This window comes from Coregonus lavaretus (genome assembly GCF_964263955.1).
Source record: "Coregonus lavaretus genome assembly, chromosome: 32".
Taxonomy (NCBI): domain Eukaryota; kingdom Metazoa; phylum Chordata; class Actinopteri; order Salmoniformes; family Salmonidae; genus Coregonus; species Coregonus lavaretus.
Window position 1 is genome coordinate 39,700,502 of NC_140019.1, and position 144,179 is coordinate 39,844,680.

At 45.3% G+C, this 144,179-nt stretch overlaps 4 protein-coding genes across 4 annotated transcripts in view; 3 read left to right on the forward strand and 1 right to left on the reverse strand.

Annotated features, from left to right (window-relative positions):
* Window positions 1-17,882: 17,882 nt before the first annotated feature.
* Window positions 17,883-18,719, forward strand: LOC311107442 (gap junction beta-1 protein-like; the record flags this gene model as incomplete). Its single annotated transcript, XM_084149935.1, has 1 exon — window positions 17,883-18,719. The coding sequence occupies exon 1, from the start codon at window positions 17,898-17,900 to the stop codon at window positions 18,717-18,719; it is 822 nt and encodes a 273-aa protein (XP_084006061.1). The 5' UTR covers window positions 17,883-17,897.
* Window positions 18,720-32,823: 14,104 nt separating this feature from the next.
* Window positions 32,824-34,047, forward strand: LOC311107563 (gap junction Cx32.2 protein-like; the record flags this gene model as incomplete). Its single annotated transcript, XM_084150069.1, has 2 exons — window positions 32,824-32,952; window positions 33,091-34,047. 2 exons carry the CDS (start codon window positions 32,824-32,826, stop codon window positions 34,045-34,047), a joined length of 1,086 nt encoding a protein of 361 aa, XP_084006195.1.
* Window positions 34,048-48,538: 14,491 nt separating this feature from the next.
* LOC311107581 (transcription termination factor 1-like) lies at window positions 48,539-86,965 on the reverse strand. Its single transcript, XM_084150088.1, has 11 exons — window positions 86,909-86,965; window positions 81,495-82,534; window positions 81,090-81,217; window positions 77,921-78,106; window positions 77,699-77,780; window positions 76,390-76,520; window positions 76,075-76,270; window positions 72,317-72,409; window positions 71,358-71,423; window positions 50,125-50,210; window positions 48,539-49,612 (listed from the first exon to the last, which is right to left on the reverse strand). The coding sequence occupies exons 2-11, from the start codon at window positions 82,337-82,339 to the stop codon at window positions 49,419-49,421; spliced, it is 2,007 nt and encodes a 668-aa protein (XP_084006214.1). The 5' UTR covers window positions 82,340-82,534; window positions 86,909-86,965; the 3' UTR covers window positions 48,539-49,418.
* A 27,787-nt stretch (window positions 86,966-114,752) lies between these two features.
* LOC311107454 (transcriptional regulator ATRX-like) overlaps window positions 114,753-144,179 on the forward strand; it is a gene marked incomplete at its 3' end in the record, with an annotated part of 73,828 nt that continues 44,401 nt past the window's right edge. The window contains exons 1-12 of the mRNA XM_084149950.1: window positions 114,753-114,860; window positions 126,716-126,804; window positions 127,037-127,181; window positions 129,669-129,770; window positions 131,288-131,397; window positions 134,718-134,785; window positions 135,286-135,810; window positions 135,911-137,562; window positions 142,223-142,283; window positions 142,779-142,924; window positions 143,043-143,234; window positions 143,995-144,179. The exon at window positions 143,995-144,179 is cut by the window's right edge and continues 66 nt beyond it. Of these exons, the coding sequence (XP_084006076.1) occupies window positions 114,845-114,860; window positions 126,716-126,804; window positions 127,037-127,181; window positions 129,669-129,770; window positions 131,288-131,397; window positions 134,718-134,785; window positions 135,286-135,810; window positions 135,911-137,562; window positions 142,223-142,283; window positions 142,779-142,924; window positions 143,043-143,234; window positions 143,995-144,179 (3,291 nt within the window). The 5' untranslated portion in view covers window positions 114,753-114,844. The remainder of the gene's footprint in view (window positions 114,861-126,715; window positions 126,805-127,036; window positions 127,182-129,668; window positions 129,771-131,287; window positions 131,398-134,717; window positions 134,786-135,285; window positions 135,811-135,910; window positions 137,563-142,222; window positions 142,284-142,778; window positions 142,925-143,042; window positions 143,235-143,994) is intronic.

Consider the following 144,179-nt stretch of genomic DNA (forward strand, 5'->3'; position numbering starts at 1 on the left):
TTAAGTGCCTTGCTCAAGGGCACATCGACAGATTTTTCACCTAGTCGGCTCGGGGATTAGAACCAGCGACCTTTCGGTTACTGGCACAACGCTCTTAACCACTAAGCTACCTGCCGCCCCAACAGCGCCTCTTCAACCTCTGGACACTGAAAAAAATGTGATTTGTCCCCTAAGACACTCACAAAATTTTACAGATGCACCATTGAGAGCATCCTGTCGGGCTGCATCACCGCCTGGTACGGCAACTGCACCGCCCGCAACCGCAGGGCTCTCCAGAGGGTGGTGCGGTCTGCCCAACGCATCCCCGGGGGCACACTGCCTGCCTTCCCAGGACATCTACAGCACCCGGTGTCACAGGAAGGCCAAGAAGATCATCAGGGACCTCAGCCACCCGAGCAACTGCCTGTTCAGCCCGCTATCATCCAGAAGGCGGAGACAGTACAGGTGCATCAAAGCTGGGACCGAGAGACTGAAAAACAATACATATATATAGAAAGTTAGCAAAAATAGTTAAGGTCTTGCTACCATGGAAAGGAAAATACACCCTGATTAATGATTTAGTCATATTCCAGTTTACCTATTTACTTACGGCCCTGCTTACACCGAACAACTAGTTTTTTAAAATTATATGTGCAAAAAATATTCCACTTTATTTGGAATGGCATGCCAGACAAAATTACATGGGCCTATTTATATAATGAATGTGAATTCGGAGGGCTGAAATTATTAAATATTAAAGCATTGAACCTCTCACTAAAAGCTTCAGTCATACAAAAGCTATACTTAAATCCGACTGGTTCTCTAGCAGATTAGTAAGAATGTCTCACCCATGTTCAAGAACGGCCCTTTTCCCTTTATTCAGATTACAACCTCTCACTTTAGGTTATTTGAAAATGAAATAATCTGCAGAATATTGCATTTTTTTAGCTATAGAAAGCTGGTTGCAATTTCAGTTTAATCCACCAGAAAAGACAGAACAAACATTTTAATAAATATTATGGTTAAACTCAAATATACTAATTGATCAAAAAAACATACTTTTTGGAAAAAATGATTTTAAAATGGTATAATCTATGTTAATGATATCATAAATATGACTGGTGGAGTCATGTCATACATGCAGCTAAGAAAAATATATGGAACCATACCAGAATTACAACCAACTGATTGCAGCATTACCGCAAAAATGGAGGAGGGAAGGGGGAGAAGGTAAGGAACTGGTCTGTCGGCCGCATTAAAGACCATAATTGGTTAAAGAAAATTGTGATAAATAAAAAAGTATATCAGTTTCATTTAAGGACCAAAAAATTGACAGCTGCGCCGTACAGGTTACAAAATATTTGGGAAGAGATTTTCGATGTGCCGATTCCATGGCACATGGTTTATGAACTGATACACAAAACAACGCCGGATTCAAAACATAGTTTTTCTATTTCAATTATTATATAGAATTCTTGCTACCAATAGAATGTTATTTATATGGGGGATACAATCTTCCCAGCTCTGCAGATTTGGCTGCGAAGAGACAGAATCATTAGATCATTTGTTTTGGTACTGTCCATTTGTAGCTTGTTTTTGGACACAGGTCCAGGAATGGCTGAAGGATTGCAATATTTACCTGGAGCTAACCCTGCAGATAGCACTACTGGGTGATCTGAAAAGTCATAGTCAATCGATCGATAATATAATAATACTTTTAGCAAAAATGTTTAATTTCAATTTACTATCTGTAGAAACAATGAGAATAGAAAGGTTTAGAACTTTTGTAAAACATCACAGTACAGTTGAAAAATATATGGCAAATAGAAATCCAATATGGATGGTGTTAAGAGATAGATGGGAGGTGTTGAATGGAGCTGAAGGATGGGACTAATAACAACAACTAATAACAACAAGATAACTAATGTAAAGCATACGTATATAGGTTATAGGTTGAGAGCTTTTGGGAAAGAGCACAGTTAGAAAGATATGGCATATAGAAGCAAACCGGATGGACATCATGAAAATGATCGGAGAGGTTGAGGGTAGAGGAAGTTCAGGAGTAAAAACAAACAAAATAGAATTATTGTAAAATTGACTGTGTCCATAAGATGTATATACAGTGAGGGAAAAAAGTATTTGATCCCCTGCTGATTTTGTATGTTTGCCCACTGACAAAGAAATGATCAGTCTATAATTTTAATGGTACATTTATTTGAACAGTGAGAGACAGAATAACAACAAAAAAATCCAGAAAAACGCATGTCAAAAATGTTATAAATTGATTTGCATTTTAATGAGGGAAATAAGTATTTGACCCCCTCTCAATCAGAAAGCTTTCTGGCTCCCAGGTGTCTTTTATACAGGTAACGAGCTGAGATTAGCAGCACACTCTTAAAGGGAGTGCTCCTAATCTCAGCTTGTTACCTGTATAAAAGACACCTGTCCACAGAAGCAATCAATCAATCAGATTCCAAACTCTCCACCATGGCCAAGACCAAAGAGCTCTCCAAGGATGTCAGGGACAAGATTGTAGACCTACACAAGGCTGGAATGGGCTACATGACCATCGCCAAGCAGCTTGGTGAGAAGGTGACAACAGTTGGTGCGATTATTCGCAAATGGAAGAAACACAAAAGAACTGTCAATCTCCCTCGGCCTGGGGCTCCATGCAAGATCTCACCTCGTGGAGTTGCAATGATCATGAGAACGGTGAGGAATCAGCCCAGAACTACACGGGAGGATCTTGACAATGATCTCAAGGCAGCTGGGACCATAGTCACCAAGAAAACTATTGGTAACACTCTACGCCGTGAAGGACTGAAATCCTGCAGTGCCCGTAAGGTCCCCCTGCTCAAGAAAGCACATATACATGCCCGTCTGAAGTTTGCCAATGAACATCTAAATGATTCAGAGGAGAACTGGGTGAAAGTGTTGTGGTCAGATGAGACCAAAATGGAGCTCTTTGGCATCAACTCAACTCGCCGTGTTTGGAGGAGGAGGAATGCTGCCTATGACCCCAAGAACACCATCCCCACCGTCAAACATGGAGGTGGAAACATTATGCTTTGGGGGTGTTTTTCTGCTAAGGGGACAGGACAACTTCACCGCATCAAAGGGACGATGGACAGGGCCATGTACCGTCAAATCTTGGGTGATTGAAAATGGGTCGTGGATGGATATTCCGGCCAAGGCAACAAAGGAGTGGCTCAAGAAAAAGCACATTAAGGTCCTGGAGTGGCCTAGCCAGTCTCCAGACCTTAATCCCATAGAAAATCTGTGGAGGGAGCTGAAGGTTCAAGTTGCCAAACGTCAGCCTCGAAACCTTAATGACTTGGAGAAGATCTGAAAAGAGGAGTGGGACAAAATCCCTCCTGAGATGTGTGCAAACCTGGTGGCCAACTACAAGAAACGTCTGACCTCTGTGATTGCCAACAAGGGTTTTGCCACCAAGTACTAAGTCATGTTTTGTAGAGGGGTCAAATACTTATTTCCCTCATTAAAATGCAAATCAATTTATAACATTTTTGAAGTGTACCTATGATAAAAATTACAGACCTCTACATGCTTTGTAAGTAGGAAAACCTGCAAAATCGGCAGTGTATCAAATACTTGTTCTCCCCACTGTAGCTGTACCATATTTGCATTGCTACTAAGTAACCCTCCAATTGTTCTCCTCTATTCCACCCGCTAAAGCCCCTCCCCATCCCAAGTTGGGTTGTCATCCCGGTGATCAGCAGACCACCCCATCCCCCCGGATCCCTAGGCCCCCCGAGAGCCCAGGACCCATCATTCAAAAACAGCACCCAGTGCCACCCACAGAGCAGAAGCAGATCAATTGCTAAAAGTATTTCCAATGCTCTCGCCTCAATTTGCTTTATAGCTATTAAAAATATATCTATTCACATATCTTGCGTATCTTAATTTCCATCATTAACAATTAATATGCCTAATAATGTCGGCAGTTCATGCATAGGATTGTTACCTATAGCCTGGATTGTCATTGCATTACATTACATTTTTGTCAATCAATTATTATTTTAACAAACAATTATTGTGATTCATCCTATATTGTCCCTAACATCCTTACCCTCTTGCAACAGATGTGGGACACACACACACACACACACACACACACACACGCACGCACGCACGCACGCACGCACGCACGCACGCACGCACGCACGCACGCACGCACACACACACACACGCACATACTCTAACACACTCAACCCCTTTCCTCCACAATCAACCATAAGCTCAGATGCTGAACGGTTGTTACATCCCAGAGCCCAATTCAAGAAAGAACCTGATTTACGAATGCATATACAGTTACAGCTGTTTGAGAAAGCATGCAAGATTGAGCAAAAATTGGCAACAATTTGAGATTTGATTTACCAATGTCAAGTCCTAGGTGATGGAGATCAGATCCACCCCCTTCCCCTGAAACACACACACACTGGTCTCCCGTTGTGACCATTTCCCCCAGCATCTCTGTGCAGTCAGACCTTTGATTATTTTGTGCCACCAGGGCCACAATAATTTGCCCCCTCTCTGATTGTCCGAGTGTGACCCCCTCCCCATGGGTTACTGCAGCCGGTGTTGCCAGCACTGCCACTCCCTGGGTGGGTGTACCCCACCGGAATCCCCACCGGCTAGGTACAAGGTCGTCAAGGTTCTCATTAGCAGCTTTGAGAATGTCCTTGTATATTATGCTCTCCCATCAGGGGGCTCTGGCTTTGTAGGACCAACCCTGCCAGGCAGGCTCAGAATCTTGAGGGGGCGGTGCTGCTCTAGTAGGTCTCTGACCGCATTTATCTTTCTGTTTTGGCTGCATATAGGCAACTCACAGCAGGGCCATAAAACAGATGGGGACTTCTCTTTGGTGTGTGGCTTGCTCAGGTGGGTGTCTAGGATATAGGGCTGGGGACCGTTCCATCATGATAGGACAATAAAAACATAAATTAGATGTTTACTTTATTTTAAAATGTATATCCCTCATCTGCACAAAATTGAAAGCTCTCTCTCACAACCCCTGGTCACAGACACAGATTGGTTCTGGGATTATGCAACATACTGTGCCTTCTATGTCTTCTGTTCGCTATGTTTTATCTCCACTATGTTGATTGAGTACTTTTGTGTTTTAATTAGTTATATTTGAAGATGTATTGTTTTGCTAGTTATCCTTTCTTCTAATGCCGTCTTATCCATTTATAAAATACTATGAATGGAAAGGAATACTAATTATTTTCCATCGTTCCCTGTCTTGAAAGGTTCAGTGTAGTTGGAGTATAGGGTAGTTGGACTATAGGGTAGTTGGACTATAGGGTAGTTGGACTATAGGGTAGTTGGACTATAGGGTAGTTGGAGTATAGGGTAGTTGGACTATAGGGTAGTTGGAGTATAGGGTAGTTGGACTATATTTTAACAATTGGTTTATTTTATTGCTTTTCTATCTCTATATTTTTTTATTATTCCCCAATCCCTACCATGGCTAGTGTTGGGTGTTCCATTCCAATCCCTACCATAGCTAGTATTGGGTGTTCCATTCCAATCCCTACCATGGCTAGTGTTGGGTGTTCCATTCCAATCCCTACCATGGCTAGTATTGGGTGTTCCATTCCAATCCCTACCATGGCCAGTATTGGGTGTTCCATTCCAATCCCTACCATGGCTAGTGTTGGGTGTTCCATTCCAATCCCTACCATGGCTAGTATTGGGTGTTCCATTCCAATCCCTACCATGGCTAGTGTTGGGTGTTCCATTCCAATCCCTACCAGGGCTAGTATTGGGTGTTCCATTCCAATCCCTACCATGGCTAGTATTGGGTGTTCCATTCCAATCCCTACCATAGCTAGTATTGGGTGTTCCATTCCAATCCCTACCAGGGCTAGTATTGGGTGTTCCATTCCAATCCCTACCATGGCTAGTATTGGGTGTTCCATTCCAATCCCTACCATGGCTAGTATTGGGTGTTCCATTCCAATCCCTACCATGGCTAGTGTTGGGTGTTCCATTCCAATCCCTACCATGGCTAGTGTTGGGTGTTCCATTCTAATCCCTACACTGGCTAGTGTTGGGTGTTCCATTCCAATCCCTACCATGGCTAGTGTTGGGTGTTCCATTCCAATCCCTACCATGGCTAGTGTTGGGTGTTCCATTCCAATCCCTACCATGGCTAGTGTTGGGTGTTCCATTCCAATCCCTACCATGGCTAGTATTGGGTGTTCCATTCCAATCCCTACCATGGCTATTATTGGGTGTTCCATTCCAATCCCTACCATGGCTAGTATTGGGTGTTCCATTCCAATCCCTACCATGGCTAGTGTTGGGTGTTCCATTCCAATCCCTACCATGGCTAGTGTTGGGTGTTCCATTCCAATCCCTACACTGGCTAGTGTTGGGTGTTCCATTCTAATCCCTACCATGGCTAGTATTGGGTGTTCCATTCTAATCCCTACCATGGCTAGTGTTGGGTGTTCCATTCCAATCCCTACCATGGCTAGTATTGGGTGTTCCATTCCAATCCCTACCATGGCTAGTGTTGGGTGTTCCATTCCAATCCCTACCATGGCTAGTATTGGGTGTTCCATTCCAATCCCTACCATGGCTAGTGTTGGGTGTTCCATTCCAATCCCTACCATGGCTAGTGTTGGGTGTTCCATTCCAATCCCTACCATGGCTAGTGTTGGGTGTTCCATTCCAATCCCTACCATGGCTAGTGTTGGGTGTTCCATTCCAATCCCTACCATGGCTAGTGTTGGGTGTTCCATTCCAATCCCTACCATGGCTAGTATTGGGTGTTCCATTCCAATCCCTACCATGGCTAGTGTTGGGTGTTCCATTCCAATCCCTACCATGGCTAGTATTGGGTGTTCCATTCCAATCCCTACCATGGCTAGTGTTGGGTGTTCCATTCCAATCCCTACACTGGCTAGTGTTGGGTGTTCCATTCCAATCCCTACCATGGCTAGTGTTGGGTGTTCCATTCCAATCCCTACCATGGCTAGTATTGGGCGTTCCATTCCAATCCCTACCATGGCTAGTGTTGGGTGTTCCATTCCAATCCCTACCATGGCTAGTGTTGGGTGTTCCATTCCAATCCCTACCATGGCTAGTGTTGGGTGTTCCATTCCAATCCCTATCATGGCTAGTGTTGGGTGTTCCATTCCAATCCCTACCATGGCTAGTGTTGGGTGTTCCATTCCAATCCCTACCATGGCTAGTGTTGGGTGTTCCATTCTAATCCCTACCATGGCTAGTGTTGGGTGTTCCATTCCAATCCCTACCATGGCTAGTGTTGGGTGTTCCATTCCAATCCCTACCATGGCTAGTGTTGGGTGTTCCATTCTAATCCCTACCATGGCTAGTGTTGGGTGTTCCATTCCAATCCCTACACTGGCTAGTGTTGGGTGTTCCATTCCAATCCCTACCATGGCTAGTGTTGGGTGTTCCATTCCAATCCCTACCATGGCTAGTGTTGGGTGTTCCATTCCAATCCCTACCATGGCTAGTATTGGGTGTTCCATTCCAATCCCTATCATGGCTAGTATTGGGTGTTCCATTCCAATCCCTACCATGGCTAGTATTGGGTGTTCCATTCCAATCCCTACCATGGCTAGTGTTGGGTGTTCCATTCCAATCCCTACCATGGCTAGTGTTGGGTGTTCCATTCCAATCCCTACCATGGCTAGTGTTGGGTGTTCCATTCCAATCCCTACCATGGCTAGTGTTGGGTGTTCCATTCCAATCCCTACCATGGCTAGTGTTGGGTGTTCCATTCCAATCCCTACCATGGCTAGTGTTGGGTGTTCCATTCCAATCCCTACCATGGCTAGTGTTGGGTGTTCCATTCCAATCCCTACACTGGCTAGTGTTGGGTGTTCCATTCCAATCCCTACCATGGCTAGTGTTGGGTGTTCCATTCCAATCCCTACCATGGCTAGTGTTGGGTGTTCCATTCCAATCCCTACCATGGCTAGTGTTGGGTGTTCCATTCCAATCCCTACCATGGCTAGTGTTGGGTGTTCCATTCCAATCCCTACCATGGCTAGTGTTGGGTGTTCCATTCCAATCCCTACCATGGCTAGTGTTGGGTGTTCCATTCCAATCCCTACCATGGCTAGTGTTGGGTGTTCCATTCCAATCCCTACCATGGCTAGTATTGGGTGTTCCATTCCAATCCCTACCATGGCTAGTATTGGGTGTTCCATTCCAATCCCTACCATGGCTAGTATTGGGTGTTCCATTCCAATCCCTACCATGGCTAGTATTGGGTGTTCCATTCCAATCCCTACCATGGCTAGTGTTGGGTGTTCCATTCCAATCCCTACCATGGCTAGTATTGGGTGTTCCATTCCAATCCCTACCATGGCTAGTGTTGGGTGTTCCATTCCAATCCCTACCATGGCTAGTGTTGGGTGTTCCATTCCAATCCCTACCATGGCTAGTGTTGGGTGTTCCATTCCAATCCCTACCATGGCTAGTGTTGGGTGTTCCATTCCAATCCCTACCATGGCTAGTGTTGGGTGTTCCATTATTCGACTCCTCTATGAGAACTTTGAAATGTTTAGAATAGCCATGGAATAGTCTTTGTGTCTTGGAACATTTGGTTGTCAATATACAGTTTATCGACAACGAGAGCAACACGCTTCCCTTTTAATCTATTTTCCTTGAAGATTGGGTACAGAACTTTGCGCCTTTCTGCAATCTCCCTGGGGAACTGATCATTCATGCCTATTTTCGTGCCAGCAAGTCTTTTACCTAGGCTTTTAACCATTACTTTATCCTTAAAGAGTGCACATTTCGCAACGATTGGACGCTCATATCTCTGTCCTCTTTGTCCGAAACGGTGTACACGTTCGAGTTAGATTTTATCGACAGCATCGAGTGGGATTTGAAGCACTGTAAGAAAGAATTCCTTCACTACCTTTTCGGGAACTTCTCCTTCTCTTTCCTGGATACCCGTAAATACTCGATTTTCTTTCTTCGATCTAGTCTGTATGTCTAGTAAGGCTTCTCTCAGAAAATTGTTCTCCTTTTTAAGTTCCCTAAAGTCCGTTTCTGTCTTAGTGACTTAGTCTTAGTGTCCCTTTTAGCTTTTATGTTTCTTTCTCCATTGTCGCAGCTTTTTCTTCACTAATTTCAAGACTCGCCTTCAACTCCTTTACATCCTTACTGACTAATTCAAGTATGCCCAGTTTGTCATTTATCGACTTCAACAGATCACTTTCCACACTTACCAGTCCCAGTGGTGAAAAGCATAAATCATTTGTATCCGTCGAGGAGTCGCGTTTTCTCTTGGAGATTGATTCTCCTCGTTTACCCTCCGTCATGTTTGAGTGTTGCTTGTTGTTGTAATATTTGTCGATACATTTCTCTAGCCTTATGATTTGTTTTGTGTTATTATCCAGATGTAATGTTATTACCCACGAGTATATGAAGTGCTAATATTTAGTCTAACTTCCTGATATTGAATATTACGTTTTGATCTTGAGGTGATTCGTAACGCCGTGTTCAGTACGCCATCTGAATACTTTCTCTGTCTTTAGTCAGTCCTCATAATGGAATGCATGTAAATGACTGTCAGCTAACAGACTAGCTGTCTTTAGTCAGTCCTCATAATGCATGTAAATGACTGTCAGCTAACAGACTAGCTGTCTTTAGTCAGTCCTCATAATGCATGTAAATGACTGTCAGCTAACAGACTAGCTGTCTTTAGTCAGTCCTCATAATGCATGTAAATGACTGTCAGCTAACAGACTAGCTGTCTTTAGTCAGTCCTCATAATGCATGTAAATGACTGTCAGCTAACAGACTAGCTGTCTTTAGTCAGTCCTCATAATGCATGTAAATGACTGTCAGCTAACAGACTAGCTGTCTTTAGTCAGTCCTCATAATGCATGTAAATGACTGTCAGCTAACAGACTAGCTGTCTTTAGTCAGTCCTCATAATGCATGTAAATGACTGTCAGCTAACAGACTAGCTGTCTTTAGTCAGTCCTCATAATGCATGTAAATGACTGTCAGCTAACAGACTAGCTGTCTTTAGTCAGTCCTCATAATGCATGTAAATGACTGTCAGCTAACATACTAGCGCTCTTTAGTCAGTCCACATAATGCATGTAAATGACTGTCAGCTAACAGACTAGCTGTCTTTAGTCAGACCTCATAATGCATGTAAATGACTGTCAGCTAACAGACTAGCTGTCTTTAGTCAGTCCTCATAATGCATGTAAATGACTGTCAGCTAACAGACTAGCTGTCTTTAGTCAGTCCTCATAATGCATGTAAATGACTGTCAGCTAACAGACTAGCTGTCTTTAGTCAGTCCTCATAATGCATGTAAATGACTGTCAGCTAACAGACTAGCTGTCTTTAGTCAGTCCTCATAATGCATGTAAATGACTCTCAGCTAACAGACTATCTGTCTTTCGTCAGTCCTCATAATGCATGTAAATGACTGTCAGCTAACAGACTAGCTGTCTTTAGTCAGTCCTCATAATGCATGTAAATGACTGTCAGCTAACAGACTAGCTGTCTTTAGTCAGTCCTCATAATGCATGTAAATGACTGTCAGCTAACAGACTAGCTGTCTTTAGTCAGTCCTCATAATGCATGTAAATGACTGTCAGCTGACAGACTAGCTGTCTTTAGTCAGTCCTCATAATGCATGTAAATGACTGTCAGCTAACAGACTAGCTGTCTTTAGTCAGTCCTCATAATGCATGTAAATGACTGTCAGCCAACAGACTAGCTGTCTTTAGTCAGTCCTCATAATGCATGTAAATGACTGTCAGCTAACAGACTAGCTGTCTTTAGTCAGTCCTCATAATTTCATAATCCTCACTGTGAACTTGCCTTTTATTACTTTAACCCAAACTATGCTGTGGCTTGTTATTTTTCCTTCACTAAGTTTGCAATGTGAAAAGTTATTTGTTTTGCCTTCTGTCATATTATTAGCTCCTTTTCTGACATATTTGATGTGTTTCTGTGTGTTAAATAATAAATGGTCTTCATTTGTATTTGACAGAAAAATTCAAATATATTATTATATATCAGTATATTGTCCATATATATTATATTATATATTTACCATACAGTCCAAAACGCATTTCTCAAACGATCATAACTCATAATGATCTGTATTCTCTCAAGTCTCCATAACTTGTAGTTCCAATAGAAACCAACAACGGGAGGAGAGGAGAACATAAACTAATTCATTTAGTTAAGTCAAGGGATGAACCTGACCACCTCTTTGTCACAACAGATGCAGGAACAGCCCTGGGCATTGAGATGTAGAATAATGGTACAGTAAACTGATTCTGGGTCATCTGATATCACATGACAAACAGACATGTTGTTTCTGTAGCCTAAGTGCCAGTCTTGGTCTGTTTCTGCTGTCATGCCAAGTCCTTGGTCTGTTTCTGCTGTCATGCCAACTCCTTGGTCTGTTTCTGCTGTCATGCCAACTCCTTGGTCTGTTTCTGCTGTTATGCCAACTCCTTGGTCTGTTTCTGCTGTCATGCCAACTCCTTGGTCTGTTTCTGCTGTCATGCCAATTCCTTGGTCTGTTTCTGCTGTCATGCCAACTCCTTGGTCTGTTTCTGCTGTTATGCCAACTCCTTGGTCTGTTTCTGCTGTCATGCCAACTCCTTGGTCTGTTTCTGCTGTCATGCCAACTCCTTGGTCTGTTTCTGCTGTCATGCCAATTCCTTGGTCTGTTTCTGCTGTCATGCCAATTCCTTGGTCTGTTTCTGCTGTCATGCCAACTCCTTGGTCTGTTTCTGCTGTCATGCCAACTCCTTGTCTCTCCTTGTTATGCCAACTGGCTTGACAATGACAGCAATGGAGTAACGGCTCTCATATGGCTCAACAAAGGACATGGTGCTGTTCTCTTTCACTGTTTATTCTGCAAATACATTCACAACACTGTGTAAACTTCAGAACAACTGCAAACCCACCAAGCAATCCCCATCAAAATGTATATTTATAATATACATTTTATACATTACATTTATAACATGGCTACAGAGGAACGCTCAAATTATAATGACTCTGACGGCCATAACACATCACCACAGCACATGGGCTACACGGGTACAGTAACATAACATTATTCCATAACATTATTCCGTATAATCTGGGAGCAAGTACCTGCAAATACATATCTTTGGTCTTCTTTCTTAAAACTGCATTGTTGGTTAAGGGCTTGTAAGTAAGTATTTCACTGTAAGGTTGTTGTACCTGTTGTACTCGGCGCATGTGACAAATTTGATTTGAACACTGTGTAAACTTCAGAACAACTGCAAACCCACCAAGCAATCTGAGTGACATGAAATAACATCAAATAAAAATACATTTAACTTCGGGAGGTGACTAGCCTCATTAGCAAAGAAAGTACAAGGCGAACGTAGCCTTTAGCATAACACAACGTGCCAATTTTGTAAATGTCCATAAAATGGTAAATCCATGACACAACTCTGTAACACTATCACATAACATGCCAACATCGATGATGATTATAAAACAATATGGTTTTCAGCCTACCATAAATTAGATTTTAAAAGTGAAAACACTGGGTGCAGCATGGACCACGATAGATAGCTCCATCAAAGTTTCACAACTCTTTGACTGGATGCTGCGTGATCATGTGCACATATATTATACACACTGGGATGCAGTTACTCAAATAATACAGCAGGTGGCACCACAACTATACATTTTAGTCATTTAGCAGACGCTCTTATCCAGAGCGACTTACAGTTAGTGAATGCATCCATATTATTATTTTTTATTTTTTTCACCCCCCGTGGGAAACAACCTGCTGGCCAAACCCTCCCCTACCTTGGACGATGCTGGACCAATTGTGTGCCACCCATGAGTCTCCCGGTTGCAGACGGCTGCGACAGAGCCTGGACTCGAACCAGGATCTCTAGTGGCACAGCTTTAGCCCACTGCGCCACTCGGGTCTGTCTATACATCCATATACATTACCTGGCTGCTTAATTATGACAAAACTCATACGACTAAGGATGTCTATTTCAACCCTGTTACACAGAGATCTGGTACCAGGCTAGCTTTTCCCTTAACTGTAAATCTTTGTGTTCCAGAATGTCTATTTTGGTCCGGGGGCATCTGAGCTAAATCAACTCTGAGAATCAACGCTTTCAGACGAGCTGATGGTGCCGTGACAGAGGGCAACGCAGGAGTGAAGTCAGAGGTCAACTGTCAGTCTACAGTGCATTCGGAAAGTATTCAGACCCCTTGACTTTTCCACATTTTTTTACTTTACAGCCTTATTCTAAAATTGATTTTTTTTTTTAAATTCCTCATCAATCTACACACAATACCCCATAATGACAAAGTGAAAACAGGTTTTTCGAAAATTTTGCAAATGTATAAAACATAAAAAAAGGAAATATCACATTTACATAAGTATTCAGACCCTTTACTCAGTACTTTGTTGAAGCACCTTTGGCAGCGATTACAGCCTCGACTCTTCTTGGGTATGACGCTACAAGCTTGGCACACCTGTATTTGGGGAGTTTCTCCCATTCTTCTCTGCAGATCCTCTCAAGCTCTGTCAGGTTGGACAGGGTGCGTTGCTGCACAGCTATTTTCAGGTCTCTCCAGAGATGTTAGATCAGGTTCAAGTCCGGGCTCTGGCTGGGCCACTCAAGGACATTCAGAGACTTGTCCCGAAGCCACTCCTGTGTTGTCTTGGCTGTGTGCTTAGGGTCGTTGTCCTGTTGGAAGGTGAACCTTCGCCCCAGTCTGAGGTCCTGAGCGCTCTGGAGCAGGTTTTCATCAAGGATCTCTCTGTACTTTTCTCTGTTAATCTTTCCCTCGATCCTGACTAGTCTCCCAGTCCCTGCCGCTGAAAAACATCCCCACAGCATGATGCTGCCACCACCATGCTTCACCGTAGGGAAGGTTTCCTCCAGACGTGACACTTGGCATTCAGGCCAAAGAGTTCAATCTTGGTTTCATCAGACCAGAGAATCTTGTTTGTCATGGTCTGAGAGTCATTAGGTACCTTTTGGCAAACTCCAAGCGGGCTGTCATGTGCTTTTTACTGAGGAGTGGCTTCCGTCTGGCCACTCTACCATAAAGGCCTGATTGGTGGAGTGCTGCGGAGATGGTTGTCCTTCTGGAAGGTTCTCCCATCTCCACAGAGGAACTCTGGAGCTCTGTCAGAGAGACCATTGGGTTCTTGGTCACCTCCCTAACCAAGGCCCTTCTCCCCCAATTGCTCAGTTTGACCGGGCGGCCAGCTCTAGGAAGAGTCTTGGTGGTTCCAAACTTCTTTCATTTAAGAATGATGGAGGCCACTGTGTTCTTGGGGACCTTCAATACTGCAGAAATGTTGTGGTACCCTTCCCCAGATCTGTGCCTCGACACAATCCTGTCTCGGAGCTCTACGGACAATTCGTTCGACCTCATGGCTTGGTTTTTGCGCTGACATGCACTGTCATCTGTGGGACCTTATATAGACAGGTGTGTGCCTTTCCAAATCACATCCAATCAATTGAATTTTCCACAGGTGGACTCCAATCAAGTTGTAGAAACATCTCAAGGATGATCAATGGAAACAGGATGCAACTGAGCTCAATTTTAGGTCTCATAGCAAAGGGTCTGAATACTTTTTTTATTTTTATTTTTTTTAAGTGTTAATAAATGTGCAGACATTTCTAAAAACCTGTTTTGTCTTTGTCATTATGGGGTATTGTGTGTAGATTGATGAGTAAAAATGTTTATTTAATCAATTTTAGAATAAGGCTGTAAAGTAAAAAAATGTGGAAAAGGGGAAGGGGTCTGAATACTTTCCGAATGCGCATGTATCTCGGGAATGGCTATAAAAGGACACTCCTGACCTGTAAAACCAAAAATGTAAAATTGAAAATTGACCCTTAACCAGCGCTTGACTTGGGCAGGAGATCAGCGGAGCTGAGGACCGGCACCTCAACTGTTCTACTGCTTGAGCTCCTGTTCCTCTTATAGAATATTAGCTCAAAAGTGTTGTGGAGCTCCTGCACCTAAATATAAACAGTATCGGTATCCAAAATGAGTACCGGCACCTATTTCAGTCCAAGTCAAGCACTGCCCTTACCTTATCCCTAACCTAATTATAACCTACGCTGAAATGAAATATTGGTTTGCAGGTCAGAAGTGTGTCCATATTTCTGTATGTCAGTCTGTCTGTCTCTGCATCCGTCATGTTGAGAATTTATGGCTGAGTCTAAAATGGTACCCTATTCCCTATGGGCCCTGGTTGAAAGTAGTGCACTATAAATGGAATAGGATGGGACTCAGTAGTGCACTATTTAGGGAACAAGTTACCATTTTGCCTGGAGCCTTTCTGTGGTGGTTCCCCCCAGGTGATGAGCAGTGTTGTTCCCCCCAGGTGATGAGCAGTGTTGTTCCCCCCAGGTGATGAGCAGTGTGGTTCCCCCCAGGTGATGAGCAGTGTTGTTCCCCCCAGGTGATGAGCAGTGTGGTTCCCCCCAGGTGATGAGCAGTGTGGTTCCCCCCAGGTGATGAGCAGTGTGGTTCCCCCCAGGTGATGAGCAGTGTGGTTTACCACCTCTGTCTGACAGGAGACCAGGAGTCACTTGGTCATTCCATTCTAACACCAGATTGAGGTGTGAAATTTGTTCTTAGCATGAATGGAGTGAGTAGACGATCCAGATCTTTGGATAGATCAGGGGAACGAGCCAATCAGAACCATCTAATCCCTAAATAAACAACCAGTATATAAGACAAAGACATTGACTGTCCACTTCTGGAAATGTTTCAGATGTATAGTTTCTTGAATGATTCTGCTCCCCTCCCCTCCCCTCCCCTCCCCTCTGCCCTCACCTCACCTCCCCTCCCCTCCCCTCCCCTCCCCTCTGCCCTCCCAGCACAATAAATGATGTGGCACGGGGCTCAGGCCTTTTGTGTCCACACAGATTCTTTCTTCTGCGTGTTCTGCTGGGGGTAGGCGGAAACCAGGGCGTTTTAATCCGAATAACACAGAGTCTTGTTGGGGCTCTGATAAAGGGCAGCATTGTATGGTAATAGTTTATATAAGACCATATGACCGCTGGGCTGCGCTGGGCTCTGCTACGGTGCAGGGTAGTGGCTAGCGTCGCGGGAATGATTAGCATTTTACCAACGCATCGTGTTCACAAGCCAAGAGCCTTCTGGTTCGATTATAAAATAAACACATTTTCATTTAATTTAACCCTTCTTTGTACACATTTTGTGTACCACCACAGCTGAAGGTAAAATGCATCATTATATCTCTGATTCTCTTTTTTTAACCGTTTGGATGATGATGATGATGTTGAGATTCCTGAGGAAGAGAAGAGGGTCTGACTATCTGAGGGTTGACGTGTTCTGGAGTTCTCTGAGAATTCTAGAATTCCAGACTAGATTCTAAAATGGTTCTGCAGAAAGAGGGTAGTTAGTGACATGAAACATCTGTTCACTTGAATACAATAACTTCTCTTGGTTGGATCTGGGTGTATTTTATTATTGGCATAGTTTAAAGAACGTTTCAAGACGGCTATAACTCTTCAGTTAGAGTAGAGGTCTTAGACGGTGTCGGTCTGAAGTTAGTTGTGAGATGGATGTTTGAGTTGTTGCTTGGAGAATATATCTTGGCCTGTCTGTCTGTCTGGTGTAGCCTTGTCCGTCTTTCCGTCTGTCTGAAGGTCAGGTTGCGAGGTCAGTCAGTATTAATACTTGCTGAATGGATCACATGTCTCCATTATCATTTCGCTATTGGCTATCGGAGCGTTACGTGGCGTGACGCTGCGTCGTGTTAGGCCATCGCCCAAGGTTCTTAAAGCGCAGGCCAGGGATTGGCTGAGTCTTGTTTGGCGTTGCTGTGACCCGACCGCTCCAGCACCATGGCCAGGCTACACCTGACGGTGGTGGTTTACGGACCCGGTGCTGCTGACACCGCCGGCTGAGACTGGTAGGACCAACAGGCGCTGCTTCCTAAATCACACCCTATTTCGTGGGCCCTGGTTGAAAGTAGTGCACTTTTATAGGTAACGGGGGGCCATTTGGGACGCAGACAGGGTGTGTTAGGTTGGGGGTTGTTGACTATGTAGGAGAAAAGTTCTCTTTTAGTCTACATTAGTAAGTTTGAGAATGATTTTCTGTCCGATGTGTCTGGTGTTTTAGATTTGTGTGAGGAGCAGGATTTGAGCTCAAGCATTTCTGATGATTGTTGGTTGGATACATACACCTGTGGGATTTATTTTTGTGAACAAAAATATCTATCTTTAAGAACTATTTTATTCCTCACTACAGGTCTGATTGATTGCCTGCCTTTAATAACAATTGACTCAGAGATTGTACAGTTTCAATGATTGTATCAAGACGTTACCAACATGTTATGTACTTTGATTTGTCCCCCAATTCCTTCATTACATGTTTCCTTGACGTGATGGTCATTCTCATAAAGAATGACCACCCTTCCGAGTGTGATCGATAGTCAGCTTGTCTCAATACATTGTCAACATGTCATCAATACATTGTCAACATGTCATCAATACATTGTCAACATGTCATCAATACATTGTCAACATGTCATCAATACATTGTCAACATGTCATCAATACATTGTCAACATGTCATCAATACATTGTCAACATGTCATCAATACATTGTCAACATGTCATCAATACATTGTCAACATAAAGTTGTTCCCTAAGTCCTACATTCTTCTACAGAACAGTTATTCTCCTGATCATCAGCTTGACCTTTCTCCTTTCCAGCCTGGGCAGAACAGTTATTCTCCTGATCATCAGCTTGACCTTTCTCCTTTCCAGCCTGGGCTTGAGAAAGGCTTTAGAGCGGAACCACTAAAACGTCTGAACTAAATCCATTCTTGTTTCTCCTCTCCAGACCTGGAATCGAAAATGAACTGGGGGTCCTTTTACGCCGTGATCAGCGGCGTAAACAGGCATTCCACCGGCATCGGCCGCATCTGGTTGTCTGTCATCTTCATCTTCCGAATCCTGGTCCTCGTAGTGGCGGCCGAGTCGGTCTGGGGAGACGAGAAGTCTGGCTTCACCTGCAACACCCAGCAGCCCGGCTGCAACTCTGTCTGCTATGACCAGTTCTTCCCCATCTCACACATCCGCCTGTGGGCCTTGCAGCTCATCCTGGTGTCCACGCCTGCTCTCTTAGTGGCCATGCACGTAGCCCATCGCAGACACATCAACAAGAAGATCCTGAAGAAGTCCGGGCGCGGTTCCCCCAAGGAGCTGGAACAACTCAAGAACCAGAAGTTTGAGATCACAGGCGCCCTCTGGTGGACCTATATGATCAGTGTGCTGTTTAGGATCGTTCTGGAAGTCGGCTTCCTTTATATATTCTACCTGATCTACCCTGACTTCAAGATGTTCCGTCTGGTCAAGTGTGACTCGTACCCCTGCCCCAACACTGTCGACTGCTTCGTGTCGCGACCCACGGAGAAAACCATCTTCACCGTGTTCATGCTCTCAGTGTCGGGGGTGTGTGTTCTCCTCAACCTGGCCGAGGTGGCCTACCTGATTGGCAGAGCCTGTCTATGGTGTATCCATGGAAACCAGGGCGAGAAAAAGGTAGCATGGATCGGTCAGAAACTGTCCTCCTACAAACAGAATGAAATCAACCAGATGATCGCTGACCAGTCGAAGTTCAACGTTGGAGCTAGGAAGACCTCTATGGAGAAGGGAGAGAGGTGCTCTGCTTTCTAATAGGCTGCCCTGGAGGGAGAGAGTTGTTCTGATTTGCTGCCTATGGAGAAGGGAGAGCGGTGCTCTGCTTTCTGATAGGCTGCCTAGTCCTAGTTCCCACTCATTTCACTGCTTCAAACTAATGAACTGTAACCAGCTTGGAATCATACTGTATGGAAATCCTCAATAGCTCCATCTAGTAATAACATCAATCATTCACTCATTTAGTTCTTCATCCATTTATTCTAGTGACTGGTGCTAGGTTCTCAACAGGCCTTCCTGTGGTAGGATATGAAGAGGAACAAACCAACCCAGACAAACTCAATGCTGGATTGGAGGAAGAACTTTGTTTCCTGGTGATCGACAAGGTCTTGGGGCAGGTCTCACATCCTTGGGGCAGGAACGTGTGGATAAAGGAACATTTGTTTCAGCACATGACTTGAGAAACCCATTGTATTGGAACTCACTGAGTCTCCAACAGCACGGAGACTACTCCTACAGCACGGAGACTACTCCTACAGCACGGAGACTACTCCTACAGTAGGTAGACTACTCCAACAGCACAGAGACTACTCCTACAGTAGGTAGACTACTCCAACAGCACAGAGACTACTCCTACAGTAGGTAGACTACTCCTACAGCACAGAGACTACTCCTACAGTAGGTAGACTACTCCTACAGCACAGAGACTACTCCAACAGTAGGTAGACTACTCCTACAGCACAGAGACTACTCCAACAGTAGGTAGACTACTCCTACAGCACAGAGACTACTCCTACAGCACAGAGACTACTCCTACAGCACAGAGACTACTCCTACAGCACAGAGACTACTCCTACAGCACAGAGACTACTCCTACAGCACAGAGACTACTCCTACAGCACGTAGACTACTCCAACAGCACGGAGACTACTCCTACAGCACAGAGACTACTCCTACAGCATGGAGACTACTCCAACAGCACGGAGACTACTCCTACAGTAGGTAGACTATTCCTACAGCACAGAGACTACTCCTACAGCACAGAGACTACTCCTACAGTATGGAGACTACTCCAACAGCACAGAGGCTACTCCAACAGCACAGAGACTACTCGTACAGCACGTAGACTACTCCAACAGCACAGAGACTACTCCTACAGTAGGTAGACTACTACTACAGCACGGAGACTACTCCTACAGTAGGTAGACTACTCCTACAGCACAGAGACTACTCCTACAGCACGGAGACTACTCCAACAGTAGGTAGACTACTTCTACAGCACAGAGACTACTCCTACAGCATGGAGACTACTCCAACAGCACGGAGACTACTCCTACAGCACAGAGACTACTCCTACAGCATGGAGACTACTCCAACAGCACGGAGACTACTTCTACAGCACAGAGACTACTCCTACAGCACGGAGACTACTCCTACAGCACGTAGACTACTCCAACAGCACGGAGACTACTCCTACAGCACAGAGACTACTCCTACAGCACAGAGACTACTCCTACAGTAGGTAGACTACTCCTACAGCACGGAGACTACTCCTACAATAGGTAGACTATTCCTACAGCACGGAGACTACTCCTACAGCACAGAAACTACTCCTACAGTAGGTAGACTACTCCAACAGCACGGAGACTACTCCTACAGCAGGAACGGATCACTCATTAAGACATTGAAGGTCTTTTTAATGGTGAACAGCAAACGATGAAGCTTTACTACGTTGTTTTAGTACTATCAGTATCAAGAGGGTTAGCAGCAGCGACGTGGAAAACTGGATGTCCTAAAATGGATTACTTACAACTTCCATTAACGGTTGTTAACTAGTACAAAGATATACGATATGTTCATGTCCCAAATTATACTGTTATATATGATATGTTCATATCCCACATTGTACTGTTATATATGATATGTTCATATCCCAAATTATACTGTTATATATGATATGGGCGGCAGGAAGCTTAGTGGTTAAGAGCGTTGTGCCAGTAACCGAAAGGTCGCTTGTTCTAATCCCCGAGCCGACTAGGTGAAAAATCTGTCGATGTGCCCTTGAGCAAGGCACTTAACCCTAATTGCTCCTGTAAGTCACTCTGGATAAGAGCGTCTGCTAAAAAAAAAAGTGTCAAATATGTTCATATCCCACATTATAGTGTTATATATGATATGTTCATATCCCACATTATAGTGTTATATATGATATGTTCATATCCCACATTATAGTGTTATATATGATATGTTCATATCCCACATTATAGTGTTATATATGATATGTTCATATCCCACATTATAGTGTTATATATGATATGTTCATATCCCACATTATAGTGTTATATATGATATGTTCATATCCCACATTATAGTGTTATATATGATATGTTCATATCCCACATTATAGTGTTATATATGATATGTTCATATCCCACATTATAGTGTTATATATGATATGTTCATATCCCACATTATAGTGTTATATATGATATGTTATAGTGTTATATACTGCAGTACTCTGACTATTATGAGGTTGTTTACATGACAATATCCTGAGCTGCAGAGTAAACCTGTTATTGAGGTTACTGCTCACAACCAAAGATCTGATAGTGGATTGATGGATACAAATCTTGATGTTCTTAATAGTCTGTCATGGTGTTTCTAGCCTCTCAGACGGTAACATACTGAACAAGTATATATAAACGCAACATGCAACAATTTCAAAAATGTTACTGAGTTACAGTTCATATAAGGAAATCAGTCACTTGAAATATATTCATTAGGCCCTAATCTATGGATTTCATATGACTGGGCAGGGGCACAGCCATGGGTGGGCCTGGGAGGGCATAGGCCCACCCACCACAAAAGGGCTTTATTACAGACAGAAATACTCCTCAGCACCCCACCCTCCCCCTCAGCCGATCCCGCAGGTGAAGAAGCCTGATGTGGAGGTCCTGGGCTGGCGTGGTTACACATGGTCTGAAGTTGTGAGGCCGGTTGGACGTACTGCCAAATTCTCTAAAACGATGTTGGTAGAGAAATGAACATTCAATTCTCTGGCAACAGCTCTGGTGGACATTCCTGCAGTCAGCATGCCAATTGCATGCTCCCTAAAAACTTGAGACATCTCTGGCATTGTGTTCTGTGACAAAACTGCACATTTTAGAATGGCCTTTTATTGTCCGCAGCACAAGGTGGACCTGTGTAATGATCATGCTGTTTAATCAGCTTCTTGATATGCCACACCTGTCAGGTGGATGGGTTATCTTGGCAAGGGAGAAATGCTCACTAACAGGGATGGAAACACATTTGTGCACAACATTTGAGAGAAATAAGCTTTTTGTGCATATGGAGCATTTCTGTGATTTTTTAAAAGAAACACCAGTCATCTCAGCATGTTACTGATGGTGTTTCTAGACACTCAGACATGTTAAACATCAGTCATCAGCATGTTAATGAACTGGTCATTATTCTGGAACAGTCCATGGTGGAGAGAGAATTCATTTTTATTTCTTCGGGTTTGGGCGTTGCCAGGCAAAGTAGATTAACCAATAACCTCCTGATTTTTGATTGGTTGAAAACAGGCTGCTGCCATTTTACATTTACCTACAGTTTTGTAATTCCATTAAATCATTTTATTTGCATAATATTCTTTATTTTTCATATTTCATGTAGGAAAGTTGTCTTATTGTACTGTAATATATTCCTGCTCCATCCCCTCTTTATTCCTGTCTAGTTTCCAGTTTATCAGTTTACAATTTAATCATACACATTGTTCTCATAAAGCTACCTGGGGCAGCAGGTAGCTTAGTGGTTAAGAGCATTGTGCCAGTAACCGAAAGGTCGCTGGTTCTAATCCCCGAGCCGACTAGGTAAAAAACCTGTCGATGTGCCCTTGAGCAAGGCACTTAACCCTAATTGCTCCTGTAAGTCGCTCTGGATAAGAGCGTCTGCTAAATGACTAAACATGTAATAAAAGGCTACAAATACATTGTTGTACAGTAAAAATACAAGAATTTTAAAGATATTGAATTGAACCTGTGCTTTTCATTCAACTGTACATGTCCATCTACTATGGGTAAACATTCCAGTCTGGGGTTGCAACATTCCGGTTACTTTCCCAAAATGTCCTGGTTTTCCAGAAATCCCGGTCGGATTTCCTGCTTCTTCCCTCTTGATTCCTGGAATTTTTAAACCGGGATTTCTGGAAATTTTGGAAAAGTAAACTGTATTTTGCAACCCCTAATCCAGTCCATGGTGTACAGTGGGGAAAAAATGTATTTAGTCAGCCACCAATTGTGCAAGTTCTCCCACTTAAAAAGATGAGAGAGGCCTGTAATTTTCATCAACTATGACAGACAAATTGAGAAAAAAAATCCAGAAAATCACATTGTAGGATTTTTAATGAATTTATTTGCAAATTATGGTGGAAAATAAGTATTTGGTCACCTACAAACAAGCAAGATTTCTGGCTCTCACAGACCTGTAACTTCTTCTTTAAGAGGCTCCTCTGTCCTCCACTCGTTCAGTATAAATATACACCTGTCCACAACCTCAAACAGTCACACTCCAAACTCCACTATGGCCAAGACCAAAGAGCTGTCAAAGGACACCAGAAACAAAATTGTAGACCTGCACCAGGCTGGGAAGACTGAATCTGCAATAGGTAAGCAGCTTGGTTTGAAGAAATCCACTGTGGGAGCAATTATTAGGAAATGGAAGACATACAAGACCACTGATAATCTCCCTCGATCTGGGGCTCCACGCAAGATATCACCCCGTGGGGTCAAAATGATCACAAGAACGGTGAGCAAAAATCCCAGAAACACACGGGGGGACCTAGTGAATGACCTGCAGAGAGCTGGGACCAAAGTAACAAAGCCCACCATCAGTAACACACTACGCCGCCAGGGACTCAAATCCTGCAGTGCCAGACGTGTCCCCCTGCTTAAGCCAGTACATGTCCAGGCCCGTCTGAAGTTTGCTAGAGTGCATTTGGATGATTCAGAAGAGGATTGGGAGAATGTTATATGGTCAGATGAAACCAAAATACAACTTTTTGGTAAAAACTCAACTCGTCGTGTTTGGAGGACAAAGAATGCTGAGTTGCATCCAAAGAACACCATACCTACTGTGAAGCATGGGGGTGGAAACATCATGCTTTGGGGCTGTTTTTCTGCAAAGGGACCAGGACGACTGATCCGTGTAAAGGAAAGAATGAATTGGGCCATGTATCGTGAGATTTTGAGTGAAAACCTCCTTCCATCAGCAAGGGCATTGAAGATGAAACGTGGCTGGGTCTTTCAGCATGACAATGATCCCAAACACACCGCCCGGGCAACGAAGGAGTGGCTTCGTAAGAAGCATTTCAAGGTCCTGGAGTGGCCTAGCCAGTCTCCAGATCTCAACCCCATAGAAAATCTTTGGAGGGAGTTGAAAGTCCGTGTTGCCCAGCGACAGCCCCAAAACATCACTGCTCTAGAGGAGATCTGCATGGAGGAATGGGCCAAAATACCAGCAACAGTGTGTGAAAACCTTGTGAAGACTTACAGAAAACGTTTGACCTGTGTCATTGCCAACAAAGGGTATATAACAAAGTATTGAGAAACTTTTGTTATTGACCAAATACTTATTTTCCACCATAATTTGCAAATAAAATCATAAAAAATCCTACAATGTGATTTTCTGGATATTTTTTTCTCATTTTGTCTGTCATAGTTGACGTGTACCTATGATGAAAATTACAGGACTCTCTCATCTTTTTAAGTGGGAGAACTTGCACAATTGGTGGCTGACTAAATACTTTTTTTCCCCACTGTATATTTGACCGATTAAACAGGTTGTAACAGTGTATATATGTATATTATTGTACATTAAGGAATAAAATCCATAAATGATTTGAACAACTCAAATGTGTAGACATTCTTTAAAACGTTGACTGACATTGCAAAGTGTCAGTACCGGTATGTTGTTGTAGCTCCTAACCTCTGGTTTCATGTCTTAGTGTACACTAAATCCACAGTATGAAAATGTATGCACTCGCTTAACTGTAAGTCGCTCTGGATAAGAGCGTCTGCTAAATGACGTGAATGTAAATGTAGATGCCCTGTGTGTGTCCCCAGCACGCCCTATAGCAGCCTTCCTGGAGTTGATGTCATTCCCTCCGTTCCACTCCGTCATTGGTGGCTTTAACGGTCTTCGCCTGCCTGTCATTGGTGGCTTTAACGGTCTTCGCCTGCCTGTCATTGGTGGCTTTAACGGTCTTCGCCTGCCCGTCATTGGTGGCTTTAATGGTCTTCGCCTGCCTGTCATTGGTGGCTTTAACGGTCTTCGCCTGCCTGTCATTGGTGGCTTTAACGGTCTTCGCCTGCCTGTCATTGGAGGCTTTAACGGTCTTCGCCTGCCTGTCATTGGAGGCTTTAACGGTCTTCGCCTGCCTGTCATTGGTGGCTTTAACGGTCTTCGCCTGCCTGTCATTGGAGGCTTTAACGGTCTTCGCCTGCCTGTCATTGGTGGCTTTAACGGTCTTCGCCTGCCTGTCATTGGAGGCTTTAACGGTCTTCGCCTGCCTGTCATTGGTGGCTTTAACGGTCTTCGCCTGCCTGTCATTGGTGGCTTTAACGGTCTTCGCCTGCCTGTCATTGGTGGCTTTAACGGTCTTCGCCTGCCTGTCATTGGTGGCTTTAACGGTCTTCGCCTGCCTGTCATTGGTGGCTTTAACGGTCTTCGCCTGCCTGTCATTGGTGGCTTTAATGGTCTTCGCCTGCCTGTCATTGGTGGCTTTAACGGTCTTCGCCTGCCTGTCATTGGTGGCTTTAACGGTCTTCGCCTGCCTGTCATTGGTGGCTTTAACGGTCTTCGCCTGCCTGTCATTGGAGGCTTTAACGGTCTTCGCCTGCCTGTCATTGGAGGCTTTAACGGTCTTCGCCTGCCTGTCATTGGTGGCTTTAACGGTCTTCGCCTGCCTGTCATTGGAGGCTTTAACGGTCTTCGCCTGCCTGTCATTGGTGGCTTTAACGGTCTTCGCCTGCCTGTCATTGGAGGCTTTAACGGTCTTCGCCTGCCTGTCATTGGTGGCTTTAACGGTCTTCGCCTGCCTGTCATTGGAGGCTTTAACGGTCTTCGCCTGCCTGTCATTGGTGGCTTCAGGACCTACACGGCTGCTCTTCTCCAAAGCTGTGTCCCAAACGGCACCATGTTCCCAACGTAGTGCACTACTTTTGACCAGGGGGGCTCATAGGGCACTAGTCACCCATAGGGCTCTGGTCTAAAGTAGTGCACTATATAGGGAATAGGGTGCCATTCTCTGGTCTAAAGTAGTGCACTATATAGGGAATAGGGAGCCATTTGGGACACAGCCCGAGTCATGCCCCCCTGCCCCACAGTGATAGAGACACCCTCTCCCTATATTTAGCACTGAGCTGCACTTGATGCCAGACAGACCAGGAAGTCAAGCTTATTGGCCAGCTGCCCTGTCAATCACCTCAACAGGCAGTGGAGTTGGGCCAGGGGCTCTCATAGTTTACATTAGAGAGCGCCCTCAGCCCTGGGCCAAACGTAACCCTGAGGGGATCGGGAGGAAGAGGCTAGCAGCAGTATCAGTAGTAGCAGTGTTCAGCTGGTTGGAAGGGAGAGAGGGTTGGAGAGGAACTCTAGGTCCCGGTTGAAGCCTTGACTGACTGAGGAGTGAAGACAGGAGTGTGTTGGTGTGTCCCGTAGTGTGGAACGGCCTTGTGGCCAGCGGTGGGCTGGTCTGGTGTTTCCTGTCCATTCAAGGGCATTCCATCTGCTGGGACCTGGACAGGAGAGGAGAGACAGCGGAGAGGAGCGGCCTGCCACAGAGGGCCCACTGGGTTGAAGAGAGAGGGGGACGGGGGAGGAGGGAGGCTACGAGAGGAGCCACATGGTCTCAGTCCCACAGGGAGCTACTCTTCTGGGGACAGTAGGTTGACAAGGTAGGTACTTCCATATTCTACTTTCTGTTACAGACTTCCACTCTCATGTAGTTGGAAAGCTTAAAGTGAAGGTGGGGACTTGGCCCCGTAACACAGAAACACAACATATATCTTGGTAAGAGTCCTCCCATATACACAGTATGAAAATCACTTTGAAATATATTGTGAATCATTCTGAAATATATTGTGAATCATTCTGAAATATATTGTGAATCATTCTGAAATATATTGTGAATCATTCTGAAATATATTGTGAATCATTCTGAAATATATATTTTATTTATTTAAGTGTTGAGAGATTCTCATTATTTGAGAGGGGAATTGTTACTCCAAATTATTAACTTCTAAGATCTAAATTAATACAGTGTCCTAAAGATTAATACAGTGTCCTAAAGATTTATACAGTGTCCTAAAGATTAATACAGTGTCCTAAAGATTAATACAGTGTCCTAAAGATTAATACAGTGTCCTAAAGATTAATACAGTGTCCTAAAGATTAATAAAGTGTCCTAAAGATTAATACAGTGTCCTAAAGATTAATACAGTGTCCTAAAGATTAATACAGTGTCCTAAAGATTAATACAGTGTCCTAAAGATTAATAAAGTGTCCTAAAGATTAATACAGTGTCCTAAAGATTAATACAGTGTCCTAAAGATTAATACAGTGTCCTAAAGATTAATACAGTGTCCTAAAGATTAATACAGTGTCCTAAAGATTAATAAAGTGTCCTAAAGATTAATACAGTGTCCTAAAGATTAATACAGTGTCCTAAAGATTAATACAGTGTCCTAAAGATTAATACAGTGTCCTAAAGATTAATACAGTGTCCTAAAGATTTGAGAACTCCAAATGAACCCCAGTATTGTAAAGTAATATGCAGGTCATTAATATTGTTGTATTCCAGAAGTGGATATGGTCATTCATGTTATTGTTGTATTCCAGAAGTGGATATGGTCATTCATGTTATTGTTGTATTCCAGAAGTGGATATGGTCATTCATGTTATTGTTGTATTCCAGAAGTGGATATGGTCATTAACCGGTGCTCTTTCCCACACCGTACAGTAGCAGCCCAATCTCACCAACTGACTCCACTGCTAGACCTATTGATTACAGTCCAAACTGAGTAATGGATATTATCTACTAGCTGTCTAATGACTGTTAGACAGGTTTTAGTCTCTCAGTTGGTAGAGCATGGCGCTTTGCAACGCCAGGGTTGTGGGTTCGATTCCCATGGGGGGCCAGTATGAAAAATGTATGCACTCACTAACTGTAAGTCTCTCTGGATAAGAGCGTCTGCTAAATTACTAAAATGTAAACGTAACTAAACACTGTCTAATTCCTACAGTCTGTAATGACTGTTAGACAGGCTTTAGTCTCTAGATAAACACACATGCCTCTCTCTGTCTGCAACCTGCTGTCCCCCTGTCTACACTCCCCAAATATACCCCATCCTTAAATCTAATATAAACCTGTCTGTGTCGTTACCTGCCCTGTAGTGAGAGGTGTGAAGACACACACACACACACACACACACACACACACACACACACACACTGCGGCTTGTGATACTCATCTGATCTTAGCCCTCCTGTTGTGAGTCTATAGAAAGCCAGTTGACTCCTGCACTCTTTTCACACAAGGCAGCCATCATATTTATGTAACAGTTTTTTTTTATATGGACAGACACAATAAAACAACGGTTACATAGAGCTGTCAGATAGAGCTAAAAGCCACAAATAAAGGGAACACTTCACTAAAGGAGGGACAAAGTAAAAAGATCCTCAGTTAATTAAGCAATTAACATCCCATCATGCTCCAGACACATTAACTAGTCTCTCTCCTCCAGACACATTAACTAGTCTCTCTCCTCCAGACACATTAACTAGTCTCTCTCCTCCAGACACATTAACTAGTCTCTCTCCTCCAGACACATTAACTAGTCTCTCTCCTCCAGACACATTAACTAGTCTCTCTCCTCCAGACACATTAACTAGTCTCTCTCCTCCAGACACATTAACTAGTCTCTCTCCTCCAGACACATTAACTAGTCTCTCTCTCTCCTTCAAAAACATTAACTAGTCTCTCTCCTCCAGACACATTAACTAGTCTCTCTCTCCTCCAGACACATTAACTAGTCTCTCTCCTCCAGACACATTAACTAGTCTCTCTCCTCCAGACACATTAACTAGTCTCTCTCTCTCCTTCAAACACATTAACTAGTCTCTCTCCTCCAGACACATTAACTAGTCCCTCTCTCTCCTTCAAAAACATTAACTAGTCTCTCTCCTCCAGACACATTAACTAGTCTCTCTCTCCTCCAGACACATTAACTAGTCTCTCTCTCTCTCCTTCAAACACATTAACTAGTCTCTCTCCTCCAGACACATTAACTAGTCTCTCTCCTCCAGACACATGAACTAGTCTATCTCTCCTCCAGACACATTAACTAGTCTCTCTCTCTCCTTCAAACACATTAACTAGTCTCTCTCCTCCAGACACATTAACTAGTCTCTCTCTCTCCTTCAAACACATTAACTAGTCTCTCTCTCCTCCAGACACATTAACTAGTCTCTCTCCTCCAGACACATTAACTAGTCTCTCTCTCCTCCAGACACATTAACTAGTCTCTCTCCTCCAGACACATTAACTAGTCTCTCTCTCCTCCAGACACATTAAATAGTCTCTCTCTCTCCTTCAAACACATCTCTCTCCTCCAGACACATTAACTAGTCTCTCTCCTCCAGACACATTAACTAGTCTCTCTCTCTCCTTCAAACACATTAACTAGTCTCTCTCCTCCAGACACATTAACTAGTCTCTCTCTCCTCCAGACACATTAACTAGTCTCTCTCTCTCCTTCAAACACATTAACTAGTCTCTCTCCTCCAGACACATTAACTAGTCTCTCTCCTCCAGACACATTAAGTAGTCTCTCTCTCTCCTTCAAACACATTAACTAGTCTCTCTCCTCCAGACACATTAACTAGTCTCTCTCTCCTCCAGACACATTAACTAGTCTCTCTCTCTCCTTCAAACACATTAACTAGTCTCTCTCCTCCAGACACATTAACTAGTCTCTCTCCTCCAGACACATTAACTAGTCTCTCTCTCCTTCAAACACATTAACTAGTCTCTCTCCTCCAGACACATTAACTAGTCTCTCCTCCAGACACATTAACTAGTCTCTCTCCTCCAGACACATTAACTAGTCTCTCTCTCTCCTTCAAACACATTAACTAGTCTCTCTCCTCCAGACACATTAACTAGTCTCTCTCTCCTGCAGACACATTAACTAGTCTCTCTCCTCCAGACACATTAACTAGTCTCTCTCCTCCAGACACATTAACTAGTCTCTCTCTCTACTTCAGACACATTAACTAGTCTCTCTCCTCCAGACACATTAACTAGTTTCTCTCTAGTCCAGACACATTAACTAGTCTCTCTCTCCTCCAGACACATTAACTAGTCTCTCTCCTCCAGACATATTAACTAGTATCTCTCTCTTCCAGACACATTAACTAGTCTTTCTCCTCCAGACACATTAACTAGTCTCTCTCTCCTCCAGACACATTAACTAGTCTCTCTCTCCTCCAGACACATGAACTAGTCTCTCTCTCCTCCACACACATTAACTAGTCTCTCTCCTCCAGACACATTAACTAGTCTATCTCTCCTCCAGACACATTAACTAGTCTCTCTCTCCTCCAGACACATTAACTAGTCCCTCTCTCCTCCAGACACATAAACTAGTCTCTCCCCTCCAGACACATTAACTAGTCTCTCTCCTCCAGACACATTAACTACTCTCTCTCTCCTCCAGACACATTAACTAGTCTCTCTCTCCTCCAGACACATTAACTAGTCTATCTCTCCTCCAGACACATTAACTAGTCTCTCTCTCCTCCAGACACATTAACTAGTCCCTCTCTCCTCCAGACACATAAACTAGTCTCTCCCCTCCAGACACATTAACTAGTCTATCTCTCCTCCAGACACATTAACTAGTCTCTCTCTCCTCCAGACACATTAACTAGTCCCTCTCTCCTCCAGACACATAAACTAGTCTCTCCCCTCCAGACACATTAACTAGTCTCTCTCTTCCAGACACATTAACTAGTCTCTCTCTCCTCCAGACACATTAACTAGTCTCTCTCCTCCAGACACATTAACTAGTCTAGTCTCTCTCTCCTCCAGACACATTATCTAGTCTCTCTCCTCCAGACACATTAACTAGTCTAGTCTCTCTCTCCTCCAGACACATTAACTAGTCTCTCTCCCCTCCAGACACATTAACTAGTCTCTCCCCTCCAGACACATTAACTAGTCTCTCTCCCCTCCAGACACATTAACTAGTCTCCCTCCTCCTGACACAGTAACTAGTCTCTCTCCTCCAGACACATTAACTAGTCTCTCTCTCCTCCAGACATATTAACTAGTCCATCTCTTCCAGACACATTAACTAGTCTCTCTCCTCCAGACACATTAACTAGTCTCTCTCCTCCACACACATTATCTAGTCTCTCTCCTCCAGACACATTAACTAGTCTCTCTCTCTCCTCCAGACACATTAACTAGTCTCTCTCTCCTCCAGACACATTAACTAGTCTCTCTCTCCTCCAGACACATTAACTAGTCTCTCTCTCTCCTCCAGACACATTAACTAGTCTCTCTCTCCTCCAGACACATTAACTAGTCTCTCTCTCCTCCAGACACATTAACTAGTCTAGTCTCTCTCTCCTCCAGACACATTAACTAGTCTCTCTCTCCTCCAGACACATTAACTAGTCTCTCTCTCCTCCAGACACATTAACTAGTCTCTCTCTCCTCCAGACACATTAACTAGTCTCTCTCCTCCAGACACATTAACTAGTCTCTCTCTCCTCCAGACACATTAACTAGTCTCTCTCTCCTCCAGACACATTAACTAGTCTCGCTCTCCTCCAGACACATTAACTAGTCTCTCTCCTCCACACACATTAACTAGTCTCTCTCCTAAAGACACATTAACTAGTCTCTCTCTCCTCCATACACATTAACTAGTCTCTCTCCTCCAGACACATTAACTAGTCTCTCTCTCCTACAGACACATTAACTAGTCTCGCTCTCCTCCAGACACATTAACTAGTCTCTCTCTCCTCCAGACACATTAACTAGTCTCTCTCTCCTCCAGACACATTAACTAGTCTCTCTCTCCTCCAGACACATTAACTAGTCTCTCTCCTCCAGACACATTAACTAGTCTCTCTCTCCTCCAGACACATTAACTAGTCTCTCTCCTCCAGACACATTAACTAGTCTCTCTCTCCTCCAGACACATTAACTAGTCTCGCTCTCCTCCAGACACATCAACTAGTCTCTCTCCTCCACACACATTAACTAGTCTCTCTCCTAAAGACACATTAACTAGTCTCTCTCTCCTCCAGACACATTAACTAGTCTCTCTCCTCCACACACATTAACTAGTCTCTCTCTCCTCCAGACACATTAACTAGTCTCTCTCTCCTCCAGACACATGAACTAGTATCTCTCCTCCAGACACATTAACTAGTCCCTCTCTTCCAGACACATTAACTAGTCTCTCTCTCCTCCAGACACATTAACTAGTCTCGCTCTCCTCCAGACACATTAACTAGTCTCTCTCCTCCATACACATTAACTAGTCTCTCTCCTCCAGACACATTAACTAGTCTCTCTCCTCCAGACACATTAACTAGTCTCTCTCTCCTCCAGACACATTAACTAGTCTCTCTCTCCTCCAGACACATTAACTAGTATCTCTCCTCCAGACACATTAACTAGTCTCTCTCTCCTCCAGACACATTAACTAGTCTCTCTCTCCTCCAGACACATTAACTAGTCTCTCTCCCCTCCAGACACATTAACTAGTCTCTCCCCTCCAGACACATTAACTAGTCTCTCTCCCCTCCAGACACATTAACTAGTCTCTCTCCTCCAGACACATTAACTAGTCTCTCTCTCCTCCAGACACATTAACTAGTCTCTCTCTCCTCCAGACACATTAACTAGTCTAGTATCTCTCCTGGAACCGGCTGTCAGTGTTTTAACTAGTCTCTCTCTCCTCCAGACACATTAACTAGTCTAGTATCTCTCCTGGAACCGCCTGTCAGTGTAGTAACTAGTCCCCCCTGCTCTCCCTCCCCACAGCCACAGTAATCTGCTACTACCATGGGTGACTGGAACCTGTTGGGGAAGTTGTTGGAGAAAGCCCAGGAACACAGCACCGTAGTGGGGAAGGTCTGGCTCACTGTCCTCTTCATCTTCCGGATCCTTGTCCTGAGCGCCGCAGCAGAGAAGGTGAAGAAATTCAATTCATTTGACACTTTTTAAAATACATTTACAGTTGCCTCAGCCATTGGAGTCCAACAATACACACACTAAAATGTATTTGAATGTAAAGAATGCAACTTGTTATTTCCATTGTGGTCCTGATAGGTGTGGGGGGACGAGCAGTCAGGGTTCACCTGCGACACCAAGCAGCCTGGATGTGAGAACGTCTGTTATGACTACACCTTCCCCATCTCTCACGTCCGCTTCTGGGTCCTCCAGATCATCTTTGTCTCCACTCCCACCCTCATTTACCTGGGTCATATATTACACCTGGTGAGGATGGAGGAGAAACAGAAGCAGAGAGAGAAGGACGCAGAGCGGGCCGGGGACAAACCCCCCCTGTCGGAGAGCAACGCCTGTAAGGCCCCGGTGAGGGACGACAGGGGTAGGGTTCGACTGAAGGGGGAACTACTGAGGACCTACGTGTTCAACATCATCTTCAAGACGCTGTTCGAGGTGGGCTTCCTCGTCATGCAGTACCTACTCTATGGCTTCCACCTGCAGCCCATGTACACCTGCGACCGCTCGCCCTGCCCCAACACAGTCAACTGCTACATCTCCCGACCCACAGAGAAAACTATCTTCATCATCTTCATGCTAGGAGTGGCCAGTCTGTCTCTGTTCCTCAACCTGATAGAGATGTACCACCTGGGGTCCACTAAGTGTCGCCAGGGTATCAAGTACCACCGGGAGGATCTGAGCTCAGACTCCAAGGAGCCCAGCGAGGCGGAGGAGGCCTTGCCCTACACTCCCAGCTACGACCCCTACCACGGGGCCCAGCCAGCCTACCAGGTCCAGCCAGCATACCCTCCTGTCCCCAGCTATAACATGTCCCCTCTATCCGAGGAGACGGACTCCACCTACCAGCCCTACCACAACAAGCAGAACAGGGACAACCTGTCGGTGGAGAGGAGCGTCGGCAGCCAGCCGGACCACCTGAAAGGGAAGAAAGGAGGAGGAACGTGCGGGGGGTCGGAGCCAGGTTCACCATCTCTACCCCGGGCTGGACACCACGCTGCTAAACACGGCAACAAGACCAGAATAGACGATCTGAAGATCTGAGAGGGGCTTAGGTTGCTGAGACCATGTCTTAGGTTGCTGCCCAGGGTCTTATGTCGCTTGAAAGGCATTCTTAGGGTTGAGACCCAAATGGCACCCTATTCCCTATGTAGTGCACTACCTTTGACCAGGGCCCAGGGCCTATGACAACCTAAGACAGTCCAGGGCTCTGGTCAAAAGTAGTGCACTATATAGGGAATAGGGTGCCATTTGGGACTCACAGATGTGTCCAACAGACCGCAGTCCCTTGTGCCCCCCCCCGGCGGCCTGGTGGATGGCAGAGCTTTGACTCACTGGGGGGGTTTGATATTTGTAGGACACAAAAATAAACGTTGAATGTTACGGTTGTAAAACATGATCTATGAAGGACAAATAAATTGACTGTTACGGTTGTAAAACACGATCTATGAAGGACCTTTTTGTTTCATATTAGATGACAAACAACAACATCTTAAACTCTTTCAGAAACCCTCCTGGTGTCTATGGGACTAGAGGACATTAAATACAACTATTACTGAACGTTTTTGTGCATTTCAGACTGAAGAAAAAGCGGATATATTCGACTTTTAGTTATTGAACCAAGTAAAACAAGTAAAACATTTTTTTGAATGAAAATGTAATGTTTAATGTGTTTCTTCAGAATAATATTAACCCTGGATGCACTTTAACCATCTGTCCCAAATGATACCCTATTCTCTATGTAGTGCACTACTATTGACCCTATTCCCTATGTAGTGCATTACTATTGACCCTATTCTCTATGTAGTGCATTACTATTGACCCTATTCCCTATGTAGTGCACTACTATTGACCCTATTCCCTATGTAGTGCACTACTATTGACCCTATTCCCTATGTAGTGCATTACTATTGACCCTATTCCCTATGTAGTGCACTACTATTGACCCTATTCTCTATATAGTGCACTACTATTGACCCTATTCTCTATATAGTGCACTACTATTGACCCTATTCCCTATATAGTGCACTACTATTGACCAGGGACCATTTGGGTCGCAGACATATTCACATTAATGTAAAATATAACAACCACAACAAGCCAGTTTGTTGAAATTGATTGATTACAATGAAAAATAAAGCATATTTAGTTATATAATTAACTATTCGTAAAACAACTAGGCAGTGTTTATTTGTAACAGAATATCTTGCAGAGACGTTCGTACGCTTTGTGCCAACAGCAGTGTTACCCTGCCCGTCTGACCCCATTCTAAGGGAACCCAATAGTACCCTCATATAGCCCAAATGGTTCAATTTAACGTCCTTAAACTTTCTAGGGTCACATATTAACATGTTGCCCTCTGCACTGAGTTGAAGGTGTGCTGATGCCACGTTCATGTGCTAGTCGGAACTGGGAAACGTCTGACTTGCTAACCTAGGCGCAAGAGTCGGATCCCGAGTTTCCCACTTGGGAGGTATCAGAATCAACCAATAGGAAGCTCGTCACAAATAACCTATGTTATATTAGCTTTTAATGTGACATGAACACAACCAGTTATGTTGTTTTCATCTGATTGTCAAACAAATCCCTTAAAAAAGTAGTTTCGCTTCGCACTTTGGTCCAAAATAATTCTAGCATCCGAACAATGGCTGAAACTATCTGACCGGAGAAAGCATCCGAGCAGCGAAACAGCACCCGTCTGTCTTACTGTATGTAACCCATGGAACTGACATGCCATACTCTATCTGTCCACACAGCATCAGATACATGGTCTACACATACTGAGACAGAGGGGCGCTGTTTCACTGTCCACACAGCATCAGATACATGGTCTACACATACAGAGAGAGAGAGAGAGAGAGAGGTGCTGTTTCACTGTCCACACAGCATCAGATACATGGTCTACACATACAGAGAGAGAGAGGTGCTGTTTCACTGTCCACACAGCATCAGATACATGGTCTACACATACAGAGAGAGAGAGAGAGAGGTGCTGTTTCACTGTCCACACAGCATCAGATACATGGTCTACACATACAGAGAGAGAGAGAGAGAGGTGCTGTTTCACTGTCCACACAGCATCAGATACATGGTCTACACATACAGAGAGAGGTGGGGCCAGTATAAAAAAAATGTATTCACTAACTGTAAGTCGCTCTGGATAAGAGCGTCTGCTAAATGACTAAAATGTAAATGTAAATGTAAATGTGCTGTTTCACTGTCCACACAGCATCAGATACATGGTCTACACATACAGAGAGAGGTGCTGTTTGTTGCTTAGATGTTTTATCTGAGATTGGTGAGTCTTTCTGTCGGCGCGCGTCTCGGTCAAATAAATGATCAATATTTCAATATTTTATTTGGACGGGCAAGGAGGTACGGTAGGTCGCGCCAGGCCCCCTAAGGCCTGCCTATAACGCCTGCCAATACTGTTGTTGCTGACATTCTGAGGAAACCCATCAGTACCCTCCTATAGCCTAAACCCCCTCCTATAGCCCAAACCCCCTCATATAGCCCAAACCCCCTCCTATAGCCCAAACCCCCTCCTATAGCCCAAACCCCCTCATATAGCCCAAACCCCCTCATATAGCCCAAACCCCCTCCTATAGCCCAAACCCCCTCCTGTAGCCCAAACCCCCTCCTATAGCCCAAACCCCCTCCTATAGCCCAAACCCCCTCCTATAGCCCAAACCCCCTCATATAGCCCAAACCCCCTCATATAGCCCAAACCCCCTCCTATAGCCCAAACCCCCTCCTATAGCCCAAACCCCCTCCTATAGCCCAAACCCCCTCCTATAGCCCAAACCCCCTCATATAGCCCAAACCCCCTCATATAGCCCAAACCCCCTCCTATAGCCCAAACCCCCTCATATAGCCCAAACCCCCTCCTATAGCCCAAACCCCCTCCTATAGCCCAAACCCCCTCATATAGCCCAAACCCCCTCCTATAGCCCAAACCCAGGGCTATAGACAGATTTTTTTTATTTTTTTATTTTTTATTTCACCTTTATTTAACCAGGTAAACTAGTTGAGAACAAGTTCTCATTTACAACTGCGACCTGGCCAAGATAAAGCAAAGCAGTGCGATAAAAACAACAACACAGAGTTACATATGGGGTAAAACAAAACAAAGTCAAAAATACAACAGAAATACATATAATATACAGTGTGTGCAAATTTAGCAAGTTATGGAGGTAAGGCAATAAAATAGGCTATAGTGCAAAATAATTACAATTAGTATTAACACTGGAATGATAGATGTGCAAGAGATGATGTGCAAATAGAGATACTGGGGTACAAATGAGCAAAATAAATAACAATATAGGGATGAGGTAGTTGGGCGGGCTAATTTCAGATGGGCTGTGTACAGGTGCAGTGATCGGTAAGGTGCTCTGACAACTGATGCTTAAAGTTAGTGAGGGAGATAAGAGTCTCCAGCTTCAGAGATTTTTGCAATTTGTTCCAGTCATTGGCAGCAGAGAACTGGAAGGAATGGCGGCCAAAGGAGGTGTTGGCTTTGGGGATGACCAGTGAGATATACCCGCTGGAGCGCAGACTACGGGTGGGTGTTGCTATGGTGACCAATGAGCTAAGATAAGGCGGGGATTTGCCTAGCAGTGATTTATAGATGGCCTGGAGCCAGTGGGTTTGACGACGAACATGTAGTGAGGACCAGCCAACAAGAGCGTACAGGTCACAGTGGTGGGTAGTGTATGGGGCTTTGGAGACAAAACGGATGGCACTGTGATAGACTACATCCAATTTGCTGAGTAGAGTGTTGGAGGCTATTTTGTAAATACTGTAGATATACTGTAGATACTGTTCATTAACCCAGGGCTATAGACAGATACTGTTCATTAACCCAGGGCTATAGACAGATACTGTTCATTAACCCAGGGCTACAGACAGATACTGTTCATTAACCCAGGGCTATAGACAGATACTGTACATTAACCCAGGGCTACAGACAGATACTGTTCATTAACCCAGGGCTACAGACAGATACTGTTCATTAACCCAGGGCTACAGACAGATACTGTTCATTAACCCAGGGCTACAGACAGATACTGTTCATTAACCCGTACTTCAAGAGTTACTACTACTACTACTACTACTACTACTACTACTACTACTACTACTACCTTCACATACTATAATATACACTGCTCAAAAAAATTAAGGGAACACTAAAATAACACATCCTAGATCTGAATGAATGAAATAATCTCATTAAATACTTTTTTCTTTACATAGTTGAATGTGCTGACAACAAAATCACACAAAAATTATCAATGGAAATCAAATTTATCAACCCATGGAGGTCTGGATTTGGAGTCAAATTAAAGTGGAAAACCACACTACAGGCTGATCCAACTTTGATGTAATGTCCTTAAAACAAGTCAAAATGAGGCTCAGTAGTGTGTGTGGCCTCCACGTGCCTGTATGACCTCCCTACAATGCCTGGGCATGCTCCTGATGAGGTGGTGGATGGTCTCCTGAGGGATCTCCTCCCAGACCTGGACTAAAGCATCCGCCAACTCCTGGACAGTCTGTGGTGCAACGTGTCTTTGGTGGATGGAGCGAGACATGATGTCCCAGATGTGCTCAATTGGATTCAGGTCTGGGGAATGGGCGGGCCAGTCCATAGCATCAATGCCTTCCTCTTGCAGGAACTGCTGACACACTCCAGCCACATGAGGTCTAGCATTGTCTTGCATTAGGAACCCAGGGCCAACCGCACCAGCATATGGTCTCACAAGGGGTCTGAAGATCTCATCTCGGTACCTAATGGCAGTCAGGCTACCTCTGGCGAGCACATGGAGGGCTGTGCGGCCCCCCAAAGAAATGCCACCCCACACCATGACTGACCCACCGCCAAACCGGTCATGCTGGAGGATGTTGCAGGCAGCAGAACGTTCTCCACAGCGTCTCCAGACTCTGTCACGTCTGTGAAGAGCACAGGGCGCCAGTTGCAAATTTGCCAATCTTGGTGTTCTCTGGCAAATGCCAAACGTCCTGCACGGTGTTGGGCTGTAAGCACAACCCCCACCTGTGGACGTCGGGCCCTCATACCACCCTCATGGAGTCTGTTTCTGACCGTTTGAGCAAACACATGCACATTTGTGGCCTGCTGGAGGTCATTTTGCAGGGCTCTGGCAGTGCTCCTCCTGCTCCTCCTTGCACAAAGGCGGAGGTAGCAGTCCTGCTGCTGGTTTGTTGCCCTCCTACGGCCTCCTCCACGTCTCCTGATGTACTGGCCTGTCTCCTGGTAGCACCTCCATGCTCTGGACACTACGCTGACAGACACAGCAAACCTTCTTGCCACAGCTCGCATTGATGTGCCATCCTGGATGAGCTGCACTACCTGAGCCACTTGTGTGGGTTGTAGACTCCGTCTCATGCTACCACTAGAGTGAAGGCACCGCCAGCATTCAAAAGTGACCAAAACATCAGCCAGGAAGCATAGGAACTGAGAAGTGGTCTGTGGTCACCACCTGCAAAACCAGTCCGTTATTGGGGGTGTCTTGCTAATTGCCTATAATTTCCACCTGTTGTCTATTCCATTTGCACAACAGCATGTGAAATTGATTGTCAATCAGTGTTGCTTCCTAAGTGGACAGTTTGATTTCACAGAAGTGTGATTGACTTGGAGTTACATTGTGTTGTTTAAGTGTTCCCTTAATTTTTTTGAGCAGTGTATATGAATATTTTTAGGGGGTAGATCAGCTTTAATACTGCAGATAGTTTGTAGATTCCATCAATGTAATTGTCTGCATCATTTCCAATCCTCCATTTTTATATACAGTACAGGACATTTCTAAGTGACCCCAGACTTTTGAACGGTAGTGTATATATATATATATATATATATATATATATATATATATATATATATACACACACACATCTTTTTAAAATATATCGTCCTTTATTATTTTCCCCTAACCCTACCACCCCTCCCCTAATTGGAGTAAACTAATGAACAACAACTCTTAGGCTTCTACTTCCAGTTTATACATACTATATAATTTTACGGACACGATGTATTTTTTCTTTTGTTTGTGTTTAGTCTCATCCTTCAGCTCCATTCAACCCCTCCCATCTATCTCTGAACACCTCCCATCTATCTCTGAACACCATCCATTTTTGATTTCTATTTGCCATATATTTTTCAACTGTGCTGTGATGTTTCACAAAAGTTCTGAACCCTTCTATTCTCATTGTTTCTACAGATTGTAAATTAAAGATAAACATTTTTGCTAAAAGTATTATTATATTATTGATCGATTGACTATGACTTTTCAAATCACCCGGAAGTGCTATCTGCAGAGTTAGCTCCAGGTAAATGTTGCAACCATTCCTTGACCTGCGACCAAAAACAAGCTACATACAGTGGGGAAAAAAAGTATTTAGTCAGCCACCAATTGTGCAAGTTCTCCCACTTAAAAAGATGAGAGAGGCCTGTAATTTTCATCATAGGTACACGTCAACTATGACAGACAAATTCAGAATTTTTTTCTACAGAAAATCACATTGTAGGGTTTTTTATGAATTTATTTGCAAATTATGGTGGAAAATAAGTATTTGGTCACCTACAAACAAGCAAGATTTCTGGCTCTCACAGACCTGTAACTTCTTCTTTAAGAGGCTCCTCTGTCCTCCACTCGTTACCTGTATTAATGGCACCTGTTTGAACTTGTTATCAGTATAAAAGACACCTGTCCACAACCTCAAACAGTCACACTCCAAACTCCACTATGGCCATGACCAAAGAGCTGTCAAAGGACACCAGAAACAAAATTGTAGACCTGCACCAGGCTGGGAAGACTGAATCTGCAATAGGTAAGCAGCTTGGTTTGAAGAAATCAAATGTGGTAGCAATTATTAGGAAATGGAAGACATACAAGACCACTGATAATCTCCCTCGATCTGGGGCTCCACGCAAGATCTCACCCCGTGGGGTCAAAATGATCACAAGAACGGTGAGCAAAAATCCCAGAACCACACGGGGGGACCTAGTGAATGACCTGCAGAGAGCTGGGACCAAAGTAACAAAGCCTACCATCAGTAACACACTACGCCGCCAGGGACTCAAATCCTGCAGTGCCAGACGTGTCCCCCTGCTTAAGCCAGTACATGTCCAGGCCCGTCTGAAGTTTGCTAGAGTGCATTTGGATGATCCAGAAGAGGATTGGGAGAATGTCGTATGGTCAGAGGAAACCAAAATAGAACTTTTTGGTAAAAACTCAACTCGTCGTGTTTGGAGGACAAAGAATGCTGAGTTGCATCCAAAGAACACCATACCTACTGTGAAGCATGGGGGTGGAAACATCATGCTTTGGGGCTGTTTTTCTGCAAAGGGACCAGGACGACTGATCCGTGTAAAGGAAAGAATGAATGGGGCCATGTATCGTGAGATTTTGAGTGAAAACCTCCTTCCATCAGCAAGGGTATTGAAGATGAAACGTGGCTGGGTCTTTCAGCATGACAATGATCCCAAACACACTGCCCGGGCAACGAAGGAGTGGCTTCATAAGAAGCATTTCAAGGTCCTGGAGTGGCCTAGCCAGTCTCCAGATCTCAACCCCATAGAAAATCTTTGGAGGGAGTTGAAAGTCCGTGTTGCCCAGCGACAGCCCCAAAACATCACTGCTCTAGAGGAGATCTGCATGGAGGAATGGGCCAAAATACCAGCAACAGTGTGTGAAAACCTTGTGAAGACTTACAGAAAACGTTTGACCTGTGTCATTGCCAACAAAGGGTATATAACAAAGTATTGAGAAACTTTTGTTATTGACCAAATACTTATTTTCCACCATAATTTGCAAATAAATTCATTAAAAATCCTACAATGTGATTTCCTGAAAGTTTTTTTCTCATTTTGTCTGTCATAGTTGACGTGTACCTATGATGAAAATTACAGGCCTCTCTCATCTTTTTAAGTGGGAGAACTTGCACAATTGGTGGCTGACTAAATACATTTTTTCCCCACTGTATATAACATTATATTGGTTGCAAGAATTTTGTATAATAATTTAAATTTAAAAATTCGAAGTTTTGAATCCAGTATTGCTTTGCGTATCAGTTCATAAACCATGTGCCGTGGAATCGGCACATCGAAAATCTCTTCCCAAATATTTTGTAACCTGTATGGCGCAGCTGTACATTTTTTGGTCCTTAAATGAAACTGGTATACTTTTATATTTATCACAATTTTCTTTAACCAATTTTGGTCTTTAATGCAGGGCCGACAGACAAGTTCTCCCTCTTCCACTTGCCTCTTCCATTTTTGCGGTAATGCTGCAATTAGTTGGTTGAAATTTTGGGTAGGGCAAACATTTGTATATATTTTTGTTAGTTGCATGTGTGACATAACTCCAACAGTCCAATTTATGATATCATTTACAAAGATTATAACTTTTAAAAAAGATTTGTTGAAAAATAATGGTTTTTTATCAATTAGTATATTTGAGTTTAACCACAATATTTGTTGTATTATTTGTTAAAGAGTTACTGCTACGACTCCTACTACCTTCACTCCCGAGTGGTGCAGAGGTCTAAGGCACTGCATCTCAGTGCTAGAGGCGTCACTACAGACCGAGTGGCGCAGAGGTCTAAGGCACTGCATCTTAGTGCTTGAGGCGTCACTACAGACCGAGTGGCGCAGAGGTCTAAGGCACTGCATCTCAGTGCTTGAGGCGTCACTACAGACCGAGTGGAGCAGCGGTCTAAGGCACTGCATCTCAGTGCTTGAGGCGTCACTACAGACCCCCTGGTTCGATTCCAGGCTGTATCACAACCGGCCGTGATTGGGAGTCCCATTGGGCAGCGCACAATTGGCCCAGCGTCGTCCGGATTTGGCCGGTGTAGGCTGTCATTGTAAATATGAATTTGTTCTTAACTGACTTGCCTAGTTAAATAAAGGTTAAATAAAAAATAAACATACTAGAAGAGTTACTACCTTCACATAGAAGAGTTACTACCTTCACATACTTGTGAAGGTAGTTGTGCCAGTTGTGCCAGTAACCGAAAGGTCGCTGGTTCTAATCCCCGAGCCCACTAGGTGAAAAATCTGTCGATGTGCCCTCGAGCAAGGCACTTAACCCTAATTGCTCCTGTAAGTCGCTCTGGATAAGAGCGTCTGCTAAATGACCAATTATAATTATGTAAAGTGTTTATTTCATGAGCTGAATATTTGTGCACAAATTTGTTTACATCCCAGTTAGTGAGCATTTCTCCTTTGCCAAGATAATCCATCCACCTGACAGGTGTAGCATATCAAGAAGCTGATTAAACAGCATGATCATTACATAGGTGCACCTTGTGCAGTGGACAATAAAAGGCCACTCTAAAATGTGCAGTTTTATCACAACACAATGCCACAGCTGTCTCAAGTTTTAAGGGAGCGTACAATTGGCATGCTTACTGCAGGAATGTCCACCAGCTGTTGCCAGATAACACGTCGTTTTAGGGAATTTGGCAGTACATCCAACCGCAGACCATGTGTAAACACGCCAGCCCAGGACCGCCACATCCGGCTTCTTCACCTGTCTGAGACCAGCCACCTGGACAGCTGATGAAACTGAGGAGTATTTCTGTCTGTAATAAAGCCCTTTTGTGGGGAAAAACTTGTTCTGATTGGCTGGGCCTGGCTGCCAAGTGGGTGGGCCTATGCCCTCCCAGGCCCACCCATGTCTGAGCCCTTGCCCAGTCATGTGAAATCCATAGATTAGGGCCTAATGGATTTATTTCAATTGACGGATTTCCTTATAAGAACTGTAACTCAGTGAAATTGTTGCGTTTATATTTTTGTTCAGTGTACTAATCTACCTCGATACCTCGTACCCCTGCACATCGACTCGGTACTGGTACCCTGTGTATATAGCCAAGTTATCATGGACTCAGTACTGGTACCCTGTGTATATAGCCAAGTTATCATGGACTCGGTACTGGTACCCTGTGTATATAGCCAAGTTATCATGGACTCAGTACTGGTACCCTGTGTATATAGCCAAGTTATCATGGACTCAGTACTGGTACCCTGTGTATATAGCCAAGTTATCATGGACTCGGTACTGGTACCCTGTGTATATAGCCAGGTTATCATGGACTCAGTACTGGTACCCTGTGTATATAGCCAAGTTATCATGGACTCAGTACTGGTACCCTGTGTATATAGCCAGGTTATCATGGACTCAGTACTGGTACCCTGTGTATATAGCCAAGTTATCGTTACTCATTGTGTATCTATTATTACTTTTATTATTACATGTTTTACTTTTCTATTATTTCTCTATTTTCTTTCTCTCTGTATTGTTGGGAAAGGTCCTTAAGGAAGCATTTCACTGTTAGTCTACACCTGTTGTTCACAAAGCATGTGACAATTTATTTTTATTTGATGTGTGAAGGACTGAGTCAGCAGGTCTTTCTCCCTTCTCCTCCCAGCCTGCTACTGCAGCTGCTGCTGAGGAACAAGCCAGTGGAGTAGCTCTTGGAGGTGGCCCAGGTCCTGCATGGAGATGGTTCCAATTCTGCACTGCAGCTCAGTGCAGCAGATGGGCTGGGGGCCGGTGAACAGGCAGTGTCCCCATTCACTGATGTTTGTGCCTTGAAAAAACAACAACAAAAGAACGTTAGAGGGCTATTTAGTACGCATATCCAAACCATTCAAAATGATCAATAAACAACATATCAAATATCATGAACCGAGACTACAATAGACTATAATGATGCAAATGATTAGCTAGCTGGACCTTGCTACCAAACATTGACTTTGATGTTACCAATGTGGGAAACTTATGATTTTCTTTCTATGACAAAATTATGTTTGCTCAAAAGTTGTATAGATCTTTAGTTTAGATGGTTGGCTTGCTTTCCCTGGACAAGTATGCTGCTAAGCTAGCTAGCCACTAGCCATCCAAGTAGCTAGCGCTAGCTATTGTTAGCAAACATGGCTACTCTTTTCCTCGACTACAATAGAAAATACAACATACATCATCCTCTGGTGAAGACGGCATGTTACCTCCTCGTCCAAGCGATTCTTGAAGTTATCGTTGTTGTCATTCGCAATGTTGAGTTTCGGGCTGAATCAAGAAGAAACTTACATCACCCCTACAGTTGACCAATCACTGACGAAGGGCCATAGCCTTCCGCAGTGTTGCCAACTCCTCAGTAAGGAGAGCAGCTATTGGCTGTCCTAAAAGTCACAAGAAGTCACTAAATGACGTCATCACCTAATTTGCATAATTGGCCATGTGCATGTAATTGTGATGGACGCTGTAGGAGAGAGGAATAACGCTGTAGGAGAGAGGAATAACACTGTAGGAGAGAGGAATAACGCTGTAGGAGAGAGGAATAACGCTGTAGGACAGAGGAATAACGCTGTAGGAGAGAGGAATAACGCTGTAGGAGAGAGGAATAACGCTGTAGGACAGAGGAATAACGCTGTAGGAGAGAGGAATAACGCTGTAGGACAGAGGAATAACGCTGTAGGAGAGAGGAATAACGCTGTAGGACAGAGGAATAACGCTGTAGGAGAGAGGAATAACGCTGTAGGAGAGAGGAATAACGCTCTAGGAGAGAGGAATAACGTCGTGGGAGAGACAGAAAGTGGGTAAAAAATACCCTACATTTACATCCTGCCCTGAATGTAAGCCAGGACGGGATCAGCCAGGGCGGGATCAGCCAGGGTGGGATCAGCCAGGGTGGGATCAGCCAGGGCGGGATCAGCCAGTGGCGGCTTCCAGCATGCGAGATTCATTTGCAGTCTGGACGCAGAGGGGGGAACATCTCCTGCTCTGACTGCAGCTGGGAGGGACTGCTGCGCCGCCTGTGAGTGCTTTGGGACGGGGGTGGGGCCCAGGGGTGTGGGGTGGGTCCCACGGCAGCACCCACTGCTCGTTGAGAAGAGTAAGAACGATACGTGCTTTCACGTCAGAGTCTCCAAAAGTCTCCAATAACACCAGAAAAAGTCGATAGATTTGTCGCTAGTCGCTTTTTTGAAAATGTGTCGCTAGAGGGGTCTGAATAGTCGCTAAATATAGCGACAAAGTCGCTAAGTTGGCAACACTGGCCTTCCACTACCGAACTTCGGCTTGCCTCAAGAAAATAGTTGGTGTGCACGAACAAGCGAAAAAACCTTTGCTGTAGACCAAAGTGAACAAAAACGTCAACATTTCGTCATACGTGTGGTGTTTTTATGTATTTATTTTTATGTATTTTGTTTGTTTTGGCCAACAAAGCCAGAGAGAGTTAGCTCTCACTACTGGTGTCCCCCAGGGCTCAGTTCTAGGCCCTCTCCTATTCTCTCTATACACCAAGTCACTTGGCTCTGTCATATCCTCACATGGTCTCTCCTATCATTGCTACGCAGACGACACACAATTAATTTTCTCCTTTCCCCCTTCTGATAACCAGGTGGCGAATCGCATCTCTGCATGTCTGGCAGACATATCAGTGTGGATGTCGGATCACCACCTCAAGCTGAACCTCGGGGAAAGACTGCCCGCTAGCGCCATGATCTCGTCATCACGGTTGACAACTCCATTGTGTCCTCCTCCCAGAGTGCAAAGAACCTTGGCGTGACCCTGGACAACACCCTGTCGTTCTCCGCTAACATCAAAGCGGTGACCCGATCCTGCAGGTTCATGCTTTACAACATTCTCAGAGTACGACCCTACCTTACACAGAAAGCGGCACAGGTCCTAATCCAGGCACTTGTCATCTCCCGTCTGGATTACTGCAACTCGCTGTTGGCTGGGCTCCCTGCCTGTGCCATTACACCCCTACAATTTATCCAGAACGCTGCAGCCCGTCTGGTGTTCAACCTTCCCAAGTTCTCTCATGTTACCCCGCTCCTCCGCACACTCCACTGGCTTCCAGTTGAGGCTCGAATCTGCTACAAGACCATGGTGCTTGCCTACGGAGCTGTGAGGGGATCGGCACCTCCGTACATTCAGGCTCTGATCAGTCCCTACACCCAAACGAGGGCATTGCGTTCATCCACCTCTGGCCTGCTGGCCCCCCTACCTCTGCGGAAGCACAGTTCCCGCTCAGCCCAGTCAAAACTGTTCGCTGCTCTGGCACCCCAATGGTGGAACAAGCTCCCTCACGACGCCAGGACAGCGGAGTCACTGAAAACCTTCCCCACCTCTTTAAGGAATACCTGGAATAGTATAAAGTAATCCTTCTTTTCTTTATTTGTACATTGTAGAATAATAGTGAAGACATCAACATTTTGAAATAACACATATGGAATCATGTAGTAACCAAAAAAGTGTTAAACAAAGCAAAATATATTTTATATTTGAGATTCTTCAAATAGCCACCCTTTGCCTTGATGACAGCTTTGCACACACTTGGCATTCTCTCAACCAGCTTCACCTGGAATGCTTTTCCAACAGTCTTTAAGGAGTTCCCACATATGCTGAGCACTTGTTGGCTGCTTTTCCTTCACTTTGCGGTCCAACTCATCCCAAACCATCTAAATTGGGTTGAGGTCGGGGGATTGTGGAGGCCAGGTCCTCTGATGCAGCCAGTGGAGTGTGCGGAGGAGCGGGGTAACATGAGAGAATTTGGGAAGGTTGAACACCAGACATATTTTCAGTCAATGTAGAAAATAGTAAAAATAAAGACAAACCCTTGAATGAGTAGGTGTGTCCAAACTTTTGACTGGTACTGTAAGTATAAACACCGAACCTTAACTACGACGGATCTCAATAACCCCCATCGTCTAATTAACATAACTTTGCTTTGTTGGCCAAAACAAACAAAAGGCATAAAAACACCACACGTACTATTTAATCTAATCATCACAATTAAAATGACCAGAGCATCTGTGTAGCTCACTCTATGAACTGACCACCGTCCGACGAACAGATTACATTATAGTCATTTAGCAGACACTCTTATCCAGAGCGACTTACAGTTAGTGAGTGCATACATTTTTCATACAGTAACTCTGTAAAAATAAATCCATAGTATTTACAGTACAACGAAACATACTAAAATTCGCAGCTCTTTATGAACTCTTGAAACAAACCAAACAAGGCAATTTAATTAACATTAATTTAGTCGATTCAAGTTTTCATCCCTCTTCACGCCTCCTACGGGGTTCGTACTCTCAGGGTCGGTGGGAACGTCCCGCCCTGGAGAAAGCCACGGATAAGGTGCGTTTGATTCATAATATGATGTTTATGGCTGACCGTATGTTGGCTATCACAAGAGTCAAACACACCTTCTCCGTGGCTTTGAATCGACTAAATTAATGGTCAGCCATCCAGACAATGTCATAAATCTCGAGTCGTTACGCTGGGCCTTGGGCAAGTCGCTAGACGTATCTTCATCGCTGGTCTTCATCATGGTTCACATTTGTTCCCATATGTTGGCTATCAGAAGAGTCGTCACCGGCCTTCTAGCCACTGCCGCTCCTCATCACATCATTCCATCCCTTATTCAGTTTACATACAGAATCTGCCGAAGAGATCAGCAGAAGGCTTTGGTTTACAAGATACTCACAGTGGATGAAGACACCAATCAAGACAGAGCAATTTATTCTAAAATATAAAACAATTCTGTCAGATATTCAGCAAATACAATACAGAACAAAACCATTACACAGCTGGTCACAGGGTTTCTCCAAACTCAATAAAAATCGTTGTTAACCACCTCAAGGAATGAGTTGAATCCTCAATTCTGTGGCCTGTGGGACATTGATCCTGCTTGAGAAGAGCACCCTGCTACCTCCCCAGTGGGTTATTGATCCTCCTTGAGAAGAGCACCCTGCTACCTCCCCCAGTGGGTTATTGATCCTCCTTGAGAAGAGCACCCTGCTACCTCACCAGTGGGTTATTGATCCTCCTTGAGAAGAGCACCCTGCTACCTCCCCAGTGGGTCACCCTGCTACCTCCACAGTGCATCACAGGTATTTTTCTGTCATTGGAATCATTGAGCTGGAGGCCAATTTCTTTTTCTTTTGTCGAAATTAAAATAAATGGACCTATATTTCTTAATAATGTAATCTTTTAAGAAGTAACAATCACCAAAATAAAAGCAAGACAGTCAGGGAGAATTGAAATTCCAAAAACAAGGAATTTAGCAGTAACAATTTCGTTATGTTTGAGCAAAAGATAACAGACAAAATGCAGAGAACTTCAGGACATTTGCTTTAAAACTGAAAGATTTTTTCTCAGCTCCATGGAGAAATGTGTAGAATAGCCGGAAATTGGCTTAAAAATGCAAAGACATTATCTACACAGCCAAGATGGGGGTCTCTAAAATTCAGCCGCGCTGACAGCCCCCCCTGCCACGCCCACCACATAAGCCCCTTTTTCATCCAGAATCCCTGGGTCATTGAGCCTCAGACAGATCTGTGTTCTGTGTATTGATTATCTGTTCTGAACATCGCTGTAATAATCTCAGTCGTCCTCATTTTCAAAGATCTCTGAGAGCAGGAAGAGCTCTCGTGGCTCGTCTCCGGACTCAGTCTCCCCTGACTCCGTCTGAACCAGACGGAGATCTCCGGACTCAGTCTCCCCTGACTCCGTCTGAACCTGGCGGAGGAGCTCTTCAAACTGGGGCAGAACACTACTGTACAGGAAATCAATGATCTCTGAAAGTAAAACACATATACATTAAATCAGTAAATGTGTCCAGCAAACAACATCTTCCTCATCATTATATTTAAAGAGGATTTCCAGTGTATTTTTTTTACATGTGATGACGTGGAGCTTCCTAAAGGAGCTTTTTCTTATCTTTCAGAATGTAGAAACACGCCATTTTCACATATGTATACTTTTATAGTGCTGGAGATCAATACGCCATTAAAAACAGGACTACACTTCCTCTCCCTCGGAAGTTATGTAACCGGTCACTGATCATAGTGACTCGCATTCAACTATTCAACTGGTCCTCTGTAGCTCAATTGGTAGAGCACGGCGCTTGTAACGCCAGGGTAGTGGGTTCGATTCCCCGGGAACCACCCATATGTAAAAATGTATGCACACATGACTGTAAGTCCCTTTGGATAAAAGCGTCTGCTAAATGGCATAATATTATACCTCAACCGTATGCTAAAAACCTAGTGATGGAAACACTGTGTGTATGACAGCAGTTTACACCTACCACAGAAGGACATGCTCTCCCGCAGCGGAACTTTGGCTACTTTTAGCTTGTGGTAGTGCATCTGTAGGTAGCAAGGAGTAACACCCCTTCGAACGTGAGAGAGATGTTAGCGCACAGCAATGCATTCCTACACACACACCCCACAATAACCCTGCCACGTGCTGTTGTACTCCACTCCTAGACGATAGCAAACATCTAACCCTGCCACGTGCTGTTGTACTCCTCACTCCTAGACGATAGCAAACATCTAACCCTGCCACGTGCTGTTGTACTCCTCACTCCTAGACGATAGCAAACATCTAACCCTGCCACGTGCTGTTGTACTCCACTCCTAGACGATAGCAAACATCTAACCCTGCCACGTGCTGTTGTACTCCACTCCTAGACGATAGCAAACATCTAACCCTGCCACGTGCTGTTGTACTCCTCACTCCTAGACGATAGCAAACATCTAACCCTGCCAGGTGCTGTTGTACTCCACTCCTAGACGATAGCAAACATCTAACCCTGCCAGGTGCTGTTGTACTCCACTCCTAGACGATAAGCAAACATCTAACCCTGCCACGTGCTGTTGTACTCCACTCCTAGACGATAGCAAACATCTAACCCTGCCAGGTGCTGTTGTACTCCACTCCTAGACGATAGCAAACATCTAACCCTGCCACGTGCTGTTGTACTCCACTCCTAGACGATAGCAAACATCTAACCCTGCCACGTGCTGTTGTACTCCACTCCTAGACGATAGCAAACATCTAACCCTGCCACGTGCTGTTGTACTCCTCACTCCTAGACGATAGCAAACATCTAACCCTGCCACGTGCTGTTGTACTCCTCACTCCTAGACGATAGCAAACATCTAACCCTGCCACGTGCTGTTGTACTCCACTCCTAGACGATAGCAAACATCTAACCCTGCCAGGTGCTGTTGTACTCCTCACTCCTAGACGATAGCAAACATCTAACCCTGCCAGGTGCTGTTGTACTCCACTCCTAGACGATAGCAAACATCTAACCCTGCCACGTGCTGTTGTACTCCTCACTCCTAGACGATAGCAAACATCTAACCCTGCCAGGTGCTGTTGTACTCCTCACTCCTAGATGATAAGCAAACATCTAACCCTGCCACGTGCTGTTGTACTCCTCACTCCTAGACGATAGCAAACATCTAACCCTGCCACGTGCTGTTGTACTCCACTCCTAGACGATAGCAAACATCTAACCCTGCCACGTGCTGTTGTACTCCACTCCTAGACGATAGCAAACATCTAACCCTGCCACGTGCTGTTGTACTCCACTCCTAGACGATAGCAAACATCTAACCCTGCCACGTGCTGTTGTACTCCTCACTCCTAGACGATAGCAAACATCTAACCCTGCCACGTGCTGTTGTACTCCACTCCTAGACGATAGCAAACATCTAACCCTGCCACGTGCTGTTGTACTCCTCACTCCTAGACGATAGCAAACATCTAACCCTGCCAGGTGCTGTTGTACTCCTCACTCCTAGACGATAGCAAACATCTAACCCTGCCACGTGCTGTTGTACTCCACACTCCTAGACGATAGCAAACATCTAACCCTGCCACGTGCTGTTGTACTCCACTCCTAGACGATAGCAAACATCTAACCCTGCCACGTGCTGTTGTACTCCTCACTCCTAGACGATAGCAAACATCTAACCCTGCCACGTGCTGTTGTACTCCTCACTCCTAGACGATAGCAAACATCTAACCCTGCCACGTGCTGTTGTACTCCACTCCTAGACGATAGCAAACATCTAACCCTGCCAGGTGCTGTTGTACTCCACTCCTAGACGATAGCAAACATCTAACCCTGCCACGTGCTGTTGTACTCCACTCCTAGACGATAGCAAACATCTAACCCTGCCAGGTGCTGTTGTACTCCACTCCTAGACGATAGCAAACATCTAACCCTGCCACGTGCTGTTGTACTCCACTCCTAGACGATAGCAAACATCTAACCCTGCCACGTGCTGTTGTACTCCACTCCTAGACGATAGCAAACATCTAACCCTGCCAGGTGCTGTTGTACTCCTCACTCCTAGACGATAGCAAACATCTAACCCTGCCACGTGCTGTTGTACTCCTCACTCCTAGATGATAAGCAAACATCTAACCCTGCCAGGTGCTGTTGTACTCCTCACTCCTAGACGATAGCAAACATCTAACCCTGCCACGTGCTGTTGTACTCCACTCCTAGACGATAGCAAACATCTAACCCTGCCACGTGCTGTTGTACTCCACTCCTAGACGATAGCAAACATCTAACCCTGCCAGGTGCTGTTGTACTCCTCACTCCTAGACGATAGCAAACATCTAACCCTGCCACGTGCTGTTGTACTCCACTCCTAGACGATAGCAAACATCTAACCCTGCCAGGTGCTGTTGTACTCCTCACTCCTAGACGATAGCAAACATCTAACCCTGCCACGTGCTGTTGTACTCCTCACTCCTAGACGATAGCAAACATCTAACCCTGCCACGTGCTGTTGTACTCCTCACTCCTAGACGATAGCAAACATCTAACCCTGCCACGTGCTGTTGTACTCCTCACTCCTAGACGATAGCAAACATCTAACCCTGCCACGTGCTGTTGTACTCCACTCCTAGATGATAAGCAAACATCTAACCCTGCCAGGTGCTGTTGTACTCCTCACTCCTAGACGATAGCAAACATCTAACCCTGCCACGTGCTGTTGTACTCCTCACTCCTAGACGATAGCAAACATCTAACCCTGCCACGTGCTGTTGTACTCCACTCCTAGACGATAGCAAACATCTAACCCTGCCAGGTGCTGTTGTACTCCACTCCTAGACGATAGCAAACATCTAACCCTGCCACGTGCTGTTGTACTCCTCACTCCTAGACGATAGCAAACATCTAACCCTGCCAGGTGCTGTTGTACTCCACTCCTAGACGATAGCAAACATCTAACCCTGCCACGTGCTGTTGTACTCCACTCCTAGACGATAGCAAACATCTAGCCCTGCCAGGTGCTGTTGTACTCCACTCCTAGACGATAGCAAACATCTAACCCTGCCACGTGCTGTTGTACTCCTCACTCCTAGACGATAGCAAACATCTAACCCTGCCAGGTGCTGTTGTACTCCTCACTCCTAGATGATAAGCAAACATCTAACCCTGCCACGTGCTGTTGTACTCCTCACTCCTAGACGATAGCAAACATCTAACCCTGCCACGTGCTGTTGTACTCCTCACTCCTAGATGATAAGCAAACATCTAACCCTGCCACGTGCTGTTGTACTCCTCACTCCTAGACGATAGCAAACATCTAACCCTGCCACGTGCTGTTGTACTCCTCACTCCTAGACGATAGCAAACATCTAACCCTGCCACGTGCTGTTGTACTCCTCACTCCTAGATGATAAGCAAACATCTAACCCTGCCACGTGCTGTTGTACTCCTCACTCCTAGACGATAGCAAACATCTAACCCTGCCACGTGCTGTTGTACTCCACTCCTAGACGATAGCAAACATCTAACCCTGCCACGTGCTGTTGTACTCCTCACTCCTAGACGATAGCAAACATCTAACCCTGCCACGTGCTGTTGTACTCCTCACTCCTAGACGATAGCAAACATCTAACCCTGCCACGTGCTGTTGTACTCCACTCCTAGACGATAGCAAACATCTAACCCTGCCAGGTGCTGTTGTACTCCTCACTCCTAGACGATAGCAAACATCTAACCCTGCCAGGTGCTGTTGTACTCCACACTCCTAGACGATAGCAAACATCTAACCCTGCCACGTGCTGTTGTACTCCACTCCTAGACGATAGCAAACATCTAACCCTGCCACGTGCTGTTGTACTCCTCACTCCTAGACGATAGCAAACATCTAACCCTGCCACGTGCTGTTGTACTCCACTCCTAGACGATAGCAAACATCTAACCCTGCCACGTGCTGTTGTACTCCACTCCTAGACGATAGCAAACATCTAACCCTGCCAGGTGCTGTTGTACTCCACTCCTAGACGATAGCAAACATCTAACCCTGCCACGTGCTGTTGTACTCCACTCCTAGACGATAGCAAACATCTAACCCTGCCACGTGCTGTTGTACTCCTCACTCCTAGACGATAAGCAAACATCTAACCCTGCCACGTGCTGTTGTACTCCTCACTCCTAGACGATAGCAAACATCTAACCCTGCCACGTGCTGTTGTACTCCACTCCTAGACGATAGCAAACATCTAACCCTGCCAGGTGCTGTTGTACTCCACTCCTAGACGATAGCAAACATCTAACCCTGCCACGTGCTGTTGTACTCCACTCCTAGACGATAGCAAACATCTAACCCTGCCACGTGCTGTTGTACTCCACTCCTAGACGATAGCAAACATCTAACCCTGCCACGTGCTGTTGTACTCCTCACTCCTAGACGATAGCAAACATCTAACCCTGCCACGTGCTGTTGTACTCCTCACTCCTAGACGATAGCAAACATCTAACCCTGCCACGTGCTGTTGTACTCCACTCCTAGACGATAGCAAACATCTAACCCTGCCAGGTGCTGTTGTACTCCTCACTCCTAGACGATAGCAAACATCTAACCCTGCCAGGTGCTGTTGTACTCCACTCCTAGACGATAGCAAACATCTAACCCTGCCACGTGCTGTTGTACTCCTCACTCCTAGACGATAGCAAACATCTAACCCTGCCAGGTGCTGTTGTACTCCTCACTCCTAGATGATAAAAACATCTAACCCCTGCCACGTGCTGTTGTACTCCTCACTCCTAGACGGATAGCAAACATCTAACCCTGCCACGTGCTGTTGTACTCCACTCCTAGACGATAGCAAACATCTAACCCTGCCACGTGCTGTTGTACTCCACTCCTAGACGATAGCAAACATCTAACCCTGCCACGTGCTGTTGTACTCCACTCCTAGACGATAGCAAACATCTAACCCTGCCACGTGCTGTTGTACTCCTCACTCCTAGACGATAGCAAACATCTAACCCTGCCACGTGCTGTTGTACTCCACTCCTAGACGATAGCAAACATCTAACCCTGCCACGTGCTGTTGTACTCCTCACTCCTAGACGATAGCAAACATCTAACCCTGCCAGGTGCTGTTGTACTCCTCACTCCTAGACGATAGCAAACATCTAACCCTGCCACGTGCTGTTGTACTCCACACTCCTAGACGATAGCAAACATCTAACCCTGCCACGTGCTGTTGTACTCCACTCCTAGACGATAGCAAACATCTAACCCTGCCACGTGCTGTTGTACTCCTCACTCCTAGACGATAGCAAACATCTAACCCTGCCACGTGCTGTTGTACTCCTCACTCCTAGACGATAGCAAACATCTAACCCTGCCACGTGCTGTTGTACTCCACTCCTAGACGATAGCAAACATCTAACCCTGCCAGGTGCTGTTGTACTCCACTCCTAGACGATAGCAAACATCTAACCCTGCCACGTGCTGTTGTACTCCACTCCTAGACGATAGCAAACATCTAACCCTGCCAGGTGCTGTTGTACTCCACTCCTAGACGATAGCAAACATCTAACCCTGCCACGTGCTGTTGTACTCCACTCCTAGACGATAGCAAACATCTAACCCTGCCACGTGCTGTTGTACTCCACTCCTAGACGATAGCAAACATCTAACCCTGCCAGGTGCTGTTGTACTCCTCACTCCTAGACGATAGCAAACATCTAACCCTGCCACGTGCTGTTGTACTCCTCACTCCTAGATGATAAGCAAACATCTAACCCTGCCAGGTGCTGTTGTACTCCTAACTCCTAGACGATAGCAAACATCTAACCCTGCCACGTGCTGTTGTACTCCACTCCTAGACGATAGCAAACATCTAACCCTGCCACGTGCTGTTGTACTCCACTCCTAGACGATAGCAAACATCTAACCCTGCCAGGTGCTGTTGTACTCCTCACTCCTAGACGATAGCAAACATCTAACCCTGCCACGTGCTGTTGTACTCCACTCCTAGACGATAGCAAACATCTAACCCTGCCAGGTGCTGTTGTACTCCTCACTCCTAGACGATAGCAAACATCTAACCCTGCCACGTGCTGTTGTACTCCTCACTCCTAGACGATAGCAAACATCTAACCCTGCCACGTGCTGTTGTACTCCTCACTCCTAGACGATAGCAAACATCTAACCCTGCCACGTGCTGTTGTACTCCACTCCTAGATGATAAGCAAACATCTAACCCTGCCAGGTGCTGTTGTACTCCTCACTCCTAGACGATAGCAAACATCTAACCCTGCCACGTGCTGTTGTACTCCTCACTCCTAGACGATAGCAAACATCTAACCCTGCCACGTGCTGTTGTACTCCACTCCTAGACGATAGCAAACATCTAACCCTGCCAGGTGCTGTTGTACTCCACTCCTAGACGATAGCAAACATCTAACCCTGCCACGTGCTGTTGTACTCCTCACTCCTAGACGATAGCAAACATCTAACCCTGCCAGGTGCTGTTGTACTCCACTCCTAGACGATAGCAAACATCTAACCCTGCCACGTGCTGTTGTACTCCACTCCTAGACGATAGCAAACATCTAGCCCTGCCAGGTGCTGTTGTACTCCACTCCTAGACGATAGCAAACATCTAACCCTGCCACGTGCTGTTGTACTCCTCACTCCTAGACGATAGCAAACATCTAACCCTGCCAGGTGCTGTTGTACTCCTCACTCCTAGATGATAAGCAAACATCTAACCCTGCCACGTGCTGTTGTACTCCTCACTCCTAGACGATAGCAAACATCTAACCCTGCCACGTGCTGTTGTACTCCTCACTCCTAGATGATAAGCAAACATCTAACCCTGCCACGTGCTGTTGTACTCCTCACTCCTAGACGATAGCAAACATCTAACCCTGCCACGTGCTGTTGTACTCCTCACTCCTAGACGATAGCAAACATCTAACCCTGCCACGTGCTGTTGTACTCCTCACTCCTAGATGATAAGCAAACATCTAACCCTGCCACGTGCTGTTGTACTCCTCACTCCTAGACGATAGCAAACATCTAACCCTGCCACGTGCTGTTGTACTCCACTCCTAGACGATAGCAAACATCTAACCCTGCCACGTGCTGTTGTACTCCTCACTCCTAGACGATAGCAAACATCTAACCCTGCCACGTGCTGTTGTACTCCTCACTCCTAGACGATAGCAAACATCTAACCCTGCCACGTGCTGTTGTACTCCACTCCTAGACGATAGCAAACATCTAACCCTGCCAGGTGCTGTTGTACTCCTCACTCCTAGACGATAGCAAACATCTAACCCTGCCAGGTGCTGTTGTACTCCACACTCCTAGACGATAGCAAACATCTAACCCTGCCACGTGCTGTTGTACTCCACTCCTAGACGATAGCAAACATCTAACCCTGCCACGTGCTGTTGTACTCCTCACTCCTAGACGATAGCAAACATCTAACCCTGCCACGTGCTGTTGTACTCCACTCCTAGACGATAGCAAACATCTAACCCTGCCACGTGCTGTTGTACTCCACTCCTAGACGATAGCAAACATCTAACCCTGCCAGGTGCTGTTGTACTCCACTCCTAGACGATAGCAAACATCTAACCCTGCCACGTGCTGTTGTACTCCACTCCTAGACGATAGCAAACATCTAACCCTGCCACGTGCTGTTGTACTCCTCAATCCTAGACGATAAGCAAACATCTAACCCTGCCACGTGCTGTTGTACTCCTCACTCCTAGACGATAGCAAACATCTAACCCTGCCACGTGCTGTTGTACTCCTCACTCCTAGATGATAAGCAAACATCTAACCCTGCCACGTGCTGTTGTACTCCACTCCTAGACGATAGCAAACATCTAACCCTGCCACGTGCTGTTGTACTCCTCACTCCTAGACGATAGCAAACATCTAACCCTGCCACGTGCTGTTGTACTCCTCACTCCTAGACGATAAGCAAACATCTAACCCTGCCACGTGCTGTTGTACTCCACTCCTAGACGATAGCAAACATCTAACCCTGCCAGGTGCTGTTGTACTCCTCACTCCTAGACGATAGCAAACATCTAACCCTGCCAGGTGCTGTTGTACTCCACTCCTAGACGATAGCAAACATCTAACCCTGCCACGTGCTGTTGTACTCCACTCCTAGACGATAGCAAACATCTAACCCTGCCACGTGCTGTTGTACTCCTCACTCCTAGACGATAGCAAACATCTAACCCTGCCACGTGATGTTGTACTCCACTCCTAGACGATAGCAAACATCTAACCCTGCCAGGTGCTGTTGTACTCCACTCCTAGACGATAGCAAACATCTAACCCTGCCACGTGCTGTTGTACTCCTCACTCCTAGACGATAGCAAACATCTAACCCTGCCACGTGCTGTTGTACTCCTCACTCCTAGACGATAAGCAAACATCTAACCCTGCCACGTGCTGTTGTACTCCTCACTCCTAGACGATAGCAAACATCTAACCCTGCCAGGTGCTGTTGTACTCCACTCCTAGACGATAGCAAACATCTAACCCTGCCAGGTGCTGTTGTACTCCACTCCTAGACGATAGCAAACATCTAACCCTGCCAGGTGCTGTTGTACTCCACTCCTAGACGATAGCAAACATCTAACCCTGCCAGGTGCTGTTGTACTCCTCACTCCTAGACGATAGCAAACATCTAACCCTGCCAGGTGCTGTTGTACTCCACTCCTAGACGATAGCAAACATCTAACCCTGCCACGTGCTGTTGTACTCCACTCCTAGACGATAGCAAACATCTAACCCTGCCAGGTGCTGTTGTACTCCACTCCTAGACGATAGCAAACATCTAACCCTGCCAGGTGCTGTTGTACTCCACTCCTAGACGATAGCAAACATCTAACCCTGCCAGGTGCTGTTGTACTCCTCACTCCTAGACGATAGCAAACATCTAACCCTGCCAGGTGCTGTTGTACTCCACTCCTAGACGATAGCAAACATCTAACCCTGCCACGTGCTGTTGTACTCCACTCCTAGACGATAGCAAACATCTAACCCTGCCACGTTGCTGTTGTACTCCACTCCTAGACGATAGCAAACATCTAACCCTGCCACGTGCTGTTGTACTCCTCACTCCTAGACGATAGCAAACATCTAACCCTGCCACGTGCTGTTGTACTCCACTCCTAGACGATAGCAAACATCTAACCCTGCCAGGTGCTGTTGTACTCCACTCCTAGACGATAGCAAACATCTAACCCTGCCACGTGCTGTTGTACTCCTCACTCCTAGACGATAGCAAACATCTAACCCTGCCAGGTGCTGTTGTACTCCTCACTCCTAGACGATAGCAAACATCTAACCCTGCCACGTGCTGTTGTACTCCTCACTCCTAGACGATAGCAAACATCTAACCCTGCCAGGTGCTGTTGTACTCCTCACTCCTAGACGATAGCAAACATCTAACCCTGCCACGTGCTGTTGTACTCCTCACTCCTAGACGATAGCAAACATCTAACCCTGCCACGTGCTGTTGTACTCCTCACTCCTAGACGATAGCAAACATCTAGCCCTGCCAGGTGCTGTTGTACTCCTCACTCCTAGATGATAAGCAAACATCTAACCCTGCCAGGTGCTGTTGTACTCCTCACTCCTAGATGATAAGCAAACATCTAACCCTGCCACGTGCTGTTGTACTCCTCACTCCTAGACGATAGCAAACATCTAACCCTGCCACGTGCTGTTGTACTCCACTCCTAGACGATAAGCAAACATCTAACCCTGCCACGTGCTGTTGTACTCCACTCCTAGACGATAGCAAACATCTAACCCTGCCACGTGCTGTTGTACTCCACTCCTAGACGATAGCAAACATCTAACCCTGCCACGTGCTGTTGTACTCCTCACTCCTAGACGATAGCAAACATCTAACCCTGCCACGTGCTGTTGTACTCCACTCCTAGACGATAAGCAAACATCTAACCCTGCCACGTGCTGTTGTACTCCACTCCTAGACGATAGCAAACATCTAACCCTGCCAGGTGCTGTTGTACTCCACTCCTAGACGATAGCAAACATCTAACCCTGCCACGTGCTGTTGTACTCCACTCCTAGACGATAGCAAACATCTAACCCTGCCACGTGCTGTTGTACTCCACTCCTAGACGATAAGCAAACATCTAACCCTGCCACGTGCTGTTGTACTCCACTCCTAGACGATAAGCAAACATCTAACCCTGCCACGTGCTGTTGTACTCCACTCCTAGATGATAAGCAAACATCTAACCCTGCCAGGTGCTGTTGTACTCCTCACTCCTAGACGATAGCAAACATCTAACCCTGCCACGTGCTGTTGTACTCCTCATTCCTAGACGATAGCAAACATCTAACCCTGCCACGTGCTGTTGTACTCCACTCCTAGACGATAGCAAACATCTAACCCTGCCACGTGCTGTTGTACTCCTCACTCCTAGATGATAAGCAAACATCTAACCCTGCCAGGTGCTGTTGTACTCCTCACTCCTAGATGATAAGCAAACATCTAACCCTGCCAGGTGCTGTTGTACTCCTCACTCCTAGATGATAAGCAAACATCTAACCCTGCCAGGTGCTGTTGTACTCCTCACTCCTAGATGATAAGCAAACATCTAACCCTGCCAGGTGCTGTTGTACTCCTCACTCCTAGACGATAGCAAACATCTAACCCTGCCAGGTGCTGTTGTACTCCTCACTCCTAGACGATAGCAAACATCTAACCCTGCCAGGTGCTGTTGTACTCCTCACTCCTAGACGATAGCAAACATCTAACCCTGCCAGGTGCTGTTGTACTCCACTCCTAGACGATAGCAAACATCTAACCCTGCCACGTGCTGTTGTACTCCACTCCTAGACGATAGCAAACATCTAACCCTGCCACGTGCTGTTGTACTCCTCATTCCTAGACGATAGCAAACATCTAACCCTGCCACGTGCTGTTGTACTCCTCACTCCTAGATGATAAGCAAACATCTAACCCTGCCACGTGCTGTTGTACTCCTCACTCCTAGACGATAGCAAACATCTAACCCTGCCACGTGCTGTTGTACTCCACTCCTAGACGATAGCTAACATCTAACCCTGCCAGGTGCTGTTGTACTCCTCACTCCTAGACGATAGCAAACATCTAACCCTGCCACGTGCTGTTGTACTCCACTCCTAGACGATAGCAAACATCTAACCCTGCCACGTGCTGTTGTACTCCTCACTCCTAGACGATAGCAAACATCTAACCCTGCCACGTGCTGTTGTACTCCACTCCTAGACGATAGCTAACATCTAACCCTGCCAGGTGCTGTTGTACTCCTCACTCCTAGACGATAGCAAACATCTAACCCTGCCACGTGCTGTTGTACTCCACTCCTAGACGATAGCTAACATCTAACCCTGCCAGGTGCTGTTGTACTCCTCACTCCTAGACGATAGCAAACATCTAACCCTGCCACGTGCTGTTGTACTCCACTCCTAGACGATAGCAAACATCTAACCCTGCCACGTGCTGTTGTACTCCACTCCTAGACGATAGCAAACATCTAACCCTGCCACGTGCTGTTGTACTCCTCACTCCTAGACGATAGCAAACATCTAACCCTGCCAGGTGCTGTTGTACTCCACTCCTAGACGATAGCAAACATCTAACCCTGCCAGGTGCTGTTGTACTCCACTCCTAGACGATAGCAAACATCTAACCCTGCCACGTCCTGTTGTACTCCTCACTCCTAGATGATAAGCAAACATCTAACCCTGCCACGTGCTGTTGTACTCCTCACTCCTAGACGATAGCAAACATCTAACCCTGCCACGTGCTGTTGTACTCCACTCCTAGACGATAGCAAACATCTAACCCTGCCACGTGCTGTTGTACTCCTCACTCCTAGACGATAAGCAAACATCTAACCCTGCCACGTGCTGTTGTACTCCACTCCTAGACGATAGCAAACATCTAACCCTGCCACGTGCTGTTGTACTCCACACTCCTAGACGATAGCAAACATCTAACCCTGCCACGTGCTGTTGTACTCCTCACTCCTAGACGATAGCAAACATCTAACCCTGCCACGTGCTGTTGTACTCCTCACTCCTAGACGATAGCAAACATCTAACCCTGCCACGTGCTGTTGTACTCCTCACTCCTAGACGATAGCAAACATCTAACCCTGCCAGGTGCTGTTGTACTCCTCACTCCTAGACGATAGCAAACATCTAACCCTGCCACGTGCTGTTGTACTCCACTCCTAGACGATAGCAAACATCTAACCCTGCCAGGTGCTGTTGTACTCCTCACTCCTAGATGATAAGCAAACATCTAACCCTGCCAGGTGCTGTTGTACTCCTCACTCCTAGATGATAAGCAAACATCTAACCCTGCCACGTGCTGTTGTACTCCTCACTCCTAGACGATAGCAAACATCTAACCCTGCCACGTGCTGTTGTACTCCACTCCTAGACGATAGCAAACATCTAACCCTGCCAGGTGCTGTTGTACTCCTCACTCCTAGACGATAGCAAACATCTAACCCTGCCAGGTGCTGTTGTACTCCACTCCTAGACGATAGCAAACATCTAACCCTGCCACGTGCTGTTGTACTCCTCACTCCTAGACGATAGCAAACATCTAACCCTGCCAGGTGCTGTTGTACTCCTCACTCCTAGATGATAAGCAAACATCTAACCCTGCCACGTGCTGTTGTACTCCTCACTCCTAGATGATAAGCAAACATCTAACCCTGCCAGGTGCTGTTGTACTCCTCACTCCTAGACGATAGCAAACATCTAACCCTGCCAGGTGCTGTTGTACTCCTCACTCCTAGATGATAAGCAAACATCTAACCCTGCCAGGTGCTGTTGTACTCCTCACTCCTAGATGATAAGCAAACATCTAACCCTGCCAGGTGCTGTTGTACTCCTCACTCCTAGATGATAGCAAACATCTAACCCTGCCACGTGCTGTTGTACTCCTCACTCCTAGACGATAGCAAACATCTAACCCTGCCAGGTGCTGTTGTACTCCTCACTCCTAGACGATAGCAAACATCTAACCCTGCCACGTGCTGTTGTACTCCACTCCTAGACGATAGAAAACATCTAACCCTGCCAGGTGGTGTTGTACTCCTCACTCCTAGACGATAGCAAACATCTAACCCTGCCACGTGTTGTTGTACTCCTCACTCCTAGACGATAGCAAACATCTAACCCTGCCACGTGCTGTTGTACTCCTCACTCCTAGACGATAAGCAAACATCTAACCCTGCCACGTGCTGTTGTACTCCACTCCTAGACGATAGCAAACATCTAACCCTGCCAGGTGCTGTTGTACTCCTCACTCCTAGACGATAGCAAACATCTACCCTGCCAGGTGCTGTTGTACTCCTCACTCCTAGACGATAGCAAACATCTAACCCTGCCAGGTGCTGTTGTACTCCACTCCTAGACGATAGCAAACATCTAACCCTGCCACGTGCTGTTGTACTCCACTCCTAGACGATAGCAAACATCTAACCCTGCCACGTGCTGTTGTACTCCTCACTCCTAGACGATAGCAAACATCTAACCCTGCCACGTGCTGTTGTACTCCACTCCTAGACGATAGCAAACATCTAACCCTGCCAGGTGCTGTTGTACTCCACTCCTAGACGATAGCAAACATCTAACCCTGCCACGTGCTGTTGTACTCCTCACTCCTAGACGATAGCAAACATCTAACCCTGCCACGTGCTGTTGTACTCCACTCCTAGACGATAGCAAACATCTAACCCTGCCACGTGCTGTTGTACTCCTCATTCCTAGACGATAGCAAACATCTAACCCTGCCACGTGCTGTTGTACTCCTCACTCCTAGACGATAGCAAACATCTAACCCTGCCACGTGCTGTTGTACTCCTCACTCCTAGATGATAAGCAAACATCTAACCCTGCCAGGTGCTGTTGTACTCCTCACTCCTAGACGATAAGCAAACATCTAACCCTGCCAGGTGCTGTTGTACTCCACTCCTAGACGATAAGCAAACATCTAACCCTGCCACGTGCTGTTGTACTCCTCACTCCTAGACGATAGCAAACATCTAACCCTGCCACGTGCTGTTGTACTCCACTCCTAGACGATAGCAAACATCTAACCCTGCCAGGTGCTGTTGTACTCCACTCCTAGACGATAGCAAACATCTAACCCTGCCACGTGCTGTTGTACTCCTCACTCCTAGACGATAGCAAACATCTAACCCTGCCAGGTGCTGTTGTACTCCTCACTCCTAGACGATAGCAAACATCTAACCCTGCCACGTGCTGTTGTACTCCTCACTCCTAGACGATAGCAAACATCTAGCCCTGCCAGGTGCTGTTGTACTCCTCACTCCTAGATGATAAGCAAACATCTAACCCTGCCAGGTGCTGTTGTACTCCTCACTCCTAGACGATAAGCTAACATCTAACCCTGCCAGGTGCTGTTGTACTCCACTCCTAGACGATAGCAAACATCTAACCCTGCCAGGTGCTGTTGTACTCCACTCCTAGACGATAGCAAACATCTAACCCTGCCAGGTGCTGTTGTACTCCACTCCTAGACGATAGCAAACATCTAACCCTGCCACGTGCTGTTGTACTCCACTCCTAGACGATAGCAAACATCTAACCCTGCCACGTGCTGTTGTACTCCACTCCTAGACGATAGCAAACATCTAACCCTGCCAGGTGCTGTTGTACTCCTCACTCCTAGACGATAAGCAAACATCTAACCCTGCCACGTGCTGTTGTACTCCTCACTCCTAGACGATAGCAAACATCTAACCCTGCCACGTGCTGTTGTACTCCACTCCTAGACGATAGCAAACATCTAACCCTGCCACGTGCTGTTGTACTCCACTCCTAGACGATAGCAAACATCTAACCCTGCCACGTGCTGTTGTACTCCACTCCTAGACGATAAGCAAACATCTAACCCTGCCACGTGCTGTTGTACTCCACTCCTAGATGATAAGCAAACATCTAACCCTGCCACGTGCTGTTGTACTCCACTCCTAGACGATAGCAAACATCTAACCCTGCCACGTGCTGTTGTACTCCACTCCTAGACGATAGCAAACATCTAACCCTGCCACGTGCTGTTGTACTCCACTCCTAGACGATAGCAAACATCTAACCCTGCCACGTGCTGTTGTACTCCTCACTCCTAGACGATAGCAAACATCTAACCCTGCCACGTGCTGTTGTACTCCACTCCTAGACGATAAGCAAACATCTAACCCTGCCACGTGCTGTTGTACTCCACTCCTAGACGATAGCAAACATCTAACCCTGCCAGGTGCTGTTGTACTCCACTCCTAGACGATAGCAAACATCTAACCCTGCCACGTGCTGTTGTACTCCACTCCTAGACGATAGCAAACATCTAACCCTGCCACGTGCTGTTGTACTCCACTCCTAGACGATAAGCAAACATCTAACCCTGCCACGTGCTGTTGTACTCCACTCCTAGACGATAGCAAACATCTAACCCTGCCAGGTGCTGTTGTACTCCTCACTCCTAGATGATAAGCAAACATCTAACCCTGCCAGGTGCTGTTGTACTCCTCACGCCTAGACGATAGCAAACATCTAACCCTGCCAGGTGCTGTTGTACTCCTCACTCCTAGACGATAGCAAACATCTAACCCTGCCACGTGCTGTTGTACTCCTCACTCCAAGATGATAAGCAAACATCTAACCCTGCCAGGTGCTGTTGTACTCCACTCCTAGACGATAGCAAACATCTAACCCTGCCAGGTGCTGTTGTACTCCTCATTCCTAGACGATAGCAAACATCTAACCCTGCCACGTGCTGTTATACTCCTCACTCCTAGATGATAAGCAAACATCTAACCCTGCCACGTGCTGTTGTACTCCTCACTCCTAGACGATAGCAAACATCTAACCCTGCCACGTGCTGTTGTACTCCACTCCTAGACGATAGCAAACATCTAACCCTGCCACGTGCTGTTGTACTCCTCACTCCTAGACGATAGCAAACATCTAACCCTGCCACGTGCTGTTGTACTCCACTCCTAGACGATAGCAAACATCTAACCCTGCCACGTGCTGTTGTACTCCTCACTCCTAGACGATAGCAAACATCTAACCCTGCCAGGTGCTGTTGTACTCCTCACTCCTAGACGATAGCAAACATCTAACCCTGCCAGGTGCTGTTGTACTCCTCACTCCTAGACGATAGCAAACATCTAACCCTGCCAGGTGCTGTTGTACTCCACTCCTAGACGATAGCAAACATCTAACCCTGCCACGTGCTGTTGTACTCCACTCCTAGACGATAGCTAACATCTAACCCTGCCAGGTGCTGTTGTACTCCTCACTCCTAGACGATAGCAAACATCTAACCCTGCCACGTGCTGTTGTACTCCACTCCTAGATGATAAGCAAACATCTAACCCTGCCACGTGCTGTTGTACTCCTCACTCCTAGACGATAGCAAACATCTAACCCTGCCACGTGCTGTTGTACTCCTCACTCCTAGACGATAGCAAACATCTAACCCTGCCACGTGCTGTTGTACTCCTCACTCCTAGACGATAGCAAACATCTAACCCTGCCACGTGCTGTTGTACTCCACTCCTAGACGATAGCAAACATCTAACCCTGCCACGTGCTGTTGTACTCCACTCCTAGACGATAGCAAACATCTAACCCTGCCACGTGCTGTTGTACTCCACTCCTAGACGATAGCAAACATCTAACCCTGCCAGGTGCTGTTGTACTCCACTCCTAGACGATAGCAAACATCTAACCCTGCCACGTGCTGTTGTACTCCACTCCTAGACGATAGCAAACATCTAACCCTGCCACGTGCTGTTGTACTCCTCACTCCTAGACGATAGCAAACATCTAACCCTGCCAGGTGCTGTTGTACTCCACTCCTAGACGATAGCAAACATCTAACCCTGCCAGGTGCTGTTGTACTCCACTCCTAGACGATAGCAAACATCTAACCCTGCCACGTGCTGTTGTACTCCACTCCTAGACGATAGCAAACATCTAACCCTGCCACGTGCTGTTGTACTCCTCACTCCTAGACGATAGCAAACATCTAACCCTGCCAGGTGCTGTTGTACTCCTCACTCCTAGACGATAGCAAACATCTAACCCTGCCAGGTGCTGTTGTACTCCACTCCTAGACGATAGCAAACATCTAACCCTGCCACGTGCTGTTGTACTCCTCACTCCTAGACGATAGCAAACATCTAACCCTGCCACGTGCTGTTGTACTCCACTCCTAGACGATAGCAAACATCTAACCCTGCCAGGTGCTGTTGTACTCCACTCCTAGACGATAGCAAACATCTAACCCTGCCACGTCCTGTTGTACTCCTCACTCCTAGATGATAAGCAAACATCTAACCCTGCCAGGTGCTGTTGTACTCCTCACTCCTAGACGATAGCAAACATCTAACCCTGCCACGTGCTGTTGTACTCCTCACTCCTAGACGATAGCAAACATCTAACCCTGCCAGGTGCTGTTGTACTCCTCACTCCTAGACGATAGCAAACATCTAACCCTGCCACGTGCTGTTGTACTCCTCACTCCTAGACGATAGCAAACATCTAACCCTGCCAGGTGCTGTTGTACTCCTCACTCCTAGACGATAGCAAACATCTAACCCTGCCACGTGCTGTTGTACTCCACTCCTAGACGATAGCAAACATCTAACCCTGCCAGGTGCTGTTGTACTCCTCACTCCTAGACGATAGCAAACATCTAACCCTGCCACGTGCTGTTGTACTCCACTCCTAGATGATAAGCAAACATCTAACCCTGCCAGGTGCTGTTGTACTCCTCACTCCTAGATGATAAGCAAACATCTAACCCTGCCAGGTGCTGTTGTACTCCTCACTCCTAGACGATAGCAAACATCTAACCCTGCCAGGTGCTGTTGTACTCCTCACTCCTAGACGATAGCAAACATCTAACCCTGCCACGTGCTGTTGTACTCCACTCCTAGACGATAGCAAACATCTAACCCTGCCACGTGCTGTTGTACTCCTCACTCCTAGACGATAGCAAACATCTAACCCTGCCAGGTGCTGTTGTACTCCTCACTCCTAGATGATAAGCAAACATCTAACCCTGCCAGGTGCTGTTGTACTCCTCACTCCTAGATGATAAGCAAACATCTAACCCTGCCAGGTGCTGTTGTACTCCTCACTCCTAGACGATAGCAAACATCTAACCCTGCCACGTGCTGTTGTACTCCTCACTCCTAGACGATAGCAAACATCTAACCCTGCCACGTGCTGTTGTACTCCTCACTCCTAGACGATAAGCAAACATCTAACCCTGCCACGTGCTGTTGTACTCCACTCCTAGACGATAGCAAACATCTAACCCTGCCAGGTGCTGTTGTACTCCACTCCTAGACGATAGCAAACATCTAACCCTGCCAGGTGCTGTTGTACTCCACTCCTAGACGATAGCAAACATCTAACCCTGCCACGTGCTGTTGTACTCCTCACTCCTAGACGATAGCAAACATCTACCCTGCCAGGTGCTGTTGTACTCCTCACTCCTAGACGATAGCAAACATCTAACCCTGCCACGTGCTGTTGTACTCCTCACTCCTAGACGATAGCAAACATCTAACCCTGCCAGGTGCTGTTGTACTCCACTCCTAGACGATAGCAAACATCTAACCCTGCCACGTGCTGTTGTACTCCACTCCTAGACGATAGCAAACATCTAACCCTGCCACGTGCTGTTGTACTCCTCACTCCTAGACGATAGCAAACATCTAACCCTGCCAGGTGCTGTTGTACTCCACTCCTAGACGATAGCAAACATCTAACCCTGCCACGTGCTGTTGTACTCCTCACTCCTAGACGATAGCAAACATCTAACCCTGCCACGTGCTGTTGTACTCCTCACTCCTAGACGATAGCAAACATCTAACCCTGCCACGTGCTGTTGTACTCCACTCCTAGACGATAGCAAACATCTAACCCTGCCACGTGCTGTTGTACTCCTCACTCCTAGACGATAAGCAAACATCTAACCCTGCCAGGTGCTGTTGTACTCCACTCCTAGACGATAAGCAAACATCTAACCCTGCCACGTGCTGTTGTACTCCTCACTCCTAGACGATAGCAAACATCTAACCCTGCCACGTGCTGTTGTACTCCACTCCTAGACGATAGCAAACATCTAACCCTGCCACGTGCTGTTGTACTCCACTCCTAGACGATAGCAAACATCTAACCCTGCCACGTGCTGTTGTACTCCACTCCTAGACGATAGCAAACATCTAACCCTGCCAGGTGCTGTTGTACTCCACTCCTAGACGATAGCAAACATCTAACCCTGCCACGTGCTGTTGTACTCCTCACTCCTAGACGATAGCAAACATCTAACCCTGCCACGTGCTGTTGTACTCCTCACTCCTAGACGATAGCAAACATCTAACCCTGCCACGTGCTGTTGTACTCCACTCCTAGACGATAGCAAACATCTAACCCTGCCACGTGCTGTTGTACTCCTCACTCCTAGACGATAGCAAACATCTAACCCTGCCAGGTGCTGTTGTACTCCACTCCTAGACGATAGCAAACATCTAACCCTGCCAGGTGCTGTTGTACTCCACTCCTAGACGATAGCAAACATCTAACCCTGCCAGGTGCTGTTGTACTCCTCACTCCTAGACGATAGCAAACATCTAACCCTGCCAGGTGCTGTTGTACTCCACTCCTAGACGATAGCAAACATCTAACCCTGCCAGGTGCTGTTGTACTCCACACTCCTAGACGATAGCAAACATCTAACCCTGCCACGTGCTGTTGTACTCCACTCCTAGACGATAGCAAACATCTAACCCTGCCAGGTGCTGTTGTACTCCTCACTCCTAGACGATAGCAAACATCTAACCCTGCCACGTGCTGTTGTACTCCACTCCTAGACGATAGCAAACATCTAACCCTGCCACGTGCTGTTGTACTCCACTCCTAGATGATAAGCAAACATCTAACCCTGCCACGTGCTGTTGTACTCCACTCCTAGACGATAGCAAACATCTAACCCTGCCACGTGCTGTTGTACTCCACTCCTAGACGATAGCAAACATCTAACCCTGCCACGTGCTGTTGTACTCCACTCCTAGACGATAGCAAACATCTAACCCTGCCACGTCCTGTTGTACTCCTCACTCCTAGACGATAGCAAACATCTAACCCTGCCACGTGCTGTTGTACTCCACTCCTAGACGATAGCAAACATCTAACCCTGCCACGTCCTGTTGTACTCCTCACTCCTAGACGATAGCAAACATCTAACCCTGCCACGTGCTGTTGTACTCCACTCCTAGACGATAGCAAACATCTAACCCTGCCACGTGCTGTTGTACTCCACTCCTAGACGATAGCAAACATCTAACCCTGCCACGTGCTGTTGTACTCCACTCCTAGACGATAGCAAACATCTAACCCTGCCACGTGCTGTTGTACTCCACTCCTAGACGATAGCAAACATCTAACCCTGCCACGTGCTGTTGTACTCCACTCCTAGACGATAGCAAACATCTAACCCTGCCACGTGCTGTTGTACTCCACTCCTAGACGATAGCAAACATCTAACCCTGCCAGGTGCTGTTGTACTCCACTCCTAGACGATAAGCAAACATCTAACCCTGCCACGTGCTGTTGTACTCCACTCCTAGACGATAGCAAACATCTAACCCTGCCAGGTGCTGTTGTACTCCACTCCTAGACGATAAGCAAACATCTAACCCTGCCACGTGCTGTTGTACTCTACTCCTAGACGATAGCAAACATCTAACCCTGCCACGTGCTGTTGTACTCCACTCCTAGACGATAGCAAACATCTAACCCTGCCACGTGCTGTTGTACTCCACTCCTAGACGATAGCAAACATCTAACCCTGCCACGTGCTGTTGTACTCCACTCCTAGACGATAGCAAACATCTAACCCTGCCACGTGCTGTTGTACTCCACTCCTAGACGATAGCAAACATCTACAAAGGCTTTGCTTTGTACTGTACAGATCCCCGTTCTTTTGACGATTATTGACCAAGTTAGTATTGAATTACAACATCTCAGTGTTGTATTAAGAAACTTGAGAATCTAAATGTAATATTAACGCAATATAAACCTCTGTCAGTGAATAAAACAAATGCAACATGGTCTAAAACAAAAGTTTAATCTGTGTATAATAACCTCTTACCCAATTGTGTGAGCAATTTCTTCCCAGTCAACATCTGAAGCATCTTCCACCTGCATTGCGTTCAACCTGAAAAGGTCGAAATGACATTGAATCAACATTCGCAAAATAAAAATTGTTGACCATGCCAGTTTCATATGCCATTATACCAAGAACAAGACTACCGTTGGCCCTGTAAATCAGGACTACGCAGAAAGGTAAAGTACATGGCATATACTACTAATATTATTATTACACATTACTAAGTCACTAGACTGGGCTAATAAATCATATTATTACACATTACTAAGTCACTAAACTGGGCTAATAAATCATATTATTACACATTACTAAGTCACTAAACTGGGCTAATAAATCATATTATTACACATTACTAAGTCACTAAACTGGGCTAATAAATCATATTATTACACATTACTAAGTCACTAAACTGGGCTAATAAATCATATTATTACATATTACTAAGTCACTAGACTGGGCTAATAAATCATATTATTACACATTACTAAGTCACTAGACTGGGCTAATAAATCATATTATTACACATTACTAAGTCACTAAACTGGGCTAATAAATCATATTATTACACATTACTAAGTCACTAAACTGGGCTAATAAATCATATTATTACACATTACTAAGTCACTAAACTGGGCTAATAAATCATGTTATTACACATTACTAAGTCACTAAACTGGGCTAATAAATCATATTATTACATATTACTAAGTCACTAGACTGGGCTAATAAATCATATTATTACATATTACTAAGTCACTAGACTGGGCTAATAAATCATATTATTACACATTACTAAGTCACAAGACTGGGCTAATAAATCATATTATTACACATTACTAAGTCACTAAACTGGGCTAATAAATCTTCAAAAGAAAATCAGCTAAACACAAATCTACAATAGCATTTATTGAATGAAAATCATCACAAAACTCAAAACTCACGCTTTGATCAAAACCACTTTGGCCTTTATGGTTTTCACACCTCCACTGAATACTGGTCGTCCATATGTCATTTTGTGTGCCAGAATACCCAACCTGGAAAAGTAGGAGAAAAGATGCAGCCTCCGCCTCAAAAGGTGGACCATGTTCTGAATCTGAACGTTTGTGGAAACAAAACAGGGCTGACATTTTCATGGTGCAAGAATTGTTTAACGTGCAAAAAAACAGTCAACCTAATTATTTAGTTTCCTTAAACAAGGTGAGTTATAAGGAGGCGACTATTTAACTAGAGTTTAGCAAGCAATTCATCTGGGTCAACCCAGAACGGAAATCGTGTTACATATATTAATAATTTCTGATACTTTCCCTGTTTAACATCCGTAACATAGAATCTTAGCAGTCCATCCATTCATTAAAGCCACTGCAACAGTTGCCCTTAAAAAGGTTGACTGGCAAGAGAGACATTTTAGCATATTTGCCAACTGGCTATGGCAGAAGTTTGGCTATGCTTTCAAAAAGTATTCAGACCCCTTGACTTTTTCCCACAAATGTATTTTTTCCCATTGTCAAGCTACACACAATACCCCATAGTGACAAAGCAAAAACAGGTTTTTAGAAATGTTGCAAATGTATAAAAAAAAAAAAAAAAAAAGGAAATATTACATTTACATAAGTATTCAGACCCTTTACTCAGTACTTTGTTTAAGCACCTTTGGCAGCAATTACAGCCTCGAGTCTTCTTGGGTATGAAGCTACAAGCTTGGCACACCTGTATTTGGGGAGTTTCTCCCATTCTTCTCTGCAAATAATTTTATGCTCTGTCAGGTTGGATGGGGAGCATCGCTCAACAGCTATTTTCAGGTCTCTCCAGAGATGTTCGATCGGGTTCAAGTCCGGGCTCTGGCTGGGCCACTCAAGGACATTCAGAGACTTGTCCCGAAGCCACTCCTGCGTTGTCTTGGCTGTGTGCTTAGGTTCGTTGACCTGTTGGAAGGTGAACCTTTGCCCAAGTCTGAGGTCCTGAGCGCTCAGGAGCAGGTTTTCATCAAGGATCTCTCTGTACTTTGCTCCATTCATCTTTCCCTCGATCCTGACTAGTCTCCCAGTCCCTGCCCCTGAAAAACATCCCCACATCATGATGCTGCCGCCACCATGCTTCACCGTAGGGATGGTGCCAGGTTTCCTCCAGACATGACGCTTGGCATTCAGGCCAAAGAGTTCAATCTTGGTTTCATCAGACCAGAGAATCTTGTTTCTCATGGTCTGAGAGTCCTTTAGGTGCCTTTTGGCAAACTCCAAAAGCGGGCTGTCATGTGCCTTTTACTGAGGAGTGGCTTCGGTCTGGCCACTCTACCATAAAGGCCTGATTGGTGGAGTGCTGCAGAGATAGTTGTCCTTCTGGAAGGTTCTCCAATCTCCACAGAGGAACTCTAGAGCTCTGTCAGAGTGACCATTGGGTTCTTGGTCACCTCCCTGACCAAGGCCCTTCTCCCCCGATTGCTCAGTTTGGCCGGGCGGCCAGCTCTAGGAAGAGTCTTGGTGGTTCCAAACTTCTTCCATTTAAGAATGATGGAGGCCGCTGTGTTCTTGGGGTCCTTCAATACTGCAGAAGGTTTTGGGTACCCTTCCCCAGATCTGTGCCTCGACACAATCCTGTCTCGGAGCTCTATGGACAATTCCTTCAACCTCATGGCTTGGTTTTTGCTCTAACGTGCACTGTCAACTGTGGGACCTTATATAGACAGGTGTGTGCCTTTCCAAATCATGTCCAATCAATTGAATTTACCACAGGTGGACTCCAATCAAGTTGTAGAAACATCTCAAGGATGATCAATTGAAACAGGATGCACCTGAGCTCAATTTCAAGTCTCATAGCAAAGGGTCTGAATACTTATGGAAATAAGGTATTTCCGTTTTTTAAAAATACATTTGCTACAATTTATACACCTGTTTTCTCTTTGTCATTATGGGGTATTGTTGGTAGATTGACGATTTTATTTTTATTTAATCCATTTTAGAATCAGGTTGGTGATCAAATACTTACGTCATGCAATAAAATGAAAATTAATTACTTAAAAATCATACAATGTGATTTTCTGGATTTTGGTTTTAGATTCCGTCTCTCACAGTTGAAGTGTACCTATGATAAAAATTACAGACCTCTACATGCTTTGTAATTAGGAAAACCTGCAAAATCGGCAGTGTATCAAATACTTGTTCTCCCCACTGTATATAGCCATGTTATTTTCTACTTCCTGTATATAGCCATGTTATTTTCTACTTCCTGTATATAGCCATGTTATTTTCTACTTCCTGTATATAGCCATGTTATTTTCTACTTCCTGTATATAGCCATGTTATATTCTACTCCCTGTATATAGCCATGTTATTTTCTACTTCCTGTATATAGCCATGTTATTTTCTACTTCCTATATATAGCCATGTTATTTTCTACGCCCTGTATATAGCCATGTTATTTTCTACTTCCTGTATATAGCCATGTTTTTTTCTACTTCCTGTATATAGCCATGTTATTTTCTACTTCCTGTATATAGCCATGTTATTTTCTACTTCCTGTATATAGCCATGTTATTTTCTACTTCCTATATATAGCCATGTTATTTTCTACTTCCTATATATAGCCATGTTATTTTCTACTTCCTGTATATAGCCATGTTATTTTCTACTTCCTGTATATAGCCATGTTATTTTCTACTCATTATTCCTCGTGTCAATATTTTTTATTTGATCTTTAACTCTGCATTGTTGGAAAAGGACCTGTAAGCATTTCACCGTTAGTCTACAAGCATGTGAAAATCAAAATTGAATTTGAAATCTGATTTGCTCGTTATCAAATCCAATGTTATTTGTCACATGCACCGGATTCAACAGGTGTAGACCTTATCGTGAAATGCTTACTTACAAGCCCTTAACCAAAAATGCAGTTCAAGAAAGAGTTTATAATAAAATATTTACTAAATAAACTAAAGTAAAAAACAAAATAAAAAGTAACACAAAAACAATTACATTTTACATTTTAGTCATTTAGCAGACGCTCTTATCCAGAGCCACTTACAGTTAGTGAGTGCATACATTTTCATACTGGCCCCCCGTGGGAATCGAACCCACAACCCTGGCGTTGCAAACACCATGCTCTACCAACTGGGCTACACAGGCTATATACAGGGGGTACCGGTACCGAGTCATTGTGCGGGGGTACAGGTTAATAGAGGTAATATGTACATGTAGGTAGGGGTACAGTGATTACGCATAGATAATAAACAGAGAGTTGCAGCAGTGTTAAAACACGGGGGGGGGAGGGGGGGGGGGTCAATGCAAATAGTCCGGGTGGACCTAGACTTGGCGCTCCGGTACCGCTTGCCGTGCGGTAGCAGAGAGAACAGTCTATGACTTGGGTGACTGGAGTCTTTGACCATTTTTTGGGCCTTCCTCTGACAACGCTGCCCTCGATGGTGCAGCTGTAGAACTTTTTTGAGGATCTGGGGACCCATGCCAAATCTTTTCAGTCTCCTGAGGGGGAATAGGTTTTGTCATGCCCTCTTCACGACTGTCTTGGTGTGTTTGGACCAGTTTGTTGGTGATGTGGACACCAAAGAACTTGAAACTCTGACAAATCCAATAGTCACATTGTTGAAGAAAAGTGAATAATTAAATCACCCTCCCAGATCATAATGAATTTTATGGTAATTTCTGCACTTTCAGTTACCCCTGAAACCCCGTAACCAATGAAAACTACACACCATTTCATTCTACACTGGTCCCGGTGGCGTGTCTTAACCCTCCGGCACACATCTGACCAGGGGATGTGGTTGTACAGCTTGTCTTTCCTGATGGTGGCAGGTCCACTGCCAGGCACTGCCTGTCCCAGCAGGTGGTCTCGAACAGCCTCCATTAGTCTCTTCAGTTCTTCCTCGCTCCAAGAACCTAAGTTTGCGACTGAAAAACACACACCAAACAAAGAGGGAGCATTGTTCAGACAACGCTGGTAACAAATGTCCCAAGGAGAAGTGGATCAAGAGTCATTATATTTCATTCACAAGTTCCTAATGACTTACACATCTGAGAAAAACGCTTCCTAAGGGGCGTTTCGCTTCGGCCAGTCAACTGCGAGATCTTCACCCATTTGTTGCCGTACAACTTCTGCAGTTTTTTCAAAGAGTCAAGTTCATCTTCGCTGAACCTTCGTCTAAGAATTCAAATCAAGTGGTGCAATAAGTCCGTAAATGTTAGCTCAGTATAAAGAGCTTAGTGTCAGAAAAACAGCACAGTCAAGCCCCGTCTTACCTAGCCTTAAAGTAACTAGCCCCGTCTTACCTGCCCTTAAAGTAACTAGCCCCGTCTTACCTAGCCTTAAAGTAACTAGCCCCGTCTTACCTAGCCTTAAAGTAACTAGCCCCGTCTTACCTGCCCTTAAAGTAACTAGCCCCGTCTTACCTGCCCTTAAAGTAACTAGCCCCGTCTTACCTGCCCTTAAAGTAACTAGCCCCGTCTTACCTGCCCTTAAAGTAACCAGCCCCGTCTTACCTAGCCTTAAAGTAACAAGCCCCGTCTTACCTAGCCTTAAAGTAACAAGCCCCGTCTTACCTGCCCTTGAAGTAACAAGCCCCGTCTTACCTAGCCTTAAAGTAACAAGCCCCGTCTTCCCTGACCTTGAAGTAACCAGCCCCGTCTTACCTAGCCTTAAAGTAACTAGCCCCGTCTTACCTAGCCTTAAAGTAACTAGCCCCGTCTTACCTAGCCTTAAAGTAACTAGCCCCGTCTTACCTGCCCTTGAAGTAACCAGCCCAGTCTTACCTAGCCTTAAAGTAACTAGCCCCGTCTTACCTGCCCTTAAAGTAACCAGCCCCGTCTTACCTAGCCTTAAAGTAACTAGCCCCGTCTTACCTGCCCTTGAAGTAACCAGCCCAGTCTTACTTAGCCTTAAAGTAACCAGCCCCGTCTTACCTAGCCTTAACGTAACAAGCCCCGTCTTACCTGCCCTTGAAGTAACCAGCCCCGTCTTACCTAGCCTTAAAGTAACCAGCCCCGTCTTACCTAGCCTTAAAGTAACTAGCCCCGTCTTACCTAGCCTTAAAGTAACTAGCCCCGTCTTACCTAGCCTTAAAGTAACCAGCCCCGTCTTACCTAGCCTTAAAGTAACTAGCCCCGTCTTACCTAGCCTTAAAGTAACTAGCCCCGTCTTACCTAGCCTTAAAGTAACCAGCCCCGTCTTACCTAGCCTTAAAGTAACCAGCCCCGTCTTACCTAGCCTTAAAGTAACCAGCCCCGTCTTACCTAGCCTTAAAGTAACTAGCCCCGTCTTACCTGCCCTTAAAGTAACCAGCCCCGTCTTACCTGCCCTTAAAGTAACCAGCCCCGTCTTACCTGCCCTTGTAGCTGCTGCCATCAAACATTTTCCTCCCACCTCGAGTATAGATCTTATGCCAAGGCCTTGGGATCCCTTCAGCTGGAACACCACAGGTTAGGGAGAAGGGAGATCAGTTCACAGATCACTGTAGACAACGCTAAAGAACAGGGATACAATGTGGGGATGAAGCTTTATCTGACAACAAGTTATCTTATGAACCTGGCTGGAATACACCGCACCTATTCTTTCAGGGAAACTGTGATGACTCTTCAACCTCTGGATATTTCTTGCTTCGTCTTTGAAGCGCTTTGTATGGAAGAGCTTAGAGGCATCCTCAATCCCTGTGAGAGCCAGGAAGTCGTCTATGTTCCTGATGAGTTGTTTGTTCTCCTGTGCACTGAATCGTCCAGTTCGCAGGGAAATGCCTGAGAAAGACAGAAGATTCCACAGAGGCTTAACCTAGGGCTCCAGACTAACATGTTCTCCTGTAACACTGGTGCCCCTAACATGTTCTCCTGTAACACTGGTGCCCCTAACATGTTCTCCTGTAACACTGGTGCCCCTAACATGTTCTCCTGTAACACTGGTGCCCCTAACATGTTCTCCTGGTAACACTGGTGCCCCTAACATGTTCTCCTGTAACACTGGTGCCCCTAACATGTTCTCCTGGTAACACTGGTGCCCCTAACATGTTCTCCTGTAACATTGGTGCCCCTAACATGTTCTCCTGTAACACTGGTGCCCCTAACATGTTCTCCTGTAACACTGGTGCCCCTAACATGTTCTCCTGGTAACACTGGTGCCCCTAACATGTTCTCCTGGTAACACTGGTGCCCCTAACATGTTCTCCTGTAACACTGGTGCCCCTAACATGTTCTCCTGGTAACACTGGTGCCCCTAACATGTTCTCCTGTAACACTGGTGCCCCTAACATGTTCTCCTGGTAACACTGGTGCCCCTAACATGTTCTCCTGTAACACTGGTGCCCCTAACATGTTCTCCTGTAACACTGGTGCCCCTCACATGTTCTCCTGTAACACTGGTACTTTTTCAGTTGGTGGCACCAGCCCATGATTTGGTCACACACCAAGAAAAATGCATGATTCAGGATATTTTGTTATTAGGTGCAACCTAATCCAGTGATGAATTGTGGGTTGACAATTGGGTTATAGTAGTTATATTTTACTGTTAAAATAGGGCTCCAGAAAGTTCTGAATGTTCTTTTTTTCAATAGAGATGAATTTGCCTACATCTCTATGTGATCTAATATCATAGGCACATTTATTTGTGGCTAATTCACCACCCGAGTAAGAGGAAACTCAAAACACATCGTCTCTAAATATAATAGCCACTGCTTTTTGTCCAGCAGCAGGTGACAGGTATAGGGCCAGAGGCTTTCATTACATTACTGTTACCAAATACCTACAAAACCAGGACATTAGGAGTAAAGGTGACTACAGTGGGGAGAACAAGGATTTGATACACTGCTGATTTAGCAGGTTTTCCTAATTACAAAGCATGTAGAGGTCTGTAATTTTTATCATAGGTACACTTCAACTGTGAGAGACGGAATCTAAAACAAAAATCCAGAAAATCACATTGTATGATTTTTAAGTAATTAATTTGCATTTTATTGCATGACATAAGTATTTGATCACCTACCAACCAGTAAGAATTCCGGCTCTCACAGACCTGTTAGTTTTTCTTTAAGAAGCCCTCCTGTTCTCCACTCATTACCAGTATTAACTGCACCTGTTTGAACTTGTTACCTGTATAAAAGACACCTGTCCACACACTCAATCAAACAGACTCCAACCTCTCCACAATGGCCAAGACCAGAGAGCTGTGTAAGGACATCAGGGATAAAATTGTAGACCTGCACAAGGCTGGGATTGGCTACAGGACAATAGGCAAGCAGCTTGGTGAGAAGGCAACAACTGTTGGCACAATTATTAGAAAATGGAAGAAGTTCAAGATGACGGTCAATCACCCTCAGTCTGGGGCTCCATGCAAGATCTCACCTCGTGGGGCATCAATGATCATGAGGAAGGTGAGGGATCAGCCCAGAACTACACGGCAGGACCTGGTCAATGACCTGAAGAGAGCTGGGACCACAGTCTCAAAGAAAACCATTAATAACACACTACGCCGTCATGGATTAAAATCCTGCAGCGCACGCAAGGTCCCCCTGCTCAAGCCAGCGCATGTCCAGGCCCGTCTGAAGTTTGCCAATGACCATCTGGATGATCCAGAGGAGGAATGGGAGAAGGTCATGTGGTCTGATGAGACAAAAATAGAGCTTTTTGGTCTAAACTCCACTCGCGTGTGTTTGGAGGAAGAAGGATGAGTACAACCCCAAGAACACCATCCCAACCGTGAAGCATGGAGGTGGAAACATCATTCTTTGGGGATGCTTTCTGCAAAGGGGACAGGACGACTGCACCGTATTGAGGGGAGGATGGATGGGGCCATGTATCGCGAGATCTTGGCCAACAACCTCCTTCCCTCAGTAAGAGCATTGAAGATGGGTCGTGGCTGGTCTTCCAGCATGACAACGACCCGAAACACACAGCCAGGGCAACTAAGGAGTGGCTCCGTAAGAAGCATCTCAAGGTCCTGGAGTGGCCTAGCCAGTCTCCAGACCTGAACCCAATAGATAATCTTTGGAGGGAGCTGAAAGTCCGTATTGCCCAGCGACAGCCCCGAAACCTGAAGGATCTGGAGAAGGTCTGTATGGAGGAGTGGGCCAAAATCCCTGCTGCAGTGTGTGCAAACCTGGTCAAGACCTACAGGAAACGTATGATCTCTGTAATTGCAAACAAAGGTTTCTGTACCAAATATTAAGTTCTGCTTTTCTGATGTATCAAACACTTATGTCATGCAATAAAATGCAAATTAATTACTTAAAAATCATACAATGTGATTTTTGTTTAGATTCCGTCTCTCACAGTTGAAGTGTACCTATGATAAAAATTACAGACCTCTACATGCTTTGTAAGTAGGAAAACCTGCAAAATCGGCAGTGTATCAAATACTTGTTCTCCCCACTGTCTGTGGATGGTGCAGCTCACACCAATGCAACCAATAAAACATTTAACTCTCACATCCAAGTCTAAAGCTTTACCGTACGCGGACGCCTATAGGGCCGCAAAATGTGACTAAATGGTGTCAGTCTGGAGGCCTGGCATAACCCATTGGGTCTAAATGATAATACATTCAGTCAGCTGAAAAAACAAAAACAAAGAAAAACACTGAATGTGGATTCATGTGTTAAAGGGGGAGAAAATCACATTTTCCTTTTTTTCAGAATTGAATCAAATTTCTCAAACATCTCTCAACACAGTAACATGTTACATAACATTGCTTCCATGTGGACATGTTCGCTACATCACGCTGTGATAAACGTACCTTGTCTTCGGAATTCCTTGAATCGATCAAGATCATACTTTATCATCACTCTGATCCTCCAAGCAGCCTGAGACTCAACATTGGGAATAAACTCTTTGAGCTCATTCATAGCATTCCATTCTTTCTCACTGTAACATAGGGAGGGGAGAACATCTAAATAACATAATATCTAAATCTAAAACATGTGTTTTGAAACCTCTGAGTAGACAGAGCAGGACAGGAATGCTTCCTCTCTGCACAGGAAGAGGTTTCAGATTCAACTCTGGTACACCGCACAATGATTCACAAAAGGTCTGGTTTTCCTGCGGTCAATGGTTATGTTCACTACCACCAATAAGAGAAATCACTCTTCAAAATATGCTAGATTCACCCTTAAACGAGTGTCCGAGGTTCCTTTCTACTGACCTTAGGAGTTTCTCCTTTAGGATGCGTCTGCGGTGTTGGATCCTTGTCTCAACCATGGTTGTATGGGGGCCATCCTCCCCTGTCTCAGGTTCTGGTCCAGCATCAGGTGTCCCGTTATCAGACGTCGAGGGCACACGGTCCATTCCCGTGTCGGACTCTCTGCAGCGTTTTCTCTTTTTCCTCCCGCTGCCCTCTACAGCAGCAGACCCTCCGTCCGGTTGTGTTGTCAGCCTCATTGTCTTCCATTTTCTCTCAGCTCCATTTCTCTGAAGCTCCGTTTCATCTGGACAAACGTTCAGTTGAATCTCTCCAATTTTTTCCTTTTTTCGTTTCCTCTTCTCCTTTACATTGTTCTGTTGCTCCGTTACCACATTTTCACCTCCCTCAACCGTGTCAGTGTATAGTTCTATGATTTCAGGATCATCTGCTAATCTTAAAACTGTGTGACGGCTTTCCGCTCCCTCTCCAAGCTCCGTTCGTCTGTTCTTGTGCTTCTTCTTACTCCTTCTGGCCTCCTCTGGCACTCTTACATCCGAGACATCTACTGCAGACGCTGAGAGGCCACTGTCCATCCCGTCTTCTGTCCGTCTGTCATTATGGTGTGTCTTTTTCCTCCAGCTACTCATCGCCTCCTCAGCAACAGTCGTTCCATCGTCTCGTTGTGTTTGAAGATCGTTTGACTTTTTCTTCGTTTTCCCTTCAGTTCGTTTTTCCATTTCAGCTTGAACATTCACGCGCTTCTCTTTCTTCTTTTGCTTTTTACATTTCTTCCTCTCGTTGTCCACCATTTCCAACTCCGTCACGGTTTGCTCTTTGTGTTCAGGTTCAGGTAGATCCTTCTCCATTTGATCATCCTTAACGGCAGGTTCTTCCTGTTCTTTAGTCTCTCTCCTCTTCTTTTGGACTGTACCACTGATGAGAATAGTTCAATAAAAGAGGGGACGTTGGAAACATCAAGCAGTAAGGGAATCTCACTCTCCCCGTTCTGCGGGTGTTGTCGTCCCGAACATGGTGGAAGCTGCATAACCCATTTGCTCCATCTATAACACAAAGACAATATCAATGTTTTTCCTGCAGGCAGACTGGAGCTTCGATGTCAAATAAAATTATCAAAAACTACTGATTTCGGCACCCAAAGAATAGCCCGCGATTACACAGGACATTGTTCTAATGTATGTTCATTTGAAAACACACACGCCTGAGCAATGGAGCAAACGGAGCAGTTGTATCCCCACTTTCAAAATAGGGGTGCATACATATGTTTTTGTACCCCCACTTTTCTAAGAGAAAATGATCCGTTGGGTAATTTGTCATGTTCAGTGATTAGTAATGTTTTGAGTCTGTATTAAAATAGATATTGTCCACTTTATCTATGTAAATAATTAACAGATTGCATTTTAGCACCACCTCCCCGTCTCCTCAATATGAATGGTTATGCCCATTGGAAGGTTTTGCTACCCTCCCGCCCACCACTGTTTTGAACAGATTGGATTATACTATTTAGAACGAGCAGCCAGCTCATGAACGAACAAGTGCATCAGGGAGAACAGTCGTCACTAGTTACCACAGCTACAAAGTCATAAAGGATGCCTATTCTTACAATGTGATTTTAAACCCTAACATGAACCACACTGCTAAGCCTTAGCCTAACCCTAACATGAACCACACTGCTATGCCTAACCCTAACATGAACCACACTGCTAAGCCTTAGCCTAACCCTAACATGAACCACACTGCTAAGCCTTAGCCTAACCCTAACATTAACCACACTGCTAAGCCTTAGCCTAACCCTAACATGAACCACACTGCTAAGCCTAACCCTAACATTAACCACACTGCTAAGCCTTAGCCTAACCCTAACATGTACCACACTGTTAAGCCTTAGCCTAACATGAACCACACTGCTAAGCCTTAGCCTAACCCTAACATTAACCACACTGCTAAGCCTTAGACTAACCCTAATATTAACCACACTGCTAAGCCTTAGCCTAACCCTAACATTAACCACACTGCTAAGCCTTAGACTAACCCTAATATTAACCACACTGCTAAGCCTTAGCCTAACCCTAACATTAACCACACTGCTAAGCCTTAGCCTAACATGAACCACACTGCTAAGCCTTAGCCTAACCCTAACATGAACCACACTGCTAAGCCTTAGCCTAACCTTAAATTAAGAAGAATATTTTTTATATATATATTGACTTAGTGGCTGTGGTAACTAGCGTAAACCCGGGAGAACACAACAAGCACGGATGCAATAAGTGAAAACACATTGTCTAACTGGGGATAGCTAGCTAACATAATGTCACAAAACATGATGCGCTAGCCAGGTAACCTTCATTCTGAAATACATTCATATTTCCGAGTTAGTCAGATATTAGTTTAGAAAGACTTGAAATTGGCATGGGAGCTAACTAGCTTGCAAGCTACCAGCTAGCTTCTTATTTGACAAAAAAATACAAAATAAAATAAAAATCGACCAAACTATTTCTCAAAATTACAGTAGCTGGCTAATTAATTTGATCATGCTTTGTGATACACCTGGTTTTATGCTGTTTTATTAGTCTTATTTTTTAAAAAAATAAAAAATATATATATATATATTGAGAGGAGACTAGAGCAGACAAGTTTGAAACATTTTCATGTCGGAGGTAGGGATGGCTATGGGTCTCGACGGACGTCAACTCGATCTTTAACCAGAGATCACAAAAAACGAATTGGTGGAATGTACTTTGTGGCTGCCCGAATGGGCAAGTGACATTTTGTCATGAAATATATTGACAGTTTGTCGTCTTTTGACGGTAATTTGCTTTGACTCTACTGTTCCATTTGCGGGGCAAAACAAAAAAGAAACCAAGCCAAGCATCACGCAGTTCCTCTCCCTGTGTTCCACACTCAATTGTGTTCTGACCGCTCCCGGTACAAACGTGTCCTGAGTGCGCACACAAGTTCCCATTTGGCCTACGTAAATAAATGCCTATAAATATGTACAGTGCATTCAGAAAGTATTCAGACCCTTTTACTTTTTCCACATTTTGTTACGTTACAGACTTATTCTAAAATTTATGAAATTATATTTTCCCTCAATCTACCAACAATACCCCATAATGACAAAGAGAAAACAGGTGTATAAATTGTAGCAAATGTATTTTTAAAAAACGGAAATACCTAATTTATATAAAGACCCTTTGCTATGAGACTTGAAATTGAGCTCAGGTGCATCCTGTTTCCATTGATCATCCTTGAGATGTTTCTACAACTTGATTGGAGTCCACCTGTGGTAAATTCAATTGATTGGACATGATTTGGAAAGGCACACACCTGTCTATTTAAGGTCCCACAGCTGACAGTGCATGTCAGAGCAAAAACCAAGCCATGAGGTTGAAGGAATTGTCTGCAGAGCTCTGAGACAGGATTGCGTCGAGACACAGATCTGGGGAAGAGTACCTAAAAAAATTCTGCAGCATTGAAGGTCCCCAAAAACACAGTGGCCTCCATCGTTCTTAAATGGAAGAAGTTTGGAACCACCAAGACTCAAACTGAGCAATCGGGGGAGAAAGGCCTTTGTCAGGGAGGTGACCAAGAACCCGATGGTCAGTCTGACAGAGCTCCAGAGTTCCTCTGTGGCGATGGGAGAACCTTCCAGAAGGACAACCATCTCTGGCCTTTATGATATAGTGGCCGGTCAGAAGCCACTCCTCAGTAAAAGGCACATGACAATCCGCTTGGAGTTTGCCAAAAGGCACCTAAAGGACTCTCAGACCATGAGAAACAATTATCTGGTCTGATGAAACCAAGATTTAACTCTTTGGCCTGAATGCCAAGCGTCACGTCTGGAGGAAACCTGGCACCATCCCTACAGTGAAGCATGGTGGTGGCAGCATCATGCTGTGGGAATGTTTTTCAGGGGCAGGGACTGGGAGACTAGTCAGGATCGAGAGGGAAAGATGAATGGAGCAAAGTACTGAGAGATCCTTGATGAAATCCTGCTCCTGAGCGCTCAGGACCTCAGACCGGAGCCAAGGTTCACCTTCCAACAGGACAACGACCCTAAGCACACAGCCAAAACAACGCAGGAGTGGCTTCGGGACAAGTCTCTGAATGTCCTTGAGTGGCCCAGCCAGAGCCCGGAATTGAACATCTCTGGAGAGACCTAAAAATAGCTGTGCAGCGACGCTCCCCATCCAACCTGACAGAGCTTGAGAGGATCTGCAGAGAAGAATGGGAGAAACTCCCCAAATACAGGTGTGCCAAGCTTGTAGCGTCATACCCAAGAAGACTCAAGGCTGTAATCGCTGCCAAAGGTGCTTCAACAAAGTACTGAGTAAAGGGTCTGAATACTTACGTAAATGTGATCCGTTTTTAAAATGTAATACATTTGCAAAAATTTCTAAAAAAATAGTTTTTGCTTTCTCATTATGGGGTATTGTGTGTAGATTGATGAGGGATAAAAAAAAAAAATCCATTTTAGAATAAGGCTGTAATGTAACAAAATGTGGAAAAAGTCAAGGGGTCTGAATACTTTCCAAATGCACTGTATCTAACTGATGGGATACACATTTACGTCATTTAGCAGACGCTCTTATCCAGAGCAGCTTACAGGAGCAATTAGGGTTAAGTGCCTTGCTCAAGGGCACATCGACAGATTTTTCACCTAGTCGGCTCGGGGATTAGAACCAGCGACCTTTCGGTTACTGGCACAACGCTCTTAACCACTAAGCTACCTGCCGCCCTTTCCAACAAGCTACATTCCTTGCCAAATGACATCAGTTTTATGACATTCAAAATTGACTGGTTGTTTGAAATATATGTTCCAACAACGAGCTGCAGTTTTGGCTACTTTAGAATTGGTAACCCCCCCTAATCTTGTTTCTGGAAATATGCAAAAACAGTTTTTTTTGGGGGGGGGGGGGGGGTTACAGCCTCGCAATTAGGACTTGTTATCTGTAATGGTTATGATAAAGTAGGCATGTTGCCCACTGTTGGCATATAGATAAATGCATAAATGTTTTCTGGACATGTGTTCTAAAAATATTTTTTCATTCTGAAGAAAGTGTAGAATTGCAGAATTTGGTTACATAAAAAATAAATAAAAAGGATTAATACATTATTATTATTTTTGCACCCCCACTTTTGAGACGAATTCTGGCGCCCATGCACACACGTTCACTAACACTTGTTCGCACATGCACAAACACACAGCCACGTGTGATCAGGATAACTAACTAACTAGCTAGCAGAGGAGTTACCTAGCAGAGGAGTTAGCTAGCAGAGGAGTTACCTAGCTAGCTGGCCTGGTTGGCTACACGTGATAGTTCATCCGAAGACTCTAGCTTGCTAGCGAACACAAGTGCTGGCTAAATAAGTAAATCCGAGATAAAACACATACAGAAAAACAAACAAGCACACACCTGATTGAACCGGAAAATAAACTAAGTTTCACTCCGTAGCCTTCTTCTGTTTGATGTACTAGCGGGTGGCGAGTCCATCAACAAATCACAGCGCCCCCATGTGGATGGGGTTTTACCACAGCGTACAGTCAGACCCACCAGTAATAATATAAATGAACGACTACAATGTGAGGAAAGAAATAGGGTGATCTAGGATGATCATGTATTGCATGAACTGAATTGATAGACAACAAATTGTAAAACAGGCGACTCCTGACAACTGCAGTGGCTTGGGACTGATGTGACAGCGTGCACTGAACCAGAGAATGCAGCCATCAGGAAACAGAATGTTATTGAATTGAGACCGAAAAACAGAGTTTGCACTAATATAAAGTGTGCTTATCAGGAGTCAACTGTAAATCATTCCTTCCCAAAAGATTCAAACAATAATATGAATGAGCAGCATTAGGTCAAAATGAATTAACTACACTGAACAAAAATATAAAGGTAACATGTAAAGTGTTGGTCCCACGTTTCATGAGCTGAAATAAAAGATCCCAGAAATGTTCCATTATGCACAAAAAGCTTATTTCTCTAAAATGTTGTGCACAAATTTGTTTACATTCCTGTTAGTGAGCATTTCACCTTTGCCAAGATAATCCATCCACCTGACAGGTGTGGCATATCAAGAAGCTGATTAAACGGCATGATCGTTACACAGGTGCACCTTGTGCTGGGGACAATAAAAGGCCACTCTAAAATGTGCATTTTTGTCACATAACACAATGCCACAGATGTCTCAAGTTTTGAGGGAGGGTGCAATTGGCATGCTGACTGCAGGAATGTCCACCGTAGCTGTTGCCAGAGAATTGAATGTTAATTTCTCTACCATAAGTCGCATCCAACGTTGTTTTTTGAGAATTTGGCAGTACGTCCAACCGGCCTCACAACCGCAGACCATGTGTATGGCGTTGTGTGGACGAGCGGTTTGCTGATGTCAACATTGTGAACAGAGTGCCCCATGGTGGCGGTGGGGTTATGGTATGGGCAGGCATAATCTACGGACAACGAACGCAATTGCATTTTATCGATGGCAATTTGAATGCACAAAAATAACGTGACGAGATCCTGAGACCCATTTTTTAATTAATGTATCTGTATTATATTATTATTATATTATGCATATCTGTATTCCCAGTCACGTGAAATCCATAGATTAGGGCCTAATTTATTTATTTCAATTGACTGATTTCCTCATATGAACTGTAACTCGGTAAAATCAAGATTTTTATTTTTACATGTAGGCGTTTATATTTTTGTTCTTGGACAAATTGATGGAGATATTTTCTGCAAACATGTTTTAATCTATCAACAACATCAGTCAGTGCCTTCTCCTATTACCCTTGGAGACATTCCAAAACAACACCATTTATAATTATTGTTTCTAATGATGTGAAAACATCACAAGACTTTGAACAGCAGACCTGCTGATTCCCATAATGCTCTGTACCGTTTGATCATTACATCATCTTTCAAATTAAATAAAAACATGTATTTACATAAAACACTTTACAAAAGTAAATCCATCACACATCAATTTATTTGAAACCCACAGCATGAATGACCTACAGTTCCTTGAACCTCATGCCTACTGTAAAATATGGTGGTGAATATTTTATGTTATGGGGTTGTTTTGCTTTCATTGGTCCCGGGGCTCTTGTTAAGGTCAACGGAATCATGAACTCTACCAGGACATTTTAGCCAAAAACCTGGTTGCTTCTGCCAGGAGGCTGAAACTTGACCGCAAGTGGATCTTCCAGCAAGACAATAGCTAGGTTTCCATCCAATTGGCGAACAGATTTGAATGCTAATATTCTAAAATCTGCATAAAAACAATATGCGTGTTGCCATCAAATTGACTTGCTGATAAAAGTCTGTGCGTGATTACGTAGTGCACATAAAAATAACTTTTGCGATTCAATTCCCATGTATCAAAAAAAAAAAGTACAATTTAAATGGGTTTGCATCGCATTTTCAACTCTACTGATGATATTGTCACAAAAAATGTTTCGTTTATATGACAAAAGAGTGAGATTATTTGTATTTGTCGAACAGCAGTCAAGCACGGATCATCATGTCACCAGAATAAGACCCTCCATATTTATTGGAAAGGAGCATCTAGCATCACTGTACACTGTCACCACCCTGTGAAGTTCATCATAACTTATTTCATCTGTAGCCTAATAACTGCATGCTAGAAATGGCGGTGGAAACACCTTATTGATATATAGCCATCATCACGTGATGACATGATCTATGAGCTTGATGCTGGACAAATTCTACTCTAAATTCCAAGCATCTGCCTCTAACCCTAGGAAGCTCTTTGCCACATTCTCCTCACTGCTGAATCCTCCCCCCCACCCCCCCCCCCCCTCCTCCCTCTCTGTGGATGACTTCGTCAACCACTTTGAAAAGAAGGTTGACGACATCCGATCCTCGTTTGTTAAGTCTAATGACACTGCTGGTCCTACTCACACTGCCCTACCCTATGCTTTGACTTCTTTATCCCCTCTCTCTCCAGATAAAATCTTGCGACTTGTGACTGCAGGCCGCCCAACAACCTGCCCGCTTGACCCTATCCCCTCCTCTCTTCTCCAGACCATCTCCGGTGACCTTCTCCCCTACCTCACCTCGCTGATCAACTCATCCTTGACCGCTGGCTATGTCCCTTCCGTCTTCAAGAGAGCGAGAGTTGCACCCCTTCTCAAAAAACCAACACTCGATCCCACTGATGTCAACAACTACAGACCAGTATTCCTTCTTTCTTTTCTTTCCAAAACTATTGAGCGTGCCGTCTTTAGCCAACTCTCTTGCTATCTCTCTCAGAATTACCTTCTTGATCCAAACCAGTCAGGTTTCAGGACTGGTCATTCAACTGAGACTGCTCTTCTCTGTGTCACGGAGGCTCTCCGCACTGCTAAAGCTAACTCTCTCTCCTCTGCTCTTGTCCTTCTAGACCTGTCTGCTGCCTTTGATACTGTGAACCATCAGATCCTCCTCTCCACCCTCTCCGAGCTGGGCATCTCCGGCGCGGCTCACTCCTGGATTGCGTCCTACCTGACCGGTCGCTCCTACCAAGTGGCGTGGCGAGAAGCTGTCTCCGCACCACGTGCTCTCACCACTGGTGTCCCCCAGGGCTCAGTTCTAGGCCCTCTCCTTTTCTCCCTATACACCAAGTCACTTGGCTCTATCATATCCTCACATGGCCTCTCCTATCATTGCTACGCTGACGATACACAACTAATCTTCTCTTTTCCCCCTTCTGATAACCAGGTGGCGAATCGCATCTCTGCATGTCTGGCAGACATATCAGTATGGATGACGGATCACCACCTCAAGCTGAACCCTGGCAAGACGGAGCTGCTCTTCCTCCCGGGGAAGGACTGCCCGTTCCATGATCTCGCCATCACGTTGACTGCCTTACACAGGAAGCGGCACAGGTCCTAATCCAGGCACTTGTCATCTCCCGTCTGGATTACTGCAACTCGCTGTTGGCTGGGCTCCCTGCCTGTGCCATTAAACTCCTACAACTCATCCAGAATGCCGCAGCCCGTCTGGTGTTCAACCTTCCCAAGTTCTCTCACGTCACCCCCCTCCTCCGCACACTCCACTGGCTTCCAGTTGAAGCTCACATCCGTTACAAGACCATGGTGCTTGCCTATGGAGCAGTGAGGGGAACGGCACCTCCGTACCTTCAGGCTCTGATCAGTCCCTACACCCAAACGAGGGCATTGCGTTCATCCACCTCTGGCCTGCTGGCTCCCCTTCCTCTGCGGAAGCATAGTTCCCGCTCAGCCCAGTCAAAACTGTTCGCTGCTCTGGCACCCCAATGGTGGAACAAGCTCCCTCACGACGCCAGGACAGCGGAATCACTCACCACCTTCCGGAGACATTTGAAACCCCACCTCTTTAAGGAATACCTGGGATAGGATAAAGTAATCCTTCTACCCCCCCCAAAAAAAAACAATAAAAAAAAAAAAAACAATTGTAAAGTGGTTAACCCACTGGCTATAGGGTGAATGTACCAATTTGTAAGTCGCTCTGGATAAGAGCGTCTGCTAAATGACGTAAATGTAAATGTAATGCTCCTTTCCAATAAATGTTGAGGGTCTTATTCTGGTGACATGATGATCGATGCTTGACTGTTGTTTTGACAAATAAAACGATTCTCGCTCTTATACAGTGGCTTGCCAAAGTATTCACCCCCCTTGGATCCCATACTACAGTGGCTTGCCAAAGTATTCACCCCCCTTGGATCCCATATTACAGTGGCTTGCGAAAGTATTCAACCCCCTTGGCAATTTTCTTATTTTGTTGCCTTACAACCTGGAATTAAAATTGATTTTTTGGGGGTTTGTATCATTTGATTTACACAACATGCCTACCACATTGAAGATGCAAAATATTTTTTCTTGTGAAACAAACAAGAAATAAGACAAAAAAACTGAAAACTTCAGCGTGCATAACTATTCACCCCCCCCAAAGTCAATACTTTGTAGAGCCACCTTTTGCAGCAATTACAGTTGCAAGTCTCTTGGGGTATGTCTCTATAAGCTTGGCACATCTAGCCACTGGGATTTTTTCCCATTCTTCAAGGCAAAACTGCTCCAGCTCCTTCAAGTTGGATGGGTTCCACTGGTGTACAGCAATCTTTAAGTCATACCACAGATTCTCAATTGGATTGAGGTCTGGGCTTTGACTGGCCATTCCAAAACCACTCGAGTGTTGCTTTAGCAGTATGCTTAGGGAGACTGAAGACTGAAACAGGTTTCCCTCAAGAATTTCCCTGTATTTAGCGCCATCCATCATTCCTTCAATTCTGACCAGTTCCCCAGTCCCTGCCGATGAAAAACATCCCCACAGCATGATGCTGCCACCACCATGCTTGGGCATGGTGTTCTCGGGGTGATGAGAGGTGTTGGGTTTGCGCCAGACATTTTCCTTGATGGCCAAAAAGCTAAATTTTAGTCTCATCTGACCAGAGTACCTTCTTCCATATGTTTGGGGAGTCTCTCACATGCCTTTTGGCGAACACCAAACGTGTTTGCTTATTTTTTTCTTTAAGCAATGGATTTTTTCTGGCCACTCTTCCGTAAAGCCCAGCTCTGTGGAGTGTACGGCTTAAAGTGGTCCTATGGACAGATACTCCAATCTCCGCTGTGGAGCTTTGTAGCTCCTTCAGGGTTATCTTTGGTCTCTTTGTTGCCTCTGATTAATGCCCTCCTTGCCTGGTCCATTAATTTTGGTGGGCGGCCCTCTCTTGGCAGGTTTGTTGTGGTGCCATATTCTTTCCATTTTTTAATAATGGATTTAATGGTGCTCTGTGGGATGTTCAAAGTTTCTGATATTTTTTTATAACCCAACCCTTATCTGTACTTCTCCACAACTTTGTCCCTGACCTGTTTGGAGAGCTCCTTGGTCTTCATGGTGCCGCTTGCTTGGTGGTGCCCCTTGCTTAGTGGTGTTGCAGACTCTGGGGCCTTTCAGAACAGGTGTATATATACTGAGATCATGTGACATATCATGTGACGCTTAGATTGCACACAGGTGGACTTTATTTAACTAATTATGTGACTTCTGAAGGTAATTGGTTGCACCAGATTTTATTTAGGGGCTTCATAGGGGTGAATACATATGCGCGCACCACTTTTCTGTTATTTACTTTTTAGAATTTTTTGAAACAAGTTATTTTTTTCACTTCACCAATTTGGACTATTTTGTTTATGTCCTTTAGATGAAATCCAAATAAAAATCTATTTTAATTACAGGTTGTAATGCAACAAAATAGGAACAATGCCAAGGGGGGATTAATACCTTTGCAAGGCACTGTACATAATCTCATCATATAGACTAGCCTTCCCACACTGTATCTCAAAGCTGTTGGCTAGAGAGCACATGCCAAGACCAGAATAGGCACATTTGCTATAACACAACAGTTTTTGTGACAAAACTATTGGTAGAGTTGAAAATGCGATGGAAACACATTGAACATTTAATACATTTTACATTAGATTTTATATATATATACATATACATGCATACACATATATACATATAAATACATATACATACATATATATACATATCCTTCAAAATATATATATTTCCCTTTGTTACTTTCCAACCCCACCACCCCTTCCCTAATTGGAGTAAACTAGTGAACAACAACGCTCAGGCCTCTGCTTCCAGCTTATACATACTATATACATTTTATGGACACAGTCAATTTTACAATAATAATATTTTGTTTGTTTTTACTCCTGAACTTCCTCTACCCTCAACCTCTCCGATCATTTTCATGATGTCCATCCATGAGAGAGATTGTCATTTCTTCAAACAATCAATCTTTATTTGATATCGATTAATTATTGCAATAACGAAGCTGGTCATCGACCCACCCATAGGTGATTCATTGAGAGCCCAACGAACAAGAAATGCTGACGTCTTATATAGTGGACCTAAAAATGCTTAGTCATGGCTGGTTCCACCCCTCCCCGGCAGATCAGAAGCTACCTTGTTTTCTATGTAAAATGGCGCCGGCGAAGTTGGCTGCCGTTTTACAGCCCTCTAACCAATTGTACTATTATGTGTGTTTTTTCACATTATTTGTAATTTATTCTGTACATAATATGCCATTTAGCAGACGCTTTTATCCAAAGCGACTTACAGTCATGCGTGCATACATTTTTGTGTATGGGTGGTCCCGGGGATCGAACCCACTACCTTGGCGTTACAAGCGCCGTGCTCTACCAGCTGAGCTACAGAGGACCACATAATGTTTCTGCCACCGTCTCTTATGACCAAAAAGAGCTTCTGGATATCAGGACAGCGATTACTCACCTCGTATTGGACGAAGATTCTTTCTTCAACGAGTCGGACGCGAAGGATATTCTACAGACACCCAACAAGGCCCAAATCCCCATCATTCGCATGAGAAAGAGACAGAGATATCGTGGACGTAGGTCGGGGTGCCTTGTAAGGATCCGACGGCGAGCGAGTAAGCTTCCTCTTCCATCAATCCTATTAGCCAACGTACAATCATTTGAAAATAAATTGGACGACCTAAGATTACGGTTATCTTACCAACGGGACATTAAAAACTGTAATATCTTATGTTTCACGAGTCGTGGCTGAACGACGACATGGATAACATACAGCTGGCGGGATATACGCTACATCGGCAGGATAGAACGGCTGACTCCGGTATGACAAGGGGTGGCGGTGTATATTTGTAAACAACAGCAGATGCATAAAATCTAATACTAAGGAAGTCTCGAGGTTTTGCTCGCCTGAGGTAGAGTATCTCTTGATAAGCTGTAGGCCACACTATTTACCAAGAGAGTTTTCATCTATATATTTCATAGCTGTCTATTTACCACCACAAACCAATGCTGGCATTAAGACCGCACTCAGTGAGCTGTATAAGGCCATAAGTCAACAGGAAAACGCTCATCCAGAGGCAGCGCTCCTAGTGGCCGGGGACTTTAATGCAGGGAAACTTAAATCCGTTCTACCTAATTTCTACCAGCATGTTAAATGTGCAACCAGAGGAAAAAAAACTCTAGACCACCTTTACTCCACGCACAGAGACGCGTACAAAGCTCTCCCTCGCCCTCCATTTGGCAAATCTGACCATAACTGTATCCTCCTGATTCCTACTTATAAGAAAAAACTAAAGGAGGAAGCACCAGTGACTCGGTTAATAAGGAAGTGGTCAGATGACGCAGATGCTAAAGGGCAGAGCTGCCGCTTTCAAGGAGCAGGACTCTAACCCGGACGCTTATAAGAAATCCCGCAATGCCCTCCGACGAACCATCAAACAGGCAAAGAGTCAACACTGAAGCATGCATGAGAGCATCAGCTGTTCCGGATGACTATGTGATCACACTCTCCGTAGCCGATGTGTGTAAGACTTTTAAGCAGGTCAACATTCACAAGGCCGCAGCGCCAGACGGATTACCAGGATGTGTACTCCGAGCATGCGCTGACCAACTGGCAAGTGTCTTCACTGACATTTTCAACATGTCCCTGACTGAGTCTGTAATAAATCAAATCACATTTTGTCAGGGTAGGTTTTAATATTCACAGTGGGCACAACATCACCTATACACTTCCTGATAAACTCAGTCACCGTTTCATTGTATTCGTCTAAAGTATTTTCGGAAGCTACCCGGAACATATCCCAGTCCGCATGATCAAAACAATCTTGAAGCGTGGATTCCAATTGGTCAGACCAGCGTTGAATAGTCCTTAGCACGGGTATTTCCTGTTTGAGTTTCTGCCTATAGGAAGGGAGGAGCAAAATGGAGTCGAGGTCAGATTTGCAGAAAGGAGGGCGGGGAGGGCCTTATAACCATCCCGGAAGTTCAAATAGCAATGGTTGAGGATTTTGGCAGCGCGAGTACAACTGTTGATATGTTGATACCAACATGTTTCAAGCAGACCACCATAGTCCCTGTGCCCAAGAACACTAAGTTAACCTGCCTAAATGACTACCGACGCGTAGCACTAACGTCTGTAGCCATGAAGTGCTTTGAAAGGCTGGTCATGGCTCACATCAACACCATTATCCCAGAAACCCTAGACCCATTACAATTTGCATACCGCCCCACCGATGATGCAATCTCTATTGCACTCCACACTGCCCTTTCCCACCTGGACAAGAGGAACACCTACGTGAGAATGCTATTCATTGACTACAGCTCAGCATTCAACACCATAGTGCCTTCAAAGCTCATCACTAAGCTAAGGACCTTGGGACTAAACACCTCCCTCTGCAACTGGATCCTGGACTTACTGACGGGCCGCCCCCAGGTGGTAAGGGTAGGTAACAACACATCTGCCACGCTGATCCTCAACACGGGGGCCCCTCAGGGGTGCGTGCTCAGTCCCCTCCTGCACTCCCTGTTCACCCATGACTGTATGGCCAGGCACGACTCCAACACCATCATTAAGTTTGCCGATGACACAACAGCAGTAGGCCTGATCACAGAGAACGACGAGACAGCCTATAGGGAGGAGGTCAGAGACCTGGCCGTGTGGTACCAGGATAACAACCTCTTCCTCAACATGATCAAGACTAAGGAGATGATTGTGGACTACAGGGGGTCGGGGGGGTGGGGGGGGGGGGGGGGGGAGAGGACTGCGCACGCCCCCATTCTCATCAACAGGGCTGTAGTGGAACAGGTTGAGAGCTTCAAGTTCCTTGGTGTCCACATCACCAACAAATTATCATGGTCCAAATACATCAAGACCGTCGTGAAGAGGGCACGACAAAGTCTATTCCCCCTCAGGAGACTGAAAAGATTTGGCATGGGTCCTCAGATCCTCAAAAAGTTATACAGCTGCACCATTGAGAGCATCCTGACTGGTTGCATCACCGCCTGGTATGGCAACTGCTCGGACTCCGACCGCAAGTCGCTACAGAGGGTAGTGTGTACGGCCCAGTACATCACTGGGGCCAAGCTTCCTGCCATCCAGGACCTATATACCAGGCGGTGTCAGAGGAAGGCCCTAAAAATTGTCAAAGACCCCAGCCACCCTAGTCATAGACTGTTCTCTCTACACGGCAAGCAGTACCGGAGCACCAAGTCTAGGTCCAAAAGGCTTCTTAACAGCTTCTACCCCCAAGCCATAAGACTCATGAACAGCTAATCATGGCTACCCGGACTATTTGCATTGCCCCCCTAACCCACCCCACCACCACCCCCTCTTTTACTCTGCTGCTACTCTGTTTATTATTTATGCATAGTCACTTTAACTCTACCCACATGTACATATTACCTCAATTACCTCGACTAACCGGTGCCCCCGCACATTGACTCTGTACCGGTACCCCCTCTATATAGCCTCCCTACTGTTATTTTATTTTACTGCTGCTCTTTAATTATTAGCTATTTTTATATTTTACTTTTTATTTTTTTAACTTAACAGTTTATTTTAATTTTTTTCTTAAAACTGCATTGTTGGTTAAGGGCTTGTAAGTAAGCATTTCACTGTAAGGTCTACACCTGTTGTATTCGGCGCGTGTTGTAAATAAAATGTGATTTGATTTGGTTCTTGTGGCAATGTGTATCGTGTCATAGCACACAAACAAGTGATAACGTTAGCTCCGCCCATATCTCCACACAGCTGCGCCCTTGGAAGATAGTAAAAGACAGGATGAACTGAAAAACTGTGGTCACTCTGAGGCTCTCTGTCTTGACCATGTGACCAGGTTACTCAGAAGCAACGAGAAATTGAAACATTACAGGTCTATCTGTTCCTCCAGTTTATCTCCATCCCATGTCCTTGACTACACGCCCAGACCAGCTGCAGGGAGCTAGAGGGAACCATCCTTTCTCAGAAGCACAGCATTGGTAGTTAAGAAATGTCTCTACTATTATTAAGCATGTTAATTGTTAACTATTAATATTAAACAAACAAGGGAAATACGTGATTTTTCTCCCACACTATTCAATTTCTCAGCCATTTTGGAAGCATAAAATGCGTCCGAAATGGCAATCTATTTCCTGTGTAGTGCACTGCTTTTAACCAGGGCCCATAGAGTTAGGGCCCATAGAGTTAGGGTCCATAGAGTTAGGGCCCATAGAGTTAGGGCCCATAGAGTTAGGGCCCATAGAGTTAGGGTCCATAGAGTTAGGGCCCATAGAGTTAGGGCCCATAGAGTTAGGGCCCATAGAGTTAGGGCCCATAGAGTTAGGGCCCATAGAGTTAGGGCCCATAGGGCTCTGGTCAAACGTAGTGCACTACACAGGGCAGGGTTTCCCCACTCCAGTCCTCCAGTCCCCTCAACAGCTCCGCTCCAGTCCTCCAGTCCCCTAAACAGCCCCGCTCCAGTCCTCCAGTCCCCTCAACAGCCCCGCTCCAGTCCTCCAGTCCCCTCAACAGCCCCGCTCCAGTCCTCCAGTCCCCTAAACAGCCCCGCTCCAGTCCTCCAGTCCCCTCAACAGCCCCGCTCCAGTCCTCCAGTCCCCTCAACAAGAGGAGATAAACCAGTCAATACAATCTAAACCAGTCAATACAATCTAAACCAGTCAATACAATCTAAACCAGTCAATACAATCTAAACCAGTCAATACAATTGTTACGGACTCCAGCCACCCTAGTCATAGACTGTTCTCTCTGCTACCGCACGGCAAGCGGTACCGGAGTGCCAAGTCTAGGTCCAAAAGACTTCTCAACAGCTTCTACCCCCAAGCCATAAGACTCCTGAACAGCTAATCATGGCTACCCGGACTATTTGCACTGCCCCCCCACCCCATCCTTTTTACGCTGCTGCTACTCTGTTAATTATTTATGCATAGTCACTTTAACTCTACCCACATGTACATATTACCTCAACTAGCCGGTGCCCCCGCACATTGACTCTGCACCGGTACCCCCCTGTATATATAGCCTCCCTACTGTTATTTTATTTTACTTCTGCTCTTTTTTTCTCAACACTTTTTTTGTTGTTGTTTTATTTTTACTTTTTTGTTAAAAATAAATGCACTGTTGGTTAAGGGCTGTAAGTAAGCATTTCACTGTGATGTCTGCACCTGTTGTATTCGGCGCATGTGACCAATACAATTTGATTTGATTTGATTTGATCCTGTGTCTTTTTGTGTTTTTCCTCTCCTTCTGCCCTAATCACAGGTGTCCTTTATGTTCCTGATTGGTGGTCGTTGGGGTGTCGTCTGCTGATTGCTGAGGTGGACCAATCAGTGGACATTCCTCTGCATTGCATAACCTGTTTCTGGTTTTTCAATCACACATCCCATTGTTTAAAAGCCGGTCAGTTGTGTTTGTTGTTAGAGACTATTTCCGTATGTGAGTATGGATACTGTGGTGTCCTGTGTTTTGTGTACGCACTCATTTGCTGGTTACTCTGTTTGGTAACTTTGTTGTGTGTTTCTGGGAAAAGGGGAATTTAAGCAAGTTGCCCTTGGGCGTACATTACCCGTAGGAAGAACATTGTCTAAAAACACTAGTTAGACCTGAGCGGACCACCCACTGTAATTTTTGTATGATTAGCAGTAGCTTAGCGGTTCTTGAGGCAGGCAAGATCAGTTTAGGGGTGTTTTACACTATTGTTTCATTTCTTTGGTCCTGCTCAGCCCTTTTTCCCAAACCTTTACTGTGTGTTCAAAAATAAACCTTTTATGTTTGACGGTAGTTTATGGTTGTCGTGTAGTTTTTGTTCTCACTGTTCCATGTCATCATTCTAATTTGCATGAATGATGTTACGGGTCTCTTGTCCATCCACCCTAGACGGGTCTCTTGTCCATCCACCCTAGACGGGTCTCTTGTCCATCCACCCTAGACGGGTCTCTTGTCCATCCACCCTAGACGGGTCTCTTGTCCATCCACCCTAGACGGGTCTCTTGTCCATCCACCCTAGACGGGTCTCTTGTCCATCCACCCTAGACGGGTCTCTTGTCCATTCACCCTAGACGGGTCTCTTGTCCATCCACCCTAGACGGGTCTCTTGTCCATCCACCCTAGACGGGTCTCTTGTCCATCCACCCTAGACGGGTCTGTTGTCCATCCACCCTAGACGGGTCTCTTGTCCATCCACCCTAGACGGGTCTCTTGTCCATCCACCCTAGACGGTTAGAGCCACGGGGTTCTAACAACAATCTAAACACAAGAGAAGGAGATAAACCAGTGTGGTGTAGTGATTAGTGCAGTGGATAGAAGGAGATAAACCAGTTCCAATCCAGGCTCTGTCGTAGCCGGCCGCGACCGGGAGACCCATGGGGCGGTGCACAATTGGCCCAGCGTCGTCCAGGGTAGGGGAGGGAATGGCCGGCAGGGATGTAGCTCAGTTGGTAGAGCATGGTGTTTGCAACGCCAGGGTTGTGGGTTCGATTTCCACGGGGGGCCAGTATGAAAAAAATAAAATAAAAATGTATGCACTCATTGTACTCAGGCTGGATGCAGTTGGTCAGATTAGTGTGGTGTAGTGATTAGTGCAGTGGATATAGTCAGGCCCCACACTAGAAAAAGGGTTCCTCTGAGCACACTTGAAAGGGAGCACCTTCCCCCAAAGAAACCCCCCACTTTTCCAAAGTCAACCAAACTATCCTGGAGAGGCAATTAGGCTACCTGTCCTTTTGTTAGAATAGATGTGTCTGGACAGGCCAATGACTGCATTACCATCCCAATATGACAGTCTGGACAGGCCAATGGCTGCATTTCCATCCCAATATGACAGTCTGGACAGGCCAATGGCAGCATCACCATCCCAATATGACAGTCTGGACAGGCCAATGGCTGCATTACCATCCCAATATGACAGAACAAGTGCTGAAGTGTGAACCAGAACATTGCTGGCATATTTTGACTACTTAAATAAAATAAAATACAATTTTATTTGTCACATACACGTGTTTAGCAGATGTTATAGCGGGTGTAGCGAAATGCTTGTGCTTCTAGCTCCGACAGTGCAGTAATATCTAACAGTTTCACAACATATACCCAATACACACAAAACTAGTAAAGAATGGAATTTAAGAATATATACATATATGGACAAGCAATGACAGAGTGGCATGGACTAAGATACAGTAGAATATTATAGAATAGAATGCAGTATATACATATGAGGTGAGTAGTGCAAGATATGGAAACATTATTAGCAGGAATGGCTGAGGCTTGTCCTCTATTCTGGTTCTGAACGTTAGTCCAGCAGACATGGAGTCCATTCCTTGTGGACTGTCCACAGCAGGCACGTCTGCCATCTCAACCTGAGTGAGAAATAAAGGAAATGGGAAAGGAAATGTTGATATTCATTTTTACATTTTAGTCATTTAGCAGACGCTCTTATCCAGAGTGCATACATTTTTCATACATATTCATTTGAAATGAACAAAGGAGAACACACTTGAAGAAGGCCATGACAGCTGTTCAGTTTGCTGTCATCTATTACACTAACAGTGTATTATTATTATTAGGCTAAACACTATAAAGTCAAGTCAATTTATTTGTTTCTCAAGCATGTGGAATATGTTATAATTAGTTGAATCAAGTTGAATAAAGATTAAACTAATGGCACCACTCAATGTTGAATAATGAAAAAAGGAAAGCACATAGTTTTGGGCATTCTAGTCCTTTTGTTGTCCTTGGCAAGTCTCTGAGACAGATGTAACGGATGGATAGTTTATCATTACAACAGATCATCATCACACTTAACCCCATTCCACTTTGTTCTGGTGTGAGTAGAATGCCCACTTATGGGACTGCTGTATCTCTCAGGAAACGTCTCTCATGGCTTGACAGTTCCATCCTCTCATAATAATAAAGTTTCTCTATTTAAAACAAAATATGTAGAATGCATTGTAGAATAATAGTGAAGACATCAAAACGATGAAATAACACTTATGGAATCATGTAGTAATTTAAAAAGTGTTAAACAAATCAAAATATATTTTAAATTTGAGATTCTTCAAATAGCCACCCTTTGCCTTGATGACAGCTCTGTACACTCTTGGCATTCTCTCAACCAGCTTCACCTGGAATGCTTTTCCAGCAGTCTTGAAGGAGTTCCCACATATGCTGAGCACTTGTTGGCTGCTTTTCCTTCACTCTGCGGTCCGACTCATCCCAAACCATCTCAATTGGATTGAGGTCGGGGGATTGTGGAGGCCAGGTCATCTGATGCAGCACTCCATCACTCTCCTTCTTGGTCAAATAGCCCTTACACAGCCTGGAGGTGTGTTGGGTCATTGTCCTGTTGAAAAACAAATTATAGTCCCACTAAGCGCAAACCAGTTGGGATGGCGTATCGCTGCAGAATGCTGTGGTAGCCATGCTGGTTAAGAGTGAATTCTAAATAAATCATTGACAGTGACACCAGCAAAGCACCCCCACACCATAACAACACCTCCTCCATGTTTTATGGTGGGAACTACACATGCGGAGATCATCCGCTCACCCACAATGTGTTTCACAAAGACATGGCGGTTGGAACCAAAAATCTCCAATTTGGACTCCAGACCAAAGGACAAATTTCCAATGTCCATTGCTCGTGTTTCTTGGCCCAAGCAAGTCTCTTCTTATTATTGATATCCTTTAGTAATGGTTTCTTTGCAGCAATTCGACCATGAAGGCCTGATCCACACAGTCTCCTCGGAACAGTTGATGTTGAGATGTGTCTGTTACTTGAACTCTGTGAAGCATTTATTTGGGCTGCAATTTCTGAGGCTGGTAACTCTAATAAACTTAACCTCAGCAGCAGAGGTAACTCTGGGTCTTCCATTCCTGTGGAGGTCCTCATGAGAGTCAGTTTCATCATAGCGGTGAAGGAAAAGCAGCCAACAAGTGCTCAGAATATGACTGTTGGAAAAGCATTCCAGGGGAAGTTGGAGAATGCCAAGAGCGTGCAAAGCTGTCATCAAGGTAAAGGGTGGCAATTTGATGAATCTCAAATGTAAAATATTTTTTGATTAGTTTAACACTTTTTTGGTTACTACATGATTCCATATGTCTTAATTCATAATTTTGATGTCTTCACTATTATTCTACAATGTAGAAAATAGTTGTAAAAAAAAATAGAATGAGTAGCTCTGTCCAAACTTTTGACTGGTACTATATATATATATATATACACTACCGTTCAAATGTTTGGGGTCACTTAGAAATGTCCTTGTTTTCGAAAGAAAAGCACATTTTTTGTCCATTAAAATGACATCAAATTGATCAGAAATACTGTGTAGACATTGTTAATGTTGTAAATGTCTATTGTAGCTGGAAATGGCTGATTTTTAATGGAATATCTACATAGGCGTACAGAGGCCCATTATCAGCAACCATCAGTCCTGTGTTCCAATGGCACGTTGTGTTTGCTAATCCAAGTTTATCATTTTAAAAGGCTAATTGATCATTAGAAAGCCCTTTCGCAATTATGTTAGCACAGCTGAAAACTGTTGTGCTGATTAAAGAAGCAATAAAACTGACCTTCTTGAGACTAGTTGAGCGCAAACTGGCTCTAACCAGAATAGAAAGAGGAGTGGGAGGCCCCCAGTGCACAACTGAGCAAGAGGACAAATACATTAGAGTGTCTAGTTTGAGAAACAGACGCCTCACAGGTCCTCAACTGGCAGCTTCATTAAATAGTACCCACAAAACACCAGTCTCAACGTCAACAGTGAAGAGGCGACTCCGGGATGCTGACCTTCTAGAGTTGCAAAGAAAAAGCCATATCTCAGACTGGCCAATAAAAAGAAAAGATTAAGATGGGCAAAAGAACACAGACACTGGACAGAGGAAGATTGGAAAAATGTCTTATGGACAGACGAATCGAAGTTTGAGGTGTTCCGATCACAAAGAAGAACATTTGTGAGACGCAGACCAAATGAAAAGATGCTGGAGGAGTGCTTGATGCCATCTGTCAAGCATGGTGGAGGCAATGTGATGGTCTGGGGGTGCTTTGGTGGTAAAGTGGGAGATGTGTACAGGGTAAAAGGGATCTTGAAGAAGGAAGGCTATCACTCCATTTTGCAACACCATGCCATACCCTGTGGATGGCGCTTGATTGGAGCCAATTTCCTCCTACAACAGGACAATGACCCATAGTTCTCCAAACTATGCAAGAACTATTCAGGGAAGAAGCAGTCAGCTGGTATTCTGTCTATAATGGAGTGAACAGCACAGTCACCAGATCTCAACCCTATTGAGCTGTTGTGGGAGCAGCTTGACCGTATGGTACGTAAGAAGTGCCCATCAAGCCAATCCAATTTGTGGGAGGTGCTTCAGGAAACATGGGGTGAAATCTCTTCAGATTACCTCAACAAATTGACAACTAGAATGCCAAAGGTCTGCAAGGATGTAATTGCTGCAAATGGAGGATTCTTTGACGAAAGCAAAGTTTGAAGGACACAATTATTTTTTCAATACAAAATCATTATTTCTAACCTTGTCAATGACTACATTTCCAATGCATTTTGCTATATTTCCTATTCAAACTAATTTCATGTATCTTTTCATGGAAAACAAGGACATTTCTAAGTTAACGTAGCTAGCTAGATAACTATCTAGCTACATCATTACAACTTAGTTAGGTCATAGCTCATACAAGTTTATTGGGTATTGTCTAGATACTGCTGGTTATGTAATGTTATAATTTGATAATATTAGCGACGCAGGCTAGCTAACGTTAGCCTATAAATTGGATTTGCAAGTTAGTTGGCAGGTCATACAAGTGTATTCTGTATTGTCTAGGGCATTGGTGCCCAGGACCGACCGGTCGATCGCAAACTTCTTTCTAGTAGACCGCATAAAGGTTTTCAAAATGTATTCACAAAAAATATATATTTTGGCAATTCACAGCGTTACCATAGAGTCTGCTTAAAGAGCAGGCATTCAGTTAACAAAATAGTCGGTGCTCAGTGGGTGAGAGCTGGTGTGGGTCGGTGCTCAGTGGGTGACAGGGCTGGTGTGGGTCGGTGCTCAGTGGGTGACAGGGCTGGTGTGGGTCGGTGCTCAGTGGGTGACAGGGCTGGTGTGGGTCGGTGCTCAGTGGGTGACAGGGCTGGTATGGGTCGGTGCTCAGTGGGTGACAGGGCTGGTATGGGTCGGTGCTCAGTGGGTGAGAGCTGGTGTGGGTCGGTGCTCAGTGGGTGAGAGCTGGTGTGGGTCGGTGCTCAGTGGGTGAGAGCTGGTGTGGGTCGGTGCTCAGTGGGTGAGAGCTGGTGTGGGTCGGTGCTCAGTGGGTGAGAGGGCTGGTGTGGGTCGGTGCTCAGTGGGTGAAAGCTGGTGTGGGTCGGTGCTCAATGGGTGAGAGCTGGTGTGGGTCTGTGCTCAGTGGGTGAGAGGGCTGGTGTGGGTCGGTGCTCAGTGGGTGAGAGCTGGTGTGGGTCGGTGCTCAGTGGGTGAGAGGGCTGGTGTGGGTCGGTGCTCAGTGGGTGACAGGGCTGGTGTGGGTCGGTGTTCAGTGGGTGAGAGGGCTGGTGTGGGTCGGTGCTCAGTGGGTGACAGGGCTGGTGTGGGTCGGTGCTCAGTGGGTGACAGGGCTGGTGTGGGTCGGTGCTCAGTGGGTGAGAGCTGGTGTGGGTCGGTGCTCAGTGGGTGACAGGGCTGGTGTGGGTCGGTGCTCAGTGGGTGACAGGGCTGGTGTGGGTCGGTGCTCAGTGGGTGACAGGGCTGGTGTGGGTCGGTGCTCAGTGGGTGAGAGCTGGTGTGGGTCGGTGCTCAGTGGGTGAGAGCTGGTGTGGGTCGGTGCTCAGTGGGTGACAGGGCTGGTGTGGGTCGGTGCTCAGTGGGTGACAGGGCTGGTGTGGGTCGGTGCTCAGTGGGTGACAGGGCTGGTGTGGGTCGGTGCTCAGTGGGTTACCCTCTCGTTAAGTCTACTGACGCACCTGTAACATAATACAAAAATAGGCTTATGACTACGTTTTGCATATAGAAGCAGTTCCGATGTATCACATTTTTGGGGAGCGAAAAAGTCTGCATGCATGGTTGCTATGGATTCTGTACCATCGCATGCCATTATCAGACAGAGTGCCAGAGAGTTGCGTTGGTTTATCTAGAAGCTGCCAGCAGCCAGAGACCGACGCTGATCTGTGATCAGTTTGGCATTTTTCCCACCAAGGGTTAATGTTGGACGTTGTGGAGAGTGAACTGATCCTAGAAACCAAACACTAAAGTTAAAGGAACATGTATGGTTCTGGTACCTACAGGACTTTAGCGACATCTGCTGGACAATGGGCTCTGCTGCAACTACGGTAATGTCCATTGATTGTGCACTATTTTCATGCAGGAAGCAGGATTACCCCCAAAATACCTGACCTCCCGCTTCTATATGCTATAAATAATATAACCCTGTATAGCCCTGACCGTACTCAACATGGGTGACCAACTATACATTTTTAGTAGGCCAGTTAGGATCGAAACGGTCCAAGCCATATAGCCTAGTGGTTAGAGCTTTGGGCCAGTCAATAGGAAGGTCACTAGTTAGGATCCCCGAGCCTACAAACTGAAATATCGGTCAACGTGAGCAAGGCACTTAACCCTAAATGCTCCAGGATCGCCGTTGTTAATGTCAGACACTGGCTGTGATCCCACTCTCAAAATCAGATCAAAGTTTATTGGTCACGTATACAGATATCCAAGATGTTATTGCTTGTGTTTCTAGTTCCAATCGTGCAGTAACAATACAAAACTATGTTTCCAGAAAAGTGAAAAGAAAGAAAAATGTTAAGAGTCCGGAAAATGATAATAATATATATATACACTCAGTGGCCAGTTTATTAGGTACACCACCCTGTTCACGAAAATGATTCGCTCCTACAGACAGTGAGTCAGGTGGCCGTGACTTTCTATATGAGGTATTCAGTTACTGTTCGATTGAATGTTAGAATGGGAAAAAACGAGTGACCTAAGCAACTTTGAGCATAGTATGATCATCGGTGCCAAGCGCCGGTTCCAGTATCTCAGAAACGGCCGGGCTTTTCACGCACGACAGTGTCCAAGAATGGTGCGACAAACAAAAAACATCCAGTCAGCGGCAGAGTCAGGATCTGGAGTAAGCAGCATGAGTCCATGGCCCCATCCTGCCTGGTGTTAAGCTATGGTTCAACCCAGCACTCAGAGAAAACACGACAAAGGGAGTGGAAGAAACAAAATATTTAATAAAAGTAAAAATTGTCTTAGTCCAAAAACCACTGAAGTAAAGGAACAGAGTGGGCTAGTCGGCTCCGGGGGAAGGAGAGGCTGAGGCAGGCAGGCAGGCAGGCAGACCGACAGGCAGGAAGGCAGGCAGGTTGGGAGGTATGTTCGAAACTAAAGACAAAACAAACGACAGGTTAAGGAGAGTGGAGAGCCAGGCTGAAGACAAAGACAAAATAACTTTACTGGTGAGCCAAGTTACCGCTCTGGTAAGAACAACGATCTGGCGCCGGTGGAGAGCCATGCCCCGGAATTAGTAGTGCAGGATGATTAGAGAATAGGATGCAGCTGCGTAGGCAGGAATCACTGGAAACAACCCGCAGCTGCACAGGAGAGGCAGATCCTGAGCCCGCCCCCTGATCCACTCCAGACACACCCACATAAAGGGGACAAACACACATACAGATACAACAGACACAGAGGGGACAAAACAAGGAGGAAGGGAAACAGAAAAGGGAGAGACAAGCTGCCCACATAACAGTACCCCCCCCTCAATGGTCGCCACCTGGCGACCCACCAGGTCTGTCAGGGTTGTCGTGATGGAAGTCCGTGATCAACTGAGGATCCAACACAAAACGCTTAGGGACCCAAGACCTCTCCTCTGGTCCATAACCTTCCCAATCGACTAGGTATTGGAGACCCCTACCCCGCCTCCGAGAGTCCAGTAGCCTACTGACGGTGTAGGCCGGATGGTCGTCAATGAGACGAACAGGTGGAGGTGGAACAGCCGGCGGACACAAAAGGCTGGAGGACACTGGTTTCAGTTGGGAGACGTGGAAAGTAGGGTGTATCTTCATGGCTGAAGGCAACTTCAAACGAACCGCAGCGGGGTTAATGATGGACTCCACCACAAACGGACCCAGGTACCGAGGAGACAGCTTGCGTGATTTGGTACGAAGAGGTACGTTCTTAGACGACAGCCAAACCTCTTGACCAGGATGAAACACAGGTGCGGGAGTCCTGCTCCTATCCGCTGTCCTCTTGTTCCTGTCGGTGGTCCGAAGCAACGCTTCCCGAGCATCGCGCCACACTCTCTGGCAGCGGCGGAGGTTCTCCTGAACCGAAGGAACAGCCAATTCCTTCTCCTGAGCAGGAAACAGAGGGGGTTGATAACCCATGGTAACTTCGAAGGGTGAAAGACCAGTGGCAGAGGTGGTGAGGGAGTTGTGGGCGTACTCTATCCAAGGCAGATGTTTGGCCCAGGATGATGGATGTTGAGCAGCCACACAACGAAGGGTTGCTTCGAGGTCTTGATTGGCTCTTTCTGTTTGACCGTTGGTCTGGGGATGAAACCCTGAGGACAGACTAACGGAAGCACCCAAAGCAGAACAGAAAACCTTCCAAACACGGGAAGTAAACTGTGGGCCTCTATCAGATACGATGTCCACAGGTATTCCATGGGGACGGAATACATGTTGGACTAGGAGGTCCGCTGTCTCACTGGCAGACGGTAATTTTGGTAATGCTATATAGTGAACAGATTTAGAGAATCTGTCCACAATGGTAAGTATAGTATCATTACCTTCAGACTTGGGTAGGCCGGTGACAAAATCCATGGCTATGTGGGACCAGGGACGGCTGGGAACTGGGAGGGGTAGCAGCAGCCCCGAAGGGGACTGATGGGAGGCTTTGCCCCGAGCACAGGTTGAACAGGCTGCCACAAAAGCCCGAACGTCAGTTTCCATTGAAGGCCACCAAAAATGTCTCCTAAGCAGCGTCAACGTGCGTCTCATCCCAGGGTGACCAGCAAAACGGGAGGTGTGAATCCACTGCAACACCTGAGACCGGACCGTCTCGGGAACAAAGAGTAGGTTGGGAGGTCCATCACCCGGTCCCGGGTCCGTGGCAAGTGCAGTCTTCACAAGAGACTCGATCTCCCACTGAACAGCCGCCACGACGCATGAGGAAGGCAGGACTGCCTCAGGCTCGCTGGTCTCCGAAGGGTCAGCAAACTGGCGGGACAAAGCATCTGGTTTAACATTTCTTGACCCCGGTCTGTATGTAAGAATAAAGTTAAACCTACTAAAAAACAGGGCCCATCTGGCTTGGCGTGAGTTGAGTCTCTTAGTGGCTTGGATGTAAGCCAAGTTCTTGTGGTCTGTCCAGACCACAAACGGCAGTTCAGCTCCATCCAGCCAGTGCCGCCATTCTTCCAGTGCTAGCTTGACCGCCAGCAGTTCTCGGTTTCCAACGTCGTAATTCCGTTCTGTGGGTGACAATTTTTTTGGAGAAAAAAGCACAGGGGTGAAGCCTTTGGTCAGTGGGGGAGCGCTGGGAGAGGACGGCTCCCACACCTGAGCCCGACGCGTCCACCTCCACAACAAACTGCAGAGAGGTATTGGGGTGTATCAACACAGGGGAGGTGGAAAACAGTTCCTTCAAAATCCCTACCGCCTGCTCCGCCTCAGGGGACCACAGAAAAGGGACCTTTGGGGATGTGAGTCTAGTAAGGGGTGCCACCACTTTACTAAAACCCTTAATGAACCTACGGTAGAAGTTAGCAAAGCCCAAAAATCGTTGAAGTTGCTTACGGGTGGTGGGTATGGGCCATTCCGTCACTGCCCGGATCTTCTCGGGGTCCGCCTTCACCTGCCCGCTCTCAATGATGAAACCAAGGAACGATGTAGACTGTTTGTGGAACTCACACTTCTCTGCTTTGACGTAGAGCTTGTTTTCCAAGAGCCGTTGAAGGACTTGACGGACGTGTGACTCATGCTCCTCGGGTGACTTGGAAAAAACAAGAATATCATCCAGGTATACAAAGACAAAACGGTTCAAAAAATCCCTAAGAACATCGTTCACCATAGCTTGGAAAACAGCAGGGGCGTTTGAGAGCCCAAAGGGCATGACCAAATACTCAAAATGTCCCAGTGGAGTGTTGAAAGCGGTCTTCCACTCGTCCCCGGGTTTGATCCGCACAAGATGGTATGCGTTCCGCAGGTCAAGCTTGGAGAAAACTGTGGCGCCATGCAGAGGTTCAAAAGCAGAGTTGATGAGTGGAAGGGGATACTTGTTTTTAACAGTTATGTTGTTTAAACCCCTGAAATCGATACAGGGGCGTAACGACTTGTCCTTCCTTTCCACAAAAAAGAAACCTGCACCCAAAGGAGACGACGAGGGACGGATTATGCCCGAGACCAGAGAATCACCAATGTACTGCTCCATTGCCTCTCTTTCCGGTCGGGACAGACTGTATAAGCGACTAGAGGGCAAGGGAGCACCAGGAAGCAGTTCAATAGGGCAATCATAAGGCCTATGTGGTGGTAGAGACAGAGCCTTGTCCTTACTGAAAACCTCCGCTAAGTCATGGTATTCTTTGGGGACAGATGACAGATCAAGAGGAGCTGAGGGATGAGTTGGGTTACACTTAGTGGGGGGAACCGCTGACCTAAGGCACTCAGAATGGCAGTTAGTGCTCCAACTGAGAATGGTGTGACGTGTCCAATCAATTTGTGGGTTGTGAAGAGCCAACCAGGGGAAGCCAAGGATTAGGGAGGTAGCTGAGCCAGACATAACTCTTAGCTGAATGCTTTCACAATGATTGCCAGAAATCACTAGGGAAACGGGGGTGGTTTGATGAGTTATCTCCGCGAGGAGGCGCCCATCAAGGGCTGTGACCCGAATGGGGGTAGGTAGTGGCTCCAAGGGGATACGAGCTTGTGTAACGAACTGGTGGCTAATAAAGTTGTCTTCTGCACCTGAGTCTATGAGAGCTGATAGTGGCAGGGAATGACTCTGGAAACGTAAGGTTACAGGTACTTGTAATCGGGGAATGATGGGTTCAGGATCTAACTCTGGGCTCGCAAGTAGACCCACCGTTACGAGCGAGCCTTGTCTTTTGGCCGCTTAGGGCATGTAGCCAGAATGTGTGTGGCGTCTCCACAGTACAGGCACTCACCCGCCTGGAGGCGCCGTTGCCGCTCTGCTGGAGGTAGTCGAGCTCGACCCACTTGCATAGGTTCCTCCTCAGTGCTCGGGATGGAATCAGGAACAAGAAGCTGCCGGCTCCGGGGAGGCGAGACTCGAGTGGTTGAAGGCTGGGGAACTCGTCCTCCTAGATGCGGCCGACCGCCTCTCTCCCGACGCCTTTCCCGCAACCGGTTGTCTAGCTTAATAGACAGGGAAACGAGAGAATGTAAATCATGTGGCTCGTCACGAGCAGCCAGTTCATCCTTGATGGCTTCATTCAAACCGTTTAGAAATGCTCCTTGAAGTGCCACATTGTTCCACTTGGAGTCCGCTGCCAAAGTCCAGAACTCAATAGAGTACTCAGCCACACTGTTAGAACCCTGCCTCAAATTAAAAAGTATCTTGGAGGAATTACCCACATGGCCAGGATGGTCAAAAACAGTCTTCAATTTAGCAGAAAAATCAGCGAAAGTCAATCCAGTCAAAGTTTGATTTGAGCACACAGCCTCAGCCCAAACCAGAGCTCTCCCTCTTAACAACCCCAGAACATAATGTACCTTAGAGGAATCAGTAGAAAATGACAGTGGTCTCTGCCGAAAAATCAAGTCACACTGAAGCAAAAATCCCCGGCACTTGTCCAATTCTCCATGGAACGGTTCAGGCGACGTGACAGGGGGTTCCCGATGGAACGAAGCCTGCATCATGTCCGAGGAACCAACTTGGGGTGCATCAAACTGGGGGTCAGAGAGAGATGGAGAACTGATAACAGACAAATTAGAGACTTGTGTAGTTAACTGAGTCACCTGGTTCAGCAGTTGATGATTATTTTCCAAAAGAGTCCGAATCAGTTGGTCATGCTGTCCTAGCAACGTTCCTTGAGCCTGGATAGCTTGTTGGAAGCTGTCTTCGTTTGCCCCGTGCTGTCTCTCTGTTGGGTCCATGGCCAGATCGTTCTGTTAAGCTATGGTTCAACCCAGCACTCAGAGAAACAAACACGACAAAGGGAGTGGAAGAAACAAAATATTTAATAAAAGTAAAAATTGTCTTAGTCCAAAAACCACTGAAGTAAAGGAACAGAGTGGGCTAGTCGGCTCCGGGGGAAGGAGAGGCTGAGGCAGGCAGGCAGGCAGGCAGGCAGGCAGGCAGGCAGACCGACAGGCAGGAAGGCAGGCAGGTTGGGAGGTATGTTCGAAACTAAAGACAAAACAAACGACAGGTTAAGGAGAGTGGAGAGCCAGGCTGAAGACAAAGACAAAATAACTTTACTGGTGAGCCAAGTTACCGCTCTGGTAAGAACAACGATCTGGCGCCGGTGGAGAGCCATGCCCCGGAATTAGTAGTGCAGGATGATTAGAGAATAGGATGCAGCTGCGTAGGCAGGAATCACTGGAAACAACCCGCAGCTGCACAGGAGAGGCAGATCCTGAGCCCGCCCCCTGATCCACTCCAGACACACCCACATAAAGGGGACAAACACACATACAGATACAACAGACACAGAGGGGACAAAACAAGGAGGAAGGGAAACAGAAAAGGGAGAGACAAGCTGCCCACATAACACCTGGTGTCAACGGTACAGGCTGGTGGCGGTGGTAGAATGGTGTGGGAAATGTTTTCCTGGCACACATTAGGTCCCTTGATACCCATTGAGCAATGTTTCGATTCCCCAGAAGAATTTAGGCTGTTCTGGAGGCAGAGGGTGGTCCGACCAGGTCCTAGATTGGTGTACCTAATAAACTGAATGAATAATGGTGGGTATAAACACTATGGACTGTATATGAATAGAAAAGAGGTGTGCAGCAGTAGTTATATAGGATGAGCCTTAATATAATATAATAATAATATTGACTAGAATACAGTAGATACATACTGTATACTGTAGGTAAAACAGTATGTAAACATTATTAAAGTGATCAGTGTTCAGTGACTCTATGTACATAGGGCAAAGCAGCCTGAGTCTATAAGGTGCAGGGTAGAGGACCAGGTGGTAGCCGGCTAGTAACAGTAACTAAGTTCAGGGCAGAGTACTGGGCGGACTCCGGCTAGTAACAGTAACTAAGTTCAGGGCAGGGTACTGGGCGGAGGCCGGCTAGTGGTGACTGTTTAACAGTCCAATGGCCTGGGGATTGTGGGAAATTATTATCTTATATTTTAGATGTGCTGTTAGCTTAATAAGAAAGCATTAATGATTAAACATAATAGGTTTGTACTGTACTGATATAGACTGTTTAACATAACAAGCTGTGATTAATGTGAGGAGCCGTTAGGGGGTAGGGGGAGATAAGACTTGTGTCTCACACAGACACAAACACTGCCTCTTTGTTAGAACGCTCAAGGACACTGCAAAAGTGCTGACTCTCTGGACAAGTTGCAAAACAACTAAACACCTGGCAACAGTGAAGCGCCAAGGGGCTGGGACCAGCCTGAGCGCCAACGATAGGCTGAGTAAGTATAAACCACGCTCAGTCTCTACACTCAACTACCTCAACTAGCCGGTGCCCCCGCACATTGACTCTGCAACGGTACCCCCTGTATATATAGCCTCCCTACTGTTATTTTATTTTACTTCTGCTCTTTTTTTCTCAACACTTTTTTTGTTGTTGTTTTATTTTTACTTTTTTTGTAAAAAATAAATGCACTGTTGGTTAAGGGCTGTAAGTAAGCATTTCACTGTAATGTCTGCACCTGTTGTATTCGGCGCATGTGACCAATAAAATTTGATTTGATTTGATTTGATTTGATAGGCCAGCAGGGAGCGGGAACTATCTCTGTCAGAGTATTTAAAGAAGAACTTATAACAATGGACCAGTTCTCTGTCTGCCGTGCGTGGTATTTCAGTGGACCCGTATATACGAACATCATATTTACCATTGAAGTGTTTTGCATTAATTAAAATACTAGTCTATTTTAGAAGACGTGTATTGACCTCTTTTTGTTCCAATACCAGATTTGAATTGACGCAACTTAACAGGATAGAAGCTGTTTATCAGTCTCTTGGTCCCAGCTTTGATGTACCTGTACTATCTCCTCCTTCTTTTTTTTTTAGATGGTAGCGGGGTGAACAGGCCGTGGCTCAGGTGGCTGAGGTCCTTGATGATCTTCTTGCCCCGATGATGCATTGGGTTGACCGCACCATCCTCTAGAAAACCCTGCAGTTGCGGACGGTGCAATTGCCGTACCAGGCGGTGATAAAGACCGACAGGATGCTCTCAATGGTGCATCTGTAGACGTTTGTGAGGGTCTTATGGGCCTCTGAATATGTGCCTCTGTGTATTATAATACACACTTGTACATGTCTGAAATAGGACAAATATAAGCACCCACCTAATTATTATTGAAAAAAACGAAAGGCTGATCTGGGAGGACCATGTAGAACAGGCACTAGTAGTAAGCTATAGGTGCCAGTGGATAGGGATCAGCCACTACAGGGCTGTCCGGCAAGAACAAGGCCAAGATATCTTCAGATAGGTTTATTAAAGATAAAGGTTCACCACACCACACTCCTCTGTAATGATGGCTCACAGCAAAAGAGAGAGTGTATAAAAGTGGAAAGATAAAAGACAAATAATAACCATTACATGTGGGAGAGAACCAGGCACTCAAACGTTTCATTATGACAGGTGTTAATGCAACAGGGCTGTAATCACTGAGGGCAGGACGGCTCTTCTTGGGCATTCCATGGATGATTTCTACTGAGCTGGGACTGTGTGCTCCCTCAGTGAGCGATTGAACAGCTCACAAATGAGAATTTAGCACAGTATAGTTTAGAAAGCAATAGAGTTTCAAATCTAGTACAATAGAGTTTAGAATTCAGTACAATAGAGTTTAGATATTCAAGACTGAGACCAGAATGCAGCTTGCGTCTATGGGAGGCTCAGATTATCAGAGCAAATAGTGTGTACCGGTATGCATGTGGCATTTCTACTGTAGAATGTGTACAGTGTGGTGCCTGCCTCTGCGTGTATTATTCATGAATGAATAACAAATAAAAAACCACAGCAAAGAGGTTGGACACAAAAGCAATCGCCAGTAGATTGAGAGATTACAGGTTCACACTAAATTCTAAACCTATGGGAACGCTCAAAACGTTTTGGCCAATCGAAAAGACAGAATTTCCTGACTCATCAACCAATAGGATAGCAGATAGGATTTGCCCTAAATGCGCCATTTTAGTGCGTTTCCAGCCATCCGGTAAGATGGCGCCTTTGCTTTGTCTCCAGTGAACAGGGTTGCTTCAATAGTCTATATATATTTTCTAAAAATACTAACTAATGGGAATTAACAGTGTTGCATCTCCGGGACGACGTGCCAGGAACTACACGTGTCTCAGTCGTTGAAGAAATGACGACAGAGTACAGTAGGTATGCGCGATATTCGGCTTTTTCCCTTTGAGCAGCTCATAACGTTGGCAACTTTGCGTTGAAGCACTGTGCTAGGCTAGTTAGTTAGCCGGCTAGCTATGTACCGGTGTTACGCAGCGGAGCCGGCACGTTTTCCCAAGGTACCAACTTAGCTATGAAAAGGTCTACTGGATGATTTACAAGCTATCTAGCTAGTTATCCACTATTACTAAGTGAGTCTTTTCGAAATGGTAAATGTTGCATCACAAAACATTTCTGCGCGCTGTGTTCTGCCCTGGAATGGACCAGCTAGTTGCAGCTAACTTGCTAACTAGCATGCTAACTAATGTGAGATTTTACATTTTATTCTGGGGGAGGGGATAAACTGATGCATGCATTTCGGTGCATGCCACTGAATGCACTGGACCATGCATGCACCGGGATTGCAGGGTTGCCCAGGAAACGAATGTCTGAAATCTTGACACGCTGCAGTGATGTCTGTTTGTTGATCTCATAACTTTGTCTGGTTGATTTACTGCACATACAAGATGGCTAAATAGCTAACCCGTTATCTAGTTAGTTCGCCTTTGATGGGATGAGGCCCGGTTTTTGTAGACCCGTTTTTCTGGCAGCTCGCTTGATTTGATGTACTCTGTGCATGCCAGATAGACTCGACTGTAGCAGACACGATCCATGCTAGCTAATTTACTCACACCAGACTGGAAACCGATGCATTCGGGAGATGAGCAACAGAATCACCTCACGCCTATGAAGACGCAAAATGTCAATAAATGGTGCTAGTTAGCTAACGGCTAACTTGAGGTAAACCGTTAGCTAGCTCGCGCACCGTTTTTTTTTTCTTCTCTTTACAACGAACTGTTGTAACTGAATTTTATAATTCTAGATAGCTACCTAACGTTAGTTATAATACGAATAGCAACAACAACAAACAAAAAAAACGAACCGTAATGTTTGGTAGCTAGCAATCCATGTAACTAGCCTCTTCCCGCTCAGGAGGCTGAAAATATTTGTCATGGGCCTGTCGTGCCAAATAGTGTCCCCCTCTGCTTCACAGTGGGATGCGATATCAACGGTGTGAGGACCTGATGATTATGTTGCTATATCAACGGTGTGACGACCTGATGATTATGTTGCTATATCAACGGTGTGACAACCTGATGATTATGTTGCTATGTCAACGGTGTGACGACCTGATGATTATGTTGCTATGTCAACGGTGTGACGACCTGATGATTATGTTGCTATATCAACGGTGTGACAACCTGATGATTATGTTGCTATATCAACGGTGTGACAACCTGATGATTATGTTGCTATGTCAACGGTGTGACAACCTGATGATTATGTTGCTATATCAACGGTGTGACAACCTGATGATTATGTTGCTATATCAACGGTGTGACAACCTGATGATTATGTTGCTATATCAACGGTGTGACGACCTGATGATTATGTTGCTATGTCAACGGTGTGACGACCTGATGATTATGTTGCTATATCAACGGTGTGACAACCTGATGATTATGTTGCTATATCAACGGTGTGACAACCTGATGATTATGTTGCTATGTCAACGGTGTGACAACCTGATGATTATGTTGCTATATCAACGGTGTGACAACCTGATGATTATGTTGCTATATCAACGGTGTGACAACCTGATGATTATGTTGCTATGTCAACGGTGTGACAACCTGATGATTATGTTGCTATGTCAACGGTGTGAGGACCTGATGATTATGTTGCTATATCAACGGTGTGACAACCTGATGATTATGTTGCTATGTCAACGGTGTGAGGACCTGATGATTATGTTGCTATATCAACGGTGTGACAACCTGATGATTATGTTGCTATGTCAACGGTGTGATGACCTGATGATTATGTTGCTATATCAACGGTGTGAGGACCTGACAATTATAATTTTGGAAATCATTACAGCCTAAACGGGGAGAAGCCAAGATGGCATCGCTGTGAGAGGGAGTGTTTTCTCACTTGTCCAAGCAATTTTGAGGGTTGGGTCGTAAACAGTCTAATATTGGCTATCAATGTAGCAAGAAAGTAACTATAACTTGTTTTAAACTACATATGGCAAGTTTAGAGTTCGTTTTTGTTAAGTTGGATGGGAATAACAGGACAGAAAGACAACAGAAGACGGCAGGCATGCTAGCTAGTGACGAAGAGAGCCAGAGCAGCATGGATACACAACGCAGTGCAACAAGACAGACCAGGGCGAGATCCTTGCAACCTCTTTACCTCAGACACCAATTAAAAATCCACTGGAGAAAAATGTGAAAGAGGACATTTCCATATCTTTACTTTTCTCTGCAATCCAGACCCTGACTACTAAACAAGACGCCACGTTCTCCAAAGTGTCTATCATAGAGCGGGCTACCGAAGAAACGTCAAAGGAGATTGATAGTTTGTCCGAGACTGTCTGTCCGCTTCACGCAGTTGTGAGCGAGAACAAGGAAAATATAACGTTCCTAGAGAACGAGGTGAAGGAACTGCAATCCCAAAATAATGAGCTGTGTGATAATGTAGCTGAACTTCAACGGTACTCTCGCAGGTGGAATCTGAAAATCCATGGTGTAGGAGAGGGAGAGTACATTAGGGAAGCAGTCATCAATATCCTGGGAAAGGTGGCTCCGTGCATCAAAGACAAGCTAAGAGACGTGATCGACGTGGTACATCGACTTGCGAAACGAAGAACTGATGGACCCCCGCGCAATGTCACCATGCACCTCTACAGGGACATTATCTGGAAAATGGCCAAGGGGAACACTTTTCTGGATGAGAAGAAGCTCAGCATCAAAGAGGCTCTGATTCCGCAGGGAGAAACTGTGGCCGCTTATACAGAAGGCTCGACAAGAGGGAAAGAAGGCTGGTAGTTTCCTCCTAATGAATCAAAGTCTCAAAATAGCAATATCATCACAACATTATGCAAGGATCTCTCTGCTGATGATGCCTGGCGTCATTTCAATCCGGATCCAAAGGGTTATACCTGGACTAACGAAACTATGTCATGAAAATCTAGAATAGATTTATTCCTAATTTCCCCCCTTTTGTTACATTTTGTTATAGATGTAGATGGTCAGTTGGCTCCCTTTTCTGATCATTTAATTTAGTTGAATTTACAAGATACAAAAAAATCTTAATGGTATTCGAGGATATTGGAAATTAAACAACACACATCTTAAAGATCCTATTTTCATTGGAAACATCAAATCGTTAGCCAAATATATTTTAGCAAGAAAATACTTGGGTCATGGAAGTAGATGGGAATTCTTCAAATATTTACATTTTAGTCATTTAGCAGACGCTCTTATCCAGAGCGACTTACAGTTAGTGAGTGCATACATGTTTTTTTCTCCTTTTTTTCTCTCTTTCATACTGGCCCACCATGGGAATCGAACCCACAACCCTGGCGTTGCAAGCGCCATGCTCTACCAACTGAGCTACACGGGGCCCATATAAATATAAAGTCAGTTGTAGCCATTAAACGTGCCAAGAGCTGAAGAACCTTAGAGAAAAATATTTGATGAGCATGCTTGACAGTTTTCTAAAGAAAGATAATCTATCTCAAAAAGAGTCTGTATTTAAATCGTTACAACTAGAATTAGAACAGCTTTACACGCATCTGGCAACGGGCGCCTTTGTCAGATCAAGAGCTAAATGGATTGAAGAGGGGGAAAGAAACACCAGTTTTTTTTTTTGCTCTTGAAAAGAGAAACTACAAAAGAAAATCTATAATGGCCCTCAAAATGTAATGACGTATTATGCAAATATCCCGTTACAATATCAACATTTGTCAATTCCTTTTATGAAAATCTTTACAATTCGCAATTTCAGGAAGATGGTTGCGAAAAGCTACATTTTCCACATTCAGAATGATGTCCCTGTGATTGAGGATTTCCACTCAGTTTGCGATTCACCTGTGTCAATCGAAGAAATTAGAGGGGCTCTGAATTCAATGAAAAAAGGGAAATCACCTGACCCTGATGGCCTGTCAGTTGAATTCTATAGGCAGGTTTGGTAGTTACTAGAATACCCTATTTTTAATGTTTCAAGATTGCATTGAAAATTGTGAAATGTTCTCCACTATGAAACAGGGCCTTATTTCACTGATTGCGAAGCCTGATAAAGACCCTTCTCTCATTGACAATTGGAGACCAATTACTTTATTAAATATTGATTACAAATTGATTGCTCTGGTTTATGCCAAAAGATGAAAGAAAGGAATAGATGCCATTTTATAAATGAGACTCAAACAGGATTTACGAAGGATCGTCACATAAGCTCCAATATTCGTTTAGTCTTGGACCTTTTAGAGTATTCAGATGCAATTGGGGGGAAAACATTTATGCACTCACTAACTAAGTCGCTCTGGATAGAGCGTCTGCTAAATGACTAAAATGTAAAAATGTAATTGACTCCGATGCTGTTTTATTTTTGGACTTCTGTAAAGCCTTTGACACAATTGAGCGTGAATTTCTTTTTCGGCCTTTTTGGTTTCGGGGGGAAATTTTAATCAAAAGTCATTCGCTGTTTTACAAAGACATAAATAGATTCCATAAAGATTCAGTATCAACAGAAGTGTTCGACAGGGGTGTCCAATTTCACCCTTTTTATTCATTTTGGTAGTGGAACTTCTATCTCTAGATATTTTGAATCATGCTAATCTGCATGGCTTATCCATTTTTAACAGATAAATCAAAATGTCCCAACTGGCTGACTGTACTACTCTTTTCATAAAGGATAAGGACCAGGTCACCCATGCCCTTAATGCTATCACTGTATTCTCTATTGCATCTGGTTTGAAACTGAATGTTTCTAAATGTGAAATCTTATGTTTATATGACTTTGATGATAAAGAAATAGAAAATATTCCTGTAAAGGACTGTTAAATATTTAGGATTACATCTATCCAAAACCACTTAGTCAGACAACATATGAATTTCTCTCCTAAAATTAAGAAAACCAAGAATATATTTAATGATTGGCTACAAAGGGATATTTCTATACTTGGGAGAGTGCTTCTGTCCAAGGCAGAGGGACTGTCTCGCTTTGTGTACCCCTCATTATCTTTATTTGTAAATCCCTCTACCTGTAAAGAGATCAACAACACCTTTCTTGACTTCATCTGGAAAAATAAGTCCCACAAACTAAAGTCAATCCTCTCAAATAAAAGATCTGAAGGAGATCTGGAAGTGTTGGAATTTGTTGACCATAAATAAAACTTTCAAAATCAATCGGTTGAAAATATGTTTGATCAATACAGAATCAATTTGGTATTTCATTCCAAACAATGTGTTTAATAAGTTGTGAGGTCTTCAATTTTTATTGAAATGTAATTATATTCCTGAAAGAATACCCGCTAAATTGGCTAGGTTTCACCAACAAACTTGAATGTCCTGTAAGATATGTTTCTTGCACAATCTTTCCCCACATAAAGCTCTTTTGAATAATTCAGACATAACTGTAAGGAATAAGTCATTGTTCTACCCTAGCTGGCATGAGAGGAATATTGACTTTGTTTTTCATAACGGGGGTAATATTCTTTCATATGAACAATTTATAACATTGAATTGAGTTTCCAATACCTTTCAGAGTTTATTTCTGTGATCAAAGCCTACACTAATGGTCTAACTACACTAATGAAAACTTATCTTAGCTTTGGTGATGATCACAGAGTTTATCCAGAACTCAGCATGGAAGGCGTGGGCTTACTTGAGAAATCTTGTTGTAACAAACACATAAGACACATTTTCCATTCACGGAACCAACTTATGCCTAGAGGAACATTTTTCTGGACATTGTCTGGAAAAAAGCTTGGTTGATGCCTTACAAATATTGTATGGCAAACAAATTTAAGGAAGTGCATAAGATATATCCATGTAATTCTGTTGGCCAAATTTGTTAATATTGATGATATCTGCGTTTTTTTTGCGAAAAAGGTGAAAATCTGACTCACTTGTTCTATGAATGTAATTCTGTGTTAGATTTTTGGAAAAACCTTGCAGAATACTTGTTTACCTTTTTGAACCCTACCCATGTTTTTGACATGAAGGATATAATATGTTACTATTGCAATGATAACAAGACCATTGAAATTATTGTGATTTTATTTTTTATTCTTGTTGCCAAATACTTTACACACAAACAAAAATTCCAGAATTCTATACCAAAATTACAAATATTTTTGATTGAATTTAATCATCTTAAGAACAACAAAAATAATAACATATTCCTCAATCATTATAATTAGATTTTTTTCTGAGTGAACACAATTGTACTATAATTAAACAAACAAGGCTGATTTCCGTGACAATTTCGCTGTTTAAACAAGTGTTGTTTAGCTCATAAAATGAAAACATTAATTCAATCTACTTTTGGGTACCTTGTTAACGTTACAATTTGAAATCCATGTCTTAAACGTTGCTACGTTTCGGAAATGGCAAAGAAAACGTGTAATCTGCTTGACACATTAAAGTTATTATTTATTATTATTATTATTATAATAATAATTAATTATTACATTATTAAAGTTACTTACCTTACAGATCACAAAATCAGCTAATTTCCACTCCATTCATATGCAAATCCATTTGATTCATACACTGGTTAATCTGGCTGTCATGTTTTTATTTTAACCTGCCCTTTCCTTATCTACACTGAAATAATACACTGCTCAATCTGAATGAATGAAATAATCTTATTAAATACTTTTTTCTTTACATAGTTGAATGTGCTGACAACAAAATCACACAAAAATGATCAATGGAAATCAAATGTATCAACCCATGGAGGTCTGGATTTGGAGTCACCCTCAAAATTAAAGTGGAAAACCACACTACAGGCTGATCCAACTTTGATGTAATGTCCTTAAAACAAGTCAAAATGAGGCTCAGTAGTGTGTGTGGCCTCCACGTGCCTGTATGACCTCCCTACAACGCCTGGGCATGCTCCTGATGAGGTGGCGGATGGTCTCCTGAAGGATCTCCTCCCAGACCTGGACTAAAGCATCCGCCAACTCCTGGACAGTCTGTGGTGCAACGTGGCGTTGGTGGATGGAGCGAGACATGATGTCCCAGATGTGCTCAATTGGATTCAGGTCTGGGGAATGGGCGGGCCAGTCCATAGCATCAATGCCTTCCTCTTGCAGGAACTGCTGACACACTCCAGCCACATGAGGTCTAGCATTGTCTTGCATTAGGAGGAACCCAGGGCCAACCGCACCAGAATATGGTCTCACAAGGGGTCTGAGGATCTCATCTCGGTACCTAATGGCAGTCAGGCTACCTCTGGCGAGCACATGGAGGGCTGTGCGGCCCCCTAAAGAAATGCCACCCCACACCATGACTGACCCACCGCCAAACCGGTCATGCTGGAGGATGTTGCAGGCAGCAGAACGTTCTCCACGGCGTCTCCAGACTCTGTCACGTCTGGCACGTGCTCAGTGTGAACCTGCTTTCATCTGTGAAGAGCACAGGGCGCCAATGGCGAATTTGCCAATCTGGTGTTCTCTGGCAAATGCCAAACGTCCTGCACGGTGTTGGGCTGTAAGCACAACCCCCACCTGTGGACGTCGGGCCCTCATACCACCCTCATGGAGTCTGTTTCTGACCGTTTGAGCAGACACATGCACATTTGTGGCCTGCTGGAGGTCATTTTGCAGGGCTCTGGCAGTGCTCCTCCTGCTCCTCCTTGCACAAAGGCGGAGGTAGCAGTCCTGCTGCTTGGTTGTTGCCCTCCTACGGCCTCCTCCACGTCTCCTGATGTACTGGCCTGTCTCCTGGTAGCGCCTCCATGCTCTGGACACTACGCTGACAGACACAGCAAACCTTCTTGCCACAGCTCGCATTGATGTGCCATCCTGGATGAGCTGCACTACCTGAGCCACTTGTGTGGGTTGTAGACTCCGTCTCATGCTACCACTAGAGTGAATGCACCGCCAGCATTCAAAAGTGACCAAAACATCAGCCAGGAAGCATAGGAACTGAGAAGTGGTCTGTGGTCACCACCTGCAAAACCACTTCTTTATTGGGGGTGTCTTGCTAATTGCCAATAATTTCCACCTGTTGTCTATTCCATTTGCACAACAGCATGTGAAATTGATTGTCAATCAGTGTTGCTTCCTAAGTGGACAGTTTGATTTCACAGAAGTGTGATTGACTTGGAGTTACATTGTGTTGCTTAAGTGTTCCCTTTTATTTTTTTGAGCAGTGTATAATTTCAGTAGTCCTCTATGACAATTTTTTTAAATCTCAATTGGCCCAGCGTCGTCCAGGGTAGGGGAGGGAATGGCCAGCAGGGATGTAGCTCAGTTGGTAGAGCATGGCGTTTGCAACACCAGGGTTGTGGGTTTGATTCCCACAGGGGGTATGAAAAAAAAAAAAAAAAAAAAAAATAATATATATATATATAATGTATGCACTCACTAACTGTAAGTCGCTCTGGATAAGAGCGTCTGCTAAATGACTAAAATGCAAATGTAAAAAATTTACTCCATTCCAGACATTAGTATGAGCCGTCCTCCCCTCAGCAGCCTCCACTGAACTATGTATAGCTAGCAACTAGCTAGAAGGAAAATGGTTGTTGAAAAATGGTTGTACATAGCTATATCTGTCCAGTTATCTAATAGAAGTTAACTGCTTAACGTTACCCTGAATTGTGAATTTCTCTGAATGTTGCGCCTCTTGTCGATCAGTGGTGCCTTCATAGTACTTAGCCTGGTTGGAAAGATGAAATGAAAATCTCCTCGAGGAATGCCATTGAAGTGCAAGCTACATACAAACAGTTACAGTAGCTAGCTAGCTAACGTTAGCTAAATAAAACTGTCTGCGGGCTAGCCAGCTACTGTAGCTGGTTAGCTATCTAGGCAGGCTGAAGTAAATAAGTACAGTAGCTAGCAATGTCAATCTTAAAACAGCTTAAATTATTTCTTACTATTTAACAATATTTACTTATATAAAGACAAATATATGGTAAAAAAAAGAGTGTTCTCTGAAGCAGCAGGTTGTCACCGTCAAAAACACTGTACTTGGAGAACAATTCTGAGGTAATAATTTTGCGCAGACTGAGCGAGCGTTTATGCGGTGAAATAGAGCCAAGCAACCAGCATAGCAACAGACGCTTTGGTTCATTACGTAATCCGGTCAGAATTTAGCAAGTTCTAGAAACAGCCCTAGCAACAGAAGCTAGAACTCATCATATCCCAATGTGACGCAGAGGTGGACACTATTTGGCATGACAGGCCCTCAGATTGTCAAATTTCTACAGCTGCACCATTGAGAGCATCTTGACTGTCTGCATCACCACTTGGTATGGCAACTGCTTGGCATCCGGACTGCAAGGTGCTACAGAGGGTAGTGCTTACTGCCCAGTACATCACTGGGGCCGAGCTCCCTGCCATCCAATACCTCTATTCCAGGTGGTGTCAGAGAAAGGCCCTAGAAATGGTCGGACTCCAACCACCCAAGTCAGACTGTTCTCTCTGCTACTGCACGGCAAGCGGTTACCGATACACCAAATCTGGAACCAACAGGACCCTGAACAGCTTCTACCCCCAAGCCATAAGACTGCTAAATAGTTAGTCTGGGATTTGTTTAACTATTTAACTATCTGCATTGACCCTTTTTGCACTAATTTATTTAACTCATCGCTGCTGCTACTGTTTAATATCATCACTTTATTCGTTGTTATATGCACATGCAGTGCATTCAGAAAGTATTCATACCCCTCGACGTTTTCCACATTTTGTTACGTTACAGCCTTATTCTAAAATTGAATAAATTGTTTTTTCCCCTCATCAATCTACAAACAATACCACATAATGACAAAGGAAAACAGGTTTTTAGAAATGTTAGCAAAAGTATAAAAACTGAAATATCACATTTTACGTAAGTATTCAGACCCGTTACTCAGTACTTTGTTGAAGCACCTTTGGCAGCGATTACAGCCTTGAATCTTCTTGGGTATGACGCTACGAGCTTGGCACACCTGTATTTGGGGAGTTTCTCCCATTCTTCTCTGCAGATCCTCTCAAGCTCTATCAGGTTGGATGGGGAGCATCGCTGCACAGCGATTTTCAGGTCTCTCCAGAGATGTTCAATCGGGTTCAAGTCCGGGCTCTGGCAGGGCCACTCAAGGACATACAGAGACTTGTCCTGAAGCCACTCCTGCGTTGTCTTGGCTGTGTGTTTAGGGTCATTGTCCTGTTGGAAGGTGAACCTTCGCCCCAGTCTGAGGTCCTGAGCGCTCTGGAGCAGGTTTTCATCAAGGATCTCTCTGTACTTTGCTCCGTTAATCTTTCCCTCGATCCTGACTAGTCTCTCAGTCCCTGCCGCAGAAAAACATCCCCACAGCATGATGCTGCTCCTCCAAATGTGAGTTCAATCTTGGTTTCATCAGACCAGAGAATCTTGTTTCTCATGGTCTGAGAGTCCTTTAGGTGCCTTTTTGACAAACTCCAAGCGGGCTGTCATGTGCCTTTTACTGAGGAGTGGCTTCCGTCTGGCCACTCTACCATAAAGGCCTGATTGGTGGAGTGCTGCAGAGATGGGAGAACCTTCCAGAAGGACAACCATCTCCACCGAGGAACTCTGGATGTCTGTCAGTTACCATTGGGTTTTTGGTCACCTCCCTGACCAACGCCCTTCTTCCATTTAAGAATGATAGAGGCCACTGTTCTTGGGGACTTTCACTGCTGCATAATTGTTTTGGTATCCTTCCCCAGATTTGTGCCTCGACACAATCCTGTCCTTGAGCTCTACGGACAATTCCTTCGACCATATGGCTTGGTTTTAGACAGGTGTGTGCCTTTCCAAATCATGTCCAGTCAATTGAAATCACCACAGGTGGACTCCAAATCAAGTTGTAGAATCATCGCAAGGATGATCAATGGAAACAGGATGCACCTGAGCTCAATTTCAAGTCTCATAGCTAGCAAAGGGTCTGAATACTTATGTAAATAAGGTATTTCTGTTTTTTATTTTGAATACATTTGCAAAGATTTCTATAAACCTGTTTTCGCTTTGTCATTATGGGGTATTGTGTGTAGATTGATGAGGGGGAAACATTTAATCCATTTTAGAATAAGGCTGTAACGTAACAAAATGTGGAGAAAGGGAAGGGGTCTGAATACTTTCCGAATGCACTGTATCTATCTGAATTACCTCATACCCCTGCACATGGACTCGGTACCCCGTTATCGTTACTCATTTGAATTTGTATTTTGAATTTTACTTTTCTAATTTTCTTTCTCTCTGCATTGTTGGGAAGGCCCAATAAGTAAGCATTTGACGAATATCATTTTATTTGAACTATCTAGCTAGTGCCTGCCCAGGGTTGCTAATTTCCCATGTTTATATTACAAAAACAATGGTGGAAGACCCATTTTTGTTGAAACAGTAGGCCGTAATCCGGCTAATTTAGGTGCCATGTCCAAATGTAATTGAAACTCGTACTGGTGATGCTGGTCTATGCTGTGCTATACGTCTCCTTATTGAGCTGAATACAGTTACAGTAGTTGTCATAGATTCTAGGTTGTTAGTGAGTTTAGTTTCTAACAGCCAACGTTATATCTAGAGTTGCATCTGAAATCGCACCCTATTCTCTAATTAGTGCACTTCATTTGACCAGGGCCCATGGGGAATAGGGTACCATTTGAGCCCTAGATCTTGATCACAATCGGGCTGTTTTGCTTCTGAGTGTTCTTATAACTGGATAACTTTTACTTAGGAAAAGGAAAGAGCCTTTAACCTGATGCTAATTTAATCCGCTGTTGATTATTTTAAATTTGTTTTGTTATTGTATAATTTCAGACCTAATGGTTTCTTGTTGTTGGCAGGTAAAATGAGTATGGCCTCAGCTGAATCTACAGACCAAGTGATGGAGGAGGAAGGTCAACATCAGATTACAGACCAAGTGATGGAGGAGGTAGGTCAACATCAGATTGTCTTTCTATTTCCCCTTGTACTTTTTTCAAATGTATTCACCTGGGCACAAACATAAACATGTTTTACAAGAACTGGTTAAAAGTAGTATATAGGGAATAGGGTGCAACCAGTCTCTAGCTGCTGTGGGAGATGATGGGACAATACGGGTCTATTCTAAGGCTTTTTCCTCTTGGAGGTTTTTATTAGACTCATGATAACTGTTTACTCCTCAGCCTGGGAGCTCAGACACCGAGAGACCCTCCCCTTCTCACACCAAGAGGAAGCCTGCTGTCGCAGCCAAGCACACCGGAGGGAATGAGTCTGCCACCTCGAATGAGAGTGGACAGGAAGATGGCGCCTCTGACAACCCCTCAGATGGTAAGGGCTACAACTAGACCTGGGGCCAGTGTTTTAATGCCTCTTCATATCGTTGTGGTGCCAAATGTTGCGTTTTGTGGATAATAATGTTTCTGCCAGTCTATTTATTCTGAGTTGATATTCAAGGTTTTATGTGGTGGTGAAAAAGCAGTTGTTGAGAGTTATGGGATCTGGTCTAAAGCCGTGCACTATGGGAATGGGGTGCCCTTTGGGACACGCCCCCTAAAGCCGTGCACTATGGGAATGGGGTCACGCCCTAAAGCCGTGCACTATGGGAATGGGGTGCCCGACACGCCCTAAAGCCGTGCACTATGGGAATGGGGTGCCCGACACGCCCTAAAGCCGTGCACTATGGGAATGGGGTGCCCTTTGGGACACGCCCTAAAGCCGTGCACTATGGGAATGGGGTGCCCTTTGGGACACGCCCTAAAGCCGTGCACTATGGGAATGGGGTGCCCTTTGGGACACGCCCTAAAGCCGTGCACTATGGGAATGGGGTGCCCTTTGGGACACGCCCCCTAAAGCCGTGCACTATGGGAATGGGGTGCCCTTTGGGACACGCCCCCTAAAGCCGTGCACTATGGGAATGGGGTGCCCTTTGGGACACGCCCCCTAAAGCCGTGCACTATGGGAATGGGGTGCCCTTTGGGACACGCCCTAAAGCCGTGCACTATGGGAATGGGGTGCCCTTTGGGACACGCCCTAAAGCCGTGCACTATGGGAATGGGGTGCCCTTTGGGACACGCCCTAAAGCCGTGCACTATGGGAATGGGGTGCCCTTTGGGACACGCCCTAAAGCCGTGCACTATGGGAATGGGGTGCCCTTTGGGACACGCCCTAAAGCCGTGCACTATGGGAATGGGGTGCCCTTTGGGACACGCCCCCTAAAGCCGTGCACTATGGGAATGGGGTGCCCTTTGGGACACGCCCCCTAAAGCCGTGCACTATGGGAATGGGCTGCCCTTTGGGACACGCCCCCTAAAGCCGTGCACTATGGGAATGGGCTGCCCTTTGGGACACGCCCTAAAGCCGTGCACTATGGGAATGGGGCGCCGTTTGGGACACGCCCTAAAGGCTTCCCAGCCGAAACAGTTCGGTAGAGTTTGTGCATCCGGAAAGTATTCAGAGGCCTGCCCTTTCCCCACATTTTGTTATGTTCCTCTGTGGAGATGGGAGAACCTTCCAGAAGGACAACCATCTCTGCAGCACTCCACCAATCAGGCCTTTATGGTAGAGTGGCCAGTCGGAAGCCACTCCTCAGTAAAAGGCACATGACAGCCCGCTTGGAGTTTGCCAAAAGGCACCTAAAGACTCTCAGACCATGAGAAACCAGATTCTCTGGTCTGATGAAACCACGATTGAACTCTTTGGCCTGAATGCCAAGCGTCACGTCTGGAGGAAACCTGGCACCATCCCTACGGTGAAGCATGGTGGTGGCAGCATCATGCTGTGGGGATGTTTTTCAGCGGCAGGGACTGGGAGACTAGTCAGGATCGAGAGGGAAAGATGAATGGAGCAAAGTACAGAGAGATCCAGAGCGCTCAGGACCTCAGACTGGGGCGAAGGTTCACCTTCCAACAGGACAACGACCCTAAGCACACAGCCAAGACAACACAGGAGTGGCTTCAGGACAAGTCTCTGAATGTCCTTGAGTGGCCCAGCCAGAGCCCGGACTTGAACCCGATCTAACATCTCTGGAGAGACCTGGAAATAGCTGTGCAGCGAAGCTCTCCATCCAACCTGACAGAGCTTGAGAGGATCTGCAGAGAAGAATGGGAGAAACTCCCCAAAAATAGGTGTGCCAAGCTTGTAGTGTCATACCCAAGAAGACTCGATGATGTAATCACTGCCAACAAAGTACTGAGTATAGGGTCAGAATACTTATGAAATTTATTATTTCAGTTTTTACTTTAATTAATTTGCAAAAATGTCTAAACCTGCTTTTGCTTTGTCATTATGGGGTATTGTTTGTAGATTGAGGGGAAAAAAACAATTAAATCCATTTTAGAATAAGGCTGTAACGTAACAAAGTCTGAATATTTTCCGAATGCACTGAATATTATGAGGACATTTTTGTTTTTTTCCGGCTGTTCAGGCACAGGCTTAAGTTCGGAGTCGAAGTCTACACTCATCAGTGATATGTCAACAGTAGGGATTCTTCAGTAAAGTCTTAGTCATTCAACAAGAGACAACCCATTTTCATTCAGATTTTTTCATCGGAAAACACTGCGCCAAACATCTTAGTTAGATGTAAAATTGCGCGACTAAGATCTCTTTGGCAAAAATGTCAAAATTACTTACAGATTTCTTGTTATCTTAGATTAGTTCTATTTTGAAGAAGTGCATACTGGCTACGGCATCTCAAAATGGACAAACAGTGCTATTGCAGCTTTTTTCTAGTTTTTCAAGGGAAGGTGTTTTAAGGGAGTGTGGAGCAGACTGTTGGTTCGGCTAGGCCCAACTGACACCCTAAGTCCTCTCCTTCAGGGATGTTGGTGGTGCGGCCTCCTCCCGCTAGGACTGACAATAAGGAGGACAAGAGCAGAGGAGCCATGAAGCTCCGAGTGGACCTCTCACGGAAAAAGACAGGTTAGTCACACTGCTACTAACCAGGGGATAGTCAGAGAAACACATGCAAACTGTTTGGATGCTCCCATTGTTTTTTTTAAAAGCAAGGTTTTGACCAGGAAGGGTGTTCCTACAGCCTAATAATCAGAACTGCTGCCAGTTTAATGAAATCAATCCGTTTGGGATATTTGTATTTGTATTTATTTATTAGAGATCCCAGCTACTCTTCCTGGGGTCCGACACGTTAAAGTGTTTACATTACAAATAAAACAAAAGATAAAACAGTACATCATATAACATTATTACACCACTACATATCTACAATACAACATGTATAATACCATCATACAGCAGTATTACAATGTACGCTATCTGTTATCATGTGTGCATATGCGTGTCTGTACCTTTTTGTGTGTCTCTTAACAATCTGATTCTACTGCTGGCATCAGTTACTTGATGTGGAATAGAGTTCCATGTAGTCATGGCTCTATGTAGTACTGTGCACCTCCCATAGTCTATTCTGGACTTGGGGACTGTGAAGAGACCTCTGGTGGCATGTCTTGTGGGGTATGCATGGGTGTCCGAGCTGTGTGCTAGTAGTTTAAACAGACAACTCGGTACATTCAGCTTGGCAACACCTCTTACAAAAACAAGCAGTGATGAAGTCAATCTCTCTTCCACTTTGAGCCATGAGAGATTGTTAGCTCTCCGTGTACATCCAAGGGCCAGCCGTGCTGCCCTGTTCTGAGCCAATTGCAATTTGTCCCTCTTTGTGGCACCTGACCACATGACTGAACAGTAGTCCAGGTGTGACAAAACTAGGGCCTGTAGGACCTGCCTTGTTGATAGTGCTGTTAAAAAGGCAGAGCAGCCCTTTATTATGGACAGACTTCTCCCCATCTTAGCTACTGTTGTATCAATATGTTTTGACCATGACAGTTTACAATCCAGGGTTACTCCAAGCAGTTTATTCTCCTCAACTTGCTCAATTTCCACATTATTCATTGCGAGATGTAGTTGAGGGTTAGTGAATGATTTGTACATTACTTTTACTTTTCTTATTCCTTGCCACCCATTCTGAAACTAACTACAGCTCTTTAAGTGTTGCAGTCATTTCAGATGCTGTAGTAGCTGATGTGTATAGTGTTGAGTCATCCGCATACAAAGACACACTGGCTTTACACAAAGCCAGTGGCATGTTGTTAGTAAAGATTTAAAAAAGGAAGGGGCCTAGACAGCTGCCCTGGGGAATTCCTGATTCTACCTGGATTATGTTTGAGAGGCTTCCATTAAAGAACACCCTCTGTGTTATGTTAGACAGGTAACTCTTTATCCACATCATAGCAGGGGGTGTAAAGCCATAACACATACGTTTTTCCAGCAGCAGATTATGATCTATAATGTCAAAAGCCGCACTGAAGTCTAACAAAACAGCCCCCACAATCATTTTATAATCAATTTCTCTCAGCCAATCATCATGATGTTGGATGTAAACAACACATGCTGGTCTCTCGGCCTTCCTCTGTGTGTTTGTCCAGATACCACTCTGCAGGAGCGAATAGACTGCACCGCCTGTGGACAGCAGGTCAACCACTTCCAGCGCCACTCGGTGTTTGAGCACCCCATGCTCCATGTGCTCCTCTGCAAGGTAGATACCCCTGCAACACCCTATCTCCATCAGTCTGTCCTCTGTCTGTCTATCCTGTCTCTGTCTAGCCTCTGTATCTCTCTCTCTCTCTCTCTCTCTCTCTCTCTCTCTCCGTCGCTCTGTCTCTCTGTCTCTCTCTCTCTCTCTCCCTCTCTGTCTCTCTCTCTCTCTCCGTCGCTCTGTCTCTCTCTCCGTCGCTCTCCCTCTCTGTCTGTCTCTCTCTCTGTCGCTCTCCCTCTCTGTCTGTCTCTCTCTCTGTCTGTCTCTCTCTCTGTCGCTCTCCCTCTCTGTCTGTCTCTCTCTCTGTCTGTCTCTCTCTCTGTCTGTCTCTCTCCGTCGCTCTCCCTCTCTGTCTGTCTCTCTCTCTGTCTCTCTCTCTGTCGCTCTCCCTCTCTGTCTGTCTCTCTCTCTGTCTGTCTCTCCCTCTCTGTCGCTCTCCCTCTGTCTGTCTCTCTCTCTGTCGCTCTCCCTCTGTCTGTCTCTCTCTCCGTCGCTCTCCCTCTCTGTCTGTCTCTCTCTCTGTCTGTCTCTCTCTCTGTCTGTCTCTCCCTCTCTGTCGCTCTCCCTCTCTGTCTGTCTCTCTCTCTGTCGCTCTCCCTCTCTGTCTGTCTCTCTCCGTCGCTCTCCCTCTGTCTCTCTCAGCACCCCCGTGCTCCATTAGGGTTTGGCGATATATCGGATTAATTAGAATGTATGTTTTTACGAGATATTCCAAATGCCTGTGTCACAAGGGTCACGTTTTTTTAAAATTAAATGTAAAATGTTAATGTTCGTTTATGTCCGTTTGTTCTCATCTTTTAGGTCTGGTCTCCTTTACTCATTCTGTTCCATTTACACCAGAGATCTGGATATAATGACTAGAATGGGAGTCATCCCAAAGGTGGGAAGGCAGATGACAAGTTTAGGTCCAATATAATCCCATAGAAACACAGTGGCCTTATTTTGGACAGATTTTGTCGAGAGTGAAACCTCTCACTTCGCCTCTTCCTCTCTGGTTTACACACACACCAAGCCCCTCCCCCTGCCTCACGCCAAAACAAAGATGAGAGATCACTTCTTCCTCTCTGACAAGCGGTTTCAACTTGGTATTTGAGGTTTGGTCCAACCGAATCGGTCACATGGACACTGAAACACATTGAGACATTATTTTACTGTAATAGAGAAGTTAACCTTTCTAACAATACCCTTTTTATGTCTCAACTACTCAAATTGTGCGCAGAGCAGACACTACTAAAACAGGAGTATAAATTAAATTAAATAAATGAACATTGATTCTGGAAAATGAAGGCTCAGTTTGTCGTGTGCGTCATTGTGCTACTAAGTACCGCTAGCAGCATTTTAGCCAAATACTTTTATAATAGCTGTCTAGTTTTATAATTGTGAAATAAGCATAAAACACTAAGGAATTGGCATTTTGTTCTCATTCTGAGAAATAAGGTAGGCCACTTGATTTCAACATACGAACAAAGTGGACAGGCTAACATGCTGTAGGCTAGCATGCTGTTCAAACAGCTGGAGATGGACAGAAGGGTGTGTTCATAACAATTCAACTGTTCTGCCTTGTTAGCTAGCAAATAAATAAAGTGGGCTGAACTTGAAATATAAATTTTAGCTAGCTAGCCACTAGCACGTGGGCTTGTGCTTGAGAGATTGTTTGAGACCTGTGTTAATGCTCCATAGCGCTGCCAGAAGTTTGACATTATTAGTGAATGTGCGTTATGGTCCTGCAAAAAAATTAATAACAAAAAAAAGGGCATTTTCTTATACTTGAAAGCCATGTCAGTGATTATTGCAAAAAAGCAGGTTCAACTATTTAGATAAACATAATTAAATTCTGAGTGGGTCTTATGGCTGTGAAAGGATTATATTTATCCTAGGTATAATTTCACAAGCCCTGAATTAATTAGATTATTGCTGACTGTTTTAAATGCAGTGTATTTGACCTTTAATTGTACAACAAAGCTTATTTGGAGAAAACATTTAAAACATCTAGATATGGATGTATACAGTGCCTTGGGAAAGTTTTCAGACCCCTTGACTTTTTCAACACTTTGTTACGTTACAGCCTTATTCTGAAATGGATTTAAAAAAATATATATATATTTAATCCTCAGAAATCTACACACAATACCCCATAATGACAAAGCGAAAACGGGTTTGTAGAAATGTGTGCAAATGTATAAAAAATGTGTTTAAAAATACCTTATTTGCATAAGAACCCGATGGTCACTCTGACAGAGCTCCAGAGTTCCTCTGTGTAGATGGGAGAACCTTCCAGAAGGACAACCATGTCTGCAGCTCTCCACCAATCAAGCCTTTATGGTAGAGTGGCCAGACGGAAGCCACTCCTCAGGAAAAGGCACATGAAAGTGAGAAACAAGATGGAACCAAGATTGAACTCTTTGGCCTGAATGCCAAGCGCCATGTCTGGAGGAAACCTGGCACCATCCTTACGGTGAAGCAAGGGGGTGGCATCATGCTGTGGGGATGTTTTTCAGCGGCAGGGACTGGGAAGTCGACTAGTCAGGGTCGAGGCAAAGATGAACAGAGCAAAGTACAGAGAGATCCTTGATGAAAACCTGCTCCAGAGCGTTCAGGACTTCAGACTGGGGCGAAGGTTCACCTTCCAACAGGACAACAACCCTAAGCACACAGCCAAGACAACGCAGGAGTGGCTTAGGGACAAGTCTCTGAATGTCCTTGAGTGGCCCAGCCAGAGCCCGGACTTGAACTCGATCTAACATCTCTGAAGAGATCTGAAAATAGCTGTGCAGCGACGCTCCCCATCCAACCTGACAGAGCTTGAGAGGATCTGCAGAGAAGAATGGGAGAAACTCCCCAAATACAGGTGTGCCAAGCTTGTAGCGTCATACCCAAGAAGACTCGAGGCTGTAATCGCTGCCAAAGGTGCTTCAACAAAGTATTGAGTAAAGGGTCTGAATACTGATGTAAATGTGATATTAAAGTTTATTATTTATAAATTAGTAAACATTTCTAAAAATCTGTTTTTACTTTGTCATTATGGGATATTGTGTGTAGATTGATGAGGGAAATAACAATTTAATCCATTTTAGAATAAGGCTGTAACGTAACAATGTGGAAAAAGTAAAGGGGTCTGAATACTTTCTGAATGCACTGTATATCCTGAATTGGCAATAAGTTAGAAAAATTCCAAATGTGATTTTTCGGCCATATGCTCCAGGTAGATCCACCTGTCTTTTGAACATTAATGGGACATATGGCAGGTAATGGCACTAGTTGCTTTGTCTGTCTCAGTATTATATTTTCCAATGTTCCTCCCTTGTTTTCTCTTCCTCTAGTCGTGCTATAAGTATTACACCAGCGATGACATCAATAAAGACGAGGACGGCATGGATGAACAGTGCAGGTAGGTCACCTCACAGAACACAGAAACATGGATGAACAGTGCAGGTAGGTCACCTCACAGAACACAGAAACATGGATGAACAGTGCAGGTAGGTCACCTCACAGAACACAGAAACATGGATGAACAGTGCAGGTAGGTCACCTCACAGAACACAGAAACATGGATGAACAGTGCAGGTAGGTCCCCTCACTGTTCTACTGCTTGAGTATTGGCACCTCTTGCAGAATATTGGCTCTCAATTATGAGTACTATTTTAGTCCACATCAAGGGTTACATCCGAACTGGCACCCTATTCCCTATATAGTGCACTACTTTTGACAAGGGCACATAGAGCTATATAGGGAATAGGGTGCTGTTTGGGGGACACACCTGGGTGTTAACGTTCAGTAAGTCATTTTTAGAACAATTCAGTACTTCCCAACAACAGCTGCAAATCCCAATAAAGCTACATCAGGTTGTTTTGAAGTTGACGTTCCTTGCTGTCTAACTACGCCCCCCAGGTGGTGTGCTGAAGGTGGCAACCTGATCTGCTGTGACTACTGCCACAACGCCTTCTGTAAGAAGTGCATCCTGCGTAACCTGGGGCGCAAGGAGCTGTCCATGATCACCGACGATAACAGTAAATGGTCCTGCTATATCTGCAGCCCCCAGCCCCTCGCCGACATCGCCTCCAACTGCTCCAACATCATGACCAAGCTGGAGAGCTTCTGGCGCACGGGACGCAAGAAAGAAAGGGAGGAGAAGGAGAGGAAGGAGGTGAAAGGGCACAGTAAGGGTAAAGGTCACCACCACCATGGTAAAGCTGTGGTGAACGGTAAGGAGCATTCAGACGGGTCAGGGACCCTCACCTTCTCCTATAAGACCCTGAAGGTCCCCAAGGAGCTGGTGAAGAGGACCAAGAAGCTGATTGAGACAACCACAGGGCTCAACAACACCTTCATCCAGTTCATCCAGCAGGCTGAGGAGGAGCAGGGAGCAGGAGGAGGCGGCAGCGGGACCAGACACAGACACCTCAAGGCCTTCAGGTATCATAACACATGTTGATATAATGACTGCTACAAAGGATATGAGGCAGCCCAATTCTGATTATTTGCTTAATTATTATCTATCAATCGATCTCTCTAGGTCTGTTCTGGCTGATCTGAAGAAGGCCCATGCTGCCCTGGAGGAGGACCTGGAGTCACAGTTCACTTCCCAGGACCAGGGGATGCAGAACGGGGATGCGGTCTCCAACACCGACGGCCATGATGGCCACGATCAGATGGACAACATGGTTGAGGATGGGCAGGAGGCAGAAGAGGTCAAAATGGCTGACACTGAGGATGGGGAGGAGCCAGAGGAGGAGGGGGAGGATGGGGGCGTGTCAGAGGACACAGAGATGGAGGGGAGCCCCACCCCCAAGCCTCAGGACCACTCAGAGACAGACAGCCAGGCCAAAGACCAGACAGCGGTGAAAGTGGAGGAGGAGGAGGAGGAGGAGGAGGAGGAGGAGGAGGAGGGTGACCGGGATAAAGACATTGTGTCCGTCGGGCCGTCCGTCCCAGACGAGCTCTTCCAGATGGTCGAGAGTCTGGCGGACTCCACAGGGTTAACGCCCGGTAACGACGCCACGGAACCCACAGCGGCTTGCCAATCAGAGAGCCCTGCCGCTGGCTCAACCAGGAAGTCACATGACACCCAGAAGGAGAAGGCCATGCCCAAGGTGAAGAACCTGATCGTGAAGCTGACGCCCGTTCCCGTGGTTACCACACGCACCTCCAGGTCTAAGAGCAAGGATAAGGATGGAGGGAAGGAGAAAGAGAGGAGTAAGAAGGTGGAGGGAGGTGGGGGCTCTGAGGAAGACAGCCGACGCTCCAGCCGCACAAAGACCACACCCCTCAGGAAGTCACCGGAGGGGAAGAACAAGATGTCCGCCTCCTCTCAGGAGAAGTGCGACTCAGAGGGAGAGGAGAAGAGCCCCAGCAAGCTGAAGAGGAGAACCAAGGGCAGCTCCTCCAAGGGGAAGGAACGGAAAGAGAGCAAGGCCTCCTCCAAGGCCTCCTCCAAGGTGACCTCTGACTCTTCTAAACAGGACGTGGACTCGGATTCTGACGAGGTTCCAGACATCCTGGTCCAGACTGCAGCGGCGGAACACAGCTCGGACGAGGATGTGCAGCAGGAAGCCAACGGTAACCAGGGCAACAGGAGCGTCAAGAAGTGCCTGTTCAAACTGCGCAAGAAAGACGGGGGGGAGGTAGAGGAGGAGGAGGAGGGAGAGGAGGAGGAGGAGGAGGAGGGAGAGAATGACAAGGAGAAGACCGACAAGAAGCCGGCGGCCAAACGCAAACTGAAAGCCAAAGACTCCGACAACTCAGAGTCTGACTCGGACGAAGACGCTAAGAAGAAGAAAAAGAAGTCCTCCACGGCTTCTGCCAAAAATACATCCAAGAAGAAGAAGCAGAAGGGCTCGGACGGCTCCTCTGACTCCGACTCTGACCTGGAGAAGGAGATGAAGACACTCAGCAAACCGGGGAAACGGAGGAGCAGCCGTGTAAAGAAAGAAAGGGAGGAGGAGGAGAACAAGGGCAGGGATCGGAAGCGGTCGTACGAGCTGAAACGCAAAGCCAGAGGTAGAGGAGCCAAGCAGCAAGATTCATCGTCTGATGTGGAGGAGGAGGAGGAGGAGGAGGAGGAGGGGGGAGGAGGGTCTGGAGAGGAGAGTGCAGACCAGCAGAAGATTAAACCCATCGTGGAGGAGACATTGGTAGCGGGGAGGGGAACCTTCCACCAGTCCTCGGGTGAGTAGAGCTGTTGTTTCTGAAAGCTGTATATTGGGCTCTCTGTTTCTACAAGGCAGACGGTTCACTCTATTATAAATACAGCTGGACGTAAACGCCACTGACTTAACCCCAGACCTCTACAGTGTTTTCCTCAAGTACATAGAGTAGCTCTGTTCTGGGACATTTTAATGCCGTGATTCCATCAAATACACCGCGGAATTATGGAATAATCCTAGAGATCTACCCTCCTGAAGGTTTATACTCCAACCCTGTTCCTGGAGATTTGTATTTGTATTTATTAGAGATCCCCATTAGCTACTCTTCCTGGGGTCCAAACATATTAAAGCACTTATATTAAATGGTAAACACAATATAAAACAGTACATTATATGACAGTATTACACCACTACATATCTACAATACAAAATGTTTAATACCACCATACAACAATATCACAATGTGTGCATATGCATGTGTCTATACCCTTGTGTGTGTCTCTTCACAGTCCCCGCTGTTCCATAAGGTGTATTTTACCTGTTTTTTTTAAATCTGATTCTACTGCTTGCATCAGTCAGTTACCTGATGTGGAATAGAGTTCCATGTAGTCATGGCTCTATGTAGTACTGTGTGCCTCCCATAGTCTATTCTGGACTTGGGGATTGTGAAGAGACCTCTGGTAGCATGTCTTGTGGGGTATGCATGGGTTTCCGAGCTGTGTGCTAGTAGTTTAAACAGACAGCTCGGTACATTCAGCTTGTCAACACCTCTTATGAAAACAAGCAGTGATAAAGTCAATCTCTCTTCCACTTTGAGCCAGGAGAGACTGACATGCATGTCATTAATGTTAGCTCTCCGTGTACTTTTAAGGGCCAGCCGTGCTGCCCTGTTCTGAGCGAACTGTAATTTTCCCAAGTCCCTCCTGGTGGCACCAGACCACACGACTGAACAGTAGTCCAGGTGCGACAAAACTAGGGCCTGTAGGACCTGCCTTGTTGATAGTGCTGTTAAGAAGGTAGAGCAGCGCTTTATTATGGACAGACTTCTCCCCATCTTGGCTACTGTTGTATCAATATGTTTTGACCATGACAGTCTACAATCCAGGGTTACTCCAAGCAGTTTAGTCACCTCAACTTGCTCAATTTCCACATTATTCATTACGAGATGTAGTTGAGGTTTAGTGAATGATTTGTACATTACTTTTAGTTTTGGAAATATTCAGGACTAACTTATTCCCATGCCACCCATTTCCAAAACTAACTGCAACTCTTTGTTAAGTGTTGCAGTTATTTCAGTTGCTATAGTAGCTGATGTGTATAGTGTTGAGTCATCCGCATACATAGACACACTGGCTTTACTCAAAGCCAGTGGCATGTTGTTAGTAAAGATTGAAAAAAGCAAGGGGCCTAGACAGCTGCCCTGGGGAATTCCTGATTCTACCTGGATTATGTTGGAGAGGCTTCCATTAAAGAACACCCTCTGTGTTCTGTTAGACAAGTAACTCTTTATCCACATCATAGCAGGGGGTGTAAAGCCATAACACATACGTTTTTCCAGCAGCAGACTATGATCGATAATGTCAAAAGCCGCACTGAAGTCTAACATTTAAGGGGCTCCAAAGCTTTTTACTATCATTCTTTATGTCATTTATCTTTGTTTCATAGTGTAGTTTCTTCTTCTTTTTATTCAGTTTAGTCACATGATTTCTCAATTTGCAGTACGTTTGCCAATCGGTTGTGCAGCCAGACTTATTTGCCATTCCTTTTGCCTCATCCCTCTCAACCATACAATTTTTCAATTCCTCATCAAGCCAAGGGGATTTAACAGTTTTTGCAGTCATGTTCTTAATGGGTGCCTGCTTATTAGTAACTGGAATAAGCAATTTCATAAATGTGTCAAGTGCAGCGTCTGTTTGCTCCTCATTACACACCACGGACCAACAAATATCACTACAAAACGTATTGTATGACCTCTTATACACAATATTAGGCCCAGCCTTTGGAACTTTGGTTTCCCTAGATATAGCTATTATATTGTGATCACTACATCCAATGGATTTGGATACTGCTTTCAAACAAATCTCTGCAGCATTAGTAAAGATATGATCAATACATGTTGATGATTTAATTCCTATGCTGTTTGTTACCAACCTGGTAGGTTGACTGATGACCTGAACCAGGTTACTAGCAATCTTGTTTCTTAAACTACATATGTTAACGTGGGCTATTTTGAGCACTTTTCTTCTGGGATGCTTACTTGTTTGCATTGCTTTACTGGGAAGCTTAGCAGCAGTAGATGTGCTCATGTTCTTTATGTTAGTGCAGGGTGAGCTGCACACGGTGGACTGCCTCCTCGGGCACACCGCCTCAGTGCTAACAGTATAAATCTGGTTCCTGGGCACATGATTACTGCACACAATAGCTGCAGGATCAGCAGAGGCACCCAGGGCAGCTAGAGGGACACAAACCAGGTTACCCACATTGTGTCTACCGACGCCCCTGATGTAATGTACATTTGCTGAAGCATTTTGACAACTCTGCGTCCCAATGGTAGGGATTAGCTGAGGTTAATACATTTACATTTACATTTTAGTCATTTAGCAGACGCTCTTATCCAGAGCGACTTACAGTTAGTGAATACATATTTTTTTATACTGGCCCCCCGTGGGAATCGAACCCACAACCCTGGCGTTGCAAACGCCATGCTCTATCAACTGAGCTACATCCCGGCCGGCCATTCCCTCCCCTACCCTGGACGACGCTGGGCCAATTGTGCGCCGCCCATGAGTCTCCCGGTCGCGGCCGGCTGCGACAGAGCCTGGATTCGAACCAGGATCTCTAGTGACACAGTTAGCACTGCGATGCAGTGCCTTAGACCACTGCGCCACTCAGGAGTATAATGAATATTCCAACCCTGGAGAGCTACCCTCCTGTAGGTTAACTCCAACCCTGTTCCTGTAGAGAAACCCTCCTGGATGTTTATACTCCAACCCTGTTCCTGGAGGTTTATTCTCCAACCCTGGTCCTGGAGGTTTATACTCCAACCCCAGTTGTAACTAACCTGATTCAGCTTATAAACCAGCTAATTATTAGAATCAGGTGTGCTAGATTAGGGTTGGAGTGAACCTACAGGACAGTATCTCTCCAGGAACAGGGTTGGAGTGGAAACCTACAGGACGGTATCGCTCCAGGAACAGGGTTGGAGTGGAAACCTACAGGACAGTATCTCTCCAAGAATGGGCTTAGAGAGCCCTGGTGTAGAAAGACATGACTTTACAATTTAAATGACTGAATATGTCTGAATTCAGTGTGTTAGTTGTTTTGGATATTGTCTAGGTCTTGGACTAGATGATCAGAACTATTTTCTAAGTTGGCAGGGAAAAACACTTAATGTGGGTTTTGACACTCATGTAGGTGTCATAACATTTTACATTTGTCATTTAGCAGACGCTCTTATCCAGAGCGACTTACAGTTAGAGTTATTATTATTTTTTATTTTTTTTTCATACTGGCCCCCCTGTGGGAATCAAACCCACAACCCTGGCGTTGCAAGCGCCATGCTCTACCAACTGAGCTACACGGGGCCCTGACCAGCCATAAAAAAGTGAAAGGTGTAAATAACTGGGTCACGACAGTATTATGACATGGTTATGACCGTGTCATAACGCGTTTATGAAGCTGGGTGTCAAGTAAAATGTTACTGAATTAGTTATTTAATGCCTGGATTCTGTGTGGTCCCTAATGATCATATCTGGACCAGAATGAGGCTCCACTATCTATTGTTCCTGCAGTGATGATTCACCGTCTTCATCGGATGTTTTCATAATTTATCTGCAGATAATCACCAAAAGACTAGGCCTACCAATAGCCTGTGCAAATTAGCGAGCCAAATGAACGTCTCTCTCGTCGATGTGATTCGTTAGCGTCACTGTCTGTCCAGCCACTACATTCTAGGAAAGGAAACCTAGGGAATCCTTTGGTTTACTTGTCCCGTTGCGATACCATGGACATGATTTTATAAAGGGGTATAGGAGATCAACTTTATTCAGTTAGTTCTACACCTTTTTATAAACTAGTCAACACTTGGTGTTCAGTTGTCAAAGCACAGTAAATAGCCTACCATGCGCCGTGGCTCTGCGGGAAACATGCAAAATAAATTAATTAGTTAATTAGTTTCCATTTATATTACATGGGACGTGCAAATTCACCAGCATGCTCTCTCCCTGCTCTGTGTAAAGAAATTCAACTGCAACCAACCACAGCGCACACAAACTGTACCGGGAGGCGGGACAGATGGTAGACTGCGTTTCCCGCTCACTTTGTGACTGACAGTACAGGCGCCTTTCCTATCAACAGATCGCTAGAAGATGCATATCGTTCAATCTAGCGGGAGAGGGCTCGACAGACTAGCGAACGGAAACGTTTTAATGAAAAGTAACGTCGTTAATATGAAGTGGGAAAAAGTAGTCAGCAGAAGTTGCCTCTAACTGGCTGATTAGCTGACGGCTAATGGAAAACACTGCGTCTAACTGGCTGATTAGCTGACGGCTAATGGAAAACACTGCGTCTAACTGGCTGATTAGCTGACGGCTAATGGAAAACACTGCGTCTAACTGGCTGATTAGCTGACGGCTAATGGAAAACACTGCCTCTGACCCCTGACCTCCTCTGTGTGTCTGTAGGAGATGAAGGTAACCATGACGCTTCTCAGATGGCTGACGATGATGAGGATCCAGAGAACAGGTATAAAAACCAAACATGTCCTCAACCAGCTGACTGACAAACGTCCTTCATTTGACTTCCTCCTGTCCTTGACTTCCTGTCCTTCTCCTGTTCTTGACTTCCTCCTGTCCTTCTCCTGTCCTTGACTTCCTCCTGTCCTTGACTTCCTCCTGTCCTTGACTTCCTGTCCTTCTCCTGTTCTTGACTTCCTCCTGTCCTTCTCCTGTCCTTGACTTCCTCCTGTCCTTGACTTCCTGTCCTTCTCCTGTCCTTGACTTCCTCCTGTCCTTCTCCTGTTCTTGACTTCCTCCTGTCCTTGACTTCCTCCTGTCCTTCTCCTGTCCTTGACTTTCTCCTGTCCTTGACTTCCTCCTGTCCTTGACTTTCTCCTGTCCTTGACTTTCTCCTGTCCTTGACTTTCTCCTGTCCTTGACTTTCTCCTGTCCTTGACTTTCTCCTGTCCTTGACTTTCTCCTGTCCTTGACTTCCTCCTGTCCTTGACTTCCTCCTTAATAGAATTGCCAAGAAGATGCTGCTGGCCCAGATAAAGGCCAGCTACTCCTCAGGAGCAGAGGAGAGCGAGGACGAGGATGAGGACGGAGAAGAGAAGGAACAGGAGAAGGAGAAGGGAGGAGAGGAGGATGGAGAGGAGCAGGAGGAGGGTGAGCTACAATCTCTTTTTAGTTTGATACATTGAAGGAGTGATTCTGCAGTGCTGTGTTTTATGATATCACTAGACTAGATGTAGAAAACCCTAAATGACTGTGTTCCCCTCAGCAGATGATGATGATGATGATGATGATGATGATGATGGGGACTCTGGCTCTGACGTGGACGTGAAGAAGGGTGGGGGGCGTCGCCACCGGCTGCTCCGCCACAAACTGACGCTGAGTGAGGGAGAGTCAGGAGAGGAGAAAGAGAAACCAGCCAGCAGGAAGAAGAAGAAGGAGACCAAGAGGACCAGACAGAAAGGTACGAGGGCTGTCAGTGTGGCTTGCTCTGCCTGTCTGGCCTAGTCTGGCTGTCTGTCTAGTCTGGCTGTCTGGCCCGGTCTGCCTGTCTGGCCCGGTCTGCCTGTCTGGCCCGGTCTGCCTGTCTGGCCCGGTCTGCCTGTCTGGCCCGGTCTGGCTGTCTGGCTGTGTCTAGGCCTGTGTCAACACCTATGGAACTGAATGAATGTCCTACTCTGCAAACTGCTATGACTGTTGTCACTCAGCTCTCCCTCCCTCCCCGTCTCTCTCGCCGTCCTCTCTCCCTCTTTCTCCTCTCCTCTCTCCTTCCCCCCTCTCCTCTCACCTCGATTTCTCTCCTCCCTCGCCCCTCTCTCCTCCCTCGCCCCTCTCTCCTCCCTCGCCCCTCTCTCCTCCCTCGCCCCTCTCTCCTCCCTCGCCCCTCTCTCCTCCCTCGCCCCTCTCTCCTCCCTCGCCCCTCTATCCTCCCTCGCCCCTCTCTCCTACCTCGCCCCTCTCTCCTACCTCGCCCCTCTCTCCTCCCTCGCCCCTCTCTCCTCCCTCGCCCCTCTCTCCTCCCTCGCCCCTCTCTCCTCCCTCGCCCCTCTCTCCTCCCTCGCCCCTCTCTCCTCCCTCGCCCCTCTCTCCTCCCTCGCCCCTCTCTCCTCCCTCGACCCTCTCTCCTTCCTCGCCCCTCTCTCCTCCCTCGCCCCTCTCTCCTACCTCGCCCCTCTCTCCCCCCTCGATTTCTCTCACCTCTCTCTCTCTCCCTCCCTCTCCAGGGGGTAGTGACGACTCAGCAGACTCAGACTTCGAGGAGTCAGCTAGCAGCAGTGAGTCAGGAGTGAGTGAGGAGATCAGTGAGAAGGAGGAGGAGGAGGAGTCTGAGGAGGAGTCACAGGAGGAGGGCAGCAGCCGCAAGAGGACCACACGCTCCTCCAAGAATAAGAAGAAGAAGAAGGAGGAG

Bases quoted from the DNA above. Each gene is read 5' to 3' on its own strand.
- LOC311107581 (XM_084150088.1), bottom strand. From the start codon at position 82,339: ATGGAGAAGGATCTACCTGAACCTGAACACAAAGAGCAAACCGTGACG. The intron at 78,107-81,089 runs GTACGTTTATCA...TGTCTTTCTCAG, and splicing joins CAAGGAATTCCGAAGACAAG to GCATTTCCCTGCGAACTGGA. The intron at 72,410-76,074 runs GTGTGTAGTTTT...CTACTTTTCCAG, and splicing joins GACCAGTGTAGAATGAAATG to GTTGGGTATTCTGGCACACA.